The sequence below is a fragment of the Dermacentor albipictus genome, chromosome 5 (genome assembly GCF_038994185.2).
Source record: "Dermacentor albipictus isolate Rhodes 1998 colony chromosome 5, USDA_Dalb.pri_finalv2, whole genome shotgun sequence".
NCBI lineage: Eukaryota > Metazoa > Arthropoda > Arachnida > Ixodida > Ixodidae > Dermacentor > Dermacentor albipictus.
The window spans coordinates 50,126,581-50,264,021 of record NC_091825.1 but is presented as its reverse complement, the minus strand read 5'-3'; the positions used below and the strand labels follow the sequence as shown (position 1 = coordinate 50,264,021).

The 137,441-nt window shown below is 45.3% G+C and overlaps 2 protein-coding genes across 3 annotated transcripts in view; one reads left to right on the top strand and one right to left on the bottom strand.

The window, feature by feature from the left end:
- The first annotated feature begins 18,475 nt into the window (after positions 1–18,475).
- Positions 18,476–90,325, top strand: SMC1 (structural maintenance of chromosomes 1). 2 transcript variants are annotated; one of them, XM_065428483.2, is made up of 15 exons: positions 18,476–18,746; positions 27,897–27,973; positions 33,459–33,602; positions 36,915–37,256; positions 41,517–41,705; positions 42,302–42,547; positions 48,172–48,812; positions 50,025–50,186; positions 55,151–55,529; positions 56,984–57,298; positions 68,653–69,033; positions 72,077–72,189; positions 73,587–73,934; positions 82,424–82,604; positions 89,308–90,325. In XM_065428483.2, the coding sequence occupies exons 1-15, from the start codon at positions 18,638–18,640 to the stop codon at positions 89,368–89,370; spliced, it is 3,690 nt and encodes a 1,229-aa protein (XP_065284555.1). In that variant the 5' UTR covers positions 18,476–18,637; the 3' UTR covers positions 89,371–90,325. The 2 variants fall into 2 exon arrangements, with proteins under 2 accessions (XP_065284555.1, XP_065284554.1); XM_065428482.2 differs by having other exon boundaries at positions 18,477–18,746; positions 55,139–55,529.
- A 20,196-nt stretch (positions 90,326–110,521) lies between these two features.
- Positions 110,522–137,441, bottom strand: part of LOC135899222 (glutamic acid-rich protein-like) — a 57,633-nt gene continuing 30,713 nt past the window's right edge. The window contains exons 6-17 of the mRNA XM_065428488.1: positions 136,914–136,994; positions 135,245–135,287; positions 123,849–124,018; positions 123,108–123,207; positions 122,186–122,271; positions 119,428–119,526; positions 117,927–117,954; positions 117,782–117,840; positions 116,392–116,436; positions 115,813–115,959; positions 114,972–115,013; positions 110,522–112,483 (exon numbers count right to left, since the gene is read on the bottom strand). Of these exons, the coding sequence (XP_065284560.1) occupies positions 111,104–112,483; positions 114,972–115,013; positions 115,813–115,959; positions 116,392–116,436; positions 117,782–117,840; positions 117,927–117,954; positions 119,428–119,526; positions 122,186–122,271; positions 123,108–123,207; positions 123,849–124,018; positions 135,245–135,287; positions 136,914–136,994 (2,280 nt within the window). The 3' untranslated portion in view covers positions 110,522–111,103. The remainder of the gene's footprint in view (positions 112,484–114,971; positions 115,014–115,812; positions 115,960–116,391; positions 116,437–117,781; positions 117,841–117,926; positions 117,955–119,427; positions 119,527–122,185; positions 122,272–123,107; positions 123,208–123,848; positions 124,019–135,244; positions 135,288–136,913; positions 136,995–137,441) is intronic.

The following is a 137,441-nucleotide window of genomic DNA, read 5'->3' as shown; positions in this document are numbered from 1 at the left end:
AGTCAGTACTAGCCAACGTACTATAGCCTACATGAGCGTGAAGTACCCTACTACGAGGGACACATTTACTGATGACTCATATACACAACATAGCGCTTATTGTAGTATTTTCGTTCCTTCCACAGGCCAGGCATGTTCATGGCGGAGTAACGCCATCAACGTCAGCCGAGCTGTATGGTAAAACAGGTGATGATGTACACGCCACGGCAACTCCAACAACAATGAACAATTTTACCACAGCAATGCCTTTGCATGAAAAGAACAAGATTAAGAAATTATCTTGGTTCATGACATGACCATACCTTACGCCGCTTGAAATCTAACGCTAGACACCTGGTAACATCTCAGTGGCTTCCAGGACACTGCGGTATTGCAGGTAATGAAAAGGCGGATGAGGCTTGCTTGAAAGAGTCATGATCACATAGATTTTTTTAATCACACACAGTTTATTTAATACGATTAGCATTCCTTGCCCGCGTCAGCCGCTTTGAGCCTGTCTATCCGTCTGTCTGTCTATCCATCTAGCCACTTAGGCCGATTCAATAGACCAAAGTGTATACCACCTTGGACCACTAGATATGTGCTCCTGGTCTTGATGCCGTCATTGTCGTTCCATCGCCGTCATTACAGCTTCGTTATTGTACTGTCATCGTGCCGTCGTCGTCACGCTCTCTACACCGACCTAGTGGCCACCATTGTCTAATATCTTGAACCACAGGATATGTACTCATGGCCGTGATGTCGTAGCGGTCATTCCATCGTCGTCCCTCCAGCCTCCTCATTCGACTCGCATCGTGCCATCGTCGACACGCCATTGTCGTCATGCACTTGTCGTTATCCCATTGTCCCCATATCGTCGCCATGCCCGTCATCATTGTGTCTTCGTCATGCAGCCTTCGTCGTGCATTCGGTGGCATACCGTCATCGTGACGCGGTAGAGGTGGTTTCATCGTCTTCATTCTAACTTCGTGACCCGACTCTCGTCATGTAGCCGTCGTCACGCCATCGTCGTAGCATAGTTGTCATACCATTGTCGTGTCGTCGTTGTCGCGCAGCCTTTTTACAATCGTCATACCATTGGGCTCATACCACTTTCGTCGATCTATCTACGTTATCTTCGTCATTCTATCGCACTTTGCGCAATCGTTCTTCAATCCTGATTATGCCACCTTTGTTGTACCATCGTCTTCATTGCGTCGTCGTCACACAGCTGCTAACTATCGTCATCCCACTGGGCTCATACCGCTTTCCTCGATCCATCTACGTTATCTTCGTCATTCTATCGCACTTTCGCTGTCGTTCTTCAATCCTGATTAGGCCACCGTTATTGTGCCATCGCCTTCCTTACTTCGTCGTCACACAGCTGCTATCACGCATTTCTTGTGATACCATCGTCGTCATGCAGTCCTGGTAGTGCCATCGACGCCTCCACCTTTATCATGCAGCTCATCATACCATCGTTGTCACGCCATTGTCGTCGTACACTCGTCGTCCTTCTATTGTCCTCGTACCGTTGCCATGCCATCGCCATCAATTTGTCGTCGTCGTTATGCCATCGCGGTTGTTTCTTCGTCACTTCTACATCCGACTATCTTCATTAGGCATCATCACACATTCGTCGTCACACCTTGTGGTCATGCCGTCGTTGTCTTGCCACCTTCGTCGATCCATCGACGTCACTCCTTCTTCGTCAGTACGTCACAATTATGCCGCCGTTGCCACGCAATCGAACGTCATCGCGTCGTATAATGCATATATTTATTGTCATACCGCTATCGTCCGCTTGTCGTCAAACTGTCATCGTCATGCCATCTTCCTCATACACTCGTAGTCTTTCCACTGTTCTCATGCCTTCGTCACGCTGTCATCGTTGTACGATCGTCATCACTTAAAAAATAGTCATCTCATTTTCGTCATGTATGCCATCGTCGTCATACCGCCTTTGTCATTCCACCGACGTCACTCATTCTTCGCCATTCCATCGTAGTCTCTACGTCGGCATCATACAGTCGTCGTAACGCCGTCATGCTTATGGCGGACCTTGGCAAGTGAGTGCCGTATTAAAATCGCACAACATAGCAGTATTTCGCATATAGCCGAAACAACGAAAATATCAGATTGACCACTACAGATCTTAAATAAACGTGACTTCAGAAATACGGTATGTCGCTACATTGCTCTAATTCTAATCGCATTACCGTTGACAGCCATCGTGAGATGAGTTCTGGCGTAATCTTTCCTCTAAAATTAAGCCTTCAGCTTTAGCGAAGCGTTATGTGCTCGCAGAACGGAACACAAGCTTGCCTTTACCTTCGCATCAACTTTATGGACAACATTGACCTGGAACACCAATGAAGGCTACCACTATGTATGCCGTGGCATCTGGAGACACTATCACCGGCTTCGACTAAAAATGTAGATGTAGAGCTTGTATGTTATTGTACGTATGGCCACCCACTCTGGCGGATTGGCCATACGTTGCTTCCACTAATGGTGTTCTTCGTCGATCCATCGACGTCACTCCTTCTTCGTCAGTACGTCACAATTATGCCGCCGTTGCCACGCAATCGAACGTCATCGCGTCGTATAATGCATATATTTATTGTCATACCGCTATCGTCCGCTTGTCGTCAAACTGTCATCGTCATGCCAGTTCGCTGCGCTGGTGTTTGTAACCAAAACATTGCTGATCACTGTTCAACTTTTCTGTTTCTGCCACGGTCGGGTATCGATTGTATTTGCCCTACCCATACCAATGTATTTTCACGGGTGGACTACGCGCATGTCAGGCGTTTGCTCGAATCTATTCATTTCGAAAATCTGTGTCACAGTGACGTTCACACAGAATTTGCTAACTTCGTATCTGCTGTTTCCGATGCAATTACTAAGTCAACACTGAAGTTTTCTCGGCGCAACTACAAACATGCCATATGTCCTTGGATTACTGAGGAAATACTCACAGTATTGAAAAAGAAGGATTCATACTATAATAAGCTCAAAAACAACAGAACAAATGCTTATTACTTGAAACAGTTTAAGTATTACAGAAACAAATCCGTGGCGCTGATGAGAAAATCAAAGAAATTGTATTATACTAATTTGGTTAATCGTCAAGGAAATGACACAAAGCAAGTATGGAAGATTGTAGGAGAAGTTACGGGAACAGCTAAAAGAAAACAGATTGTTCCTGTCAACTTGTCAATAGAGACTGCAGACCAGTTTAATCAGTTCTTCACAACATACGGTCAGAACAGTGCGCAACCTACTCCCTTAGCTTCAGTGACATCCGACATACCTCGATGTATTAATAATGAATTCAGTTTCTCGAACATTACTAGCGATGAAGTTGCAAGTGTTGTGGCGAACATGCCCACGAATAAAGCGGCCGGGCCAGACGGCATAATGGCTAAGGTAATCAAGGACAACATTGATTTGTTTTGTGTTCCTTTGTGCAGAATATTCAATCATGCGATACACTCTAGCTTATACCCCGATACTTTAAAAGTTGCAAAAGTTGTTCCGATATTTAAAACTGGTGACCCTAACAACCCGTCTAGTTACAGGCCAATATCTGTACTGAGTGTCGTCAATACCATTTTTGAAAAATTAATTGCTTTCCAACTGAAAACCTTTCTTGATGTTAATCATATTATTTGTCCTCAGCAACACGGATTTGTTTCTAGCAGGTCCACGTCCACGGCTGTAGTTACTCTATCACAGCTTATCCTATCTGCTCTTCATAACCATAATGTTGCTGTAAGCGTATTTATAGACATCAAAAAAGCTTTCGACACAGTTTCACACTCCATTCTTTTAATGAAACTGGAAGCATATGGTGTGCGTAGCGGGGCCCTTGAATTCTTTAAAAGTTATCTTTCTTCACGACAGCAGCAAGTTGTCCTCAAACAGTTCAAGTCTGCATACCAAACTGTTACGTGTGGTGTACCCCAGGGGTCAGTTCTGGGACCGCTTTTATTTTCGCTCTTTATTAATGACCTCCCCAATGCAATACAGTGTTCTCAAATTTTGATGTATGCGGATGACACTGCACTTATCTTTACTGGCAACTCACTTGAATCAATAGAAAATCCTATTAACAATGAACTCCAACGTATCTCGACCTGGTTTCGTAATAATCATCTAACTTTAAACACTGAAAAAACTAAATATGTTATTTTTCGTTCAAAACAAAAGTGTATTGAATTAAGTGATTTTTCTATATGTGTTGACAACAATGTTATTGATAGTGTGTCTTCTTTTAAATATTTAGGGGTCATGTTCGACTGCCACTTGTCTTGGAAGGAACAGGTGCACAGTGTGTGTAAAAAGGTTGCGTACGGTTGTTTTACCTTGTCTAAGGCACGGCGGCACTTTCCACCTGCTATTCTTAGGTCACTGTATTTTTCATTATGTCACAGTCATCTCAGTTATTGCAGTGAATCATGGGGAATCACATACAAAACGTATTTAACACCATTGCTAAGACTACAAAAACGTGCCTTGAAAACCATGGGATTACCTTCTTCGAATAGTTCTAACAATAACATTTTTGACGCAATGCAAATCATGTCATTCACAACCTTACGCGATTACAAAATAGCTCTTATGGTTAATAATATTATAAATACCAACTACCCCTTACCTCTTGGTGCATTCAGTATTCCCGTCCGCAACACTAGACAAGCCAGCAATGGCAATTTTAACCTTCCTATTTGCCATAATGCGTACGGAGAAAGACGAATAGAATTTACAGGAGCGAAAATTTGGAACTCGTTGCCAATTGAAGTAAAGCAAGCTAGGAATTTCAAACTGACATGCAAGAAACATTTTTTGGGAATGGAAGCAAGGCTACAAAGTTAGTTTTTCTTCAATGTGTTTGTGATTGCTGTCCTATATGTTATTTTGTATTGGACCGCTTACTAGCCTCATTGGCTATCGGTCCAAATATCTGTGTATACATTTTGTTTGTGTTACTCAATAAAGACTTCTTGATTCTTGATTCTTGATTCTTGATTCTTATTCTCGATGGCCGGCCAGGCTACAAGTCCACGTTGCGACAACTGCGCTGCAGTGGAGTCTGTAAAGAACACGTTGCTCGAGTGCTCTGTTGGAAACCGTGCTCGCGCGGTGCATTGGAGAGGACGAAGTAAGATGGGCTCGCGATCGGCAAAATGCGAATGTTAGGCTTGGAACGTTGCTTTCGCCATGTTTGGACAGCTTAGCGCTCTGCGCCAATGAACCCTGCAGAAGCGTCTTTTCCCACTTTCTCAACTTATAGACGAGCAGCAATGATTTCAAATGAACGTGGAAAACCTCAAGCAAAGCCCTTTGGCTTTGAAGCGGATGCTCGGCTCCTGGCCTTGCCCACGAACACAGCTCAAAGCTCCGAATTTGTTTTACAGTGGAAGCATGCTGTGGTAGTCATGACTCCCAAACCAGGCTGCAGATCGAGAATCTCAGACCAATCTCTCTCACTTCTTGCCTGGGAAAACTATACGAGAGGATCGTCACGAAACGCATCCAGCAACACCTAGAAAACAAGAGGCTCTATCCAGACACCATGTTCGGCTTCAGGGCGAACCTCTCGACGCAGGACGTGCTTCTGCAACTTAAAGAAGAGGTCCTGGAGACAATGCCCAAGAATGGGGAAAACGTAGTCATGACACTTGATATAAAAGGTGCTTTTGACAACGTCAGCCACGCCGCTATAATGGAGCGGCTAAATAACACCAACTGCGGGAGAAGAACCCATGACTATGTCAAAGACTTCCTGACCAACAGAACGGCCACGGTGGGACTAGGGGAGTTGAGGAGTGATGTCTTCACCACCCCAAGCAAAGGCACACCCCAAAGCTCGGTCACCTCGCCCATACTTTTTAATGTGGCGATGATCGGCCTAGCAGAGTCAGCAGAATCCAGAGCATCCAGCACGCGATGTACGCAGACGACATCACGGTCTGGGTGAACCATGGATCCCTGGGAGAGAAACAGAAGCTACAACAAGTAGCAAGCTGCATAGAAAGATACTTGAAGGAAAGAGGACTAGCCTGCTCTACAGAGAAGTCTGAGCTACTGAGGGTAGGAAGGCACCCCACTGATACACCACTCGAAGTGGAACTGGAGGGGCAAAACACCCCGGAGAGGAACATGATAATGGCTACAAGCAAGCAGGAAATGCAGCCACACACTCAGCCTACTCAGCAAGTCGGCTGAACAGGTAGGCAGAATGATAACCAGAGTCTCCGACCGAAGGCATGGGATGAAAGACGACGACACGCTAAAACTCGTCAGAAGCCTCATAGTCAGCAGGGTAATCTACTCGCTGCCATACCACCCCATGATCAAGAGCGAAATGGAACAAGCAGCGACAATCCTGCGGAAGGCCTACAAGACGGCACTCCACCTACCAAGAAACACACCGAACGACAAGCTGCTACAGCTAGGGATTAGCAACATCTTCACCGAACTGGCAGAAACACAGCTTGGAGCACAGTTTCAACGACTCAGAGACACGGCTACGGGAAGAGCGCTCCTGACAAGGTTAGGTCGCGACCCAAAGAGGCATCTCGATCGATCCGCCGATATACCCGACGAGATCCGTAAGACCCTGCAGGTCAATCCCATTCCGAAAAACATCCATCCAAATCTCCACGCGGCCAGAAGGCAGGCGCGGGCAGATTATGTGGAAAGGCATTTAGCCAAACTAGAAAACACGGTTTTCACGGATGCAACATTGTATCCATGGAATAGACATACAAATTACATTAAGGCATCTTCGGTAGTGGTTGACAACGCAGGCAAGCTAATCACCTGCGCAACTACACATAGTGCCAGGATAGTGGAAGCGGAGGAGGTCGCTGTTGCGTTGGCGGCGGCTGAGGGCTATCGAAAAGACATATCATTGGTCATTTTAACGGATTCAAAAGAGACATGCAGGAACTACACAAAGGGTTGAATCTGCAGGGCTGCCTTCGCTATCCTCCGCAAGGCAGAACACCTCAGACACACCGCAACCCACAAACTAATCTGGATTCCGGCACACACGGGGATAGAAAGTAATGAAAAGGCAGACAGCTTGGCTCGCGAGATCACGTACCGAGTCGAGCGGCCACACGCCCTGGGACAGCGCTTCACCATGGAGATCGGCTATTCAGAGTTAGTGAACTACCACAGAGGCAAGAGAAGTAGATACTTCCCACCACACAAAGCCTTAACACAGCAAGAAGCAGCTAGTTGGCGGAGGCTGCAAACGTGAACCTTCTCTAACTTACATATACTAAGCAAGATGTATCCTACACAATTTTGGAACACATGCCCGTGGTGCGGGGCAACCCCTGCGCTTTACCATATAACCTGGGAGTGTATACGTAACTACACATTCCACCAACACAAAACCTCGAATGCGGAGCAGTGGGAGAGCCGGCTCACTAGCTGCGAGCTCGCCGCCCAAAGGGCAGTGGTGCAGCACGCAAGCGAAGCAGCGCGGCTCAGTGGAGCCCTGGACTAGGTGCCCAACCCTGCTAAGAAGGTCAAGCGTCTCCAGCGATGAAGACGAAGACCGAACGCTAAACCTTTAATGGACCAAATAAAGTTTTTTTTCTCTCTCTCTTTACAGTGAAGCTGTCTATGAGTAGGATGCCGGGATTTCTTCGTGGCGTAGCGTCGACAGAAAACTATCATCACCTATGGCTTATACAAATACAATGGCTCATACCCCCGTGAGGCAGAGGCTACATCCACTCGGCAAATTGAAGCGAACAGTGCATACGTGTGTAGCGGCAGCAGCATCGGCGTCGCACGAGAGTTGACGCAAACGCTCGCGTCTACACGAGGCTCGAGCGGCTGGCGCGTTCCGGCGCGGGCTAGCGTTCCGAAGATCATTAAAAAATGGCTGTGGCTTAGGTAAGGTTAAGCCCAGGATGCGAAGCATACTAGCCTTTATTTTAGTTGTTGAACCACTGTTTAGCCTGGTGAACTGCTGTTGCTTGGCTATATTTGGTTCGGCTAGACGAAGAAACAACTCATGCATTACTTCTTCGCCTTCAAGAGTGGAACGCGACAGCGTTCCCGTCGACCCGCCAAGGGGTGTAAGACAATGGGCTACAGGGCAGCGACTACGCGCCCCGCATTGGACGCGGTGAGCGTCGAGCAAAGCAACGTTCGGCGCGGCAACGAAATGTGCGCCTGAGCAAGAGACGCACGCCTTAGAAACAGCGCGTTTCTAAGGCAACACCGCATTCACTAGAGGCGCTTTTGTACCGCTTTGAAGCGTTGTACTCGTGGCTCAGTGGTAGCGTCTCCGTCCCACACTCCGGAGACCCTGGTTCGATTCCCACCCAGCCCGTCTTGCAAGAGTTGAGCCAAAGCCACTTCTCCTCTGTCGTGACGTCACGGTGTCACGTGATTTCATGGTCACCGCCGCGCCTGAGGAGCTGGGTTGAGCCCTCGTAATATGCTTCGCATAAAAGAATGCTACGCTAAGCGACGGAGTGTTGGTTTTTCCTCTCCTGCGAGAGCCCGATACTTTGACGGTCTACGTGGTCGCTCGTCGCCACAGTTTGGTGAACCCGGACGTGATATTGCCATACGCTCCTGTGGTAGAGACGACCATGGACCAGACCGACGCTACGAGAGCTCAAGGCCAGAACCATTCCGAGGAACGCGGTGAGTCCTCCTGTTCCGCCATCGCTGTCCGCCTCCCACAGTACTGGGACCAGCATCCTTCGGCGTGGTTTCTTCAGGCCGAAGCGCAATTTCAAGTCGCTGGTATCTGCTCTCAAGCCTCGAAGTTCCATTACGCCGTCGCAGCGCTCTCGCCCGCCGCCATTGACGAGGTAGCAGATTTGTTGAACTCCCCATTGTCTGCCGCCGCCTATGACGATCTCAAGGCAGCACTGCTACAGCGCACAGCAGCTTCACAGCGTTCTCGCATCCAGCAGCTTCTGTCCGCTGAAGAACTCGGCGACCGACGCCCTAGTCAACTTCTTCGCCGAATGAGCCAGCTGCTCGGAAACAACGCGAGATCCATCGACGACACGCTGTTGCGCGAACTGTTTTTGCAACGACTCCCGGCTAACGTGCAGATGGTCCTGGCGACAGCCTCTACCATGGACCTTACCGGACTTGCCGCTTTGGCCGACAAAGTCATGGAAGTAGCCACCCAAACCATCGCAGCCACGTCACCGTCTCCGGGTGACAATACAACCGCTCTGCAAACTCTTCCCTGCTCTTCTGCAGTGCAATCTCCGCTCGACTCCTTGTGTGAGCGCCTGGAACGCATCATCTGTGGAGCGGAGCATCGCCGCACGTCTCGTCGCCCACGCAGCCGTAGTTCCAGCATATCAAGACGCACGGGCACTCGCAATGAAGCCTCAACTACAACGCCTGGCGTTTGCTACTACCACCGCCGTTTTGGAAACGACGCTCGTCACTGTCGGCGTCCCTGCGCTTGGCAGGGAAACAGGCCGGCCGACCTCTAACGGCGACGAGTGGTCCGGCCCAGCACACAAGTCGCCTTTTCTACGTGACGGACAGAGTTACGGGACAACGATTCTTGGTCGACACAGGTGCTGACGTCAGCATTCTACCCACCCAGCGCTCCGACCGAAAAGCGACTCCTGTGTCGTTTTTGCAAGCCGTCAACGGCACCAGGATTCCAGTTTTCTCGTCACGCTCCGTCATGCTAAACCTTGGCCTTCGACGAGCGTTCCGCTGGATTTTCCTGGTTGCAGACGTCCGTCATGCAGTCATTGGAGCAGACTTCTTGCATAACTACGGACTCCTTGTCGACATCCAACGACGCCGTCTCATCGACTCCGTGACCCAGCTATCGGTTCCCGGCGTCCCATCATCAGGCACATCGCCCATAGCGCCTATTTCTGCCATGTTGGACGAACCTTTCGCCGCACTCCTACGCGAGTTTCCCACTTTGACGCGCCTGCCGGACTGGACGCAACCGGTACAACATGACGTGTGCCATCACATCGTCACCTCCGGCCCACCGGTCTACTTCCGACCCCGGCGTTTGTCCCCGGAGAAACTCAAGATCGCTCGCGCGGAGTTCGAACACATGCTGCAACTTGGCATCATCCGCCCTTCCTCCAGTAACTGGGCGTCACCGCTTCACATGGTGCCTAAGAAGACGGGAGACTGGCGCCCATGCGGCGATTACCGGGCCCTAAACAACGCCACAGTTCCTGATCGCTACCCTCTACCGAACATTCAGGACTTCACGGTAGCGTTGCACGGTGCGACGATCTTTTCTAAGATCGATCTCGTTCGCGCCTACCATCAACTACCGGTCGCTGAAGAAGACATTCCCAAGACCGCCATCACCACACCCTTCGGTCTTTTCGAATTTCTCCGCATGCCTTTCGGTTTACGGAACGCGGGCCAATCTTTTCAGCGCTTCATCGATTCCGTCACCCGAGGTTTGCCTTTCGTTTTTGCATACATTGACGACCTCCTCGTGGCAAGCTCTTCGGCCGAAGAACATCTTCACCACTTGCGGTTGTTGTTTTCACGCCTTGCCAGTAAAGGAATTGTCATCAACGCCGCCAAGAGTGAATTCGGTCAAACCGAACTCGAGTTCCTCGGTCATATCGTCGACGCTAACGGCATTCGACCTCTGCCGTCCAAGATTCGCGTCATCGAAAACTTTCCCCGACCGACCACACTCACCAAGCTTCGCCAATTTCTCGGATTCGTCAATTTCTACCGCCGATTCATTCCCGAGTGCGCACGACTTATGGCTCCGCTAGACGCTCTCCTGGTAAACAAGCGCAAACAAGTACTTCAGTGGACTGAAGAGGCCGAAGACGCTTTCGCAAAAGTCAAGTCTGCCCTCGCCGACGCCACACTGCTTAGACACCCAAAGCCAGACGCACCCACTGCCATCATGACCGACGCTTCAAATACCGCCGTTGGTGCCGTTCTGCAGCAATTCATCGACAATGAGTGGCATCCACTCGTTTTTTTCTCCAAGAAACTGAAGCCTGCGCAGTCCCGCTACAGCGTTTTCGGCCGTGAATTACTCGCTGTTTACCTGGCTATCAAGCATTTTCGCCATTTCCTCGAAGGCCGTGCATTCACTGTCTTGACCGACCACAAGCCCCTTGTGCACGCAGCAAATCGTTCGGCGTCCTGTTACTCGCCCCGCGAGATTCGACAGCTTTCCTACATCTCCGAGTTTACAACAACGTTCCGCCACATCAAGGGCACCGACAACGTTCCAGCCGACGTCCTGAGTCGTGTCAATGTCGTTTCCACGTTGACATCGGAACCTTTCATCATCGAGGCCGACTTACTCGCCAGTCAACAGCGTGACGACACTGAACTTCGTACACTCCGGAATTCGCCAACGTCCCTGCAATTGGAAGACGTCGTTGTGACCCCAGATGGTACGTCCATCGTCTGCGAAACTTCTAACGACACACCCAGACCATACATTCCGGCATCCCTTCGCAGACGTCTATTCGAAACCGTGCACAACCTGTCGCACCCTGGCATACGCGCGACACAGAAGCTTCTTTCCAGTCGTTTCGTTTGGCCTCGGCTAAACGCGCAAGTTCGCGATTGGGTTCGCTGCTGTTTGTCATGTCAACGTTCGAAGATCCAGCGTCACCCCATTCCGCCTGCCAAGTCTTTTCTTCCACCGGATGCTCGTTTTGACACCGTACACCTGGACCTCGTCGGCCCTCTTCCACCTTCGAAAGGATACTGCTACATACTGACATGCATCGACCGTTACACACGGTGGCCAGAAGCTACACCTATATCCGATATCTCAGCGCCCACTGTTGCAGCAGCGTTCGTGTCTACGTGGATAGCAAGGTTCGGCTGCCCATCCACAATAATCACAGATCGCGGTCGACAGTTTGACTCAGCGCTCTTCAACGAGCTACTCAAACTACTCGGAACGACACGTTTTCGCACAACTGCTTACCACCCGCAGTCCAACGGACTAGTTGAACGTTTTCACCGGCATCTCAAGGCCTCCCTTATGGCACATGAATCGCCGGAGAAGTGGGTCCTGCATTTGCCTCTCGTCTTACTTGGCATCAGAGCCGCACTCAAGAGCGACCTAGGTTGCTCCTGTGCTGAGCTAGTCTACGGCACCCACCTACGCCTTCCGTGCGATTTCTCTGTCGCCACCCCCCAAACGCCTATGCCATCACCTGCCGACTACGTAGCCGAACTGCAAGCTTTCTTCAGCCAGATGCGCCCCGTGCCTACACGTTCACAAGAAGCAAGGTCCCCGTACGTTTCTCCCGCACTCAGCTCTGCTACCCACGTTTTCGTGCGTAACTGTGCCGTGCGGAAGCCTCTACAACCACACTACTCCGGGCCATATTGTGTTCTAGAGCGTCGTCCGACGACGTTTGTTGTGAATGTCAACGGCCGATCAGACACAATTGCCCTGGAACGTCTCAAACCCGCCTACATCGAAGCACCCGCGCCATCAGCTCCACCTGTATGCGACGCGACCCTGCTGCATCCTTCGTCGCCGCCTGCGCACGTGACACCCAAGACCAACGCGAAGACACGCCGCGTCACGTGGACTTTCCATCGTTCGTCGAACTTTCCTCCTCTCTAGGGGGGGAGCCCTCTGTAGCGGCAGCAGCATCGGCGTCGCACGAGAGTTGACGCAAACGCTCGCGTCTACACGAGGCTCGAGCGGCTGGCGCGTTCCGGCGCGGGCTAGCGTTCCGAAGATCATTAAAAAGAATGCTACGCTAAGCGACGGAGTGTTGGTTTTTCCTCTCCTGCGAGAGCCCGATACTTTGACGGTCTACGTGGTCGCTCGTCGCCACACGTGCATGCAGTGCATGCATACAGAACAGCATGCGCTTCAATAAAGAAGCTCAAAATAAGCATCCGAACCACATAACTGATAAAGTGCTCCTACGCCTACATGCAATGCGAAGCACGTAGCGCTTGCCGCATTTTCCTGGTAAATATTACTGCTGCGCAAGCTGCCGCGGCGACGGCAGCTTGACTGTAGCATATACGAAGCAGGGAAGGACCTAGCTATGTTTTCGTACGTAAAAGGAGAACGCGCCTAGCAAGTGGTTTCTGTTCTGACAGTGCTCTGCGAAGGCCACTTATAGTGAGGAATCCTGAAGAGCCGCGAGCATACAAGGCCCAGCGAGTTTCTCTTCTCTCTGGTCCACTCTTTGCAGGCGCGCGAAGATATATATGTAATCTAGCACCTACCGCTGCTTCGAATGCTCGCGCAGTTCGTAAACGGTCGCATTGCTGGACAAGTGTAACTTACAGTGTAAGGTATGCTGTTATCACTAACCAAAACTATTTTATTTATGGGTGGAAACAACGTCCACTGGACCAAGTAGTCAGGCATTCTAATCTACAGCTAACCGTTTGAACGCTCCTCAAAGTATAACAGCACAACTTCTATATACCGTAGCACAACGGTACCCACGCTGTTACGAACGTCGCGTAGGTTTCATTGCTCCTAAACTGCAGCTTAGAACTACAAAATAATACTTACATAAGGTCTAATTAGTGAACGCAATTTTCAGAAATACACAGTTGATCTCCGAGTATCACAGTATGCTCAAACACGCTCGCATCCATCGCACTGCGTGCTCCACGGAGGAAGGAAACTAAGGAGAGGCCCTACCCCCTCCGCGCGCTAGGAGAAAAGTGTGGCGGAAATGACGTGGTAGGTTCTCATTTTTTGCTGCTTTTTTATTTTTTTTGCTGTATGGCCACGCCTTTTGGGCCACAATGGCGGCGTTGTTTGAGCGCTCACACGTGTTGCTCTGGTAGGTTTCGTGCCGTGGCAAAGGCGCTGTGTGGGCGGGTTTGCGTTAGTCACCGTGTCTTGTTGCGCTGTGTTACCTGCACCGTGCTCTGCCGGATGTTGCGCGAGCGCGAGCGCTCCGCGCGCGAAACCACGCGCAGCGCGGCGTGGTTTCGCGAAAGATGTAAACAAGAGAGGAGGGTGGCACAAAAGGCGGAGCATCGCCATGAGCAACGCCAAGTTCCGGCTTCACTTTTGCTTCACAAAGAGTGACGTCAGGGCCTCTCCTTAGTTTCCTTCCTCCGTGGCGTGCTCTGTCCGCCCAACGCCAGCAGGAAGTACGGCCATGACGACATAAAGGTACACTGAAGGCAAATAGTAAGTCAAGTCAAAGTGATAGATTAGTGCTTGAGAATATTAAGGCGTCAATATTATTGCCAACACAGCCTTAGTAATAGAGAAATTGAGGACACGATTAGAGACTCCCCCGAGACATTCAAGTACTTGCCCATTGATGGAGGCACTCCTGATTTCAATTCTGTCACTAGTACTCAACCATTCGTTATAAAAACGTCATTTCATTGCATTATAAAACGAAAGACAATACTACTTGTCTAGTTTTATTTCATTTTTAGACGGATGGAACTCATTCGCGATACTCTTGATAACGAAGCAAGCGGTCGAAAGGTTTCGTTTTCGCTCAACTATGCGCCGTCCGCGTTTTCGCGTTTCAGTAGTTTCGTTATCGCGCGCTGGTTTTGTTGGCTCGCGAAACCCGCACAAACTGTAAGTAGAAGAGAATTCAACTTCCATGCGATGTCGGGGGATGCCCGAACGGTCTACGCCTCCCAAAAAGCAGCTGCAGCAGCGAATCTACAACTTTATTTTGGTTCGGTATTGTCGTCTGTCGGGCGCCGTTTTACTCACCGAGGAGAGCAAAGGGTGGTGATGGCGTGTGCAACGTCATCACTCCCACGGTTGGGTGGCGGGAGATTTCAATTTCGAAAAAGGCGCTCGGACCCTTCAGATGCAATTTTGTCGTAAACTAAGTCTTTTCTTGGCACAAAACAAGCGCTGCGAAGAACTTCAGTTTGGCCTAGTTGGTATTTACTGTTTATGTGTTTTCTTCCTACGTCCCTGTCTTTTTTGTGGTCAATATGATTTGAAGCGCTGCGAGGTTTATGAAATGGTTCTTAAACAGTCCACGTCGACTTAGTATTTGCCTTTAGTGTCCCTTTAAACCACTTCAGCACGTCTCACCAAACCGTTTTCCTCGTACAAGACGCCACTTCACACTACATAGAACACGCGAGCGCGAAAACAAACACCAAAAACGTATAGCGCATACGTAAACGTAAAAAATAAAACGTGAGCGTATACCTGATTTACAATATCGACCAAGCCAGCATACCGAATGCCCATAGATGGCGCCACTGCGTACGCAATATGGTGGCGCCCATGAAAAAACGGTCTACAGCAGCGCAATCCAAGTCGCAGGCCACTGATACGTCTTAGGCTAATAATTAAGTAAAGTACATGTGAATGTCGCCACGTAAATAATTTCCACCTACGTCACAATTGGTAATCGACCTAGTTGTTTACAGCTTAGCTGTCTGGCCACCTTCACAGCGTGGATTGGAGACTTTCTTATACATTGACTCAATTGGCTTGTTCATTAATCTGTAGCTTACTCATTTCACCTCATGAATACTTTAACGCGGAAGTGTTTTATGGCGGCGTCCACCGCCAACTGTCTGTGACGGATTGGACGTCGACGCGAACGCGTAAAATATGCTCTCTCTGGGTGGATGGATGGATCGATGCAATGAGCGTCCCCTTTGGAAGGGGATGATGGGTTGCGCCACCAAGCTCTATTATATTGCCTAATGTCCTACCTATGTTAAGAAAAAAAAACAAGGAATTGCCATAACCAACCTATCTGAATCCCTATTGGGAACTTTGTTTTTGTACGCCTCCGTTGTTTATCGTTTCCCCACTTTTCTTCCACCAATATTCCAATCGTTTCTGGCTAATCTCCATTGCGGACGTGTTTACTTTCCCCTTGCTCTCGCTGAACCCAAGGGCTTCAAGGCGACCAGTGGTGCCTAAATCGACCGCTGGGCAGACGTCTTGTTTTGTTACTTTTATTTGTTCATAACGCCATTCTTTGTACTATCATATGTTTCGGTTCCTTTGCTTTCATGTGCAATTATTTGTAGACAACTTTAAAACTTTGCTGCGTTTGCTGTTACCTAACCTGTTTTGATCTTTCTAATTAGAACAGGAGGTCCCCCTACAGCCTTGCGCTTTGGGACCTCCTTCTGTATATCTTGTTACTGTGATTTTATTTTCTTGAGTAAATAAATAAAACTCTTCCTCTTCTTCTTCACATTCGAATAAAACGTGCTCTATCGTTTCCCTACACTCTAAGAACAGTTTACACCCTTTGGCATGCCCCTTCTGCCACATAACGATAATCGTCATCTGCCTTGATGCGTTTCCTTTCTTTAACGCTGCGAGCCCGGTACTTTCCAGTAACGAACGGCACGCGCGTTATCAGCATAGAACAGTTTACACCCTTTGGAGTGCCCTTTCCGATAACGCGCGTGCCGTTCGTTACTGGAAAGTTCCGGGCTCGCAGCGTTTAAGAAAGGAAATGCGTCAAGGCAGATAACGATTATCATTGTGTGGCAGAAGGGGCAAGCCAAAGGGTATAACTTTGCCTACACACTCTTAAAACGGTTGCACCCTTTGGGGTGTATATTTGTCCCACAACAATAATCGTCATCTGCCTTGCTTGCGTTTCCTTTCCTGAAAACTCGGCGCTCGCTACTTTCCTGTCGAGAGTGCTGCGTCGCACTGATAACGCGCATGCCGTTCGTGACTGGGAAGTACCGGGCTCGCAGCGTTAAAGAAAGGAAACGCGGGCAACACGGATGACGATTATTGTTGTGGGACAAGATACGCCCCAAGGGGTGTAAACTTTTCTAAGAGTGCACTCTAAAACAGTTGCACCCTTTGGGGTGTATATTTGTCCCACAACGATAATCGTCATCTGTCTTGCCCGCGTTTCCTTTCTTTAACGCTGCGAGCCCGGCACTTCCCAGTCACGAACGGCATGCGCGTTATCAGTGTGACGCAGCATTCTCGACAGGAAAGTAGCGAGCGCCGAGTTTTCAAGAAAGGAAACGCAAGCAAGGCAGATGACGATTATTGTTATGGGACAAATATACACCCCGAAGGGTGCAAACTGTTTTTATAGTGTTGTCGTGGGACAAATATACACCCCAAAGGATGCAAACTGTTTTTAGAGTGTAAGATTGTAGCTGGTTTCTTCCCCCTGCCGCCACCCATGAAGCCTCTCCGACTTTCCGCTTGACGTTCTTTATTGCCATGTTGCTCACCATACCGGTCGCATACTTGCTGGTAAGTTTCCTAGTTCTTTTTCTCTGAATCAATCTTTTTCCTGTACAAATACCTGAACACTTTCCCAGTCCATTTACTTTCTTTCATATTCCTCAGTCGTTCTTCATAATTAACGAAGAGCAGTGCAGAGCACCAGCCCGCGATCGCCTCCTCGAGAACCATTTCACGATTGAAGATACATTGAACGAGGCGAAAACAGGCAGCGCTCTCGACACAAAAAAAGCACCGACAAAGAGAGTGGATCAGAAATCGCAAGCTTGCAAAACAAAATTTATTTTTTGTTTAGGGATCGCTAGCCTCACGGGTGGTGGGAGGGGAAAAGAGGAGGGGGGGGGAGTGGCGGTCGGAAAAGCTTAGAGTGTGAGAGCATGTCGCCACTAGTTTAGAATGGCATTATTAAAATTTAATGCATTAGCAAGTTAAAGCCATTTTCTCGGCCCGTATGGAATGGGTATCGTTTAATTCCAGCGCTGCATGGTAACACATTATTCTTGCGCCACACCAAGGTGCCTCAGTGTTACTTGTCTCTAAAATATGAAAGATTAATACGGGTGTCACTTGGCGCATTTTCGATCGCGATCAAGCCCGACACGGATCGAATTTCTCGGTCGTGATTGGCTCCTTTGCACAAAATGCGCAAAAGAGCCAATCGCAGTCGAGAATTTCGATCCGGATCGCTCCCGATCGCGATCAGAAATGCACGTGTTCCACCGGTATTAGCTTTTGTCCCCAGCTTTGGACTACATCGTGGCCTTCTGTAAAGTCGCGCACAGGCTGCGAGAAACTCCCATGGATATAGAACACTGTACCCGGATGCCACTTTCGCCATTGAAGTTGATAAAATACATGGCCGAACGACTGCCGGCACGGGTCAAGCTTTCCACATTGCCTAGCCAGCGTTTGTAAAATGCCGCGCCCTAGGTTAGGATAATTGCGATACCCTGTTCGATCGATTTACCTTCTAGCCACCGTAACCGATTCAAATCACGCACGCATTTGAAACAAAGCCACGTGATCTCATAAGACACCTGCGCTTAAATCAGGATACGGCCAAGTGCGTGATAGGTAAGACGGCAAGTTCAGCGAATAATGTGGCGCAAAAAAAAATTTTAAACAATTTGCGCTTCTACTGCTGTAATTATACAATAAACATAAGTGGAAACTGTCGCTATAATAATTAATTATTTGCCTGCGCTTCCACTACAATGTACAATCCGCATATTTCAAGTGATCATTCACTGCTTGATGAAACCGCTCTCTGCTCGTATGCTGTGATTCTACGCGCCGGCTCTCGCTGCTGGAGCGGCGGAGGAGGCGACGGCTGCGCAGCTCTTGCGGCTGGTACGGCTTGCGTGCGTGCTTTCGCGGTTGTGGCGGTTCGAATGTGGAGTCGTACGACGGTGTCCCCCATGAGTTGAGTCGGTAGCCATCCAACTCCGAGCAGCGATGGGGTACCTCAAGTACATTGAGGTAGAGAACTTCAAGTCGTACCGGGGACTGCAGATCATTGGACCCCTGAAACCGTTCACAGCCGTCATCGGACCCAATGGATCAGGTAAGGCCTAGCGACGACGCAAGCGCGCGCCGGCAATCGCACGCAGCGCGCCCGCGCTTTCGCTGGTTTCGCCTCTTCCAATTCGGAAGTCCACGCATTTTCAATCGGCGGGGTTTGCCGGGCATTGCGCGGCAGTCGCCCGCCGTGTAAAGCTTTCAGTGATTGTCGTTGCTGCCAGCTGGAGTTTGTTGGATTCTGCTTCACATTTGTTGCAGTCCATGCTGAGCCACAAGGTTTTGAATCGTGACCGAAAGTGAGCGCGTGATTCGACCCGTGTCACGACATGATTACGGCAGGATTCTTAGATTCGTAAGTTGCACGAAACATGCAAGTGTCAGCTGCATTTAGGGGGACAAATTCAATGGTCTTTCCCAATTCATTTGTCGTTCCTAGCGCTTTTCGTGCAACTGCGCTCATTAACGTATGACTGGGTATAATACCCCGTCACACCGGGCACTTCCGTTCGCGATCGATCCCGATCGTGCTGGGTCGATCGCGATCAAAAGTGCCCTGTGTGCAGCATAGGTACGAAAAAAAAAAAACGCGCTTTCATTACTTTGATGTCGACCAACAGCGATCAGAGCTGGCTTTATAGTAAAGTAATAAAGCGTGACTTTGGCTACTACTGGTGACAGCTTGATATCGATATAGAACAGTCGTATGCCAACGGCCTGATTTGTTTCAAAAGTGTGCTGTCCGTTGTTATTTGCTAATGATATTTCGAGAAATCTGAAGTGCCATGTTCACGGCACCCAAACGATAGCTTTTTAAGCCGTATTTGTGTCGTCACTTTGGCAATATGTTTGGAGGAAAACGAACCACTCGTTCATGTGTGAGACCTTTGTATAATCCTGCTTTGCAAGTAATGCATGCCACGTAGCAAGCGAAATGCCTCTGCCTAATTTTAGCCAACCGTTGCCATGGTTGTGGCAAATCAGTTCTGCGGAAGCACCATATAAAATAGCCTGTTTATAATAGGCTGTTTTGTGTTTCTTGTGTTCAGAATGATGTTTCTTATTAATTTTGTTTTGTCCACATCAATTAGTAATAGTAATCTATGCACACCTGCTGTGTCTTTGAAACGTGTGACGACTGTTTGAATAAACAGTTATAAATAGCAGATCCTGCTGCTTTGCTACTTTAAAACTATCATTCAATCATTTAGATTCAGTATTTGTTACCTAAAGTAAACTTCATATGAAACAAACTTTTCTGCCAGAGCAAGCGGTGGCTTGACAACATCCGCCTGTCTGATGAGTGAATGGGCAGTGAAGGAACATGACAACCTGTGAAGTAATTTGTATCTTTGTACAGTAGACTTCGGTTAAAATGAACCCAGTAAAGCAACATTTTTGGATATGAGGAACAGTGTGTTCACATTGGTTGGCTTCCCATAAGCCGGGTTCGAAAGAAATTCGCTTAACACTGAACAATTAATTTGCTGAAACAAAACTTCCGAAGGCTGCCACTGATGCCTGCTACTCCTCAGCTAGATGCTCGGATCAGCAGACTTGGAGAAGATGACTATGCTAGGTACATGAGAGGCAAATAGCGTTTCTGTGGGCATGAGCAGCTATGCCAATGTCGACAATGACAAGGACAGCTGCACTGCAAAGCGAGATTAATGGTGTCCTCTAGGTTTCCCTGCAGGATGGTAGTTTTGGTGAGGGCGCCGCCCAGCAGTGTTCACACATGATGGAGCTGATAATGTTCTAAATCGCCTGACACATAATTTTTTTTTTTTTTCAATGTAAGGATACTGAAAAATTTCTTAGCAAGCAAAGTGAAATGCCAGCTAACTGCTGCTGTGTCCTAGTCACATAGTATTGCACTGATAAGCACGAGGTCCTGGGTTAGATTCCCGACCACAGTGGCTGCATCTTAATGGGCACAGAATGCTAATATGCTCGCGTAGATTTAGGTTCACGTTAAAAGGACACTGAAGAGAAATGTCAACCTGGATTGAAAGGTTAGGCTTCTGTAGTAGTGATTTCGTCATTTGTAACAAGAACAGAGCCTTTGTAAGCAAGAAAATCACAAAAATGTTATGTCTGAGTGGTGCCACCTGTTATGGACTATGGTACATCGGATATTAAGTCAGTGCTGGCTGATTCATAGAGAGCAGCTGGGAGGGAGGTCATATGGCGATTACGTCAGCTTGTCCGTTTTAGCATGGGTTCAGATTCAGGAGCAGCAGCTGAACTTTCAGCTGCAATTTTCTATGCAACAAAATGGTATACTGGCACACAGAAAACAACTATAGACTTCAAGATAAATAATATATTGACCTAGCTCAACTTAATATTTTCCTTTAGTGACGTAATTAACCACAGCATGTCTCATGATCAGGTTGAGGTTTTGGTATGTAAAACCCCAGAATTGTATTGAACTGCAATGCCCGTTTTTGTGACATCGCAAGAATAGGGCAAGCAGGAATGACTCGGAAGCTGAAGAGTGCTGAAAGCAATGCTTTGCGTCACACAAATCCAATAAATGTAGCATTTTTACGCCTGCCTTGTGGTTTTAATTCTGTTCTATTTACAGTTTTGTGTTGTAGATATTTAGGTGCACCAGGAATAAACATTCTGAGTTTTTTAGTTCATTTCTGTTAAGTTGAGCATTCTGATAAGATAACAGGTTTTTCACAGTCCCTTAATAGTTGTTTTAACAGGAGTCTGTAGTACTGAAGGGAGAGTAGGCACTGTAAGGTTGATAGTTACTGCACATCACATCACACAGCTCCTGAGAATTTGGTGGTTTTTTTTATTATGAAGCATTTCCCACTGAATGGTTGAAAATATCTCAGGCCAGACCCGAGGCAAGTCATCAAAAGCTGTCAATAGCATGCGTGTGAAACTTCTAACTGCATTGAATAATGGTTCATGACATGACATGTGTGGCTTGTAAGACATTCAGAGGCATGTCTTCAGGAAAGCTGTCTTTTCACATGTTGAACATGATGCGTAAATAAAGTGTATGTTAGCAACACCGGGTCCCGCATGACATTTACCTCCTATTATTCAACTCTCGTGATAACATAAAAGTACGCCTGATAGTGAAAATAAGTTGCCAAAGGCAGTTTCCAGTCACTCCACAACCGAGTCCATTGCTATTCAGGCTGTCTTTCTTCAAAATTTATGAAGTTTATTACTCACAGGACATGAAGTGTTACAGAGAGGAGTGGAAACACGTGAAAATACCATATATATATGGAAACAGCACGATGGGGGCTCGTAATATGATCCAAAATGGCAGTATTCAAGGCAATGACGTTGTCTTCCGAAGCAATTGACGGTGATCACGAATACAGATTGATGGTGGTTCAAAGCTGGTGGTAGGTTGTGCGAGGAAATGTATGATGGCTAGCAAAATTTGTAAGCACTGAAGACAGTGTTGAAGTGACATATATATAAAGCAGGCAAAGGCAGCAGGCAGGTTGTTTGAAGCTCAATGTGTTCCTTTGACAGCCTTCTTTTAATTTATTTAACTTTAGGGGTTGGCTCACTGGGCTGCACTAAGTAGCCAGGTAACCTCGACATGATGCAGTACTGTGCCGTTGCCCTCCTCCCCTCTTCCTCCCTTTCAGTGGCTTGTCTGCAGGATTTTTACGCATTTTAAAGTTCACAGCTTTGACTAGCATGTCATGAGGGGCTAACTGGTAGCAATGATTTTTTGAATCGAGGGAGAGAATGCCAAATCTACACAGTGAAAGAAAAAAAGAGCAGGTAGCAAGCAGCCTTGATACAGCCAGAGAACTCCTACCACAGTGCACGAAATGTGCACAAGTGCCATAGCAATGACTCTAAAATGAAATATTAACCCTCTGCAGATGAGTGTTGCTTATAGGCAACACACCAGAAAAATATTTGTTTTTTGCTGAGTGCCGGCTTTGAGTACAAAGTTTCTACATAAATATCTTCAGCCAACACTGAATGCCAGGCAGCAAGTGTCATTTCTCAGATTAGAGCAGGAACAAAGGCTGAGGAAGAAGTTTAGTGCATGGCTCGCTGTCTTTCGAAAGCACGGCCAAACGTGAAACACCTATGCAAGATCACCGGCTGAAGTGGTATTGCACTGGTAATGTAGAAAAAAATGCATGTGCACGTCCGTTTCACATTTGACAAAACTCTCTACAAGTTCCATATGAAGCCATAGGTGGCTTGGGTTGAAGCTTGCTTCCGGTGTTTTGCCTGATGTTGCCTGCAGGCAACAAACCTGTTGCTGAAAAAGCTTTAAAAAAACTTTTTAGAGCGCAGCTCTTTGGCGTCCGTTCCTGGGTTTCGCATCGTCGTCGGCGTTGTCGTCGGCCTCGTAACCAGCTCCGCCCCCCTTTCATCCCCCCAGCGCTAGCAGCGACCGACTGATACCGCTGGATGCCGCTGACGCCGCTAGAGAGTCAAGATAACGTGACTGCATTGAACACCGTCGCCGCCATGCAGAAAGAGGAGGAAAGGGTCCCCCCCCCCCCCAGTTCTTGTGTGGCGGATAGGGTGCTCTTCAGGTGCCGACGCGCCGGTTATTTCACGTAGGCCCCGGCACGTCCACGAATACGTGACCACCTTCCCACGGCTAGACCTGGTTCTTAGCGCTGCGGAAGCGAGGGTATCATATTGTTTGTGTCGGCATCGGCGGCGTTGTCCCTGAAACCAACTCCGCTGCTGGGGTTGACTCACTATCGGCGTCAGCGGCATCAGTCAGTCGCTGCTATCTCTTCCCTCCTCCCTTTATCGTGTTGTCCGCTTGCTGCGCGCGCTTCTGCCCCCATCGTTTGCCGCTGGGTGTACACGCCGCCCCCCTCCCCCCTCTTCCTGCGAGTCTCCGGTTGTCAAAGCGCCGGCTCGAACTTAATTCCTTTCTTCGCTCCTCCTCCAATGCAACCCCTGTGCGGTGGCAATCAGAGAGCCAGATCGGTGGCGGCGGATCTGTATATGTGCACCGCCCGAGCCGAAATTGCCGCTGCCGTTCGCCACTGCGAAATTATCTGCCAGTTCTTTCTGAGCCATGAGCGAGACGACTGATGGAAGTCCTCCGTCTGCTGCTGCTGCTGCTGCTGCTAAACGAGCTGCCAGAGCAGAGGCCCAGCGCCGTCGCCGTCAGAATCCAGAGGTGCGTGCCGCCGAAGCAGAAGCTTACCGTCGCCGCCGTCGAGATGATCCAGGAGTACGCGTCGCCGAAGCAGAGGCTAAGCGCCGCCGCCGAGAAGACCCTGCCGTTCGCGCCGCCGAAGCGGAGGCTCATCGCCGCCGTCGAGAGCAACCAGCAGTAAGCGAGGCTGAAGCAGAAGCTCATCGTCGCCGCCGAGAAGACCCTGCAGTTCGCGCCGCCGAAGCGGAGGCTCATTGTCGCCGTCGAGAGCAACCAGCAGTAAGCGAGGCTGAAGCAGAAGCTCATCGCCGCCGCCGAGAAGACCCTGCCGTTCGCACCGCCGAAGCGGAGGCTCATCGCCGCCGTTAGTTAGTGGAGTCATCGCCGCTGTTAGTGGAGTCTTTGTTAAAGGAATACGTGTGAAAAATAAAAAAAAATTCTGTGATAGCGCATACATGTGTTGCTCGATTTCTTTAAACTTTTTTTCTTTCTTTTTGTACAATATCATCATTCTGAGTCTGTAGTGATAAAACAATAATACTATGGAGTAGTTATGCCTGGACAGTGCTACACATTTTGAGTGAAATGGTGCAAATTGTGTGTGATGATAGCACACAGTAAACGACGACACAGAGAAAGATGGGACAAGGGCTCTCCAGCAAGTCAAACTTCATTGGAAGCAAAACATGATGTATATATACATCATGAACAAAAATAAAATGCCAGTGACGCACCAGTGTGAGGCATTTAAACTGATGATTACAAAGACAAGAGCAGTCAAGAAATGCTATTTCTTCCTTTGTCAGAGGGATAGAAGGCTGTGTAACACATACACTATGCTGTTTTAAAATTCAAAGCACTATAATAATTCCCTACATGTGTTGGTCTTTGTGCCTTGTGATTATGGTGGCGCTACAGAATGCTGATGCACATTCGCAGTCACGATAATCGCTGGCCAGATGGGAGGTTATTACATATTTCAGGATGTAAACATAACAGAACATAAAGAAACAGAACATAAACAAAGCATCCTGTCTGTCCAGTATACACTCCCCCACATGACAGGCAAAGTATATACGACACCAGTATGACGTTCAAAATACTTCCTGTTGGCATAGGACAAACCAAGATGTATGCACTGAAAAATAAGCAGGGTACTATCGTCAGCAATCTCAGACATATAGTAAAAGCAGCGGAAGAATTCCATACTGACCTGTACAGTATCCAGAGGAGTCAGGATACCTCAATTAGAAACAGTAATGAACAGGATACAGAAACTCCTCCTATAACTAGCGATGAAGTCAGAAAGGCCTTGCAAGACATGAAACAAGGAAGAGCGGCAGGAGAAGATAGAGTAACGGCCGATTTAATCAAAGATGGAGGAGACATAATGCTTGGAAAACTGGCGGCTCTTTATATGAAGTGTCTATCAACTGCAAGGGTCCCAGAAAACTGGAATGCAAACATTATACTGATCCACACAAAGGGAGACGTTAAAGAATTGAAAAATTATAGGCCCATTAGCTTACTCCCAGTATTCTATAAAATAGTTACCAGAATAATCTCCAATAAAATGAGGGCAACACTGGACTTTAGTCAACCAAGGGAACAGGCTGGCTTCAGGAAAGGATACTCTACAATGGATAACATCCATGTCATTAATCAGGTCATTGAGAAATCTGCAGAGTACAATAAGCCTCTCTATATGGCTTCCATAGATTATGAAAAGACATTTGATTCAGTAGATGCTAGCAGTCATAGAGGCATTACGTAATCAAGGAGTACAGACCACTTATGTAAATACCTTGGACAATATCTGCTGAGGTTCCACAGCGACCTTTATTCTACACAAGAAAAGCAGGAAGATACCTATAAAGAAAGGGGTCAGACAGGGAGACACAATCTCTCCAATGCTATTCACTGCATGCTTGGAAGAAGTATTCAAGCTATTAAACTGGGAAGGCTTAGGAGTAAGGATCGACGGCGAATATCTCGGCAACCTTCAGTTTGCCAATGACATTGTTCTATTCAGCAACAATGCAGAGGAACAACTTATGATTGACGACCTTAACAGAGAGAGTGAGAGTGGGGTTGAAGATTAATATGCAGAAGACAAAGATATGATGAATAGCCAGACAAGGGAACAAGATTTCAAGATCACCGGTCAGCCTGTAGAGTCTGTGAAGGAGTATGTTTGCCTAGGTCAATTAATCACGGGGAACCCTGATCATGAGAAGGAAATTCAATTCATAGAAGAATAAAAATGTGTTGGATTGCATACGGCAGACATTGTCAGCTCCTGATTGGAAGCTTAGTATTATCATTGAAAACGAAGGTGTACAATCAGTGCATTTTACCAGTGCTAACATATGGGGCAGAGTCTTGGAGACTGACAAAGAAGCTTGAGAACAAGTTAAGGATCGAGCAAAGAGTGATGGAATGAAGATTTCTAGGCATAACGTTAAGAGACAGAAAGGGAGCGGTTTGGATCAGAGAGCAAACGGATTTAGGTGATATTCTAATTGACATTAGTAAGAAAAAAAAAAAAGATAGAGCTGGTCAGGTCATGTAATGCACCGATTAGATAACCGTTGGACCATTAGGGTTACAGAATGGGTTCCAAGAGAAGAGAGTTAAACTTTAAAAAGTCTGTGTTCATGTCAGTAACTAGAAAGGAAAATGTTCTTGCTTACAATTATCAAATCAACGGTTATATGCTTGAAAGAGTCGATCAGTATAAATACCTAGGCATAACATTTACATCAGATCTACGATGGAATACCCTCATTGAAATTGTCATTTCCAAAGCTTTTAAAACACTATGGTACCTGCGACGCACTATGCACAGTGCTACTCTGGATGTAAAGTGCCTCACTTACAAAACGCTAGTCAGACCGATAATCGAATATGCTAAAGTAATATGAGATCCTCACACAGCAACTAATCGTCACAAGCTTGATAGGATTCAGTGACTCGCTGTAAGGTTTATCTTTAATAAATACCGCCGGAAACATTCTTCAACAGAACTCTGCCAACAAGCCCAACTACCTATGCTAGAAACCAGAACCAGATATGAAAGACTAAAAACTCTTTACCTCATTATCAATAATTATCTTAAAATAAATAAATCAGATTACTTTGAGATAAAAACTAATGAAACATCAAGGCATCGTCATAGTAAGTTTATCCCATTACTGACTATAAAAAATGATTGTTTGGAGTTTAGTTATTTTCCCCAAACTTGTAGAGACTGGAACTCTCTTCCAGATTCTGCTGTTCGGTCGACATCATTAGCTGAATTTCTACGCCACTTAGATAATTTCATCTATGGCACTCGCATAGGGCGATGAGGTCAGATTGCTGCTGTATAAGATTGCTGTTCTGATTTCTGAGTGATGAATCTTTGTTTTCGTTTATGTGTGCATTTCACGAGATGATCTCTTTTTTTTTTTCCTTAACCAATGTGTAAGTATGGTTTTCAATGTGTTCTGTGCTACTCACTTTGCTGTTCAGTTTCGTTTTTTTCCACTCCTGTTACAGCTCCTGAATGAGGCTGACAGTATTAATAAATGAAATGAAATGAAAATGAAATGAAAATGAAAATGCAGTTGAGGACGGCAGAAGACATGGTGGAGTGATGAAATTAGGAAATTCACAGGTGCCAGTTGGAATTGGTTGGCGCAGGACAGGGATAATTGGAGATCGCAGGGATAGGCCTTCATCCTGCAGTGGACATAGAACAGGCTGGTGATGATGATTATGATTAGTAGAGCAACCACTGTGTCATCTCTGAATTTCGGCGTCGTCGTTTACTGTGCTCCAACTCTCCCAGTTTGCCATCCTTGTACAAATTATGTGTCATGATAACCTCAGCACAGGATAGACAATAACGTTGGGATGTTGTCCTGTGCTGGTCATTGCCCTTGTGTTCTTGGTAATCTTGCACTAGAGTAATGGTGTAAAAGATGCTCTACTTAGCTTGTCCATTCTTCATGTTTTCAGTTTATGTTGGTGTGTAGGAAAACACTGTTTGTTGCAATCTGACATTTGACTGTGTGCTTGCAGGCAAGTCCAATTTCATGGATGCCATCAGCTTCGTGCTGGGCGAAAAGAAGAACTGCCTCCGTGTCAAAAAGCTCAGTGTGAGTTCCAACATTTCCCCTGTCATGCAGTGTGCTGCTAGCACTTTTACATAATTAGGTCGCATGTTCCTTTCCTTGTTTTTAAAAAAATAATTAGCAAAAGTGAACAGGATGGAGTACTGTGATGAAGTATAGTTGACTCTTCATAGTAGCTCAATGGTTATGCCGTTGTGCTGCTGAGCTTGAGGTCGAGGGTGCGATCCTAGCCGTAGCTGCCGTATTCTTATGAGGGTGGACTGCAAGAACACTAGTGTACTCAGGTTTAGGTGCACGTTAAAGAACCCCAGGTGGTTAGAATTAATCTGGAGGCCCTCCACTACACCATGTCTCATATCGTGGTTTTGGCAAGTAAGACCCCAGAATTTAATTTTAACTTGAAGTATAGTTGCTGTGAGCAATTCATCACTGTGGACTCCTTGCCTGTTCAAAGTTTATTTCTTCTCCACTCGTAAAGGACACTGGAGCAAAAGGTCATTTGATGATGCCTCAGTGCCTGCTGTGTTGTTGGCATTGTAAAAGTAGCATGCAAATGAGTGGCAAAAAAAAAAATAATAGCATAGATTCTCAAAATAATGCAAAGCAATACACCAAATGAAATAAAAAGGTGAAAAAATTCACTGACGATTACGATACTCCCTAATGTGAAATTTGAGTGCAGTTCTAAATGTGTTTTCATTTCGCGATATATTGAGGGATCACACTGATCAGCGCGCCAACTGGCAGAGCCATGATACGCGGCACTATGTATAGACAGGCCACACAATTGTCAGGAAGCGGCAACTGCAGCTTATGCAACTGTAATCTTTACCGGGAAACGCTTGTGGCGAATGCTGTGCAAGAAGGCGAGCTTTCTGGTTTTTTGTTTCCCCCGGCTGGCCGGTGCCACGGATGCACCGACGTGAGTGCCATCTGGTGGTTCTTTAAGGTGGCTTCCTTTGTTTTCCTCCTAGGGCACCTAAGAGGAACGGGTGCCTAAGAGCTGTGGTCTGATAGTATGGCACCATCTCGTAGTCTTGTGTCCTCTTAGGAGGGATTAATGTATACAATTGTGGAGCTGTTCTTTATATCTCGGAGTGTTTTACATATAAAAAAGAAGATCGATACATTTGTGCATACGACATAATTATAACAACAGTGATGCTACTGCTGTGCTAATTGGGCTGAACTGCGCGGAGAGCCAAGCTCTGCTACATCATGCAACATTTCAGCACAAATGTGAGAAATCTGTGCCCATTCTGCACCGAAAGGGTGGCTCGTGCTTTCAAAAAATGAAACTATGACCACAAGCGCCGTTTTACCACTCCATCTAAAGAGGCACCGTGTGGACCAGCCGCTGCATTAGCTCCACGATGGGCCGATTCAAGGGATCGTGTTGATGTTTCTTCCATGGGTTTCTGTCTATATTCAGTACCTTCCACAACGAGACAACCTTAATTTTCTGGCGGCAGTAAGTGATTGTGCTGGCGCGAAGCTGGACCCCGCGCTCCTGTATGACCATTGTGAAACGGTGACCGAAGTTACAGATGCTGTATGATGTCTTGCTCGATTTTTTTTTTATGTAATGCACACATGATGGCCGTGAACTTTTCCGCTGTTCAATTTGCTGCGTATCCCCCGCTTTTCTTGGTGTGGCAACTTCACGGCATAAGTATGGCGTACGGCCGCTACCAAGGTTTGGTCGACTCAACACAATAAAGCAACTTTCGCCGTTGGATACTGACGAAGTGCCGCTGGTTAAACCTTGCTGTATCGTATATGGCCATGACGAAATTACGCTGCCAGCTGATGTGGTGGTGCATAGGTTGTCACGGCAAGATGGCCTCCAATATGTTCAGTCCAGTAAACCACTTTTTTGATTGGGCGTGAGATCAAGGCTTGTCTGGTGGCAGGAATCCCAGATTCGGTTCACGGGTGACATGCTGGCAACTTTAGTGAATGCGTTCGGTAAGATTGTTTTTGCACTTACTGGACGGAATGGCAAAAGCTCGCGTGTAGGCAGAAAACTCCAAACTGAATTCGCTGATCACAGCCTAATCTGACAGCATTACATGTGCACAGTCAAAGATCACGTGCGTATATCTGTACTTCATAACGGTGTGGGACACACATCGAGCTGCATGGCGAGCAAAAGCGAACTGCGCCGGTAGTGTCGACCCTCGCAGTATTTGATGTAAATGGTTGTCAGTGAATCACAGCATCGGGAAAAGTAAGTAAATACTTCATACCTTCATGCCTCATACTTCATACTTCATAAAAAGTGCTCCATCTTAAAGAATACATTTATAGAAGGAAGATCATGCTGAAGGTTTTCAAAACTCTTCTGAATTCTGCATGTAAGAAATCCAAGTGCTTCTATGCTTTTTTAAGCACTTCTTAGGACACCACTGCTCCGTTGCAGTCCACACTAAAGACTGCGATGAAGAAAAAAAGGGGAGGCGGGGGGGGTCATTTTTAGTATTTGAATTTATGAACCAGTGACCACCTACTACTTTCACATCCATTGCCCAATGTAAAAGCCCCATACAGTACAGTTTGCAATTGCTTTCATAAATCTTCTCCGAAAGACCACTGCTCCGAAATGCATTTTTGGCTGCTCCAAAAGCTGCTCAGCAATGGGTTGGGCCTGTAGCATCACTGTATTAGTAAATTTTTCATTATGAATAAAAATCAAATTTAAAAATATTCTGCATAAAGCTTTTTAGAACTGTCTGTCTAATTTAATGTAGAAGATGTAAATTTTGTGAACTTGGATGTGTTGCTAAAAATGCGAAATGAGGAAATTGAATTGAAAGGTTTTTTAAAAGCGCCATTTTATTTGTACTTCACATGTGACTCTTAAAAGCCCTCTGGGACATAAGTAGGGCCTTCTTCTATTAGGCACACTTCTGTGTTAATTTGTGCTTTCTCTTCTTTTCATTTACTTTTACAATATGCCACTTTTGCAGTCGCTCTGGTCACCAACTCAATGCTTTTTTCCTAATGGTTTGCTAGGTGTATGCCACAAACAATGCCCGATTCTCAAGTACTCTCTCAGTCTCTTTTGGACCAGCATTAAATTCTATGACTGCAAGGGCAGTGACCATTTGAAACGCTAGAGCTTGCTGAACAGGTGCTTCCAGCATCAAGGGAAGAAGACACCATGGCATAGCGACCTGGAAAGCCCTGAGCGCGAGCTACTTTTGCTTATGGTTGGCTGCCCTCAACAGACTGTGCCTCTTGGCTCCATGAAGTGGTGCTGCTTTCTGAAGCTGTTGTGCATGCTGAGCTTTGAGGCCATTTTACAATTGCAAATGTGCACACTAGAATTGGCGAAAGAACCGAGAGCACACCATGCACCAAAACCAATGTTCGAAAATGGTTTGAAGGCAGGAATTTGCATGTTCGAGGAAATTGTGTGGCAGTACTAAGCCTCATGTGGAAAAACCATAGACACGTGACACCGTCTGTGCCAATAGTGCCTTGAGTATCACTTCCTTTGACGTTGGTGACCCAAATTTGTTACTTTTGACTTAATTTCATCTGCCTTTGCACTGCCCTATGCCCTAGCATGCGACTTAACTTGTGAATGACAGTTCAACAATTTATTTTCTGTGACATTAATGAAATATTTCAACGAAAAAGAAAACTGACAGTCAAAGCAGTTAGGCAATTTAGGAGGCAGCAGCGGCAGTGCTAGGCAAAGACCATTATGAATGCAACCACTGGCGTGAGCAGCCCACTGCCACTCCCATTTGCCTAATTTTCTTGGCCTTTGCTTGACCCCATTGCACCCTTGATGCCACAGCTTAAGCTTGTGGAAAAGAGAGTAAAATTGCCATTACACTGATCGTAGTAACGACACACCAAACCTTTTTCCTTGAGTCACGGATACACTTTCAAAATGATGGCCGGGGCACTTTGCTTTTACTGCGAACTTGTGATTTCGCCATGACAGTGCTTCGAGGAGGCCCATGACATCACAACGCGTGCCTCGCCACGGATATTTCTCTCTCTCTCTCTCTCGCTCCCTAGTCACTACTGCACACTAGTAGCACCGAGCCGCAGGTGTTCCGCCGCTGCGCAGCACCGCGCCTTTCCGCCGCCGCCGCTTGGTATGACGTAACACCGTGTTCCTCTTTGTTGTGCTCGCCTCCGCTCGCTTCGCCAGCTGCATCGCATGCCTGATAACATGACGGAGGATTCAAAAGGAGCGCTCACATGCACCGCAACCACAGCTGAGGCGGCAGTATGGACGGCGACAAATCTGATAAGCAGGAGGAGGCCTGGAATCAACATCGGAACGAGATGAAGAGGAAGCGAATCGCCCAGGAAACATACGAACAGCGCGCCGAACGCCTGGCTAAACGCCGCGACATAGCTAGACAACCAGACTAACCTGGACTTGCAATCAAGATTAACCAAGGCTAAACTTAGCTTAGCTTAGCTTAGGCTTAGCTTTCGCTATGTATATCTTGGCATAGCCGAGCTAAGCTACTGGCAATTTTATTTATGCTTTTATTACCACACAGATCAGGCTGAAACTTTAAGGGCACCTTTTTCAGTATTGAAGTCGAAAACTGCAAGAAACTTGAAACATGTCATTTTGCTGAAAACGTTAATTTACTGCAGCATGTCCCTTTTTATATGTTAATTCTTTGTTCCCTCTCATATTGCACATGACTGTATGTTGACTGCTGCCTCTGATCTATGCTACCTCATCTATCAAACCTGAGTGCACTTCATCTCCACTCAATATCTGCATCCTTAGAGTGACATTTCACTTTCCTGTTTCAACAGTGAACCGACATTAAGTGCTTTTCAAGTTCCAGCTATCAAATACCATGGATTTTGTCTCATAGTGAGTGGATTGTGCTTTCTGTGTGGATGCTCATTTGTAGATATACTCCTAGATAGATATAGTGCCCTGCATCATCATCAGCCTATCTTTATGTCCACTGCAGGATGAAGGCCTCACCCTGCAATCTCCAATTGTCCTTGTCTTGCGCTAGCTGATTCCAACTTCTGCCTGCAAATTTCTCAAGTTCATCGTCCCACTTAGTTTTCAGCCATCCTCGGCTGCGCTTGCATTACATGGCCTGCCCAGCTTCACTTTTTTCTCTTACTGTCAACTAGAATATCGGCTGTCGCCGTTTGCTCTCTCATCCATACCTCTCTCTTCCTGTATCTTAACGTTACAGGAAGAGAGCGGTGTGGATAGTACCCTTGTTTATCTACAAAAATGGCTACAGAGGCTATAAGGGCAGATAAAGATGTAGTACACCATGCAAGAAATATGTTCTGGTCTCACATAATTCTAAACAAGACTGGAAAGAGTTCACCTAAGTCCTTGAATTTACAATACGTGTGGAAAGGCTGCTCTTGTGGTGCAGTGTCGATGAAAGTTACAAATACTGAGAGCATTAACTTTTTAGGTCTCTACACTTCGGACCTCGGTTATGTTTGTTGTGAATGAAAGTGTCACTGAGCATTGCATTGTTTGGTGCAGGACCTTATACATGGAGCACCCATTGGACAGCCGGTGTCAAACAGGGCTCACGTGACGGCCGTGTACTGCAACGAAGATGGCACAGAGACACACTTCACCCGACTGGTGGCCCATTCGTCGTCTGAGTTCCGCATTAACAATGAGGTGTGTGTCTCTTGCAACCATGCATTTCACCCTCAGAATGGCGTACTGCAGTTTGGCAGTGGTGCTAATGAAACATTACCTTAGAATCTACTATCTGTTTTGACGCTGAATCAATTTCACATGTAGTAGCTACTCAATAATTTTAAGCCTTCAAAAACAACTTTGTTTTAAATACAATACAAGTTTGCATTTGGTATCCCTAGACCTGCCAGACCAGCACATCATGAAAGCATTCTTTGGTGCATAATTAATTAAAGTTTGTAAGCGTTTTTGATATTTTGTGCTAGAAATGGCTCTTGATGACATGAGCAGCCTTCAGTTTCATGATGTTTCAAGCCTTAAGCTGGGCTGTACTCTCTCATTAAAAAATTTTTTAGTACATTTAGCCAGTTATTTTTGCTGAGTAATGACAGGGTGTCCACCAACTGGGAAAATCGAGAAAACTGGGAATTTTCGGGGATTTCGAATAGTCTGAAAATAGTTACGGCAACTGTTGTCCCATGCTATTCTTGCAAACGTGTGGTGCGTGCAGCATGAAACACACGTACACACACATACACATAAAAATGCACAGCGTTTGCCATTCTATATGCCCGACTTACAATTAGAGGAGGCTGTGCTTTGCCTCAGTGGTGTATCTGCTCCACTTCAGTGCTCTCGCATATCTCGAACACTTCAAGGTATGTAGCTTTGGCTAAACCCTAACAGTGTCCTTGCATTGTGCATTTGTAGCACTCCACAGTCCATTTAAGGCACCATATTCACAATCATTCACATACGGGGATACTTCCACTCCTGTATGACCCAGCATCTGGTGCGACGCCTCACTGGAATGGCAGGGACATATTTGCCAGTGGCTTCGCCAATTGGCATCCACTTAAGCAACATCCTCAAAAGTGATGGACCGAAAATACTGCTCCAGGACTCCTCTGAACTGAAACAGTACTCGGCCAAATACTGTCAAAGCTCGATTTAACAAAATTTGTGATATAGCAAACTATTCCCATTTTCCAATCTTAGTTCCATTGAAAACCGTGTATATATGATTTTTTTTTGCAATTTAACAAAGCACTTTCGTGACATGGTTTCGATCTAACAAAATTTTTGGTAATTTTAAGCATGTACTTAAAGCATGTATGGCTGGTAACTCTAGCAAAAACTGTAAAAATGTCAGTCAAGGAAGAAGTTATTTGCAAGCGTCGCTTGACATGAGAAAGTTCCAGCAGAAAAAAAATGTCATGGAAGCGCTAATGCTGGGATGCAGTATGCAGAAAACAGTGCTGCGCCATTTGTCGCATGACGACTATCGGAGGCCGCGATGGACGGGGCGTGCAGTAGCTTCAGGCACTCAGAGAAGCACGAGAGCTAGGGATTCCGTCAGCGCAAGTGGGCTGGGGAACGGACGAGCGCACAGTAGAGGGGTGCAGGAAACGCACACCTATCTGCTTTCTCCCCTTAGCGCGTGCATCTCCTTTCCTCTACCCTTACTGTGGCTGTGCCTGGCTGTCCACATGCGGGCCATGCGCCGTATTTTGGCGGTAATCTTCGCCAAGTGCAAAGGGCCAGCCAAGATACTTGGCGCGTTCATGCACATTTTGTTCCCGCACCTCTAAGGTTGGCAATTGCGCAATCTCAAGTTTCCAAAACACTGCGTGAAGCGTCCACTTGCATTGTGACCAAGTGTTCTTGGTGATCAAGTCATCTTTGCCTGAGCAGGAGTGACACTGATAAATAAATTTGTGAACATTGCTTTGTGTAGTTGTCTCTTTGCTATCGCCATCAATGATCTGCCTTTCTGGCGAAACTGCGACATTTGTATTTGTTTTTCTTTTTTCCTTTTTTTCCCCATAACAAATACCCGTATCTTTTTGTACTGTTGCTTTTAATTTGAGGGCACCATCTCATATTGGCTGCTGGTGCTAGGCACGGTCAGCCATGTCGTCCAAGATTTGCTGCACCATGCAATGCATTGCTCTCGGCATGATCTGCACCGCGTACACTGACACTCGTAATCACACTGTTATGGCCCGACCTTCTTGTGATTTGTTTATAAGTGTTTACTGACAAGATACTATCAACTAGGAATGCTCTGGAAATTTGTGAAATTATTTTTACTGCTGAATCTCGAATTAACCAAATTCATGATTTAACAAAGCTTTTCACTGCAAGTACAGCTTCATTATATCGAGGTTCAACTGTACTACTACCCAATTGATTAGCATTTGTCTTCACAGACAGTGCATAAATTGCTTGGTACCCAAGAGCAAGCCCAAATTACGTTATATTGTGTATTAACGAGGGTTAGAAACCTTTTACTCTACCTGCAATAATTGCTTGTATCATTGCCGGCGCGCGTGTGTCGCGACTCATGAACATTTCAGGACAGACATCTTGCTTATCAGAGCCTCTGAAATTTCCAACAGGCATAAATAATTATTTCTGCTGAAAGGTAAACAAATCTTTTGCATCTTTAGTACTTGCAGACATACTGTAGTAAAAGAAATCCAGGGATCTAGAACACCGAATTTTTGTTTCATCTCCGTGCCTTAAGTCTCAGAAATGTTTTGGGTATGAAAATGCAATCAGTTATTTCACATGCATAGCCAGTTTGGAAAGCAATTTGGCCACTTGAAAAGTTTACTAGGCAATAATTATTACTGCCAGAAAGAATGAAGACTACATAAACATCCACATGTTGGCGACATGTAACAGAATTTTATCTTCCAGCTCTTTTATCTTCTAGCACTTTCTGCATGATTAACACTTCCACTACCACATACAAGATAACTCGCAGACCTACCCTCGCCCAAACCCTGCTTCTCCTGGGTACTCTGGTTTTGTGTTTTCAGTGCACTTCCTGCCTTTCCTAAAGCAACTCGTGCAAAAAAGAACATTGCTTGACCACTTTGCCATCTATACAGAGGTCATCCAAACACACAGAATGTGTAAGTTCCGACAACAGGTGGAGCACATGTCTATCTCAGCAGGGCAGTCATGGCGAGCCAGTGTGGCAGATCTGTCGGCAGATCGGCAGGTGAAGAAATTTATGGACTGTTGATGAATTCTGAATTCAGAGAAAGCAACAAAGAAGAAGCAGCTTCTACATATAATGAAATACCCACCGATTCAACTCGTGAAAAAAAAGCTAGGAAATGTTTAGCAGTCAGAACAAAAGACAAAACAGTCAAAGGTTTAATAAACGTTTTGCAGCATAGGTCCAATCAGAAATGTCTGAAGACATATGCAACACATTTTGAATGTCATATTGGTGTTTTGAGGTGTTACCTTGACACGCTGTGCACACGTTTGCAGGTGGTGAGCCAAGATGAGTACCTGAGTCGGCTGGAGGGGTTGCGCATCAACGTCAAGGCAAAGAACTTCCTGGTGTTCCAGGGCGACGTTGAGACAATCGCCATGAAGAACCCAAAGGAGCGCACAGTGCTGTTTGAGGAGATCTCGCACTCGCTCGAACACAAAGCCGAGTATGAGCAGCTGCGCAGCGAGATGATCAAGGCCGAGGAGGACACACAGTTCTCATATCAGAAGAAAAAGGGTATCGCTGCCGAGAAAAAAGAAGCACGCCTCGAGAAAGAGGAGGCTGACAAGTATCAGCGTCTCAAGGAGAACCTGGCTGAGCGACAGGTGGTTTCACAGGTAAGAAGCGGCGTGTAAATGCTTCAGGTTTCAACATGGGGCGATTTTTCTTTTCTTCTTTATTTGTCAGCAATGTTTCACTATTTAGAACATTTCTGTTTCTCTTGTGCTTTCCTTCACAAATATTCAAGTGAAATGGTGTTTGTGTGTTCTTGCATTTTGTGCTGCCGCTGTCCCATGTTGACTGTCATGGGAGTGGCAGCCCTGGGCATTAAGTTTATGTCGAATTCCAATGGCAGAATTGACTCCACGAGCGAGCACGTCACTGCAGCGTACTGCGATGCCTACAAATCCGTGATTAGAACACAAGCTCTGGCACAAGAGCAAGGAGGCGCTCGAACACACGATGCAAACGGATGTACAGCTACCCAGTGTCCCATGCATGTCGGTTCATCCGCATCTCCGCTCGCTGTGGCGGCTTCTCCATGATGCGTCGTGTGGTGCACATGACACTACAGGGAGTTAGATACAGGGGGAAACACAAGAAACGACCAGCAAATGTAAGATCAAACATACGAATGAAAAGTGTACAAAAAGAATGACAAAATTGCTGACTTCTGCGTTGCGACTTGGCGCATACTGCTGTCAGCGTCTGTGAAGGAGACGCTCTCAAGATGCAGAGAGTCAATTGAAGCAACGACCGACTAAAAAACTTAATAAAATGCCTATGAGGATGGGGCAAGTAGATATGACCAGAGGTGAATGGGAGGCGAAGCTAATGGGACACATACGGTGACGGCAACATAGTGCACGGTGTTGAGTGCTTACAGTGGAATCTCAATGATACGGTCATGGCTAATACGAATTTCTGGACGTTACAAATTTTTCTCTCGTCCTGGCCGAGCCCCATTACTTTGCATCGTGCTAGAGAACAGTTGTTACGAATCAATTTTCGACCCGCGTTGGTTGATACGAAAATTACCGAGGACACTTTGGAAATTTAAAAGTGTGCTTGGGAAAAGCCAGACGCTGCTGCCGTCTGCGCTCCACTTCCCTGGCTTTGCTGTTTGGTGAAATGGCCGGTCGCTGCTGCCGTCTGTGCTTCAATTCATTTGCTTTGGTGTTTGGCGATATCGCCTGTCGCTGCTGCCACTTTCGTTCTGCTTCCCTGCCTTTGGTACTTGGCGATCTAATCAGTTGCTGTTGGCGTTTCCGTTCTGCCTCCCTTGCTTTCGCATCTGGTGACATGTTCATTCGTCGCATGTGCATTCGCTCCTTGTTCTTCTGGCGTTTGGTGTTGGGGGAATCCGGCGTCCGCTGCCACTTCCCCGAACTGCTTGGCGCGCAATCACTGAGCCGTTTAGGAGCGATGGGTCTCACTCACTCGTCTGCAACGAGACGTCTGACGAAGGATATAGGTGTTGTGTGGTGCAGCTTCCACCACCGACGCCCGCGCGCTCGTTCTACCGCTACTGTGTGACATCACGGTTGCTATGCGCAGCTGCGCCCCCGACTGGCGCACGCCGGTTGCTAAGGAGGGGAGGAGGTTGCGCCGCTGCGCGAAGGAGAGGCCACAGTTGGCACGATTCCAGTGCACGGGAGGATGCGACCGCGATCATTAGCCCCACCGACGGCAGTGAGAGAGAACAGACAGCGCGCAGTTACGCGATTTCACCCTCTCTCTTTTGGTGCGGAGGCAGGGACGCGGCACCGGACAGCCAGGATGAAATCAGCGACAACACATGCGTGCATTTTCATGGATTTGAACAAAGTCGGCTAATTGACCTGACAGAGAAAAAGAAGCAGAATGACATTAGAGACTTTTTAAAGAAATAAATGCTTTTTACGTATGTGTGCCTGAGTGAGTTTACCTCTGACGCTTTAATTTAGCTAGTTTTAATTGTTTCGATGATACGAATTTCGGCTCATACAAATATTTTTCGTGACCCTGTGAGATTCGTATCATCAAGATTCCACTGTAGATTGTGGAAAGTAGCAGAGTACTGCCAAACTCGAATATCGGTACGAAGCTAAACTGCTCTCTCTCTCTAGCAGAAAGCACTGCTGGCACGGCGTAGACATGGCTTTGCAATAAAAGTGTGTGGAGAGAGATGGCATGCTCGATTGCCAGAGCTGTATTTACCAGTCACTTACGCATGAACCACTGTAGTTATGCTATGGTTGTAGTAGTTGTAGCCTACTAGACTGTGTCCCAGCTTAGTTTCCATGATATCCTCCTGGAGGTGGATGTAACACAGTCAGTTACTGCATATTTACCCAATTCTAATATGCGCCTGAAACTAATGCGCACCCAATTTACGTGGGCTCTAAAGTAAGCAAATAAAAGTGCAGCTGAATTTAACATGCACTTTATTTATAAAATAAAGATATTTCCGCATATTCGCGATAAAAAAATGAGACATGCAGAATTTACCTTCACGGAGGACGAAACATTTTTTTTTAATGAGCTTTCATAATGAAAGCGATACCTCATTGGCATTTGCGCTTCATTGGCCACAGGTACCAAGCATACAGGGACGGTGTTCTCAAGCGATCACGTTTAGAGGTACTACTTTAGCTTTCGCGAGACTCTGCAGCCGACTTGTCGAAGTAAGCGGACAGCGTTCCTCACAGTGTGGTTCTTTCTGTGGCCGTACTAGCTACGTGCCCAGAGAAATGTGACCTCCTTATTCCACACGGTTGCACTTTGCATTTTCCAGACGGCGTCGTTTACGCGCACTTGCGCTTTGGCATAGTTTAGGTGTCCGCCTCGAATGAGACACTTGGAATGTGAAAAACAAACAAGCAACAAGAATCATTGCACTTTGGAGGTGACATGGAGCTTCCTTTTTTGTCAGTAGTTTCCTCGATGTCTGCTTTGCACGTGTCATTCTTACTATAGGGTGCTTCGGGGGGGTGGGGGAGGGGGGGGGGCAGAATCTATGGAAAATTTCAACAGCGCCAGCTGAGAGCCAACAGCGCCGTTTTCATGGATAGTTCAAATGGCGACAACTTATAGGTTGATGGGTGAAATGGTTAATCTAGGGCCTTTACTATAACGACCCTTCAGAATAACAAACAATGCGAGTGCATTGTCGATGCTAAAAACTACACTAGCAAGCTGTTGTACTAAAACACTGTATTTGGCTCGTGTTGAATTGGAAAATTTAGTAATTCTCACCAGCTGTCCTCGCCAGCCTGTGCCTTATTATACTGCATCAAATGCCCGTAAACTCAGGGGCATCTGATTCTGTGCCAGTCGTCACTCACCGCACTTGTTGTCAAGCAATAAGCCCAGAATTGGAGTTGGGGCTGAAAAAAAATAAAAGAAGTGCACCCTCACTGTTTGCAAACCTGTACCCCTTGATACTGAAAGGCTGGCTTTGCTGCAAAGTTTAGCCGTTTAGTGGCCAAGTGTGCTTTACAAGCAAAATTTTGCTAGCAGCAGGAAATGGTCACAAAATTTAGCACAGAATCGTCCCAATATATTTCAGCTAGAAACAACATCAGATAGGAAAAAATGCTAAGAACTGGGTTTGCCCGGCACAGCCAGCAATATATTCGATTTGGTTCGAATATCTGTATCCAACGAATATTCAAACATTTTCTAATATCTATTTTTCGAATCAGATACGAATATTGAAAATATAATATTAAATAATATTCAAAACTTTTCTAATATTCACACACCCCCTACGAGAAAAGAAAGACAAGCAGTGGCATAACAAGCACAAAGAAAGACAGCGTCCTCTTTCTTTCTGCTGTCTCTGTCATTGCCAATCTCTCATTTCCAGTATTTTGCGCTACAAGGTCATGTCACTCACAAAGCACCGTCTCACCGAAGAAAATGTTATTGTTCAATACAAGTTTTAATTTCAAAGAATAAAGGCTCATGTGTGAAAACCATGGAACTACAACATCAGCAACAATGACAGCATGTTATTTTGAAGGTTATAAAGGAGCCGTTTGTCACCACATTGTCCCTTTCGTTGTTGCTTTCTCTGCTTTTTAAGGACAAACATTTGGCATTCAACTAATTTGCTTTAATATTGTCATGGTGTCATTTATGTGTTATTTACTTTTTATATATGTTAATTAGATATTTTGTGATCACGCTGTACTATTGACGCCGACTGTTCTGCCACACTTGTAAGGAAAGAAAGACAGGGCGTGTCTTTGCGTTATGTATATGGGCGTACTTGTTTGTGAGAAATAAATCCGACCAAATCGAATCAAACTGGGCATTCAAAATATAGTTTCCTGTCCCAGTTATTCCTATTCAGTTAGAATGCTTGACCATTCGCACGACCCCATGCACAGGCCTTCCAGCTGTACCACATCCAGCGCGACCTCGACTCGCTCGCAGCGGACATGGCATCCAAGACCAACGAGCTGCAGCGCCATGTCCGCAAGAAGGAGAAAATTGAGGAGGAGGTACGCGACAAGCGCAAGGAGCACGGCCGCCTGCAGCGCGACATGGCCAAGATCGAGCAGCAGATCCGCGAGGCCGTGAGTACTGGTTGCTACTTCCCGTGCCGTCTCCACCATGATGAACGTGTTTGGTAGTTGGCACTTGCAACTTTCAGTTCCTATCAGTGTCACACTTAGCGCTGCCTTTGATTTCTTGTGTATGATATGCAAAATTCTGTTAACAGTGTTTCTGAGACACGTATTTCAAAAGCTTGGATGGTGCGAGGAGTAGAGTGTGGCAGGAATTATGTCACCAGGACTGGGATAATGTAACGATTCTCTTGAAATGCCGTTGCTTGTCATGCTTCAGGAGTGGTCAGAACAGCACTCCACCCACGTTATCAGTGGGATCAGCAAGCCGTGAATGGCAGAGGGCAAGTCACATAGAATGGAGTGGAAGGAATTAGAACATCGTACCAGCCCAGTCCGCATGCTGATACATTAATTACGATTCTAGCCCGAGGTCAGCCGCCTTGATTGTCAAGACTAGGCGTGTGGAGAAGGGCAGTTGTAGTTTTTACATATAGTCTATTCTGCAAGTGTTTTGATAAGAACAGCACTTGTACTTAGAGGGAGAGTTTGCTGTTGAGTGTTGAAGACAATTGCACATCATAACGGAGTTGTGTGCACTGCAGGACGTGGAGCTGAACAAGCGCAAGCCGGCCTTCATCAAGGCCAAGGAGCGGACGGCCCACATGCAAAAGAAGCTGGAAGCTGCACGCAAGTCGCTCAAGGCTGCCAAGAAGGTAGACGAGACGCATCAGAGTGAGATTGCTGAGCTGGAGCGCGAGCTCGAGGAAGTGGGCGAGCACATGCAAGAGTTTGAACAGCAGCTCAGCCAGGAGACCCAGGGCCGCGATGTCTCGCTGGAGGACTCGCAGGTGAGGGTGATGCACTGCGTTGCCATTTCCTTTTGCAGAGATTTCGCTAAAGTTCCAAGTTTTTCTAGTTTACTCCAGTTTGTGGCGCAAAGCCCATTGCGCATGTATGCTGGCAACCAAAGGTACCATTGCATGCACCTTTAGGTGCTATCAACATCAAAAGTCCACGAAGCGCAGTATTTGAGAATAAAGATTAGTAATACAACCTCAGCAAGCAGCCTGCTACCGTATTTACTCACACAATGATCGCGCTTTCTTGTAAAAAAAATTGACACAAATTCAGGGGTGCGTTCATTTCGTGGGTTAAATTCCCCGCGGAAAAAAATTTTTTCATCTCGCATTTGCTGCGAGATGACAACAGGTCAAGCAGGCAGCTGCCACTGTAGAATTGCACTGTAATAGTGGGACTGGTGCGGGGCACCAAAACAAAGATGGCTGCTGGTGGAGCAAGCCGAATGCGCCGAACGTGATTGTTTTTTCTTCTTGTGAGTACATTACGCGCATTGAAACAGTTTCTTCCATATCAGTAACGAGTAATATTGTTATTATCAGGAAGTTTGCGACAATAACATAGCCATGTCCACTTTGAGAGGACAGAAACAGAGATGGGCGTGCTTAGCTGCCAGTGACATAGAAACACATGGCGGCATGCCGCGGAAACTGCGGCATTTGTCTTCACTACTATCCTAATACGGCACGTTTCCGCTAAGGGTGGACAAATATCTTAGCTGTGTTATAAGCATCGGCATATGAATAGGGTACACTTCTAACGTATTAGTGTAAACGTGGCCACTACTGTTGCTGCTTGCGATTTGTTGCGTGCCCATGGGTGCAGACGAGAAGGATCGAAAGGCGCCTTTTTTTGTCGTTGTTGGCCAAAAACCATTATGAAGCCTACAAGTAATAATCCCAAAACAAGTTTGGTTGTAGCTCTTTCTTTTTTTTTTTTTTTTCATTGAAGTGTGGAAAGTGATGAAAGGAATGAAATGGGGCATCTGCTTAAGAATGTTTGGTGCGTGCAGACCGCTTGGTATGTCTTCAAGAGTCGTTCACGTAGCATTTGACAACACTCGACAAATGGTAAGCGCGATCATCATTACCTAGACTTGGCACACGACATATCGCTGCGACAAGTTCAGGGTGCGATCATTACATGAGAAAGAAAAAAATATTGAATTTTGGCTACAAAATTTAGGGGTGCGATCATTACGTGAGTGCGATCATTATGCGAGTAAATATGGTACTTGGATTTGCAGTTTGGGCTAGCATGTGCAAACAACACAGTGTGGCATGGTTTTACTGGCTGTAAGCACAAACTGCTCAGAAATTCGACTTTTCTATGGCGCCTGCACTCATTAAGCCTTTTAGGCCAACTGAGCGTGCAAGCCGCCTGTGCCTCAATGCAACAGTGCGGTGCGTACCTTCAACAAAAGTGTGCAGTGTAGTGCCACTGTTGCTACGGCTGGTCACTGCTTTGCACAACCACCACCAAGCCTGAAGGCAACTATATTGCGTACAAGCTGTCAGGGCCAGTAATACAGTCGAGCCCACTTTAACGAACCTGAGCGTTACGCGGCATCTGTTCGACATACCTCGAAGTTCGTAGTCAGTGGACGACAGCTTAAAAAGAAAAAAAAAGTGGCTAGTCAACACACAAAATTTACTTATTTGCAAAGAAGTTTGTGATGCTCATCTGTTTCTGCAGTGCAGATTTGATGAGGGCAGTCGTGCTCTTTGTCGAGGCCCTTAACATAGAAAAGTTGCCTGAGGCTCTCTATGTAGCCCATTGCTACAGTCATGCTTATGGGTGCTGGCTCCGAAGTTTCATCGTCTTCTAATTCCACTGCGTCACTCACCGTCCACACTTTGTAAGCGATGCCCTCGTTTGTGCACGGTTCTGCAATATCAGCGCCTTCATCAAAGTCATCCGAACCAGTGTCGTAGCCCCCCCATGTCGGAGTTGACGACGCACTGCCACAAATCGCTGCCGGACCGATCATCTTCAGAAGCATCAGGCTCGGCATCAGGCACTGCATCAACGAAGCTGGCCTTGCGGAAACAGTTCCGCACGCAAGCAGCTGTCACCTCCGCCCAGGCCGCCTTCACCATCTCAACGGCTGAATACAGTGAAACTTGAAGCGGCAAGTTGGCAGCCGGGCGATCAACAGCGATGAGCAAGTGCTCCACAATGCGGTGCCTATACGATGCCTTAAATTTGCTTATTATGCCCAAATCAAGCGGCTGCACTTTCGAAGTGGTATTGGGCAGCAGGAAAAGTAGAGTAACTGCTGTCAGAGAAGTTTGTGCATTGTGCACTGAGTGGTTGCCGAGCACAAGCAGCACGCGCCTTCCTTGCCTCTGCATGTCGCGGTTAAACTCGCCCAGCCACTCTGCCAATAAATTGTGCATCATCCATGCCTTAGCATAGTGCCTGTAGCCCACAAGTACACAGCTCCGAAAGCAACACCGCTTCTTGGATTTTCTGATTAAAAAGGGCACGCCCACGGTCGCTGCCATCCATATTAGTGCACAGAAGTACTGCAACGCGCACTTTACCGTGCTTGCTGCCAGCACGTGAGTTGCCTTTCATGGTGTGCTTCTTGTCCGGCAGCATCTGATAATGTAACGCAGGTTCGTCTGTGTTATACCATAAGAACCCGTATATAATACGAACCCACATATAGTATGAGGTCAAATTATTGGGATGTGAAATGGAGAAAAAAGTTTCATTCGTGTATAATATGAGTCAGGAAAAATCAAGGAAAACATTTATTTAAATTGCACTCCACACTTCAATCGCTGTCTTCCTCAGCTGCGTTCTCTTCGGACAGTTCCTTGTCGGACATATCTTCCCAGGCGTATTCATCCTCTGTGCCATCGAGTGCGTTCAAGATGCCGCACTTCTTGAATGCGTGACGCACAAGGTCCTCTGGTATGCCGGCTCATGTGTCCACAATCCACTTGCATAACGTGGCTGGCGAAGCCTGCTTCAGCCGCCTGGTCGGCATCACTGCAGGCTGAGCGCTTCCATTCAGCCTGAGCACATCCAATCTGCATAACACCGCTTGACCGCATCCTTGAACGGCTTGTTTACGTAAACATCTAAAGACTGCAGCTGAGACTTCATCCCACCCGGGTACAACGACGAGTTCAGTGCTGGATTCGCGCAGCATCCTCTTCGCTGAGTCAGTCAAATGGCAACGAAATGCGTCCAGCACGGGGATGGATGGGGACGAGAACAGTTTGCCGGGCCGCCTACACCAGGCAGACTTTATCCAGTCGAGCACAAGATTCTCACAAGATAGCATCTCACGACCACGTTTTTTGGCAGCTCCTCACCATTAGGCACTGTCTTACACTTGAAGACGACATAGGACGGGAGCTTGCATCCGTTTGCCGTGCACGGCAACATGACTGTAACTCGCATTTTATCATTGCCAGTGGACTGGACATAACTTGTTTAGAGCCCTTTTCGTGCACGCTGAGGGGCGATGGCATGTCCAGATAAACCGGCGTTTGGTCAGCATTGCCAATTTGCCCTAGCTGGAAGTTCTGGGACTTGCGCAGTGAAATAATGTGGCACTGGAAAGCCACGAACAGCTCTTCGAACGATTCTGGCAGCTTTAGGGAAATCGAAGTCCGGCGGCATAAGGAAAATCCAGCACGGCACATGTAGTGATAAATCCAGTGCTTGCTTGCTTTGAAAGCGGAGCTCAGTAGCCCTTTTTCTCTTGCAAGCTCTTTAGCTTTTGCCTGTATAAGCTCCACGCTCACAGCTAAATGTGCGGCTCGCTGTTGGTGTACGAACTCCATCAGGGCGAGTTCGATTTCCGCGAATGTCCCACTCTTTGGCCCGCGAAAGCTGCGTGTCCGGCTGCACGCGAAAAGGTTTTCGTTCTGTTGATGTTATCCGCAAATGCTTCCCTCGTTGACGCCAAACTGCCTCCCGGCCGCACTGTTGCCGATGTCCTGTACGGCTAAAATAACTTTCCTCCTGAAAGCAGCCGAATACTGTTTTGTGGTCCAGACATCTTAGTCCTTCAATGCGGAAAAAAAAAATGCATTTCGCAAAACGTGGTTTGCACGTGTGCTGCCAAGGCGTGCACTCAGGAATAAAGAAACGATGCTGTAGTCATGCAGCAATAACGAAACCAAGGCGTAGCAACGCAGCAATAAGGAAGCCAAGCCATAGCCACGCAGCAATAACGAAACCAAAACTTGTAGCCCAAATTTCTGACTGAATTTTTTGTTTGGATCCGTATATAGTACGAGGTGAAAATTTGGGGTGCTAATAATAGGAAAAAAACCTTGTATTATATGCGGGTTTTTAAGGTACATGTCCTGCTCCATGTAGCTTTAAGCAGCATGTCCTCTACGTCCGCATAGGTGTCCTTTCGCAGGCGCTTTCTGTTCGTCGAGATGGTTGATTTAGACACGTACCTCACCAACTCGCAGTTTTTAGCACCTTGAGACACTTCCTTCAAAATTGCTCGCTTCATTGCCATGTTCAGTGCTTTTCGTTTCGTGACCTCTGCAGGCACGGCATTCACGTCCGCCATCCTGAGTTACAACTCGGGTCCCACTAGGATGAAGCGCAGAAGCAAGGAAGCATGGAGACTAGTGTGGAGAGGCCTGCTACGCGGTAACGGCCAGAAACCAAAACTTATGACATCGTAGTGAGTGCGCTAAGACAGCGAGGGAGTGCAACAAAGAATTAGGAGAGGGGAGCGGAATTGAGAAGACGGGCGGGAGGGCGACCTTGGAAGCCACACACAGACACCCTTGGGCAGTGCGTGATGGCGGGCAGAGGGTATAGGGGCATGAGACGGATAGTTTGCCTCGGAGGAGGCTTGGGAAAACAGACTGCGTGTGCAAAGGGGCCGGAGATCGTTATTTTGCATTGCGGTAGTGGGTTTACGCCGTCCGTTCACTGTAACCGATCGGCGGGGCTCTAAGATGTCTGTTATATGTACAATTTCATACCATTAAAATATAATGTATAGTTTGACGGTCACACGACTCTCAGCGTTTTAAGCGGAAGTTTATCTTAAGTGGGGCCATTGTATGTGGGCTCGACTGTAGTGTTCATGCCACGGTTGTAAGCTGTCTTTGACGACTCGTCATTAGCTAGGTCTGAATGGCCATCAAGACCAGCTGTGGAATGCATTGAAAGCAAGTGTTTACACGCTGTCTGAAAGTACTGAGAAGAAGGTGTGCACATTATGAGGAAACTTCACAGCACATGGGGTTCTCTGTCTAGTTGTCATTGGTGCCGCCCAACTCGGCTCTGGCTAAGTGTTGCCATGTGTTCACTTTGTGCACGGTGCATTCACGCAGCCACCTCTTGCACCACCGTAGCTCATGCCCGTTATCATATGAGACAGATCATGCACGACCCAGCAACACGTAGCCCAGACATATGGTAGATTGTCTGTACAGTGCACCTATTGCAATACAGGACAACATTGTTATGCTGGCTGCTGCACAGCAGGAATACCAGATGTGACCATCTCCATTAGGGCCTCGCAATGCACTGGACATGTCAATTGCCTCGATTCATGTGATTCGATTGCATCATGTGACTTTAATGGATGTAGATTGAGCTGGCTGCACTGTCATCGCAGGTTCGCGAGTACCACCGCCTAAAAGAGGAGGCCGGCCGGCAGGCGTCGCTGCACCTGCAGAACCTAGACTCAGTCCGGCGCGAGCACAAGTCGGACCAGGACCGACACGACAACGAGCTGCGCAAGCGCAACGAGATTCAGGCCAAGCTCAAGCAGAAGAAGGCCGAGCTCGACGAGAACGTGCGGCGAGTTGACAAGCTGGCCGAGCAGATCCGGTCGAGCGAGGCTAGCCTCGAGGAGCTGCGGCGCCAGGAGCAAGAGGTGTCGCAGGACGTGGCTGCCGCCAAGGGCCGCGTGTCGGAGATCAACCGTGAGCTTGAGGCCCTCATGAACGAGTTGGGCGACGCCAAGGTGGACAAGCACGAGGACTCTCGCCGTCGTAAGAAGGCCGAGATAGTGGACCACTTCAAGCAGCTGTACCCAGGTGTGTACGATCGTCTGGTCAATATGTGCCAGCCCATCCACAAGAAGTACAACGTGGCCATCACCAAGGTGCTTGGCAAGAACATGGAGGCCATTGTGGTTGACTCGGAGAAGACTGGTCGTGCATGCATCAAGTACCTGAAGGAGCAGATGCTCGAGGCCGAGACGTTCCTGCCGCTTGACTACATCGATGCCAAGCCGCTCAAGGAACGTCTCAGGTATGCCGAGCATTGTGTAGTGTTCCATGGCTCTGGCATGTGGCAGCGCTAGTGCCATGAAAAACACTATGGCTAAGCAGGTCCAGTAAATTGGGCAGAAGCCATGAGAGGATGATTATCAAAGTCAAGCGACAGGCTTTCTTGTAGACCTGCCGAGGTTTGGTGTTGAGTCCCTTATTCGTTAACCCTACTGGTTAATGGTTTGAGACCCACAAAAGCTGTGACATTGCATTGTATCCGGAATCGACCCGCATTAGAGACTACTATAAAGTCCTTGTAAGAGCACATGTCATCCACTGGTATCAGGATTGGCCCAATAAGTCACCGCCTTTGATTACGCTCAATGTTCGACCGAGTTTACTTGGCCAAGCAGCCTTGTATACAAAGTGGGTGAGGGAACAAAGAAAATTTGTTTTTTAAAATTGGTCAGTGACTATAAGCGAGGTTCAGTAAAACCTCGTTAAGTCGGATTTCACAAATTGAAGAAATGTCTAAATTAACCGAATGCTGAATTATTGAGGGTATCAAGAAAACAATGTGCAAATGCTTACTACATCAGCACGCTTTTATTTACTGAGTGAATGAGCCAATCCTAGATCTATTTTGTACATCTAGATCTATTTTGTACAAAAGCAGTGCACAAGCTGTAATTCTCATCATCTCATGGCTGATTAGTGCTCACGGTCCATCACGATGTAGCTGGTGCTCTTAAACCTCGAAAGCTTATCAAAACGAAACTACTGTTTGCTGCAACCGCCACGGATGAAACCATGGCCAATATCAACGTGACCATGTATGGCAACTATGCAGTCACGAAGGCATGCGGCCAGCATGGTTCTATATGCGGCGGTAAACGCAAGAATAAAGGCTTTATAAGGCACAAATGGGTACGAAGCTTTCTGGTGTTACTCTCATTCATGTACAATTTTCGCTGATGGCTATGGCGATGTGGATTCTGCCACTTAGTTTCGATGGACGCTGACATCATTTTTCTTATTTTGCGGAGCTCCATCACTCGCCGAGCTCTGAGAGTTGCCCTTAACCAATGTGCGGCCAAATACTTTCAAATGAATGAGAATTTAATTGCATCAAATAATACGTATATCTGCCAGGGCCAAAGGACGAGTGCCAATTATCCAATTGCCCAAATTAATGAGGGCCAAATTAACAATGTTTTACTGTAAATGGCTTTTACTGGTGTTGCCACTGCAGATCCATCACGAATCCCAAGAATGTGAAGCTGCTGTACGATGTGCTGCAATACGACCCTCCAGCCATTAAACGGGCTGTGCTGTACGCCACCAATAATGCCTTGGTCTGCGAGACAGCTGATGATGCTAGTCGTGTGGCCTATGACCTCGGAGATAACAAGAGGTAAGCATTGGCTGCCTATGCTGAACTCGTAGGCTGGTAAATATTAGTGTTGCTGTAGAACCCTGTTGGTGTGTTCTGCAAGGGACGGCAGGAGAGAAACCTAACAGCTGGGGAAGTTTTTAACAGTGAAGGAGGCCCCAAATTGCCTCGGAAATGTCTTAAATAGCTCTGCTTGGCTGCCAGTAGAGTTATTAGATGTTTAGGCACTCGTACTGTGACTGAAGACAGCGCATGCGTGCGGGTATAATTAAGTTGTGCATATACAGTACAATCTCGTTTATATGTTGCCGTTACGTACGTTTTCTCAGCGCCAACGTTCGCAATCGAGAGCACAAAAAGTGACCCAGTAGAGTTATGTTAATTTTTTAGCAATTCATACGTTTTAGGAAAACTCGATTTTTCGGCACCAACTTTCAGTACATCACCAAACTGCGATCTCATGATACGTTTTCTGGCCGCTAGAGCCCATGTGAACAAGAAAAAGCGTGAGGTGCATGCGATCGAGAACAGTATATAGCCGCCTATCTCACATGAAAACAATCGCATGCACAGTTTCTTATGCCGGTACCAGCAAATCTCCGCCTGGTTCATCGCACGGCGCATTCATAGCTATCGCGGCCAAACCTATGTGATAGGTATCTTCACCTACCTGTTTTACAGCGTCTTTTTCAAAAGTATGAACGATTTCTGCTGTAATTGAAGGACACAGACTATGCTTCGTGACAGTAGCCACGTTTCACTGTGGGGACGCAACAATTGAAATGGCCAACTTGGTCAACATTTTTTTACTTTCCAATTTATTAATTTTTTTTTACAATCCTTGGACCTTCTTTTATCTCTTTATGAAATGTTACAGTAGACTTCTGTTAACTGAACTCCAGCTAGTGTGATTTTTCAGTTAGTTCAATCCCGCCTAAAGGTCCCCCGGCTGGCGTCCATGCATCTCTATGGGCCCAAACTTTTGTTCTATACATCTTAAAATTTGCCTTCGCTGGATAATCCAAACTTGACCAGCCAGCAACCATGCACCTCACTCTTACAGTGACCCTGATGACGACCCCTTTAGTGCGTCTGTCTCGACGGATCTTACGGGACGTTGAATATGTTGAACACGTCGATCTCCCGTCAGAAATGCTCACTTTTTGCCTGCTCAAGGAAGATTTTCAAGCAATAACTCAAGCTCACGTCTGATTTTGATATCTGCTCTGTTCTAACACACACGTTTCTTTTCCAAGAAAATTTGGTTGAAATTTGCCCCCATGGGGCAGTTTGACACAGTGCCAACTGCCCTCCTGGCGTTTGTATGCTTTACTGCATGACACTTATGTATTGTGGCGAAGCTGACCTTAGGAAACCGGCTGCTGTTATGCAACACACATTAGACCTTTGCCCGTTTTTCTTGCTGTAAAATAAAATCCGGTGCACACTAGATTTCTACTTTGTTTAGAAGCTTTAAGTTCATTTTTACACTAGTTTTCTACTTTCGGCGCCTAGGAAGTTGCCGTGCGCTTGATTCGGGGGCATGTTAGAATCAGAAAAATACTGCCAAATTAAGCAGCGGTGTGTCTTGGTGTTTCTTCTGCATCTTGTTTAATTCGACCCCCGAACAATTCGATCCATTTTGCTGCACTCGTCATGATTGAAATTGTGGAAGTCAGGTGTATAATAAAATATGCTGTAGAAATTGTGAAAACAGCACTTCCTTGGTGTGCTGTCATCAAAAAGTGTTAGCAAATCCGGTGTTGGGAGGTGGCATTGCACCACCGATTACATGGCTTTCTGTTCACGTAGCGGCACCATCTTGGTATCACCGTAAACTGGAGAGATCTGAGCATAAAATAGCCTCAGTACCACACAGCACCATATTTCTTCATGCAAAAATAAAAGCCAAAAACGTTATTGCAAAAAGTGTCATGATCCGTTACTGAAATCACATGGCATGTGTGGAATGCTATTAGTTGCGCAAGTTTGAATCATTGTCGCGCTTGTTTTGCAAGCATTTCGACGGTACTGAGCTGCGCATTTTGAGTGTTTCCGAGGCTGATGTTTCAAGATCTGCCTGGTTATCTTGTATTTCTTTAGTTACTCCGTCCTAGCTGCTTCCTGATTGTAATCGGGGCATGATTTGCTCAACATAAGAAGATATGTTTACTTTTCTTTCAGCTGCAAAGCTATTGTGTATTGTTTTGCGATATGACGGGTGCAAAGGCAGGTAAGTTTCTGTCACCGGTTGTGGTAGATAAATCAAAGCCTGGGATGCAAAGATAAGGCTACCTACCCATGAAAGTGAACAATGCTCATCTTGACACAACATGACCAACCTACATGCATACAATCCTGCGATTGTGACAGTCACGCTCGTGTGTGATTGTTGGCTACAGATAAGATTGTAAGGCATTTGAAAACAGCTGACAAGCTGCATGATACTGCTAAAAAAATGCTAAGGATTGCATGAACATTTAAAAGAAATGTGACCTCACTAATAAAGGGACTGCTGTCCTCACAGGTTTTAGCCTCTCTAAGGATTTCTTGCAATGATTTTGTCAAATAATACTGAGCAATGTTTTCTCAGCTTTAAATTTTCAGTGCTGTCACTCACCATTTTGCATGTAATTAAAGGGAAGCTGAAGAGTCTGTCGAATTCAATAAGACGCTCGTATATGGATGCGGGAACCTTATAAACCATGCAGGTAAAATTTGGGGGGGGATTTTTCACTTAGGAGCGACATAATCGCCGATTAAAATTGCACTGTCGCTCCGCCCCCCGTCGAGTGCCGCGCGCTGCTGCTGATGCTGACAATGCGAGCGGAGACCGGAAACCGCAGCGTAGTGACATCGGCACTGGTGTTCCGTTCCTTCGCAGCCTGTGCGACCATGCCTGACCGTGCTTGTTTCTCTGCTTCGCTCGACCCTGCTTCGCTCTACCGTGCATTCCTTTGTTTGTGTGTATGTAGAGTTGTAGTTGATGTGCGCAGCATCGATTGAAGTGGTGGCCCGATCATGCCAGCGTTCTGTGCAGCCTACGGTTGCACGAACAACAGCGGCCGCGACGATTTTCCGATGTTCCATTACTTCCCGCAAGACGAGAAGCTTTCAGCTAAGTGGGAGACTGCTGTGAATCGAAAGAATTTCAGGCGCTCAAGAACAACAGTGCTGTGCTCTAACCGCTTCCGTGACGACGACTACTATCAGAGTTTATCAATAATGCCTGAATGAGTGAGAGTACGACTTGCTGCTAGCAGGCTTTCTAAACGCAGCGCGATAAGGTTGGGGCAATGAACACACAAAGACGGGACGGATGCGGGCGGACAGGGAGGAACTTCTCTCGTGCACAGGGAGAAACTGACCGTCTGACGTAGCCGACAGAATTTGCCACCTTTACGGCTCCGGTTACGAGCAGTGTGCGGATGGCGCGCTGATGAAGGTCACTACACGTGCTACAAGAGCCGGAAAACTTTTCCCGCATGTAAACCGTCTGTGTTGATTGCCGACGGCTTTGGAGCAGCGCACAACTACCGACAATCGCATCCCTGCTTACGTTCCACGAGGAGGCATGCAGGAACATAACAGTACAGTTGTTTGACCCGAAACGACCTCACTGGATCGCTGAATACAGCTTTGCAAAAAACATGATGACCAAAGAACATTTCTAACACGAGCAGATGCTAACACTTTGCTTTCGTTCACGTCGAAAGCACTGCCTGCTACCAGCATCTTTTGCTTCTTTGAGAGGCCGGCTCCTGTAGGGAGCCGGCATATGCATGTAGGGAGCAAAGCCGAACTCCTCAGAGAAACGCAAGCTCTCGAAATTTACCACTACCGTCTCAGCCAAACAATAGCGCAAACCACCTTCCACTGTGCTTCATGTGAAGCCGCATCGGTTGGTCCGGGCGAACACCAATGTTGACGTCACGAGACACCCGAGCAATCACAGGCGGAAACGAGGTGCGCGAGCTGTGCCCCGAGTCTGCTGCTGCACTTTTTGTCTAAATAAAATCGGTTTGCGCTTTCTTTCATTCAATTTTGATGCGATCTTCGAATTCAGAGGGTTGAAAACCATTACGTACAGCTCTTCACTTATTTTTTTCTGGAAAACCTTTCAGCTTCCCTTTAAGGTTGAATTGTTCTGTTTTAGTCCTGAAGCATTGATGAGTGCTATAAGTGTGTTCATTTTTGTCTGTGTGACATAAGTATTTTTATATTCACCTTTTGCACACATATAAAGCCGACAGGCAATGAAGCTAAGGAAAGCATAGGAGTATTTAGCTGTGGTTAAAATTGAAATGCAGAAAATAATGAAAGTGAACGAGTTTGTATCATGGGAAGAGGCTTGGCATATCAGGATAAATGTAAAAACTTAAGGCAGGTGGTGATGCCACTTGAAATGTGTGCATTTCTTTCAGTAGTAAGCTTTCTTTCTCAGTCGAGGAAATGCAAGGAGTGTTTTGAATTAATAGTATGTTAGTTTAGTGTAATGTAGTGTTCATCTTAGTATCACTCTTAGGTTTCTTTGCTTACCTTAAAATTTTTTTCCAAATTATAGTTCGTTCGATCCCACACTTACGTGGGAACTGGTGGATCCTATACTTACATAGGAACCGCTGTGAAGTGAAGCTTTCTTTGTTCTTGAAAATGTCAAAGCAACATTATTGAATCATAGTGCTGATAATGGAAATATTTGCACAAAATGGTTGCACATTTAGTTAAGTATACAAAAATTTTATACTAATGACGCAAACGCAATGCAATGTTTGTCTATTCGTGCCCAGTGACACGTACCTGCCTAAGTTATGTGCTTGGCAAGGCAGCACCTACCAAGTGCGGGGAAGAGGCAAAGAAAGCATCACTTTAAAAAAGCATTGACTGTGTGGGCTTTGGCAAGCAGCCGAGCGAGAGGGTGTTCTTGCTAACATGGATTTTTGTCTCTTCTGCGCGGCCTACACAAATAACAGTGTGGCTTCCAGGTACGACGCAGTTGCGCTGGACGGAACATACTATCAGAAGAATGGCTTCATCTCGGGCGGTAGCACAGACTTGGCCAAGCGGGCACGCCGATGGGACGACAAGGCTTTCCACACGCTCAAGGCGCGCAAGGAGAAACTGACGGAGGAGCTGAAGGAGATGATGAAGCGCACCCGCAAGGAGTCGGACCTGACGACGCTGCAGTCGCAGATTCGGGGCCTGGAGACCCGTGTGCGCTACTCCGTGACGGACCGTGACAACATCCGCAACAAGAGCATGGCCAACCTGGAACGGGAGATTGCACGCCTCGAGCAGGAGCTGAGCCGACAAGAGCCACTCCTGAAGAAGCTGGAGGAGGAGATGCGGACCAAGGAATCGCAGGTCGGTGATTGGCTGCTGGGCAGCCAGCAGACGGACCATTGTTTTTTTTATCATTGTCACCACAGCCTGCCTCATAAGTCACCCCTCCCACCCCCCACCCTCGTATAGGTGCCTCTCCGAAAAAATTCTCTTCACTCACTGCTGTGGTTTATTTGCTACAGCATTCTGCGACTGAGTACGACCGATGGGGGTAGAATGCAAAAACACTTCTATGCTTAAAATTAAATGCACATTGAAGAACACGGGGCTGTGAAAATTAATCTGGAGACCTCCACCAAGATGGCCTTCATAACCCAGTGTGCAACTTTGGCACATTAAACTCCAAAATTAAGTTGAATTTTTAAACGTCTCTTGTTTTTTCTGCATCTGCAGCTACTCTACATCCACAGATAGCCTAATCTCATAACTTTATCCCATTTTCTAGCTTCGCCTGCTTATAGAAAGCCAGTCCTCCTGTATCTACACACTGCAGTATTCTTATAGAAAGCTTTGATTGGGTTTCTAAAAGGTAATCACATATGACAGATAATTTGTAGCCAAGCCACCTGGTGGAAGTTTTTTGCTGTAATATTTACAGCAGCTAGTACTACCTTGCATACTTTTTGTGAATGAAAGTGCAGTCAACAGATATTGGGCATTTCGCAATGCTCAATCATTACCTATTTTTGTCATCTATTATGTCATCATCACGGGTAATGCAGGTTTGTGTGGTGCCCTTTGGCCCTAGCACCACTAGACAGCACACATAAATCAAGCTACCGTCAGTTGCACGTCTCGTCTCATGGCATCGACTAAGTTGTCCTCTTCAACTGCTTATTAGTGCTATTTGCCCAAAATGTTTTTAGCATGTTTCTTACATCCTCTGCATCCTTAAAGCCAGACAACATCATAAAACGCCTAAATATTTTTCTTCTCAGTGGACTTGGAAAAAATTACACCCATCCTTACTGTTGGGGAAAAAAAAAAGAAATTAGGGAACCAACCACATGGCCACATAGTAGTGGCACTGCCTGCATAAACAGAATCTATCTCGTATAATTTTCTTCTAGGAGATTAGCACAGGTCTAATACAAAGTGTCATACAATGTATCCATCATGTTTGAAAGGTATGCCAAGAGGCAACATTAAATCAGTTTTGTTTGATAAGGTATCCTTTCAAAATTCTGTTTTCATACGATAGAAAAAGGTTAATTATTAGTAAAGGAAAAGCTAAGCATCCTTTGCCTGAATTTTGAGCCTAAGCGTCAGTATTGTTATGACAGTGTGAAATAGCAGAATTTGACTCTTCTTTTTTTTTTACCTGAATCCCATCGCTTGTATTCAAGAGTTTCAATATCAACTTGGCTGCCACTGCTAGGTGCCCCGTAGTGACAACTACATCACGTGCCACTCCATAACATTTTAGAAACTATGGTTGCTTCAAAAGTGATGGGGCCGTTCTCTCTGCTCTGCAGGTGGACGAGCTCAAGGAGGCACAGAACGGCATTGAGGACCGCGTGTTCGCTGACTTCTGCGCCAGCATTGGTGTCGACAACATTCGGCAGTATGAAGAGCGAGAGCTGCGCGCCACCCAGGAGCGTGACCGCAAGCGACTTGAGTTTGAGAACCAGAAGAGCCGCATTGTCAACCGGCTTGAATACGAGCGCTCCAAGGACACGGGCGAGAACGTGCGCAAGTGGAAGAAGACAGTCGAGGACGACGAGAAGGAGCTGGAGAACTTGAAGCAGGCCGAACAGGCCCAGATGCACTCCATCGATGAGCAAATGCAGGTGGAGTGCACAGCCATGCATGTTCTTGTTTGTTGTCTTCCGCTTTCGCTGAAACAGCAGTGACATGCTGAAAAATGGAGTAGTGTTGACGCAGCCAGTAACGCATTCAGGTTGAATGCGGGAGTTAGACTTTTGTTGATTAGCACAGTGACCATTGGTTGATTATGGGTTTCGGGGTTGCGTAAGACACATCAGAACATTGTGGAGGCCAGGAAGGAAGTACCCAATCTCTTTGTTCTGCAGGACATGTGCAAATGCAAGAGTTCAGCGCTGACCTTTGTTGTCCTTTCCCTCGCGCCATAGGAGTAAGATCTGGAGTGAGTGTAATCTGCTCAGGTTCATGACAGCCTCTGTACTCCATCTGTCAGCTCTTTGAAAAAAAAAAGAAATGGAGTAAGCCACCTCTTTAGTACAAAATGTAGAGCCCACCTAAGATAAGGATCACTGTTTGCCTTTTGGTGAACTGTGAAGACTATTGTAGCTTCAGGTAAATACCTCCCCCCCCCCCCCCTCAAGTGATACAGCAGGTGGGTGCCCATTAGGACTAACTGTAAAGGACCAAAGAATCTGTCCATCTTACCAGAATGTAGTGTAACAGAATTGACAGAATTCTAGGGGAATGCAAATATAGAATACAGTTAAACCTCAATTAACAAAGTAGGTAAAATTGGCAATTTGCCTCATTATATCGAAATTTTGTTGTATTGAAATCCTACCTTTTATGCAGATAAGTACAGTTGCCAATCAATTTTACTTACAAGAAAAAGGGCCATTGAAATTTCTGAATTATAGGGCAATAAAAAAATAACAAATTTGAATGAGAAAAAAATTTATTTTGATGAATTTGGGAGTCAGGGACGAATGATACAGTTTTGTGCCATGTCAATAGTCTCTTCACATCAGTGGCACAAACTAAGCGAAGCCAGCCACGCTTTCGCGTGCACTCTGCCCTCATAGTTGATAGTGTCATCTGCACTGGGACGACGCTATCATGAAAAGCGCCGGCAGTGGGGAGCAAATGCATCATCTGCCTCTTGCTCCAATGGGTCACCAAAACTCGAGATTACGCAATCTCCAATACTAAAAGCGCGGGAAGACAGCTTACATTGTGCCATGCCGTCTTGAACACGCCCACCCACCCTTTGCGCACGCTGCAGATTACCTCTAAAGCAGGGTGCGCGGCTGTGCATGCGCTTAGCCGCGCTTACAGCCATGCACAGCCACGGCAAAGACGCATGCCAGCTTACCCCCACTCTGCCCCTTTGCGTGCACTTGATTGTGCAGGAAGGCGGCACTCGTGAAGCCACCATCTTCTCTCACCCACACACACACTTCCACTCGCACCTAAAGAACAAAGTGTGCAGGCCGCGATAGGATCTTATAGCACTTGGACTTTACATGGAACGTGATGCAGCTCCTCTGCCACGGTTACTCTTGTCATGCCGCGTGCGATTTGAGAGGCGCGTTTGCAAGCAGACATTTGTACTCCCTCTAAACTCCCTCATCTTCGATGGTCTCTGCACCGGCACCGGCACCATATGCCCCGCTAGCTTGCCGCCAGCTTAGCCCGCTCCTTGAAGTTTCCTTTTCTGCTGTTATTGGGATTCTGCTGTTATTGGGAAGCAAGCATTGGCCGAAGCGGGCAATTTTGTGGTACTTGCTCACTGTTTGCTTGCTTGCCATGATACTTCATGACTCGCACAAATTGTACATCGTGCTATAGTGCACGAATACTTCAAAAACGAGTCCTTCTGTTAATTCGAAGTTTCCTTAATTTGAACAAATTTACGGGCCCCTTCGAGTTCGAATTATCGAGATTCAACTGTACTTCGTTATATTGAAGTTTGTTATATTGAGCTTTAACTGTATCACCGAATTGTATTGAATAGCAAAGATTCAAATAATTCAGTTCACGAATGGAATATCTATATTCAGTGAAGAGACCCACGCAGTACCACATGTTGTGGGTGCCGCAGAACCCTTCGTGCTCGATGCCGCCCAAGCGAGCGTATCACTTTGCTTTTGGTGCAAAAGGAGTGCTGAGTGTGCCGCTGATGGGCCATCCCAACTGATGCACCAGATGACTTTGTCGCTGTGGACACTCCCTGACGTCAGCCAAATAAATGTCAGCACACACAGCGTTCGCACACCGCTATTTGCAGAAAGGCGCCGTGTCAGCCAGGTTCGCCTCTGTCAGTACAAGGTTTGTCTGGGTCAACACAACCGATCGAAATGGTAATGCGACGCAGACAAATAGAACAGCAACAAAAACAGTGCATATTTCATCAAGTGTGAAGATCGGGCCATTGGCCGCCAATAGGCACGCAGATCGTGTTGGATACGCAGTGATGAACTTCATACTTTTTCAACCGCCGTCAGTCTAACCCGCCTGCGTGATCTCAGGACCAATCACGTGATGAGACACCTGCATACTTCGACAGCTTGCGGCCCTTTACCACATCGACCTCTAGTAAATTTTCATCACAGCCACACTGCCTAGGCCTAATCGGCGGTGCTTCATAGGATTTAGGCGACTAGAGTTACAATTTGGTGCTGAAGATACAGATCTATCCGCAGCATCCGCATGACGCTCGGAAAGCCGACAGACCACCTCGCAAACGAAAGTAAGTGCACGGTATGGCAACAAAGTTGTTCACAGCCGCTAGCTTTGAAATACACGTAACGACGGCCTGTCGTTCCCAGCGACATTTTTAGACGCACATCAATCTTTTTTTGTTTGTTGTTCATAGATGCACCTCAGTCTTTTTTATTTCTTAATGTAAATAGCATTCTTTGTCTACTTCAGTTGTTTTGACCCTATCCATCTTTCTAATGTAGCCTCTTACGCCAACCCAGTGGCTCAAGTTGTTTACCTGCTTGGCTGCAGGGATATGCTCCTCGTTGTGATTCCGTTATGGTAGTTTTATTGTCGTCATTCCATCCTCATGATCTTACTTTCATCATGCCGTCATTGTCACACTGTCTACCCCAACCCAGTAGCCTAAGTTTGCTAATAGCTTGGGCTAGTAGATATGGTCTCCTGGTTGTGATGCCGTCGTGGTCGTTGCATCACCGTTATTCCAGCTTTGTCATCGACACTTGTCATGCCGCCATCGTTGTCAAACAGTTGTCAAACAGTTGTCATGCATTCGTTGTCCCACCACAATGATGATGCTGGCATGCTCGTTCAATCCTCATCATGCTGTCGTCATCAGGCCTTCTACTCTGACCCAGTTGTCAAAATGGCTTTGATCATGCCGTCGTCATGTCTTCGCAGTCACGCTGTCGTTTTATCGTTGTCATCACTTCAGTAAGGTCATACCTTTGTCGTTCCATGGACGTCAGTATTTATTTGGCATTGTATTATAATTATACTATTGTCATTCAATCGTGATTATGGTGCCCTTGTCCTGTCGCCATCGTCAGTCACTGTCAGGCTAGGGTTGGTAATATCGATGAATTAAATTGATCCCGCAATACGATTAATCTTCATCAATGCCCACCTTTCATTTAATCAACTTAACCGATTATACATGTTTGATTGTTTTCGACAGTTTGACAGGAGTTGCGTGTGTATCTTCACATCATACTAGAATGGCGGAGCCTGAGCACTGACTGTGCAGCTGTAGCTGCCCGGTCGTTGATCGTCGCGTCACTCCCAGTCCACTAAAGACGTGGCACAGCATTCGCATTGTTTTTAGAGCATAGTAGAACCTCGTTAATATGTTCCCTGTTACATACCAGGGTGTCTACCAACCGGGAAAACCGGGAATTCTCCGGGATTTTGAGTAGTCTGGAAAAACTTAGGGAAAGCTCAGGGAATTTGTCTCTATCAGGGAAAATTAGCTGTAATTTTATTGCAAGGGTCGGAAGTCGTAATTCTGGATCGAGCAACAGGCAGAAATTGTAATGAATCGTCTTTGACGTCCTGTCGGCGGCTGGAGGTGTTGTAGTGTACAGTCAACGACCGACTTTCCGGATTCCCGATAATTTGGACGGGAATTTGGACAGAAAGGACTTGCGCATTGAGGAATGAACGGGAAAGGAAGCATGCTGCTGCCATGTTGAAGGAGCTTGAGCTCAAAAAACAAAGTGATGGCTGATGCCGAGATGCAAGTGTCCCTAATGCCAACAAAAATTAACTCTTTAAAGCAGTGAAACATAACAGTGAGACGTCGTGCATGGGCTGAGAGTATGTCAGGACATATGAGGTTGACTTATGAGCTGTTGAGAGAGAATCTCAGTCGTGACTAAGTTCGGGCCTCATACCACTGAGTTTGCCATCAGTTCATAGAAATAGATCATATTCGAAAATATTTGCTTTTGTATGCATCTCCTTTTTTATTCGCATTTGAGAATGTCCGACTCAGTTTGCAATTTTTTTCGAAGATATCTTATTTGCTGTGCATTTTACTAACCCCACCCTTCTATTTTCTTTTTGAATAACATGAACACTACTCCTTAGTATTCAAATTGGATTAAGTAGTTTATTTTTTTATTTTTTTAATATGCTTACTAGAGAATGACCGCATTGGGCGATATGGTTTCAGCTCGCTTTGACATAAAACTAGTCCTGCATCACTCAGAGAATTGTGCAAGGGCACTCAGGGAAAACCTGGAAAACTCAGGGAAGTTGGAAATGTCAACTTGGTAGACACCCTCATACGTTCCCCAGTGCCAACGTTCGCGATCGAGAACATAAAAAATGACCTATAGAGTTATGCTCATTTTTTACCAGTTCATACGTTCCCGGAAAACACTATTTTTCTGCGCCAGTGTTTATAAATCGCAGTTTGTAAATCACTAAACTGCGATCTTATGACACGTTTTCTGGCCGCTAGATTCCATGTCAACAAGAAAATGTGAAATGCCCAGCGCAATCAAGAACAGTATATAGCTGCCCACTGCGATAGCTTCACCGCAATACTCGTCCATCTGTCTCACGTGAAAACGCCGGCGCACACTCATTTTCTCATTTCGGTACCAGCAAATCTTCTCAAGGGTCGTCGCACACAGCATTCACAGCTATCACCGTCAATCCTATTGCGATAAACATCTTCGCCTATTTGTTTCACTGCGCATGGTGCCGTCAGAAGCGTAGTATACGCTTTTAATAGGCGATAATCGAAACGCGCTGCCATTCCTCGCTGCCGACTGCGATCGTATATGTTCTCCGGCGCTAGATCCCATGTGGACAAGAAAGGGCGCGAGGTGCGCACAGTAGAGAACACTATATAGCCGCCCAGCGTCTCGCATGAAATTGACAGCGCGCTCACTTTCTTATTCCAATACCAGCAAATTTCCACCTGGGTCGTCGCACGCCGCCACAGCTATCGCCGCCAAGCCTATTCGTATAAGCATCTCCACCTATCTGTTTTACAGCAGTGGTGCGTAGTGCCATTGGCAGCATAGTGCACGCTTTTACTAGGCAACAATCCAAACATGCCGCTGTTCTATGCTGCACGTGGCAAAATGTGGGCATCACTTTTTGCCTCATTGGCATCCCGCGTCGCCCACCAGCTCGATTTCATTTTGGTTTCTCGTAGCCCTCTTAAAGCACCATGCAATAGGAGAACAACAAAACATGCCTCAGGCCTTCGGAGTGCCACCAGCTCGACACAGGTTGGTGTCTTGTGCCACAACAATCCGCATGACGCTTCGCATTACGTAGATCTCAATAGTTGAGTCTATCAAATTTTTTTAGTTACTTCGGATGGCATGTTTTCCTGGTTAGTATGTTTTTTTCCAAAACGTATGAATGAAGTTCTACTGTATTTGACCTAGCGATGGGGTTCCATGTCAATTTCAGCAAATCTATAGCTTCTGAGCATCTATTCTCGCATGCTGGTTGTGTGGCCATTAAAAGAAGGTGTCGCTTTCACCCAGACATCCCAGCCAACTGACTTTCCTCGCTCTATAGAAAAGAGCATGTGACTTAAAATCCTAAACACTAAGCAGTAATTTTCTTTTCCCCTTTGCATATTGCAATATTTTGCGTACTATAATTAGACTTCACCTTTCACTTTTGCCATTTTTCTTATTTCTTGTTTAACTTTACTGTACAGGGATACACTAGTGCCATTTATCTTGTTTAATGTTGCTCAAAGTGCCATTTTATAACACATATTGTTTATATCTTCAAAAGCCACTAGTGAAGTGAACAGAACAAATTAAAGATTAGTCTTTACCAAACTTTATACACTTGTATTTCTAGCTTGGTTCCACCTCTCAACCATAAAAACAAGGTCCTACAAAAGCAGATAACTGTGTTTCAGCCTTTTCTAATGCGCCCGGCTAAAATTACAAAGAAAAAAAATTAAATTCTGGAGTGTTCCGTGTGAAAACCACGATCTCATTGTGACTCGGGCGTATCGTAGTGGGGGACTCGAATAATTTTCACCATCTGGAGTTCCTTAACGTTGGACAATTTCGATTAACCCTTTGAGGGTCGATTTTTCTTATTGCAGGTTCCAATTCTTCTGAGGGACGTATTTCGAAAAAAAATTCCTGTAATTTTTCTAGCGTGAACGTAAAGTGAGAAAAAGATATCTTGTGTTGGTACATATGTACTGTTTATTCATTAATTACAACAAAAAAAGGAAATAAACTTATAAGAATCGAAAATTTGATGCATTGTTATACACATAGTACAAGGCTTAGGAAATGTGCACGCGAGAATATTTTGCAACTCTCAAATGTTCCTGATCTTACACTATTATTTACGTCCATAATGTAATCGAACTGCGTAGGTGAGCACACTCAAGAAAACTGTGTGGTTGTGTGCTCGTTTAAAAGCAAAACATGTGACAAACTTCTGCTAATCTTCATCTTATTGCACACCAGAGGCAATTAGTTGTCGCACGTCTCCAAAAAAGAAAAGAAAAAGCGAAATGCATGCATGGCAGCATCCTTCCTATGCGCACCGCTGTGAGCACTAAATGAGCGAGAAACAGGCGGTCGCCCTTAGAGCGATTAGTAATGAGATAGCCATCAATTTTGCGAGTGCAAGAAGCTGAAACTGCCCGTGGAACAAAACCCAAACCGCCGCCCGCCCGGGCGCACACCAACGCGCGAGCGGTAGTTTATAGACACACCGAAGCAAACTAGCTCTAAGACAAACCATGCAACGAAAACTGAGGGAGGGAGGCACAAGAAAGAAATTCCCTGTATTCCCACATAATGGCAGCACATGCCAGAAAAGGAAAAGTTAGAAAATAGGCGCGCTTTTTAAACGTACAGGTGGCGCTGTAAATATACGGCACCGACCATTTTGGACTTGTTCGCGGCACCGTATATTTACACCATTGACCCTCAATGGTTTAATCAATTGATGAAAAACCCTGCATTGAAAGAGATTAATCGATTACAGTCTAAAATGATAAATGATCAATCGCTAATCGAATAACAAAAATTAATCGACTAACCCTGTGTCAGAGCATCTCATCATGCTGTCGTGGTCATGGCATCATTCTCACTTTGGCTATGTCATCCACCTCGTCATGTTGTCAAGCCATCATCATCATACATGCTTCGTGATACAATCATCACGCCATTGTCATCATGCACTCGTCGTTGTTCCATTGTCCTCATGCTGGTGCCTTGCCATCGTCGCTACAGCGTCGTCCTACAGTCATTGTCTTACCGTTGTCGTCATGCCAACGTCATCCCGCTGATGCTTCACCCTTATCATCACTTCAGCTTCGTCATCCCACTGTCGTCAGTCCTTGTTCGTTATTACATCTTAGTCATGCGGCCATTATTCAATCGTGATTATGCCGTCGTCATGCCATCGTCATCATTGTGTTGTCACGCTGTCATGCACCCCTTATTGTGCCATCGTTGTCCTGCCATCATGGTCGTTTGGTTGTTGTCATTCTTACTTCGTTTGGTTGTCGTCATACTGTCGTCATCTCATCGTCCTCATGCTGTCATCACTATAGTAGCGTTGTAACTTATCGAAAACTCATTGGGGTCACGACATTGTCATTAGATGCCTTTGTAATTCCATCGATGTGATTCTTATTCATCCCATTTCTAGTTAGCTTTCAAGCAATCGGTCATGAGACTCACTCGCTTTGGATCGACACGATGCACGCGAAAGTGTCATGACCCGGTTGCATGAATTGGTGTGGATGGCAGATGAACAAAGAAGGAGGGCGAGGTGGGTGTCATGCAAACTTCTCATGGCCCTGCAAGATTTCAGAATCTGGCAGGTGGCAAATCACGCCAAACCTGGCAACGAAACGGCGCGATGATTGAGTCACATGATGCACGCTCCTTTTGTCTGTTGTAAAGTTGTGACGGCCCTTTTGTATGTTGAGAAAAATAGTAAAGCAAAACTTTCTATGAAATAAATAAATGATTACCGCAGTACACGGCCCACTATTAATCTGAGAATCTCATTAGTGTTCAGTACAACAGAATGTCACTAATTCATTACTTTCTGAGGAAGCAAAGCACTCGAATCTATTCAACAGAAATCCTATGGATGAAAATGATATTTTGCAGACCTTCGTGTACTATAACTGAGCTGTAATCAGTGCTGGCATACTGATTTGGCGTTCCACTTAAAGGGGCCCTAAACCACCCCTTGGGCTTGGTGAAATAACTTAGTCTGCAGGCAGCATACGCTGCTGTGAATATCTCACCCAAGTTTTGCTGTCGTACACTGTGTGTGGAGCTCACAAGGAGATTGTGAAGTCACCTTTCTTTCAAATGCTCATTTTTCAACAGAAGGCTCTTTCCTCACTCTCTTCTGGGCACTTTATTTCATCAGACACTTTATTTTGTCATTCCCTTAGACGGCTGCTATTGGCTGATAGCTGACATCAAGCTGCATTCGGTTACATGGCGTAGATGCCGCCCTGGGGTGCAGCGCACTCTCAGAAGAGGCTCGCCAGTTCAAGGTTGTTCGGTGGCAATTCACCACTAGCGCTTTAGCCACGAATGGGTGTGTTTCTTTGTGCCTCTTTGCCGGCTCCAAATGCCTTGAAAAATTAACTAAAGAAATGCGTCACTTACAGAGCAGTTACCTGCGTGATGTACTTTAGAACGCCAGATCTATAAAGTATGTTTTTTAAAACACACCGTCTCATTTTTCTCACCCGAGCAGTGTGCATATTCATATCTTCGATAACCGAAGTCTCCGTCTTGGCATGCTTTGCGCACTTTACGATGGATCCAGTTGGCTTTCTCTTTTTACGAATAGAACACAAGTAGCTGGCACAGTGTGGAAATATTGATGGCACAGCATCTGGTAACAGGACAGACCATTTAGGTTTGTCTAGAAGGACTTCGCCACCAAGCTCGCCCTAATACCTCCGCATTTCTGCTTTGCTCTCTGAGAAGTGCTTCTCGCACACATAGTCACGGGACGTCAGCTCTCGATCCTTCCTTGGAATTGCACAAGCCCACAGTTCCAACCGTACCAGGTCACTCGGAACTTTGAATGTAATTACCGTTTCCTTGCAGGAGGCATAGCCATTGCTGCAGTTTGGTACGACATATTTCTGCTCCATCCCAGAATAAGCACGGATGGAAAGTGCTCGGCTTTGTTGCAACGTGGAAAGCGTGCACAGTCTGAGAAGCCAGCGCTGCCAGTGCAAAGCGGAAGTTTAGAGATGGAAAGCATGCAGATAGTGAAAGAAACTGTGACAGCTTGCATGCCCAAATTGGGAGCTTTCCTCCCAAGGTCACTTACGCATGCACTCACACCATGTGCGAGTGGGTGAACTGTGGCGGCCTTGGCAGACATCGCCTGCTCCGGGATTACTACTAGTCGCTCGTTTCAAGCGCAGTACGGCATGTAGATGGAACAGTATTCATTAATAGCTGATGCTAAAATGTCCGCCACTTCTATTTATTGACGTTACAGAATGAAATCTGGGAAAACTTACGATATATGAGATGATATTGCGATTTTTGTGTGTCCTGTCCATAGAAGAACATGTAAACGATGGCAACGTGCCCAACTTGTCATCGGTCATGCTGTGGCGAAAACTGCATTTCCTCCTCACCCAACTGTAACTTTATCAGGCTGCCCGCACACACTGTCGTGGCCTAGCAGATTGCAAGTACTTCTTTGTCCGTGCCTGGTGGGTAGTATCTTGTCAGTAATCACTGTGAACAAATTGCCAGGTTAGCCATGCGATAGCCATGCAACCCACACATGGACAGCTATGTGCAGCTACAGCAAGAGGAGAGGAGAGGAGATGCGTGCGTAAGGGGGAGACGGTGGATAGGCGCGGGTCTCCTGCCCCTGCCCCCCTCTAGGCTGTGCTTGATCTCGATACTGTGCACTCACCTCTTCCCCACCACCCTTGCGCTGAAGGAATTGTCAGCTCTCGTTTCCTCGAGGGCTTCGAGCTGCTGTGTGCCCATTGTTACGTGACAAATGGTGCATTGGTGTTTCCTGCATACTGTGTCTCGGTGCGCATGCTTCGATGGCGTATTTGCGGTTCAACTTTTCCTTGCAGAAGAACGCTTGCCAATTACCATTTCCTTGGCCGACATTGTAGTTTCTTTGCTAGATTTACTGGCTGTACAGGCTACAAGTACGTTTGAAAATTCCAAATACTTCATTAAATAAAAACCTTGTCATGAAATTACTTCCTTAAATCTAGAGAATACACAGTTTTCAATGAAATTAGAATCGAAAAATGAAAATGGCTTGTTGCATTGCAAATTTCTTTACATCAAGGTTTATTATGTTCAGGTTTGACTGTATCCTATATTTGATTCGAAATCTACTATTCGGTACTTGCGCACCACTATAAATTTTGCTTCCAAATATCGATTCCACAAAGATTGTGAAATGGCATCTAGAAAAATGGAGATGCAAGAAAAAAATATGTGCATTTAAAAGCATTGCCTTATGCAACACTCTTGTTTTATTCAAGCCACTGCCTAATTCCACAGTAAACTTGGCACCCCTTTTGCGTCAAGAGCAATGAAGTGAGATGCTCATTTGCGAGGCATTAAGAATGAGGAGCTTCGCGGCACACTTGGCATGCGCCACTACTGTGAATATACCAAATATATTCGAAATATATTCCATTTGATTCTGTGATATTCGAGTATTTGCACACCCCCTGGCTAATAGGCATTTATAGGCACCGTGAAAGTGCAACAGATGTTTCTAGACCACTAATTTGTGCTTGTTTATTAAGTAGGCACAATAAGGACATTAAAAAACGAAAGGCATTTCGCCTAAAGTTCTGATCTCTAGTCGTGAGTGATTGTGGCTTTGCTGAGATGGATTACTAACTTGCCTGAACCTACACCCTTTTTGGCTAGGAATACAGCCTTTGCGGTGACGTCAATGATGCTTATTGGATTGTCACGATTCCATCCAGGCACTGGAGAAACTGAAAAGCAACAAGATCAGCAAGAAGCAGGAGTTGGACGGCACTGAGGAGAGCATGGGCGAGATCCGCAAGCGGCTAACGGCCGTGCAGAAGGAAATCGCGAGTGTGCAGAAGGCACTGACAGCCCTCGAGGCACGCCAGGAACAGCGGCGCCAGGACCGCCACAGTGTCTTTCAGACGTGCAAGCTGGAGCAGATCCCCTTGCGCTTGGTGCGCGGGAACCTCGAGGACTTGGATGCCACGGCGCCGACAGATGACTCAGCAGCAAGTGACGAAGTGGCTGCTTCCCAGGCCAGCATCACCAAGGTGTACGAGCGTGAGGGCCACATTGAAGTGGACTACTCGGTCCTGCCCGATGAACTGACTGAGGTGGGTGGGCCTTTGTTCATGTGGCTCTTTTCTGTTCAGTACTAAACCCAAGTTTGGTACTGAACAGTTGGATGGCTTCTTTTTCTTTTTTGGTACTTGTGTCACTGATGCATTGCAGAGGACAGGTAACTGAATGTTGCACAGCCAAATCAATACTGCTTCATGATTATGATGTTAGTAATTGACAGTCAAGACCAGGTGTCAAATGCAGAAAGGGTCTGCAAAATCGTTCGATACATAAATATATGCTGATAGATGAACTGAAACCTTTACCTTCCTCTGATCTTCTGTAATTGCAACAATATGTTTATTGAGTACAGTAGGCTTTCACCAGTTAATTCAATTTTTGGTTAAGGGGGGACACGGGTCTTAGAGACGGGAAAATTCGTTTAAAAAAATGTGAGTCTTTTGAAAATGTTATTTTCAGATTCTACAGCAACTAATGAATGATCTCGAAAATTTTCAGGCATCTTGGATCAATAGTTAGTCGTAATGGCATTTTACATCATGTCAGCAAGCTGTGTGTCTGCTGATGAACATGTGAAAAAGGGCCTTTTCCTACGACACGTGGTTGCCGTCCTACGTTTCCGATCGCAGCCATCTTGGTCTTGTTTAGCTTTCGTGCCACCGCTACTCCATCCGCTGAATGGCTATGAAGAAAAAGCCAGCGAAAAAGTCCCGATGCACGATTCCATTTGTCGACTAAGACACATGAGTGAAAGCACGCCTTGCCATCGGCGGATTTTCACCGTCGTCTGCTTGGGCTGCTCGGGCATGCGAAACTTGCCGTGAAATGATGTCAAATTCAATTTTCTACAAAGCATAAATTCTGCAAACAAAAAAAATTAAGTGTGTTAAGCTTTCGAAAGTGTACTGTAGCTTCACAAGATGTCGGCAATAGTTTGTTACCCGAGCCAAACGCCTCCGACGCCTCCCCCTGTGACTGTGGAATAGGCTTAGCACATGGACGCATCTTTGACAGCAGCTGTATTCATGCAGCATTCCATCCTGACGATTTGGAGGTGGTGAAGGAGGTTCAAGAAAAACTGCAGGACTTTGCTCCAATGCCGGCTACCAGCCGAAATTGAGATTTTTGTGATTGCCGCAGCTGGCTCAGATGCAATGGAGACGCACTTCATTATAGTAAGCCTAGATTCTATAAATGCTCTGCAGTCTTGTGTAAAGCGCAGGTTGTATGGTGGCAGTGTGACAGCGGGCAAAGGTCAACATGACTACAGTCTCGCCATAAAGATAGTTATCTCGTGCGTGCGATTTGCGGTTATGCCTCATCTGCGGCGTTCGCCGCACATGCACAGCTGCCAAACATGCCACCCGTTTCTCGTGAACAGTCTCTCTGCACGCCAAATCCGTGGAGCACTGGTAATTGGCAAATGGCACTAAATTATTATTATTATTATTATTATTGTTGTTGTTTGCAATAAGTGTTTCACACTGGGGCCGTGTACTAGTGGCATATCCTAAATTATTCTAAGTTGTCTGTGTTCTTCTCAAAACAAGCTTTTCGCTCAGCCTGCTTGTTTGTGGCAGCACTGTCTCAAGATGTAGGACAGCTACAGTTGTAATTTTTGTTGCTATATGAAGTAAACGCCTAAAGCTTGAAGTGCTGCTAACAGATTTCTTTATTAGATTTTGTTCATGTTCACTAGTAGCAATACTGTAAACACCGAACTTTGATGAACTGCTAAATTGACAATGATTTGTAAACTGCTTGCAGCACTTCACTCATTAAACATTCTGCTACACTCATGCATCATTATAGCTTTCTACCCAATTTTGTTAGGGTTGCTGTATCTTGTAAGCGATCTGCAATGTGGACAAAGTTTGGCCCGCGTGGGCACCATATCTTGAAAGCTATCTGCGATATGGACAAAGTGCGCACCAGCGCTGGTGCTGTATTTTGAAAGCAATCTGCGATGTGGACAAAGTTTGGCCCGCGTGGGCACCATATCTTGAAAGCTATCTGCAATGTGGACAAAGTGCGCACCAGCCAGGCATCGTATCTTCAAAGCGATCTGCAATGTGCACAAAGTTCGGCCCGCATGGATGCCATATCTTGAAAGCTATCTCCGATGTGGACAAAGTGCGCACCAGCCAGGCGCCGTATCTTGAAAGCGATCTGCGATGTGGACAAAGTGCGCACCAGCGCCGGCACCGTATCTTGAAAGCTATCTGCGATGTGGACAAAGCGCGCTCCAGCCGGGCACTGTATCTTCAAAGCTATCTGCAATGTGGACAAAGTGCGCACCAGCGCGGGCGCTGTATCTTGATTATGATCTGTGACGTGGACAAAGTGTGTCCAGTGTGGGTAGCTCATGCTATCGACATTTAGTTCGTGTTGAAGCGAGACACGGCATGAAGGTCAATTCGCTTGCTGCTGCCGCGCTTATCTTGCTTAATTTGGTACCGCAATCGATGCGTTGCCTTTCGAGCAAAACTGCGACATTTTTGTTTGTTTTTTACTTTGTACATTCGTCACTCACTATTTTGCAATAAAGTTGTTAGACATCACAACAAAAGTTTTGAAAGTGAGGCGTCTCGGAGAATACAGACTTCGGATAAAATGGACGTTTTTTTTTTGTCGGATTATCAGGGTCCGTTGTAACGAGAGCCGACTGTACTGGGTGTTTTAGCACATTTAAATACACATAATTTTGAGAGTACCACAGTGTCAGCTTAAACAAACTCTAAGTTTGAATTAATGTGATTCTACTGTATTGTACCTTATTTAGAGAACTCTGATGCGTGTCAGTAATCCTTTTTGTTTGTTTGAAAGATTTTGGCCCAATACCTAATGCAAAACGAGAAGAAAATGTTGAATCGGTGCAGAAGGATAAACAACGGGTTGCATGCTTTTTCTTTTTTTTTTAATGATTAGCTTTCTTTGGCTTTTTCAATCTCTTTATTGTTTGGTCGATGGTCGAACTCTGAAAAGAAAACATTTGTCTGCTCATTTATTCTTTGTTCGGCCTATTCATTTACATGGACAATCATTGCCAATGATTTCTGCTCGTCTTTTTTGCAGTTGGACACGCCAGAAGAGGTGAAACGAGAGGGCAACCGCCTCAACAAGGAGATAGCCGACATGCAGAGTCACCTGCAGCGCATCCAGGCGCCCAACATGCGGGCAATGGAGAAGTATGTTGCACTCACATTCACGTGGAATGTCAAAGACAAGAAAGCGCATGACGAAGGGACAAAAGGTAGACGATAAACACAAGCTCATAGACGACAAACGCGAGCTCTACCACCTGAAGGACAGTTTCTGAGATGGTTAATCATGTCACGGTCGTGTTGTCTTTATCTTCGTTCCTTTTCCATGTGCTCTCTTCGTTTTTATTGCAAAGGCTTAATAAGGTCCTTTAGTCTCCAATGGTTACGTTTGTGTTTTTCCATTCCACTTGGTACTTTGCTATGTCAGTATTCAAATGCCTGTTGTTTGTGAATCATGCTGTGTAGGTGCTTTCACTTCGACAATGCCCATTAGAAATGGTAGGCTCTGTTAACAGTAGCGCTGACCCCCTTCAGTTTCCATTAAGTTGAGAAAGCATATCACAGTTTGTGACTGCTCTTTGTGTTTCAGCAAAATTCTTCCTTAAAGCAGTTAAATTCATCTGATCACCTGATCCATCTTCTGCACATAAATTTAAACATGCATTATGAATAACTATTTTTAATGTTCAGTGCAATCCTTCTTGACTGTAATGTACTGGGAACATTTGAATGGCAGATATTTGAAGCTAAACAAGGCTAATCATTGCCATGGAAGAATTTTCTGTGACAAATTCGCATTGAGAAGGTTGTTTAAAGCTGAAAGGACAAAGTTTAGTCAAATTAGTGCACTGCACAAGCTCCAGTGTGGCTTGGCTGTCATACTGGCAGCGTAAGCAGACATGAACACCAGATTTCCCTTTCATTCTTAGTACAACATTTCACAATGACAACCACAGTGGTGAGTTCTCAGCTCCTCCGTCGCCAGATACCACCAGCATACAGCATACTCCGTTCTACCTAGTGTGTTTGTAGCATTGTTTCAGGCTGCCAATAAAAACATCACCACTTATAGAATACCAGTTTACAGGAGACGTAGATGTGAGTAGCCACGTTGGCGGTGCCATCTTGGGGTGAGGAGTTTAACCAGAGAGGACACAGCGCAATGATGCAGTGATTAACCATGCTCTTCTTAGCTGCTGATGTAAAGAATTGGCAGCACTGTTATTGTCAACGTGTGGTTCTTTTGTTAGCATACATTCCACCTCCTACCCCACTTTTTTGTTGTTGTTGTTGAGAGCACCCATGTAGCACAAAAACATTGTAATGCGGTGTGCTTGGACAAAGCGTCACAAGGTGTTGCTACAAGCATTGTTACTGCAATTCATGTGTACAAAAACATGGTCTTCCACGAAGGGTAATGCTTCTGTGGACAAGAGAAAGCTCTGCTGTCTGGCCACGGGGTTTCACATTTTGTGGTGTCACAATAGCTCCGCGAGCTTTCCTAGTAGTGCTCCATGATAGAATGCCGCGGGTGTATGCAGGCTGGACGGCGTGAAAGAGCGGCTGAAGGAGACAGACACCGAGTTCGAGAATGCACGCAAGCGTGCCAAGAAGGCCAAAATGGCTTTTGAGAAGGTCAAGCGAGAGCGCCACCACAAGTTCACCGCCTGCTTCGACCAGGTGTCCAACCGCATCGACGAGATCTACAAGGCACTCACAAACAATGCCAGTGCCCAGGCATTCCTAGGTCCCGAAAACCCCGAGGAGCCATACCTAGAGGGCCTCAACTACAACTGCGTGGCGCCTGGCAAACGCTTCCAGCCCATGAGCAATCTGTCCGGTGGTGAAAAGACAGTGGCTGCCCTTGCCCTGCTGTTTGCCGTGCACAGGTAATGAATGTGCTTTACGCCTCAGCTACGGTCGACTCCTGCTGATCGACCCTTGGAGGACCGCAATGTTGGTCAGAATAACAAACGGCAGCAAAATTAACAAATTGAAATCTTTTTCATTGCTTGAAGTGGTGTTGTCATTGCTTCTTGCTCTTAAAGCGATACTGAACCAGCATGCAACGGCGGGCATTGAATTGTCTAACGTGTTGACTGCGATGTGGGTCATGGGTGGGTCACAGCTGCTGTGCAGGGCCCTCCTGCAGTGTACAGGCTAAGTCTTTATTAGGAATCAAAGGAGAGGGAAAATACTTTGTTTCTAATTCGATGTGTCGTGGCACCACTCCTACGTCGTCAGAGGAAATTTCAAAGCAGTACAACTAATTTAAATGCCAAAGACATCCTTGCTCATCAGCGTGGAGTCCGAAGAAAATACCCGCCGCCTCACCCACAACTTAACGGGGAAGAGGCCGCCGATTGGTGTAAAATACAGACCGGGGTGTTGCCCCATTTAAAATTGCTAAACGCCATGCATCCCACTCGTTATAGGGCCAACTGTCCTTGGTGCGGTGGCATACCTACCCTAATGCACATAACCTGGGAGTGCACTAAGCACCCTCATAGGCCAAACACCAGTAGGACAATGGAGCGGTGGGAGGCACAGCTCGCCCGCTCCGATCTGGCAGGACAAAAGTCCTTAATTAGCCAGGTCAGGCAGGTGGCAGAGGCCAGTGGGGCCCTGGACTGAGAGGCTCCGACCACCCCTCCTTCAAATCTTTAGAATCACAATAAAGTTTCTCTCTCTCTCTCTCTCCTCGTGACTCACTGGTAGGTCACGACACACCAGAGGAACATGACAAGTGACCCACCAGTGTAACGTCATGCACAGGAACCGAGACTTCGAAAAATTCTTGCCACAGTGAATGCGGTCAATGCTGCCTCAGCCTTGGACTGAAATGTTATGAAAAGAAAAGTAATACAGTTTTTTGCCTATAGGGAAGCAGTAGGACTGGGTGCTGAATTTATATTCTCAAGCTTTTTGGTAACCACTGCGCCGTGCCCATCGTGGGCAGTGGTGGTAGTTGAGGGCCAAATTGACCAAAGTAACATGCTTTCACATTCAAGTTAAACATTTCTGTTTTTCCATAACAATGTACACATACTCGACAGAACTATACAATGTGTTTGAATTAAGCAAAAAAATCAAAAGTCAAATTGACTGAGAGCGAAGTAAGAGGAGTCCACTGTGCTGTGAACCTTTGTTGCCGGGAACATGGATATGCCGAATTTATGGGTATACAGTTGAGAACACACTTACAACAATGTTCAATTGCCAAGAAAATCCCATTGTTATAACCAATAAATGTTATAACCGAGTTGCATGAAAAAAAAAAATCTATGGGGACAAACGTCGAAAGATTTTAAGTAGACAGAAAGAATTGCAGTCAAACCCACTAATGGCATTACTGGTCTTAGCAATAGTCATATTTAACAATGAGCAGCTGCACTACAGTGAACTTTTCTGTGTGTTCTATGGTTCCCATACCACGTTATTGGCCATGACAATAAATCTGGGTACTGGGTGTCTGTGGCGAAAAGAAGAGGAATGCAAATTCCAGAATAAAAAGAAAAAACCTCTCGAGCCTCCACATTCTCCCGCGTGCCCTACACCTTCTCTTCGCCACACCTGCATTTGTGCTGCGCATCCCGCATGGCATGCTTTCGTCGCATCGCTCTATGCATCGCCGGCCTTGCATACCCCTCTCCCTTCTGCCCATTGATACATGAGTCGACTCTGCTGGCATAGGATGTAACGAAGTCAGTAAAATTGGCAATTTCCTTCGTTATATTGAAATTTCGTTGTATTGAAATTCGTTTTTTTATGCAAATAAGTACAGTAGTACAGTCGCCGATCGATTTTTCCTTCACGAAAAGGGGCCATAAAATATTTCGAATTATCGGGCAATTGAAGAAAGCAAATTTTAATAAGAAAACAATTAATTTTGATAAATTTAGGAGTCGGCGACGAATGATACGGTTTCATGCCACGTACGCCGATGAAATCTTTTGGTGATATAAATTAAGCAAAGCTAGGCACGCTAGGTTAAATAACCAGTGGACCATTAGGGTTACAGAATGGGTGCCACGAGAAGGGAAGCGCAGAAAAGGATGGCAGAAGACTGGGTGGGGTGATGAAATTAAGAAATTCGCAGATGCTAGTTGGAATCGGTTGGCGCAGGGCAGGGGCAATTGGAGATCGCAGGGAGAGGACTTCGTCCTGCAGTGGACATAAGATAGGCTGATGATGATTATGATGCCACACTTTCACGTGCACTCCGCCCCCGTGGCTGATAGCATCACCCGCACTGAGACGAAGCTATCAGGAAAAGCGCCGGCTGCAGGGGGCGAATGCTTCGTCTGCCTCTCGCTCCAACGGGTCACCGAAACATTAGGTTACTCAACCTCTAATACTAAACACGTGGTGAGACAGCTTACACTGTGCCCCGCCATCTCGGCACACACCCACTCTTCGCAGCCGCTGCAGATTACCTCTAAAGCTGAGTCATCTGACCAGTTGTGTCAGTGGAAGTTTCAATTTATTGTCTTGGCATTCCTTTGCGGCAGCAGTGAAATTTCGTTATATTGAAAACACTTGCAGGTACACTTCATTACATTAAAGGGACACTAAAGGCAAATACTAAGTCGACGTGGACTGTTTAAATACCATTCCAGAAACCTCGCAATGCTTGTTTCGCGCCAAGAAAAGACTTAGCTGAAGAGAAAATTGCATCTGAAGGGTCTGAATGCCTTTTGCGAAATTCAAATTTCTCGCCACCCAGCCGGGAGAGTGGTGACATTGCATACGCCATCACCACCCTTTGCAACCATTGGTTAGTAAAACGGTGATCGGCAGACCGTGGTACCGAGCCAAGACAGAGCGGTGGATTCGCCGCTGCGGTTGCTTTTTGGTCAAGTGGCGTAGACCGTTCAGGCATCTTGCGACATCACATGGAAGTTGAATTCTCTCCTACTTGCAGTTTGTGCAAGTTTTGCGAGCCAGCAAACCCAGCGCAGCACTACACGATAATGAAACTACTGAAATGCAAAAGCGTGGGTGACGCTTAGTTGAGCGAAAATGAAACCTTTCAACTGCCTGCGTCGTTGTTATAGGTGATTTCAATTAGTTTTTTCTAAAAAATGAAATAGAACTGGACAAGGAGCATTTTATTTTGTCTTATAATACTATACAAGAATGTTTCTTGCAGCGAATGGTTGAGTACTAGTGACAGAATTTAACTGAGGAGTGCTTTTGTCATTAAGTAAGTACTTGCCCGGGGGAGTCTCTAACTATGTCCTGTGTTTTCCTCAATTTCTCGATTATTAAGGCTCTGTTTGCGATAATATTGACTCCTTAGAGATTTTCGAGCATTAATCTATCACTTTAGCTTGACTTAATATTTGTCTTTAATATCCCTTTAAGATTCTAAATACTTGGTGTTCTATGGACAAGAAGTTATGGAAAATTAAATCCTTTGTTATATTGAAGTTCGTTATATCGAGATTTAACTGTATTCACATGCTCCTAGTATTTATGTATGTGCACTAGAAGTGAATATAAGAGTGTTAGCCTGGAAGTGTTTGCCAAGGCCGCCACTCGCGGCTTGGTGATGGATGTAGAACATCCTACCTCAATTCATCATGTGATAGGTGAACTTGGAAGAAAGCACCTGGAAATAAACCCTCGTATGCTACCTGAAGGCATGAAAGCTTCCAAAGACGAGACCCTTGTTATGTAATGAACATGAAATGAGGGGCCCGGTTATTGTAAGTCACAGCTGCATGAAGCCAGCATTCATTCATTTCATTCATTTATTCATTGATACATACAAGTACAAGACAAACTCGATAGACTGCGAGAAAATCATTTAGAAAAGTGTGCACTTTAACTATACCACCCATTTTCAGCGCACAAAGAGCCGAGCATTGCAGTTGCTCCTCACCTGCATGACCGACAGAACATGGTTTCTCCATCCATGGGGTGGCACTGAGACTCAGGAGTCAGTTGCCAGAGCAGCACGCTTTTGGCCATCTTTGCTTTCAGCATATTTCGTGCACTTCATGCAGTAGTGAATAAGGATTAGCGAAAGGAAACAAAGTAAATAATGCAGCGAGAAAGCAATTATAGTCAATTCACAATGTGGGGCAAGCAGTGTTCAGTAGGTGTCGCTGGTTTAGAGGTGAAGTACAGGCAGTAGTGTTGCCAGCAGATGTAGTGTGAAAATGTATGCAAACAAAGCAAAAACCAAGAGAAGACATGGAAAACGGCATTTCTGAGCCCCCAAAGCTTGGAAAAAGGCATTTGTAGGTCCTCAAGGAGCAAATCAGGCATGAAAGTTGAAATAGGCTCTTATATACAAAATTAACTCATTCTTAAAGTGCTTGGAGTGTCCTAATTCGTGCTTATGTATCAAAGAGGTCCGGTATCGACATAGACAAAAAAAAAATAAGGCAATTCCGTCCTGCGAAGGTGGATGATCGGCGGAGCTGTAAACATCCTGGTACGAAAACTTGTGGTAAAGACTTTGCTGGCATCATGCAGTGTCACTTAGCAACGACGGGCACAATTGCTTTATGGTCGCTGTGGTATACACTGATCGGCATACTCATAGCTGCAAACGCATTCTTTGGTAATGTCAAATTGATGCACGTATGCCACTGGGTGGTTGGTCGGGCCGGATTGGTGTGGCATCGCAAGCGATTGTCTACAACAAGAGACACGTAAATCCCTCCCTTTTCGGTCCCGACACATCTACATTGAAATCATCAACAATGACCACAGGGGTGGTGTCATTGCAACCAGCCTACGCGAAGTGAGTGGCCATGAACCTTACGGGGCTATGAGCCATTGCACTTTTAGTTTGCCTATGGGGGTATGCCTATGGGGGTATGCCTAGCTTGCCTATGGGGCCATTGATGATGATGGTTTTCGACATGCTGTTCTGTCTGTTGTATGCGTGATTAGGAAGAATGTAAGCACTGATCGCCTCACATTGATGAGTGCCTATAGCCTTTGCCTTACAGGGCTATGAGACATTGCATTTTTTGCTTGCTTACGGAGGTATGAGTATGGGGGTGGGCCATGATGATAGTTCTTGTGTGCGGACACAAAAATTCTATGGTACCCTAGCTATATACAGCTCCGCTGTATAAATAAGTATTTTGCCTAAAATTCTGGTCTCTAGTTATCAGCAACAGCATAAATGAAGCAGTGACGAAGCATCATCTCCTGAGAGCGGCGTAGTAATTGCCAACTCTACAATTTTGCGTGGCAGTGGTACGTTGTGCTGCGTTTATGCCATCTTGGGCCAGGTGAATATTGACAAGTAACGACCAGCTAGCAGCGCTTGAGCAGCCATTAGTCGTGATCGTCCAAATAGATGTAGTGCACATGGTGCCGCATGGACAACTGTGAAAAAACTGAAGTGCCGCCATCGTGGCTTCCAAGATAACAGCCGCATGCACAAGTGCTATGGAATGAACTCAAGGCTCCATTGGATACTTTGGACGGATGGGAGTCAATCTTGAAGGCCATACTTTGTGTGTGCGACTGTGTTTGAAGTGTTCATCAAAACAGTATGGTGTTTCTGAAAATGTTCATTATATTCATTATACAGTCGACTCCCGTTAATACAAAGTTCGCGGGGACCGCAAAAAAACTTCAAATTAAACGAACTTCCAATTAAGCACAAAACACAAAAAACAGCACTTTATTTGTGGCGAAATCGAGTATTAAGAAAAATTGTCAGTCATCTTGCTTTGCGTCTTCTTGCAGAATCGCGCTGCTGAAAGCAAGTTCTGCAGGCTGTAGATGTAGGCTGTAGGCTGTAGATGTGGCGGAAAGCTTCTTCCGCGTTACCTTCAGCGGCAAAAAAGCGCTCCGCGAGAGCAAGGCCCGCAGCTACATCGGCAGCCTTAGGTTGCGGCTCGCCTTCAACGTCGTTGTCGCTTTCCTGGGTCGCTTCCCGGGGCCGAATAATCTCTACAATTTCGCTATCCGTCAGCACACCGCACGTTTCGACCGCCTTGTCTACGGCGACGTAATCTTCAAAATTGACGTCCTCGAGAGCATCACCAAAATCAGTGCCGTCAAGCTCGCTTGTTGACGCTTCCTCCGCTGAAATTTCAGAGGCATCCTCCGAAGAAGCTGCCACAAAACCGCAAGCCCTGAAGCAGTTTGCGATTGTTTCTTGCTTCACACGATCCCATGCTCGCGCCAACATGTGGATGGCACTAAGCAGGCTCACCTCGTACTTTGTGGAGCTATCCATAAACAAAATCATGCGCTCGAGGAGGTGCCGCCTGTACAGGACTTTAAAATTCTTGATGATGCCTTGGTCCATTGGCTGCAAAACAGCCGTTGTGTTTGCAGGCAAAAATGCGAGGCGTATTGCACTCAAGGCTGGCACATTCATGTGAGCACTGCAGTGATCGACAAGGAACAACACCTTGCGGTTCGAAGCAGCAAACTTGCGGTCCAATTTGCTTATCCAGCTCTTGAAGATTTCGGCCGTCATCCACGCTTTTTTGTTCGCCTCATAGTCCACAGGCAGCGTCTTCACGCCTTTAAAACATCTCGACTTCGCGGCTTTCCCGATCACAAGTAACCGACATCGTTCCATGCCAGTCATGTTTGCCACAATCAGCACCGACACTCTCTCCTTGCTGCGTTTGCCCCCAGCACAGTCGTCGTCCTTGAATGTCAGGGTCTTCTCTGGTAGAAGCCGATAGAAGAGTGTCTGCATTGAAGATCTCTTCCGGTCTGTATTCGGCGAGATATTCACGCAGCTTTCCGTCCTTCCACGTGGCGCATGTTTCCTGGTTAATGGACGCTTTTTCACCACACACGCTCTTGAAAACCAGGTCATGGCGATTTTTAAAGCGCGTCAGCCATCCATCTGACGAAACGAAGTCATCGATCCCCAACATTGCTGCAAGCGTTTGGGCTTTCATCGCAACGATGTCACCGCTGAGAGGAAGTTTTTTGCTCCTGGCCTCCCTAATCCAAACCAGCAGAGCCTTCTCCAACTCTGGGTAAGCGCCGGTGCGCATTCGCTTCCGAGAAGTCTTGAACTTGTCGTTCTCAAATGCATCCATTATTGTGCGCTTGTTCTTGATGTAGTTAGAGAGCGTGTTCGGCTTGATCCCGTACTTCCACGCCATGTCTTGTTTGGCGGCACCTCCCTTCTCAACTTCCTTCGAAACCTCGACTTTCGTTGCCAGGTCGAGCGTGCGATAAGAGCCACGGTTTGCCATGGCTATAAACTGCGCGACTAGGTACAGTCCATTCCGAATCACCCGTGGAACAACCTAGCCTACGACCTACCTGCACAAAGGCGCTCGACCAACACACGCCTCGACATACGCTGCGCACGCTGCAAGACTAATCTCGCACGATCTCGCCACTGCCAGTATGCAGAGCTGCGTGCACCTATGGCACCGTAGCAGCCGTAGCAATGAATAATCGCGCCGCTACAAGACGGATGGCGTTGCGGGCGGCTGCAGTGGCGATGACACCAACGCGGAGCACGGAACTGTTGCAACACTTGAAAAATTGCAGTTCGCAATAGGGGATCAGAAAATTTGGACGTGGTAGTTCATAGTGTTTTTTTTTCTTTTCTTTTTTCATTGGTTAACCTAGCTAGGATATTAGGCAGCATAGTAGCAAGAGCTTGGCGGCGCAACCCACCGCCCCGTTCCAAAGGGGACGCTCATAACATCCATCCATCCATCCATCCACTCGCGTGGCCTCTGGCGGGAGCCGCTTCGCCTCCCGCCGGAGTTGATCGCGGAGGCAGCCGTAGCAATGAATAATCGCGCCGCTCTAAGACGGATGGCGTGGGCGGCTGTGGTGGCGATGACACCAACGCGGAGCACGGAACTGTTGCAACACTTGAAAAATTGCACATTCTCCCAAAAAATGACGGTCACCTCGAGGATCCCGGCTGAAAATTAACTTCCAATTAAACAATATTACTGGATGAGGACTTCGAATTATCGAGCGATTTCTTCTATAGGATTACATGCAAAACTGATGGGACCAGCACTTCACTTCTAATTAACCGAAAATTCCAGGTAAGCGGCTTCGAATTACCGGGAGTCGACTGTATCTGGACATGGTATGAGTCAGCAAATGACCAATGCAATGAAATGTGGTTGTTATAAGTGGGTTTGACTGTTTACTCGTGGAATTAAATGGCAAATATATTTTAATGTAGGACACCCCGTATGGGGAATTACTCGAGAGTGGCATAGTGCGCTGCTATGCATCTGGTCGCTAAAGATATGGGCTCTGATATAAAAATACTGTCGAAACTATGCAGATGATGGTATGCATATTGGTTAGCCTTAAATTGAGGTGTTGCATTCTGTGAGCATAGCACGTATTTTGTTGAGACAGCGTTGTGGTCATCCCGCCTTGTGGTTGCTTGCAGCTACCAGCCGGCACCGTTCTTCGTGCTCGACGAGATTGATGCAGCATTGGACAACACCAACATCGGCAAAGTGGCAAACTTCATCCGCAAGCAGACAGAGACCTCCTTCCAGTGCATCGTCATTTCACTCAAGGAGGAGTTCTACAGCCACGCTGATGCCCTGGTTGGCATTGTGCCCGACGTGAGTGCTTCTTGCTGCATCATAATGTGGAACCCTTGTATAATGAATTTAACTGTGCCGCTCACCGAATTTAGATTTAACCCCTTACCACATAGTCTATGATAGACAATCGAATCTCGATAATTCAAACTTGAAGTAGTCCGAAAATTTATTTGACTTAAAAGAAGTTGGAATTTATTTTAATTAAAATTGAATTATTTTACATAAAAGAAGTTAGAAATTAAATACCTTGGAAAATATCTACAGAGGTTCCACAGCGACCCTAACAGACACACGCATGTATGCAGCGCAAACACCAGTATGAAGGTGCAACTCTTGCTCATTTCGAACAAGGAACTTTTCTGCTAAGTTGCAAATATTTATTCTGGACATTTTTTCCCCCCACTCATACTGCAATATTCAATCGGCATTCATTAAATGCCTGTGTATTGTATTGTTCATTTCGGTGTGGTTTCTTGTGCAAGAAAGTTAATTATATTGGTGCATATGAGTAACCTTCTATTTGCACATCTGAAGCGCATTATCCTGACTGCGCATTTGAAGACTGAAGTGGAAAGTGCCATACGTGTTGCACTTGTAATAGACGAGCACCGAAGTTGTTAGAAATTCCAGTGTTCCCTGAAAAAAGTTCTCTAGGAACTTTTCTTCGAATTCTTCTATCCAGATAATCTGCCGCCGCCGATGTTCAAATTCATATAATATACATAGTTTTATGTGAGTTTTAAATTGCTCACTTTATTTCGCCTGAGTATTATCCAACCTTGTATTTTAATTTTAAAAATCAAATGTAACGTTAATGTAATCCAATGTTATAAGCTTAACTGGAACGCGTTCCTTTCGTGTGAAAGGAACTTGTGTTACAGGAACTCATTTCAGTGAGCTTTTGTTCCTGTTTTAGAGGAACGTATATAGCACTGGTATAAACATATTAGCGGCAAGCATTCCACAGCAGCGTGTGGCAAATTTTCATCACAGCCACACTGCCTAGGCCATTAAGTCTAATCGGAGTCATCGTGCATTGTCGACTAAAGTTACAGTTTAGATGCCAAATCGACTCGCAGCACTCGGAAAGCCGACAGACTGCCTTGCAAACGAAAGCGAGTGCACGGGATGGCAACAAAGTTGTTCACGGGTGTCATCTTTGCCACACACGTACAGTACAAATAGAGTATTCAGTACACTCTAGTACGGTGGCCTCTTGTTCCCGGCGCCGTTCGTAGATGCCAGTTGGTCCTTTTTTTCTTCTTTAGCTTCGAGCAACCTGTCACAAGAGTAGCTTGAGGTTTACATGGCGGGTGCAAAAGTATCATGGCCAGTTGCACCTATTTGCGTGGACGGCGGTTGAAGGAAGAGGGGGGGTAGCGAATGTCAAGTGAACTTGCCGTTGCATTGCAGATTTAAGAATCCTTGACAGGTGGCAAATCACGCCGAATCTAACCATACAATGAAACAGCGCATACGGCGCCTTCTCTTTACTGTTGGCAAAGGCTACGTGCGGAGTGGAGCTATGGTGATCGAGTTACGTGATGCATGGTCCTTTTAACTGTCGCACAAATTGGCCTTACAATAATCCACCTGCCGTAAAGTTGAGATAGCCCTTCAGTACATCGTAGAATAACAGGAAAGTTATACAGTCAAGCCCACATATAACAGCCCTGCTTAAGACGATCTTTTGCTTAATATGAGCGAGAGCCGTGCGACCGTCAAAATATACATTATTTTGATGGCATAAAATCGCACGTATAACGAATGTCATAGAGCCCTGTTGATCGGTTGCAGCGAATGGATGGCGTAAACTCGCTGCCATGATGCGAAATAACGGCAACCTTAGACCCCTTTGCACGCAGTCTGTTTTCCCAAGCTTTCTTGGAGGTGAATCCATTTCATGCCCCTCTACCCTCTCCCTGCCGTCACATGCTGTCCACAAGTGTGGCTTCCAAGATCACTCTCCTGCTTGTCCTCTCAACTCCGCTCCCCTCTCCTGATTCTTTGTTGCACTCCCTCGCTGCCTCGGCGCGCACGCTACGGTGCCGGCTTAAGTTCATAAGTTTTGTTTTCTGGCCGTTACCGCGAAGCAGGCCTCTCCACACTAGTCTTCATGCTTCCTCACTTCCGCACTTTGTTCTAATCGGGGAATGAGAATGCCATGCCTGCAGCGGTCACAAAACGAAAAGCGCTCAACATGGCATTGAAGCAAGCAATTTTGAAGGAAGTGTCTCAAGGTGCTAAAAACAGCGAGTTGGTGAAGAAGTACGATGTGTCTAAATCAACTATCTCGACGATTCTAAAGAACAAAGAAAACGAACAGAAAGTGCCTGCGGAAGGCCACCAAAGCGGACGTAGAGGACGCGTTGCTTAAAGCTACACGGAGCAGGACGTCTATAACAGGCGAACCAGCATTATTTTATCAGATGCTACCGGACAAGAAGCACGCCTTGAAAGGCAGCTCACGTGCCGGCAGCAAGCACAGTGAAGTGCGTGTTACAGTACTTCTGTGCACTAATATGGATGGCAGTGACTGGCGCGTGCCCTTTGCAATTGGAAAATCAGAGAAGCTGCATTGCTTTCGGAGCTGTGTACCTGTGCACTATAGGCACAGTACTATGGCGTGGATGATGTGCAATTTATTCGCAGAGTGGTTGGGCAAGTTTGACCGCGACGTGCAGAGTCAAGGAAGGCGCGTGCTGCTCGTGCTCAACAACTGCTCAGCGCACGTGCAAAATTCTCTGACGGCAGTTTCTCTACTTTTCCTGCTGCCCAATACCACTTCGAAAGTGCAGCTACTTGATTTGGGCACAATGCGCGCATTTAAGGCATTGTATACGCGCCGCATTGTGGAGCGCTTGCTCATCGCTGTTGACTGCCCGGCCGCCAACTTGCCGCTTCGAGTTTCACTGTATTCAGCCGTTGAGATGGTGAAGGCGGCCTGGGCGGAGGTGACGGCTGCTTGCATGTGGAACGGTTTCTGCAAAGCCAGTTTCATCGACGCAGTGCCTGATGCAGAGCTTGATGCTTACGAAGATGATTGGTTCGGTGGCGATTTGTGGCAGCACGTCGACTCTGACATGGGGGTGCTTCCGACACTGGTTTGAATGACTGTGATGAAGACGCTGATATTGCGGAACCGTGCATGGACGAGGGCATCGCTTGCGAAGTGCGGGTGGAGAGCGACGCAGAGGAATCTGGTGATGATGAAACTTTGGAGCTGCAGCACCCATAAGCATGCCTGTAGCAATAGGCTACATAGAGAGCCTCAGGCAACTTGTCTATGCCAAAGGCCTCGGCGAAGTACACTTCTGTTTTAATTAAACTGGAGACCGCCCTCATTGGGTCTGCACTGCAGCAACAGATGAGCATCACGAACTTTGTTGCAAATAAATTTTATGTTTTGAATAGCCAGTCTTTTTCTCTTTAGCTGTCGTCCACTTGCTACGAGCTTAGGGGTATAACGAACAGACGCCACATAATGCTAAGGTTCGTTATAATCGGGCTCGACTGTACTTTCTATGCAATAAATAAAAGATTGGCGCAAAACACAGGCCCCCTATCAAACAGAACCTGATTGGTTTCACAATGTCACTAATTTCACTAATTTATTAGTTTCAGAGGGGAAAAAAAGCACTCGATTGTAATAAACATAAATTCTGTTGATCAAAAGTATTTTCCAGACCTTCATATACATTCTGGAACTGAGCTGTAATCAGTGCTGGCATACTAATTTGGTGTCCCCTTTAATGTCTTAGTGTCTTCGTCGGCCGGTCCAGATTGTATTTCTTCAAAAATGCTGAAGTGTACAGAAGTTTATTCTGCACTGATATTGTCAAAGCTTTTTCAACAGTCATTACAGATGTCTACACTACCCTCTGATTGGAAGATAGGGAAGGTGGTCCCAGTGCATAAATCTGGTGATGTACATTCCCCCAATAATTACCGCCCCATATCATTAACATCCATTCCAGTAAAAATCCTAGAGCATATAATATACTCGCACCTCATTGAATTCCTTGAGTCCAATTCCTTCTTCAACATTTATCAGCATGGATTCCGTAAAGCAGTTTTGTGTGAAATGCAATTGTTATGTTTTACTAACGACTTGTTTATTAACGCGGATCCTGACTTTGATACATATTTAGATTTTGCTAAGGCATTTGACTCCGTTTCACACGATCTACTTATCTTCAAGCTTAATCAACTTAACATAGACCCCAATGTACTTGCATGGATTAAGGAATTTCTCTCTAACCGTAGTCAGTATGTGACGGCTAACGACTTCTCCTCACGTAATTCTGCCGTAACATCTGGTGTCCCGCAAAGGTCCGTTTTGGGCCCTCTGCTCTTCTTGATTTATATTAATGATGTTCCTACTTGCCTTTCTTCCTCAACTGTCCGACTGTTTGCAGATGACTGCGTGGTTTACCAGAAAATTACTAACCATGACGATTATCTCAATCTGCAACGTGATCTACATAGGGTATTTGAATGCTGCAGTCAATGGCTCATGACACTTAGTACAACTAAATGTAGAAGTATGCAGGTTTCTCGCCACAGCACTAATCATTGTCCGCGTACTTACCGCCTCAATAACATTCTATTACCATCTGTTGACAGCTATAAATACCTTGGTGTTCACATTTCCTCTAATCTATCGTGGAATACGCATGTAGAATATGTAACTAACAACGCCAATCGCATGCTTGGTTATCTGCGTCGAAACTTTTTTGATGCCCCATCGTCCCTGAAGTTAACACTTTACAAAACCTTGGTACGTTCTAAATTAGAGTACGCATGCGCCATATGGGATCCTACTCAGACTACACTCATTCAAACTCTTGAAACCATTCAGAATCACGGCGCACGTTTCATCTTGTCAAATTATTCACGTCATTCCAGTGTCACATCTATGAAGAAAACCCTAAACTTGCCTGACCTTTTGTTGCGTCGAAAGTCATCTCGCCTCAGCCTTTTCATAAAATATATTATTATAACAATGAGATGAAGGACGTTTTGTTTCATCCACCTCATTACATTTCTTCAAGGACCAATCATCGCTTCAAGTTGGGGCTACCTTCTTGTCGCACAAAATTGTGTAATGACTCTTTTGTTCCTAGAACAAGTGTCGCATGGAACCACCTTCCCTCCAATATCGCCAGCATTGCTGATGACCACCAGTTCAAGATCGCTTTACAAGACGCCTTGTAATACTTCTGTTTGTTTGTTTGCTGCACGCCTTGCCATTTCTTTCCCACTCCTTTCTGTAGTGCCTTTGGGCCCTGAAAGTATTTTAAATATATTAAATAAATAAATAAATAAATAAGAGTAGACCGTACTCCATGTACCTATATCTTGATTTCTATGTACCCACATTAGTGATAGCTTGATACTGTATTGTTATGCAGTGCTAGGAGACTTTCGAGCCTGTGCAGCACCATATTTTTCGCCCAGTATTTGTAAGCATTAAATTCTGTGAAAATTTTATGATATTCGATATCTGGTAATTTTTGCTTGATTCAGTTCAAAATCTGCTAATTGCACATCCCTGCATATAGCAGATGATTGATGGTTAGAGCATCAGGATTAGGTTACAAGAGGAGGAAAAGGCAGTTGGCGACGGCAGAGGTATAAGTGGCATAGTGAGAAGAGGAAATTGCAAGCGCAAGATGCCGGAGGTTAGCACAGGACTTCTAGTAAGTGGAGGTCACAGGCCTTTGTCCTACAGTGAACCTGAATAGGCTGAGGGGTTCCCTAGAGGTAGACCAAACAGCACTATGAAGCTATAACCGTGGTGTATACTAAATGGACATAAGAAAGGCAACAGGATGAATGACAGTAGCGTTTGTTCTGTCACCTTTGTTGCTGGAGAGGGTAGGTGCTTTGGCAAATTAGTCATTCACAACTAAACGAGCACAGTGTGGAAGACGGAGAGCAAAACAGCTTCTTTTTTGTGTTTGTCTTGGCCACTGTGCTCTTTAGTCACCTTTCCTAGGTGTGTTTCGTAACATTCTGGTTATAGCTTCAAATCAAGTATAAACTGACTAACTAGTCCAAGAACATGTTGAGCTGCATCAGTAACTCACACTTGTGCAACAGCAAAGCAGCCACTGTTGCTGTGAGCGTTGGCTTGGTAAGCCAGAAGAGACACAAAAATTAGACAGGTGGCTACACTATCAAGAAGTTCTCGCACCAGCTTGCTGTGGTGTCATAAATTTTTACAGCCACCACTCAGGTCTGATAAATTGTTTATTTGTGGGAGTAAATCACATTTTAGAGGGAGCGCTTACTCAACATAGCAACTTTTAAGGACTTCTTTTTTTGCACCAAAACAACCCAACTACAAAAAAAAAGAAATAATTTGAGATCTACGATGCAAGGTACTGGCATAAAAGTTAGAAAAAGGGAGGAATAAATAACACAGTACTGCATGTTGCTGGGTTAGTTGTTTCATACCTGTTACAGTGGAAAATATGGGAAAAACGAGTACACAAACAACTGGACAGGAAAGAATGTGGCTTTTTTCTTGTTTTTGGGTCTTTTCTACTACAAGAAAAAAAAAATGGGTTTGACTTTTACTCTTACTACTAGTGACGAACTGTTTTCTGCCGTCTATATGAATGTAGAGTTTTTGAAAAGTACTTTCGCAGTCTAAATTTATTTACCATTGCTCTGCAATGTCCCTTTAATAACGAGTTTGTACGCCTCTTTGCAGCCTGGTGAATGCACCATCAGCCGTGTGCTGACCATGGACCTGTCCGAGGTGCCCGAGGGTTGAGAGCAACCTTTCCCACTGCGACAGTGTCGGGGGCGGGAGAGGGGTGGCACACAAGTGCTGTGCAACGGCCAGAGAAAATGTGCGTCGGGGTGCGCCTCTGTACAGTTTTTAGAACGGTGTTTTAGCCGTGACGCGTGCCTATCCAGTTGGCATTAGGGCATATATTTTAAGTGTGAGTGCCTGCTCCCCTGCTGCTCTGATCTTTCTGCCTGTCGCATAGCCATCTGTTTGTGAAAAAAAAAAAAAGTTTGGTGCGATGGGAGCTCTGTGGATTGCATAGGTGCATTGTGTGGAGCATTCATCACTGTGTGCAGTCTCCATAAGGCTATTGTGCAACACAAACCGAAGCATGCCCATATTAGTGCATCTACAAGAGGCAAGTTTCACATCTCTGTCAGTTCGCGTGTGGATCAGTGGAAGCTCAGCAGGAGTGCCACACTGGTGCATTTTGGTTGTACATTCATTCCCTCATTTTTTAATCACTTTTACATTGTCTGCATTGCTTGTACATTGCAGCACTTTACACCAGCCATGAAGCAGCAGGGGAACTTCTTTGTTGAGAGTTCACTGTTTAGTTGTTTTAGTATGCGAGGAAATTTTGCAGTTAGATGCAACAGAAGCCTTATCTTTTTTATTAACTTTTAATTGTCAACTTTCGATTGTATAGCATATACATTTTATGAACATATGTAAGCTACTCTAAGTATTGCTGTTCGGGCACCATGGTGTGTGGCCTGGGCAAGTGATGCATTTTATCCTGACGAACTCTCTAGGGACGGACATCTTGCAGGCTTTTCTTCTGCATTTTAGCACTTTTTTGTTGTTTTAATTTGCATCTACATCCTTTTAACTTAACTGCTGCTGCTTCTGGAGGCTGTAGGAGTAGTGTGCAAGATTGAACTGAACATTTTATAGCCTGCTTTGGGTTTTGAAATAAATGAAATTTTTTCGTCCAGCTTGTTGCCTGTCCTTACTAAATTTTGTGGGTGGCTTATTAAGAGTCACTGCTTGGCGTGACTGAACCTTGAGAACACACACACACAAGAAAAAAAAAAAGGAAAACGAAAGAAAACGCTGTTGAGTTCGACTTCGTCTCCGTGTTCCTTGCCTTCTTAGTTCTGGCATTGCACTGACAACGCCCTGTGCAGCTAATGGGATACTAAAGAGAACAATAATGTGAGCTGTTTTGTGTTGTATTGGCAAGTTACAGGTGTACAACATAAAAAATGCTGCTCACAAACGACGTCATTTGTGCAAAAAGTAGAGACTGCGAAAATGTTCATGAATGCCGAGCTCCCCATACACTGCACTGAAAAGACCAAAAGTTTCAGCAACATTGAAAGTGAGCAGGCTTTGCTTGCCAAAACAAGGTTCTCTCTTGCTCTGAATAGTGCTGAATAACACTGCTAACTGGTCAGTATTCACAGCTGAAGAAAAGTGAAAGCACTGCCGCACACATAAGAGGCACAGGACAAGCTCCATTTCACGACCGGTCAGCAAGCCAAGAATCTGTCGTCTTCTTTATTATTAGCATACATGTTTACACAGTGTGTAGTAATTAGCGTTTACTTTTCTTTTTTTACAAGCTGGTCATTTGCATGTCTAGTCATTTTGAATTAACTTCGATACCGACCTGATTGTTGTGCAATACATAAGTGCAATCCTACAGAGGTTTGGAAGCTTTAGTACAGCACTCGCTTACATTTAAGAACGTACCAAACGACAGTGTGCAAGCTTTCAAATTTGTTGTTTAGGGAAATATCTGATGAGGTAGCACAATTGCGACTAATGCCCATTTATGGGCACAGCTATGTCTTTCCTTCGGGAGGGGTTTCTCTTTCTATAAGCTGTCTGTTTCGTCGGAGCATACGTGACCATTCATTATCAAAATGAAGATTTAGAAGGCAGTGATCCAGTTGGCATCTGTGTATACCGTCAGACCAGAATAGAAATTTGAGTCGACTGTAGCGATGGCAGAGTGCAAAAAAAAAGCACTGCAGATGGTGGCACTACTGGATTCACTGTTGTAATCAAGCATCCCAAAAGGTCACACAGTTGTAGTATTGGTAAATAGTATAGAGAAATACTTGTTACTGAATGACCTGTCCGAGCAAGGTTCAGCTGGAAAAGTGTGGTTCCTGGAGCAAAGCAGCGTTCTCACCACTTCCCAATATTTAAGTCTGCTGTGGCAGGGCAGAAAAGTGCTTCATCTTTGCTTCAGCTGCACGATTGATTGTGCATGGCCAGCAAAGCGAAGCATTCGAAAACCGTGAAAAGATATTCACATTTGCAAACAGCGACTATTTGATTCGAGGAGCGACTCAAATAGGAAAGACAAAATCAGATTCGTTTTCAATATTCACACCCTCGTTGCCTGTCGTAGTCTGCTTGCAAGCACTATTAAATGTTGCCACAGGTTTCTTGCCATTTATCATGAATCATTGTAAGCAAAACATTCTGCATGAAGTTTCACTCGCTATGCCTAAGAACATTAAATATGTTTTATATATAATATTTAACGACCAAGGGTGAAAGGAACACATTGGTAATAAACAACTTTCGTAGAGTTCATTAGAGCTCTAAAGTGGCTTTTTCATAACCTTGGCATGCACCAAGAAATCAAAGGGTGCACTGTTCCTTGCATGTCACCTATGCTGGGCACAAAAGCCAAATAGAAACTAAATTATTTTCATGGCATTCATTACACAGCATTACATTAGCTATCGAACAGCTAGTGGCTACATTGCAGCATGTGGGCTTGCTGTTTACGTAAAGAACTTCAAAACCACAGCTTTGGGGGTGGGAAACAGTTTATTTCATACAGAGCTTCAAAGTTCCACACAAACTGTTACAGTTCGCATACAATATTCTGTTGGCCAATCTTGCGTGTCATCTGTTCGTGGATCTTGAAAACATGACCTGACCTAAAGCACTCAACAGAGGATCAGTCTTGGAGCTGGAAAACTTGTTTACGCTCCATCTCGCAAACTCTGTACGGTGATGCGAAAGCTATGGTTCGTGTCAGTCAATCAGTAACAAGAGCCAGCTGCATCTGCCACAAGAGGGCTTGTCCACTGTGCACCATTTCGTCTGTGATGCTTTTATTCAGTCACTGCCAGCCCTGCTGGGTGACCAAAGGACAATGGAAGAGCGCTTCTGGTTCTTTTGTCTGGTTGGCTGATGCAATCCATAGCTTTCACTGCACTGCATGGCATTAGAGAGTTGAAATACAGGTAGTTTTTTTTTTTTTGAAAGATTGAGATGCAGCAGTAATTGGTACAAAAAAATTTACAGAACAAGATATTTTAGTCCTTGATACTATTTTAGCACAGCCTGAAAAGAATTTGTTAGTAGGGATTGCAAACAATGTGAAGGCACAATGCGACCTAAGCTTTGTACTAGGAATGTTTTAATAAAAACACTCTGATGTGGGTCCCATTGAAGCATGACTTAGCAAAGTTCGAAAGAAAAGGAAATTTGGGGCAGGTTTAACCTATTATCTAACGCCGACAAGAGGAAGCTCTTTGGGATAGGAATTTTACTAATTAGGTACGTATTCTGATCGTTGCACAATTTCCACTTCATTCGGCAATTAACCTCAGACATGCATTGTCTGAATTCATTGAGGTTGAGACAGCGCTTGTGTATAGATGTCTCTCTTCTTGTGGTCGTCTGTTTGTGCTGTTACCTATATGTTTCGACTCGCCCAAAAAGAAGTATTGATGAGCTTGTCGGTGACAGACAACTCAATAAAATGTAACGTGTATACCAGTACAGATAATAATGCATCTAGTTGAGGTAGCAAAAATTGCATAAGGCTGCGTGAGAATTCTGCCCACGCAAGTACCGATTATCTTGCAATCATGTGCAAAAATGACAATTTCTGGTTTTCCTCCTCTTGTTTCAGTCTATGAGCATACAAAATTCACAAGTTGCATTAAGAGAGACCTTCATCTTGAGAGCTCTTATTTAAATAGTACGGAACGGAGAAAATTTTTTCAGCATTGCACTAATTTTTATTAGATTCGTTAAAAGTCTAAGTTAACATCTAGCAACTGTACGAAGCCACATTTTTATTTATTCCATTAAAAACGCTGTCACCTATGGTGGCAGCGTTTGAAGGTTGAAGGTTGAAGGTTGCAGGTTGCAAAATTAGGAAAGAAGAATGAAATTTACTTACCCAACTCAGCAATAAATAATGGTTGCACTATTCTGGAAAATGCACCGATTCAGCTTCAACTTCATTCATTCTTCTAGTATACACTAGAAACATCCTGGGCTAAAAGCTGCCATAAGCAGCTTGACTGGACCCAAGAGGCGTCGTACATGACAGTGCGATAACAGGGAGTACTTTGTGACGTATATATATGTTCATATATAATGTTATATATAAGCCTCTTGACAGGGTAATTGTCTTGCAATAGAGAAACACACAACATTCAAGTGTATATAATAAGAAAAAAAAGCGAAGGGTCGCCATACAATTAGAATCGTTATACATGAATATGTATGTTTACAAGTGAACAAAATACATCTTCATTCCCTGTGAGAAAAATTAGTGTGAACACAATTAGGGACTTTTGGCAAATTGTGTTTAATAGATGGTAATTTGTATTTAGTGTGAAAGCATAGTACATACCAAGGATCAGGGTTTCTAAGATTTACTAGTATGTTATGGCGCTGCAGGGCTGCTATGGAGGTAAGCCAATTTCTTAACTCTTCCTTTGCAAAGTAAAACATCTGTAAAACATGATATTCGTAGTATCGATCTACCCATATAATTTGGTATTTCTGTGATAAAGCTTTTGTCTTCGACAGGGTATCATCGGTATTGGCAATTAATGTGCTGGAGGAGTGTCTTTTGTAATGTAATCATTTGATTTTTGTTTGTTTGTGCTGTGGTCCCCCATACTAAACTACTAGATGCCTCAAACTAATCGAGACATCTAAAGCAGGCAAAACTTATTTATTACAGACCACTCTAAAACAGTCCAATAATTTTAAAGTAGGACTTCTCCAGAGACCTTGTAAGCATTGAGACAAATTCATGCGAGCTGTTAACTTTGAATCACAAAGGTACACCTTAGATGCTCTAGCTGATGCAGTTCACAGAAATACTATGTCTGTTTTCATGGGAGATTTACAAATCTGTTAACTTTGTGCTTGTTTCTATTTAACCAATCTTGGGGAAGTTTCGTAAAAAAATATGAGGCCCTTAATCAAAATTAGGCTCCCTACAGTTGGAGAAATCTTGATTTCTCTCTTAAATGCTACAAATTTTGCTGGAATTGTTTGTCTAGAGCAAGCATTTCTGCACTTTACATTTGCATAGGTGAAATAGGAGTTGCCCTTGGAAATAAAGCTTCCTCAAAAACTTCAATTGACAGCATGTGTTTGTGCTTCTATTTTTGTGTTCAATATGCAACCATGCATTTGAATAGAGGATTACATTTTATGATTACAATTACCAACAATGTAATCTACAGTAAAAAACTAACCAGGATGATGTGACTTAACTACAACTGAATATACCCCAACATCAGCAATAGTACCGTACTTGTCATATGAAAGTAAATATCAACTAGACAAAGCATGTAACATTCACAAATAGCCTCATTTATTTATCTAACCACTATAGTATTAATGCGGAAATCGATTTCATCTATACCTTTAAAAACCTAGGCTTTTTTCTTAGCTCAGATTTGATCTGCTGATGTACTGAAAAAATCACTGAAAAAACTCAGTCTCCTCAAAAGGTGCCTATGGCTTGCATATAGTGAAACCAGGCTGCAAGCAGATCTCTCTTTAATCAGGCCATCACTGGAGTACGCTTTGATCATTTGGCATTCTTGCCACGATAACCTCATCACCTCATCGACATGCTTGAAGCAGTACAAAAACAAGAGGGCAAAGTTCATCACATCATGTTACTTATGTTATCATAGTACGTGTACATTCAAATAAAGGTTTAAAATGCCATCACTTACGATGCACAGAAAAAGCGGCTGCTTATTATTTTTTCACGCATTTTATCACAGCAAACCACCCTTTGCTGTGACCTACATTCAATAGGCACATTATGATTCTGAGCACATTCACACAATCAAAAATTAAAATGTATCTGTGTGAACAGATAGGTTTCAAAACTCCCCCCTTGTGCTGTCAAATAACAAATGGAATTCATTACTACTAAACATAGTCACACTAACAGAGCTATCGTCTTTCTAAAAAGCATTGCTAACCTATTTAGAAAGCAGCAATGATATCCGAGATAATGTCTGCCCAATCATTTTTTTTTGATGCAGCTAATTGTCTTTTGTGCAGTTTCGTTGCAAAAGTTTCGCTTTTTACTTCAACTAGCTTTTTCTTTTTGATTAAGCTCACATTAGCTTAACCAATTTTGGTTATACACTGAAAGTTGTTACATGCCCTCTAAGGAGTGTTCTACAGCAATAATTTTTCAAATAATTTCACTAAAAGCAGAGATAGAATTATTTGAAGCGCCGCGAACCCATGATTTCAGAAGGCGAGCGTTACCGCCAACATAAACGCTCTCCATTTGCCTAGTCTAGTCTCTGCTAGCAAAATTCCTTACCCGCATTCTCCCATAACGGAGCAAGAGGATTTCTTGACGAATACATCATGAGCCCCACCTTCTATCTTTTTTTTTCTCTCTCTCTCTCTCTCACATTTTTGCTGAGTGGTGCACTTTCGGTGATGGTCTCGTGCGCGAGCTGTTGGCGTTAGTTTTGTCTTGCGCAGTGGACGATTTTCCGCATTCTGCACGACAGCACTTTAGTAGCGGTAAAATCTGGCGCCACGATCAGGAGCACTGAGGCAGGTGCGAGAGGATGAAAGAGCATGATTGCAGCGCTGGAACATGGTAGAAAATGAACAGTTTGGGTTTCTGTGCGCGTGAATGCACGTAGTGACAAGCAGATGAAATGGAAGCACATCTCTCTTGCTATGGTACGAAGTAAAACAAAAAACATGCAGACATTCGGTTTGCATGTTTCATTACTTCTCTGAACTTTAATTTGTAGGGATGTAATACTTTGCAGACACGTGCGATCATTAGTGCGCATTGTACACACTGTGCTTGCAAGCTCAAAAACGGCCAGACCTGGAAGTGTGTTGTGCATCGTATAATTAATAATGGTCACATTTTTTTTCTTTTTAATATACATATGCTTGTATAGATTGATAAGTGTGCTTGTGTTATGCATTTATGAATTATTACTAATCAAATGATTGTTGTTTGCTGTCTTCCCTACCCCCCCTTCTAATGCAATACCTCGCAGAGCTCTTAGGGCACAAAAATAAAAAATGCTTCTGCTAAATTAAAAATGTAATGCAAATCTACTTTACAACCAACCACAGTGCTATCGCATATGACCGTCAGTGCTGCAACTGTCAGAAAAGGCACAACATGGCATTAACACATTTTGGTCATTATTAGGATTGTGCAGCACCATTATAACCATAATATTCAAAATGCAAGACTTAGCACAGTTTTGGTTGAGATTTGTTTTAAGGATGCAGGTAGAATCATAAAAGCTCTTCATCGGGGTAAAAAAGGTATGGCATTATCAATGTCATTTTCAATAAAGGTGACAAGCAGCATTACAAGCATGAAATAATTGATAAAGATTTGTTATCACATTAACGCAAAATAACTAAATGGATTTATATAAAATGCAGAATAAAGAAGAGTGGACTATAAAGGCATTAGGTACAAAGGCGATTGCACCGTTTCATTGATATCATACTGCTATACCAACCTTGCAGTGACTTGCGACTGTGCATGCAGAAGTATAAAAGGCAAGATGCAGATGATTATCCTGCCTTTTGCGCTCTTCTCTTTCATGGCTGCCACACGACTGCAGCCTTTTTGGCAGAAGAGCACAATGCAACAGAAAATGGAAAGGCAAACAGCCAGAAGGCTATATCCACTTCATTCACTTCAAATTACTGCTGGTTTAGAACCAACAACGAACATTCTTTTGGAAAGCATTTAACAAAATGAACGCAACAAGCAGAATCTCTTCTGCAACATTAGTTAATACCTGAACCATTTGCCACATATGTATTCTCTCCATAGGTTGCTACATCAATTTTGTGTGAAATGTGTTATAAACAGCTTTAGAAGCATGAGCAAAGTGTTTCTTCGCTTGACTGCCTAGCCACATAAAAAGGTGTACGCACTTATGCGGACTAGATATGTAAAATGTTTTTCTGAAAATAAAGCCATTCCTATTCCAAACGCTAATGCTGGACGTTTCAGTAGACAAATGCAAAATATTGTCTTTAACCATGAGCAGCTAATAACGAAAACAAAAAAAATTTTCGCAAATTAAAATCCAGGCAAATGTAAAAGCTACATGTAGCCAGCATTTGCGACATCCTTGTTGCTGCCCAGCAAATACTACTCTACAGACTATCATTCAGATGATCTATCTAGACCTGCTAACCTTATTTATAGACAGTTTTCATAAAAGTTTCAGTTTTTATATGGTACTACAGTTGAAGCCAGACAATAGTGAGATTTGGTGGACATTACCAGGAACTGTTCCATTATTCAGGATGTTTACTTGACAAGCATCAGACATTGTTCTATCAGAATGCTGTGAACAGGCATTCTGTTCTAAAGTTGCAGTTGGGAAGGCCTGTGTCACAGACAAATGAAGATATGAAACAGTCATGTAACAGTGGCTGAAATTTTGGTCTCCATTACACAATGGTTCAATAAAGTGGGTGGTGGTACTGCAGATAGGCCTGCATGAAGTTGGTCTAAAAAATCGGGCCCACTTCACAAAAAAATGTTTTACACCATAAAACTCTTCGCAAGAACCGATGCCTAACAATGGTGAACACATTAGCAAAGCCATTCAAGTGCAGCGCCGCTCGCTGCAAACTTACCGTATCGTCGACATGCAAAGCAAGGTACCTGGCCTATCATCTCAGGGAAGGTCCATGTCCTTTGGTGATTTCACAACTTTTCGGGGGCATCATTCCGTCAGATGGACATTAGCAAAGAATGTGCAAAATTTTGAAAGCAGAATCTTGAAAACACGTCCATATTCTTGAGGACTGGTTAAGGGTAGCGTGTCACAAATGGAAAGGCATCAGAGCCAGTGGCATTGTATGACTTAAGGAATGGTGGAAATCAACTGCAGCAAAGACCAAGTTTCTATGGGCTAATGTTTTCATTCATCTGCCTAAATGCAGCAGGAGGTATTCAGAAAATATGCTGCCTGTGCTCCTGAGTGGGGCATTGGTGTCACCGGTAGTGGAAAAAATATTGAAGGAAGGTCTCAAGTTTAGTCTAGAAGCTGAAGTACCCAAACAAGAGCTCTTGGCTGCACTCCACAAGATGGCAGACCAAGCGTTGAGCCTGAAGAGGGACCAGTGCCTATCGGAATGTGTTGATGTGCTCAGGAGGGCACCGCTCCACATGGTCCAAAGCCGTTTAGTTCTTCCCAAGATAGTGGACTGCTATTTGTAGTTCAGGCTTTTAGCTTTTGCAATGCGACAAAGAAGGCAGACTTGCTGTACTTCTAACGTCACTGTTAAAAGAAAAAGCAGGATCAGCCATAGCAAAGAATTTCAGGCTGGTGGACATTGCCCCTTCTACGGTCAAGTCCAGGGCAGTAGCCCTCCCCACAGACATTAAATTGGAACGTCTTAGCAAAGTAGTGAAATCTTGCAAAGGTGATGCCCTTCAGGTATTTTTCGTTGCAAAAGCACATAAAAAACCGAGTCCATCTAGTGCCATTGTCACAAAAGACCGCTGCTGGCAGTTACACTTAAGTTATTTTTGCAATGCCACCGTAACATGTTGGCACCTGAAGACCCTTCCAAGTTAAAGAGCTCAAAACTGCTCATGCAGGATCTGGCAGTAGGCTTCCTTGGAGCAAACTGCGGAGTCTCCACTGATGAAGACGAACTATTCTACTCTGTGCTGCACAAGTTGTTTCTAGCAGTCCGTGATGCGATTGTCTTATGTGGTAGCTTCCTTTTAAGACGCCTCATTAATCAATATAGACAATTTTTTTGAGCTGATGAAGTGCTGTTTGTGCTCTATTGTAAGCTTTCACAACAAGACCTATTTGCAAAAGAGAGGCATATGTATTGGCTTTTGTGTTGTGCTTGTGCATTGCAAGATTTTTTTAGCCATGTTGAACCGCCAGCTACTAGCAGAACTAAAAAAAAAGCATGTTTTAAAAGCATACAGGTATGCTGATGACGTCCTTGTTTTTTCAATTGTACTGAATGGCCAAATGCCCATATCAGCAGCTAATAGCCTCTTAGAATTTTTTTATTATTATTCACGTTCATTGTCTTTTACCCTTGAACTTGCCCGCCTATGGCGCACTGCAGTTTTTAGACCTTGCTTTGTATTTTAAACAGGACAACCATGTTTGTCGGGAATATTTACCATGCTCGAAGAAAAGCCTTTCACCATATCACTTCACACACAAAGCTTGTCAAACGAGCGATAGCGTTGCCATGCCTGAATTGGGAAAGTCTTGTTTGCACAAGGTTGAGCACAGCTTTAGAATGCAGGTGTCACGTCTGGAAAGCTTGGGTTTCCTTTCCAGTCTGTTAGTGGCCGTGTGAGGTTTGCATTTGAAAGAACAAAATGGCACCTGTCGTAACCATGCAGGAGAAACGAGAATTGAAAAAGGTTGTGCTGATGCCATACATACACACAGTTTTGCACAATCTAAAGAAATTCGGACGCAAGCACGTGGTGGACGCTGTTTTCACAGCCCCTTGTAAACTCTCTAGGTTGTGCTCTCTAGTATGTGATAAAAGCAAAAAGAAAAGCACCAAACGTGCATGTGGGAAGAGACATGTAAAGCCCTCTGTGACTAGCACCACTGAGGTTGTATACAAGATTACACTAAGCAGCGGTAAGGTTTACATTGGCCAGAAGGGTTGATGTATAAATGAACGACTCGGGGAGCACTCATCGTCTTTGAAGGCTGTAGCGGGTGGTATGCACCTACCTGCACACATAAACGATTGTGGTTGCACCCTACTCCTTAACAATTCAACAACTGTGATCAAAATGACTAACTGGTGAGGGAAATTATTGAGGCTAATCAGATATGCGCATAATCAGCCATGTGCATTAGTATCCCATCAGTAGTACTGACAGATAAAGAAATAAGTTATCTCAATAGGCGTTAGGTTATTTTGGAACTTTTGCATGTGACTCTGTATGAGCCTTGTATATGCCTTCAGAATGCACATGCTTGTCCCCTCCGCTTCCTTGGCAACTATCAATTAAACTTCAGTAGTCAGTGAGTGCCTGTCCTGTCTGCATCGTTTTTTCATGCACTTATTCTGCTCAACACTACATTAGTGAAGGCAGTCAGCCAATGGCGAAAGGCACTTGTGAATCAAAAGTTTTATGCATTTGGCCAAAGAGCCTCAAAAAATTAGTGAATATATTCTCGCAGTTGTATGGGCCGTCACAAAATTTCGCCTTTATCTATATGGTTGCCCTTTCAAGGTGGTGCCCACCATTCGTGTTGGTGGGCCAATTTAAGAGACACACCCAGGCAACTAGGCATGCTAGTCTCTATCTGCAGGAGTTCGATCCTACCATCAACTACAAATTGGGCCAGAAAAAGGACGATTTGGACATGTCGCGCACTCTCGTTGAACCTTGCAATAATGACATGGACAAAGACTGTTGATTCCTTGGGGCCCTCAGTGCACCTGACCTGATCTTACAGCAGCATGAGAACAGCGAAATATGCCCTCTCATTGATCACGTAGGAGGCAAGAATGTTACCATACCTCAACACCTTTCTACAATCTCTGAACCTTCTGCCTTTGAAATGGTCTCCTGTGCAAGAAAAACATGAGTGCCAGCAATAAAGCCCATCTGCTTGTATCTGCCGACCTATGTGATGACATTCTTTTCGCCTGCCATCATGAGCCTAGATCTGGAGACCTAGGTTTTTCACATACTCTTGCTAGAGTAAGCCAGACATACTACTGGCACAGACTTTTTACAACTGTCAAGCATTACGTGCAAAGTGGCCATGATTGTCAGTGCAGAAAATCGCAGTCTATAAAGCCTGAGGGGTTACTCCCTCACCTTGCACCTTGCAACTCGAATGCGAGAGAGCGCGGGCTTTAGCTTTTTGCAGTGGCACGTTTGTGCAGCATTGGAAGTCCTACCCTCACCAAATACCATCCATGAAGATAAGCGAAATAATGCTATTTGCTATAACAAACACTATTGTTTACCTCATTTGACCAAAACTTGAACATGCGTGATTGCCACAAGCTCGCATCTTGGGCCGACGATTTGTGATGGGAGAATTATGTGTGATAGGATACTAAGCTAGCCACTTTATAGGTTGGCTACAAACAAAGTGCAAAGTGATTTCTGCAATAAGTGAGCAGTAACCACAGAGTGCAAGCAGGCAGCTAAAATTTGTCTCTCGTCTATGGAGCTGCGGTTTCAAGAAGCTAAATTGTCTCCAATATTTTCATTCCAAACCCATTCTGTATGAAATTTTTTCTTTACAAGTATCTATCAGCAATGCTGCAAGTACAAAATATTTACACTTTAACGATATAAAAACATGCAGATAACTCTTATTGTTGCCAGACAACATAAGGAAGAGAAAAAAAAGCGTTAGAACAAAACCATTTCGCACCTGAAAAGTGATGCCGCGATGACATATGAAGATATGTCACCCTATTGATCTTCTTCATTCGAGTAAGAGCTGATCAAAATTAAGTATTGAGAGTTCATTCGTTTTAATCTGACCATGTCAGGACATGCAAGATCAGTTCCAATTTATCCAATGTTCAAGTTTATTGACACAATCGGACTCTGTAGTAAAAATAAGTTATTTACTCCAAGTAACGCCCAGTGTTGTATGGCACTTGTGCCAAACGGTAGGCAGTGTAGAGCGTGCCTTTTATCAAGCAGGCGAACTGCAACACGCACATGAAAACATAACACAGAGAGACAGCAAAGATTCAAAACGGGGTTCCAAACACTCTGGGCCCTTACAAGAAGTGTTGTCACCACTGCATGTGGCACCCGTAAAGAGCCACTTGTGGTTTGTGTAGGGTACACTATTTTTTGAGTATGACAGCCACCAAAAACATGCCCCAAAAGCTTAGTGTCAACAAATGTGGCAATACCAGCTGAAGCAAAGAAACCAGGCTTCACGCCAAATCAAATTTGCGAGCAAACTTGTAATGTTTGTATGCAATAACTGATGACGCAGGTTTTTGCTTTATCTTGCCTCCAAAAAATTGCAAGGACTGAATGATAAATTACCACTGTTTTCAACAGTGGCTGCAGATTCCATCAGGCTTAAGGTGAAATGATCATACTGTTGCCAGTTGAACAAACAAATATGATTAAACATTCGAAGCCAGATGTCAAGTGGGCAATATTCTACATTTATATTAATATTAACGTTAAGGTTTCATTTTAACAACAAAATGCACATCAGCGCAGCATTTAATTTATAAATTTCGCTCTACGTTTTGTTGAAGGTTGGATTTTTAGCTTTGAAGGTGCTGCAAAGGCCAGACCTAAAGTGTAGATGCAAAACCAGGTAAAAAAAGACCTTTCCTGCATGCTCAATTCTAGAGCATGTTAAGTTCATTGGGGGCCTCGAAGTATTCTGGAACCCCTCTACTTTGCACGAGAAAAAGAACAAAAGCAAATTCCATGACTCTGTGCTAGTTATTGACAGCGAAACTTGCGACAAGCTAGAAAATGTTGCAAGTTGTTGATATTCAATTTCCACAATTAACTTTAGTAATAAAAACAATTGACATTTATTCTGCCGCTACCCACGAATGGTCATGCGACCATCAAGAAAAGCGGGATGCCACAAAACTAAAGGCAGCCCTAGCCAGTGAGGAAGAATGGTGCCGGTATCAAAGGCTTGGTGCTTGATGGCACTTAATTGCGACATGTGAAGGGTCTGCCGTCACCAAACTTGTAGGTCCAAGGCGAATAACATTTAATGTAGTAGCGGCTAGTAATAGACTGCGCATCAGCTACACTCGACAGTTTGCACGACAGCGCCATCTAAACCTTTTTCTTCGTCAGTGGTCCAGCCAGCACAATGCCCGCTACAAAAGCATTTCCTTTTTATCTCACAATCCTCCCGCAATGAACAGTGGGGCAATTTTGGCACATTACAATAGTGTGCTCCACATGCTTCTTGTATTTGTTAAAAAAACAAGCGCCTCATGTCGGCCACAAACTGCCTGCCGTGGCTGTCCACATAAAAAGCAGGGGTAGCAACGAAGCTGGTACTCCTCTGGGGTGAAGTATACGGATTAGAGACTCCGCGATAGAGCCGATTTTCTTTTCCGCCTATTAATATAACTTGAAATTGAGAAATTCAGTCTAAATTTGGCATTGCAAACTTTTCAGTGCACTCTTCGATTTCAATTTGTATCTGAATTACTAATATATTTAGTTTTATGAGCGAGCCTGTGGTCCGTATACTTTCGCTCACGGTTGTACACGGCTGGCTTGTTTTTGTTGTCAGAAGCACACATAAAGTGCAATGAATCACCAAGCGCTTGAAATCACCTGGGTCATCATGTCACAGGGGACATTTCCTAAATATACCACTAAGTTGAATTTAATTTTCAACTATGAATTTGCTAGTAGAGCCATTCACAGATAAACGAAACGAGTATACAGCATAGGCTGTTAGTAGATTAAGTCACCAGAATCATGACTATAGACACTATAACCAAAACAACAATGTTCAAAGCCTCCCCACATGCAATGCATGTAGACGAACTGCGCATATCAAACCATCGAAGCATACAACCGAGACGTTTGCATTACGTTAAATTTGTGAATGTTGAAGGATCAACAATGCTCGAGGACTGGCCTTTCCAGCCAGTTGGCACATAACATGGACTAGGTAACAACAAAAAAAAAATGAAAAGGAGGAAAGTTTGTAGTTTCTCCACGCAAATTCAAAAGCCAAGGTCTGACAATGTGCATGCATTCGGTGCAAAGTTTGGTGCGGAGCACCCGATGCTGACAAGCGGCCAAAAAAAAAAAAACCTTGCCTTCGAGACGGGGGCTATGCGCTGCCCACTTGTACAACTGAACTGTACAGCTGTACGACCATGAACAGCTGAAAAATACCACTGTGTGTACCAGTTTTTCTGAGAGATGTGACGGCTCTATCTTCGTAGTGAACACGGGCAAGGTGTACTAAAAGCAAAGTGTGCCAAAACCATCAGGCATTGCAGAGGTATGGCATAAAGCACCAACTATAGCAAACACACAACAGATAATCTGTCAGTAATGCCTTGTCAGATGAGCAAACTTAGTACCACCTAGAGTAAGTGCACTCCACCTCACCGAGTGTCACTGTTCGCAGAACAGTGGTTTGAGGCAATACAGAGTGCTCTGTATTGGAGCAGAGCGTCATCAGTGGCCTTCCACACTAATAGCATTCGTGATGAGAGACATGATGCAATCGAAGCGAATAGTACTGGTATTTTTAAAGGTGTCATCAGTGTTGCTTGTTTATAACAACAACACGAGCATTGTACATTTTCCTGAGCAGGCGATCAACCTTGTAAACTAATTCACGTGTTTAACATTTGACGCAGAGGATAAGTCGGTACCAAAGGGGATTGCATTTGACAATACCAGATGTGAGTGTAACGTTACCAATAAAGGAAAACAAAACTGACTGTCACGTGAAATGCTGCTGTTGCCCTTTGTACAGCTGAAAGCACCTCCAGTTGTACTGACAAGTGCTATTCAGTTTGCAGCCACATTGTGTACACAGAAGACATGTTCAACGTTTTGACAATCGTAATGAATGAGCTGCGGACAGACGTTACTTAAACCCTAGAAATAAGTATTATATAAACTTTGTGCAAAGTAAAACTAGTGCGTGCCTATCACTAGCACACGATTTCTAACTTCACTGAGATCAATGCAGGCAAAACCATAGCTACACGGCAGAGACGCATTAAAGCAAGGCAGAGGTCCAGAGGAAAACGAAAACTTCAGAATGTGAAAAGTGAGATCTGCAATGACGAAAGCTATCTCTGGAACCAACCTTTGGCAAGGAGACTTGAAGACAAACCACATGGCCATAATTTTGGAACGAGAGACATCTGTTGTTCGGCTACTATTAATCAGAAATGCAAATAGATGCCATGTTAGGTGCAATAGCTGCCTAAAATGTGCAATAGAAGTATGAAACCTTTTTATAGCTAAAACAAACACTTTAAATAACACGTCCGGTGTTTTAATTTAATGCTGCATTTTTGGAGGATACAGTTAAAAGTGCTCTGTCTAAGCAACCGTGAGTTCACGGGTGAAGAGAGTTCACCGGTCGTACATGATCGAAATGCGTTCTACTGCAAACGTCATTTTTAATTTCTGATGCAACAGCCAGCGAGTACACAGTTTTGAGCGGCTACGAGTCGGAGACTCCCCTTTGAAGTGACTTAATTTTTGATCTGAGCGTGCAAGTCAAGCAGGTGTGCTGGAATGAATCTTACACCAAAACCACAGGCGAGGACAAAGAACCAAGGACATGCATTATCATTGGTTGTAGATTTGCTCAATTACGCGCTTCATCTGACCTTAGGGAAAGATACATACTGGGTAACACAAAGGAACATATGGTAGACATGGACTGACACTGATTTTCTACTAATTTTATTCACTAATTCATGTAATTCTAATTTTTTTTTGGAATTGTACACACATCTTCGTGTGCTTTGCACAGTATCTTTCCCAAAGCATTTTATGAACCAACAACCCCAGCAACAATCTTTATTGAACTTTAGCTGAGGTCAGCCACATTTCCTCACGTCATTCGTCTCATCCATCCATGATGTGAAGAATGGGAGGGACCATGAGGTTAAGGATGGAGAAAAACTTAAGCCTTCAACATAATACAGCAGCTTGGCTTGTTCTCCGTGTGCCACAATGAAATGGCACATCACAATGCACTTGCATCTGTGCATTCCTTTGATCCCAAGCGCACAGTGGTACAAGTGATCACTTGTAAATGGCCTGCCTTGGCATCTCCCATTTGCTAACAGCAACGCATACTGTATGTTTCTATGAATACAAAGTAATAATTAAATACAGCCATTTGTAAATAAAAGGGTGGTTCCTTTTGGAGACGTGCCATCAGTGGTGAAGGGTGATAACGGGCAATTCAATGCTAACTAACAAATATCAATTAACTCAAACTTTTGGTTAAAGTGAGCTCATCATGTTTGGGAAATTGAAGTGAACTCTCCATGCAAGCCATATGACCTTTGGATCTGGAAAAATGCGATTGACCACAAAACTGTGGCACGAAACATTTCGGTTATCTAAGCTGAAAAAACAAACTAAGAGGGTGTAGCAATGCATAGCCGTGCCCCTCAAGGTGACATTCTGCTTAAGTCACCCAGCAGTAGGCAGCCAATGCGCTGCGACAGCAAGAAGCCCGGAGCCAGAGTGCGCCGGCTGCCCACTACTGGGTGACATAAGCAGAACGTCGCTTTCAGGGGCAAGGCTTTGGTCTCGCTTCAGCCTCGCAGCTTCAGTTTCACGTGCTCCAATAGCCAAAATTTATCTAGCCACAGTTCTGCAGGTAATCGCATTTTCCAGATCCAAAAGTTCACATGCCTTGCTCACATGGAGAGCTTGCTTCAATTTCCCAATTAAGATGAGCTTGCTGAGACTAAAAGTTTAGATGTTAATTCATTGATGTTTGGTAATTAGCTACTAATTACTCTGTATCACCCGTCAGTATGTGGTTGCCACGACTGATGGCATTTCTCTGAAGGAACTGTCCTTTTATTTCAAAACAGTAATGTTTGGATATTACTTAAAGTCTTCATAGAAACACCCTGTATATGCAGATGCATTTTGGGGTCGCTAAGTGTCACGTCCGTGCACTTTGATATCTGATGTAGTTCACCGGGTGCCGAACTTCAACCTGCAGCAAGCGAACACAGAAAATTTAGTGCTCTGCTCACACATAGTCCCACCTGAAAGCACAACAAAAAAGAAAAAAAAATAAACAAGAAAAAAAAAGGAAATTTGAGGCTTGTGAGAAGATCGTTACTACTACACTTGCAAAACACATGAAACAAAATTACACACGAAACTGCGTCAGCAAAGTTTAATGTGAAATAAGAAAAGATACATTTATTAGAAATAAATTAGAAAGAAAATTAGAATTAGAAAGGATACGTTTATTGTGCTGCAATTTCTGGAAAAGGTCTGGCAAGACAAAACTGTCCAAATACCCAAGGTTTAAAACAAAGCTTGCTTTTTAAAATACTGTCAATGCGAGTGAAATCCCAACAGACGAGTCATGCAAGTTGCTCTAATTTGTTAATTTGAAGTGAGCAACAAAAACACATATTCAAATTCAATATGGTACAGATGATAAGCCATACTCACCAACGAGAGCAAAAAGCCTGACCAGAACGCATTTCTTGAGAGATACTGCAGCTGATGGCCTTGCTTCCAACACACCTGCTGCTTTTGTCCAGCGCATGGCACATAAGCGGCAGAGAACATAATCATAGAGTACAGAGTGCAGTAAACTTGGACAGTACAGGCCAAGTGTATTAAAAAGAGCTGAAATCAAACTCAATCCTCAAAGAGAGCGTACACAATTCAGCCAGCTTGGAGTGGTGAGAGATGTATTTGTCTGCAGAGAACGCTGAATACTGTTTCTCACAATATTTGACTGCTGATTATTCCCTGGTGACTTCCATTTTCGGAGCACTTGTTGCCATTAAATGTCTCAAGAAGACAAGCAGCAGAAGGCAGAGTCAGAAATGTGCTGTCAGGGCACGCATTCATCGTTAAGAGCAGCCATTATGATGAGCAGTTGACATTAAGGCATATCCACAAAGCAACTACACATGGTTTTGGCTGAATGCAAGCAGCAACGCGTTTCAGCGACTTCCAACTGCGCGCTGCCTCACTGTTGGCACTGACTGACACTGATATGCATGTGGAGATGGCATATACAGTAGCCAATAGATTCTGGGTGCGTGCCACAACAGAAACAAAGGCAAACATCGGAAAAGAAATAACTACAGAAAACATGTCAACAACATATAGTGAAACGAATTCTGCAAGAAACAGTGAGATAGAGCAAGATTTATGGGAAGGAAAGTCGGCATCCACCTTGATGTAGCATAAAGCTAAAAAGGAAGGCAATATGTATTTAGCCTCATTCTAGATGCCAATTTTCTTTCTCACGGAAATAATGTACTATGCAGTACTAGCATGCTGGCCAGTCAATGCTACTCAGATGTTTCTATGTGTACTCTTAATAACCCCCCCCCCAAACTAGTGCAAATCATTCTAAAGAAACAGATAAGGATTTCACATTAATTCTAAATTATTTTCTCGGGAATGGGAGAAAAATCCAGAGCTGCTAAACCTCATTAGAAAAATGTCAGTACATGGGAATAGGGCCAAGGGGCAAACAGCGTAGAGAAGCAGTGTACATTGAATGAACTAGTAGTCATTAGACGCTGTGCTGACAGTACTAGTCTGCTATGATTAAGGCACATGGCAATAATTTCCCGGAACATACACCATGAGAAATGCAAGACATGACCTGCACCTACTCACTGGAACACATTTGCCACCAGATAAATTTAAAGCTCATGTAATGCGCAGGTTAGATAACCGTTGGACCATTAGGGTTACAAAAGGGGTAACAAGAGAACAAAAGCGCAGTAGAGGACGGCAGAAGACTAGGTGGGTGCGATGAAATTGGGAAATTCGCGAGTGACAGTCGAAATCGGCTGGCGCAGGACAGGGGCAATTGGAGATTGCAGGGAGAGGCCTTCGTCCTGCAGTGGACATAAACTAGGCTGATGATTATGATGACGAAATTTAAAGGCCAACCGCAACAAAATTTTGGACCACATAAAAGCTTAGTTTAATATAGCATGAGTATAGAAGGGCCTCAGTGCAAAAATAGATGTTTGAAATACAAGTAGGAATGTCACAAAAATGCTTCAAAAATAGACATTCTTGATACTGAAACTGGAAAAAAATGCTACTATGACCACACGCCAGAAACTACACATGACCTCGAGCAGCTTCTTGGCTTGACCTCCAAGATAAGGCAGTGCCCACAGCACGCTGTATTATTTAGGAGGCTGCAGGTGCATATGCCTGCTTAGGTGTTGTTTGAAGGCTGCTAACAAAAAAACTATGCAATTACCATTCCCGCAACTTTGTCAAGATTGCTTTAGCAGCATATTGCTCATTTATAACAAATTTAGCCAGTGAAATTTCATTTAAGCTCGCTGTTAAACCATTGCAGTAGGCCATATAAAAAAAGGGGCAAGAAATGCCCACAAATAGAACCAGGTCATCTCCAGTGCACACTGTATCCTTTCGGTGAGTCACTTTGTGCCCGAGGCACCAAAGTGCATTGCGCAGCGCCTAGGCATGGCATATCACTAGTATTTTTCTCATTTAAGCAGATGCAAGTTTATACCAGATACAATATCTCCTGGCAAATCAGTTCTCAACCTATTTGACAAGCCTGTTCAGTTCTATATTACACACTTTGCTCAACATGAAGCTATAGCTTCATAACACGAGTACAGTGACCTGCCTCTGAGGCTGGAAGCATTTGTTGTGAACCTGCCCTTCGTAATGGATTGACCAGGGGCCATATTCTGAAACATTCACATTCCACGATAGTTTCACAGCCGCGATAGTCACAGTCAATAAATCAAGCGACTGCTTACCCGTGACGTCAGTACGCACTACCAACACGCACTGTCAAACACTTCATATCGCATGAAAGAGTGCACCGTGCGAGTGTAGAGTGGCTTGGGTGTGTTGTTTTCGAGTGTAGTGGCCACAGTATGGGTTTTGCGCACTGACTATGGTTGGTTACGGCTGCCTTAGCTAAAATAAATTGAATAAAAAAGTGTCAAATGCTTCATTTTAAATGAATCAACAAATATCGCCATGAAACAACACGTATAAGACGCCACCAGAGAGGCTACTATAAACTACCACCTATCTTATCTCTACTGCACTCCACCACGAACTGAACGCCAAAAGACGTGTTCGTTTATTCAGTATATGTCGAGAGCACCCATCGACAGATTGACAATAAAACGATGTAGGCCGGAACTACTAGATGGCGTTGTTCATTTTCCAGTTTTGCTAAAACTGCCAATCAACACGCGCCGTTTGCGGAGGCGTGGCCAAGGCGATAGTTTTGTGGAAGGCAAACGTTTCAGAACATGGGCCCAGCATGATAAGCGAGTTCAGTCAGTTGGCGTGTTTGAATGCATGAACACACTCTACTGTGTTAAGTGGAATCTGGAATTGTTAAGCATGTGTGACGGTTTTGTTATATTAACATTCTTTTGACAGGAGATATATTTTTTAAATCACAATAGACATGTCACTATTGTCATCAGAGGTGATTTATTAGGTGCAACGTTTTCTGATGACAGCAACTCGCACAACTTTTACATAGTCTCATGTAACGAGCACTAATAATTAGCCCATTCATGTCTTGTATGGGATAGCATGAAGCTGTCAACACCAAGAATCAAGCTTAGAAGGTATGAGAACTAGCACATAGGAATACTGCTAGCTGCTGCAAATTTGCTGGTATAACAGTGAAAATTAATGAAACTCACTCAGTCAATGTTTCACTCATGAATGACAAATGCACAGCTAAACAAAATCAAGGCCTGGTATGCGCACACTTGAGCTTTCTCCCCATGGTTTGGGCTCAGAGGTGGGCCACTGTGACGAGTGCCTCCAAAACTGCGACTGCTGTTCTGGCCTGTCTCCAAAAAGGCTTGACTTGTCTTCAAAGAAGCTTGGCTTGTCTCCCAAGAGGCTTGGCCTTTCTCCCAGAAGGCTTGTTTTGTCTCCCAAGAGGCTTGGCCTTTCTCCCAGAAGGCTTGTTTTGTCTCCCAAGAGGCTTGGCCTGCTTCCCAAAAGGCTCGACCTGTCATCAGGAAACCTCGGTCTGTCTTCTAAGAAGCTTGGCCTGTCTCTAAGAAGGCTGGGCGTGTCTTCCAAGGTGCTATGCCTGTTTTCCAAAAGGCTAGGCCTGTCTCCCAAGAGCCCTGCACTGGTTGATGGAGTGTACAACACTGGACGACTCCAGTCGCGCTCTTGAGAGACATTGCTCCAGACTGGTGGGCTGTGCTGTGCACCTGGCCAGTTGGTGCTCACATTCCCGAAAGACTCTTGGGAGAAAACAGCGCCTACATCCATTTGTCTGAAAGGTGGCTCTTGGGATAAAGGCTCAATTCTCCTCTCTTCACCTTCTAAGGAGTTTCGGAAAGAGGGAATGCCTTCCTGAGACTGAGTAGATAGGCTGTCAGGCCATGATGTCCCACTGTCGACCGTTTCGACAGGCGTGCCCAGAAGTGGGATTTCACCATCCCAGCGTGAGAATGAAGTGTAACTGAGAGTACTGGACCCGCCAGAAGGGCGGTCCTTCTCCCAGTCTTCCACCTCCTGCTCAACAGGGACTGAGTGCTTCTGGTGTGCAGGGCCACGACTCCTGGCCTGAGAAAGGTGTTCTCTCTCCCAGTCCTCTTGTGCCTTCTTGACAATGCTGAGGCGTTCTTGTGGCTCTGCATAATCATGGTTCCTGGTGTGACCGGAGTCCCACGGCTTTTCCATCACCTCAACCACCTTAACACTATCGTGCCACTGGACAGACTTAGCTGTCTTACGTGAAGTGCTCGCCTCTGCTTCAGTGGCCTGGCGCTTGTGGCGCTCCCGCTCTTCAATTAGCAACCGGCACTCGTCAATCATGCGCCGCAGTGCAGCCTTCTCCTCTTCAAGGTGCTGCTCCTCTTGCAGCTCTGCGATCAGGCGGCGCTGTTCATCAATCTCTTTCCGTCGTTTGGCCAACTCTAGTTGCAACGCCTGTCGCTTCAGAGCCAAGGCTGCCAGCTCAGGGATCTCTTCCTCCTCACTTTTGCGCCGTGTCCAATGTCGCCAGTCTCGCCTGTCAGGACTGCTCTCACGTGGCCGGGCACGTTTGCGCCTGGTGCTTTCTTCTGGCCGCCGGACAGGCGCTGGTGGCTCTGGCTGCAAGTGAGAAGAGTGTGCTCAGACTCCGGCTAAAAATTAAATTATGGGGTTTTACATGCCAAAAACACTTTCTGATTATGAGGCATGCCATAGTGGAGGACTCCAGAAATTTCGACCACCTGGGGTTCTTTAACGTGCACCTAAATTTAAGTACACGGGTGTTTTCGCATTTCGCCCCCATCGAAATGCGCCCACCGTGGCTGGGATTCGATCCTCCGACCTCGTGCTCAGCAGCCTAACACCATAGCTACTGAGCAACCACGGCAGGTAAGACTCTCGCTGTGATCGCCATTAGGACTTCAGCCGCGACCCCTGAACTGACCGTTTTGCTGGTGCGCCATCACAACATTGAAGTTAGCACACAAAATACAAGCTTTGCTGTTGACTGTGACTGTTGTTCCTGCTCATCGTTCATACATTTTTGCTGAACAAACACCAACACAATTCAAGAAGACTAGTGTACCAGTATAGGGCGACAATGTTCTAAAAGGCCGGATTATAAAGGGCGAGACTTCATCCTTATATATACATTGCAGCTTTGCCAATAGAAATGCTATAAAATTTGTACTTATTAAGTATTTGCCCTGAATTGAATGGCTGTTTATTTTACCATAGGAGACTCAATAAGGATGAAAGTGCTGTAGTTACTATGTAGTTTATACGTGACCTGCATAATTGTTCTGACCACTGGTGCTACAAGTAGCGTGTTTTCTAGGAACGAACCGAGCTAGAATGCATGGCTGTTATAAACAACAGAAAAGTTTAATTTAGTTGGTGTTCAAATGTACTAAATTATAATTGTGCTTAAGTCAAAATAAGTGAAATCTTTTTTTGCTAAAATTTGTTCTGATGAGCGGGGCGACGAGCTGTCAGTTGTGCTTTAACCACGTGGACATGTGCAACAAGCAATGATATGGAAAATTGATGGGCAGAACAATACAAGACAGGGTGAGAAGGCAAACACAGATGTTTAGACAGTAAACATGGTCAGATGACATTCTAGTAGAAATGAAGGGAAATAAGAGAAGTGTGGCTGGTCGCGTAACGTGTAAAGCAGACAGCTGGCGGTAAAAGAATGATTGCCAAGCAAAGGGGAATGCTCTTAAGGTCAATAGAGGGTTAAGGCTCAATCACACCCGTGTTTTGAGGAGGTTACACGACCACTTGCGACTGGCGACGGAAAAGTGACTGAAGGTGACCGATGCTCACACCGGCAAGCCAGGGCGAGCACAACCTGCTAGTCACAATCCAGGAGCTTATCATTCTTAGCCAGAACTCCACGGATCTATGCAGTTCATGCGCAAATTACTGGTTCCGCGTTCAGGGAACAGCCATGAATTTGATTCTAGCGAAGAGGAAGAGGGTGTCACTGTGCATCATGTTTCACGTTTCTTTCATGTTTGCTCGCTAACAATGTATAATTTCTTTGGAGTCCTTTCTTCTTTTCGCTAATTCCCTGTATCCTCCCCTCATGCAATACTCCTTCGGGAGCCTGTGAGGTAACTGAATAAATAAATAAATAAATGTGCTCTGCCGTGCAGTGTCCGCTGTGGTAGCGCAGAAGCCTCCGAAGAAAAAGCGAAACTAGTGGGTATGCCCGTGCTACCGTTTGCGATAAGTGGCCATCCATGCAAGCCTCCTCCTGCCCTAAATCCATGTGCATGATGAGGAGTAATATTGAGAGTAAGTTGTCATTTCTAGCTTGCGCCGCGTGGGAATAGGGGCAGGATTTTTTTGCTTTCTTTCGCTGCTGTTTAGCTTCCTACGAATGCTACCACGTACATTTGACACGTTACTGGAACTGCTGCGCTCTAGCATCAGAAGACAAGCCACCAATTACATTCCTGTAGTCTGCCATGGTGGCGTGGACTTTGTATTTGGTGTGATGCAGGAGGACGCAGGATGAAAACACATGCTAACAAACTTTCAGCACGCCGCTGATCGGTTTAGCAGTTTTGCAACCACAGTCGCGTGATTGAACGATCGAGCAGCGAGCGACTGGCCCAGAATAGTCGCTTTTCGAGAAAAGTGACCTTTGCAACCATTTGCAACTAGTCGCGACTGCTGTCAGTCACCAGTGTGAATGGGCCTTTACGTGGCATGGCAAGATTAGTAAATTTGCAAGCACAGGACAAGAGTAAGTGAGGTTTACAGGGAGAGGCCTTCAACCTGGAGTGTCTTCAAGATAATGGCGATGACGATAAGGGTGAGTAGCAATATCTGATGCCAAAAATTGAGATCACTGAAAGCAGACGTTCACAACACAGAATGTCATGTGAACATGTACAAAAGGCTTGAGACGCCGTCTATATTTGTATGTGCTGAGTCACACAATGCTTAGGTTTTGGGTTACTACCACTGTGCTACTACGAAGCAAGCCCTATGTTGTGCTTTCAAGGTTCAGCCATGTTTCTGCCTCACTCGTGGAGCAATTCTGCACCCAATAACTAGAACAATTAGCAAAGCAGTTGAAAGAAGGGCTCACCTTCAGCTCAGAAAGAAACTTGTGCTTTTTGCTCTTGATGTGCTGCAAAAGAGATGACGAATTGTTGGCACATTCTGGCGACACAATCAGCAAGACACTTGAAGAGCAAACGTGAAAAAGCTGCACAGCTGCGAGCTCGAAATGGAACAGCTAACTGTCCGTGCAGCATTGCTGTGAAGGAGTTCATCTGGCATTGTTTGCCCACTACCACTGTGGGAGACCCCTCCCAAAGGAAAAGCATTATTTATTCTATGACCTTTGCCTGCGAATACTCCCCAGTAGCTATGGCATTTTGCTGCTAATTACAAAGAACCATATTTGATTCTTAGCCATCACCTTGGTAGAAACAGCACACAAAAATGCTCCAATACTTTTGAACGAGAAGAAAGAGGGTTAAGCGAGTGACCCGATTTTGTTAATCATATCATAAGAGGCCAACAAACAAAGGCACCAAGGACAACACAAGGGAAATTACTTGTGCTTACTAATTGAAATAAAGAAATTTAAATTAATGGAGATGAAAGTGGATGAAAAAACAACTTGCCACAGGTGGGGAACGATCCCACGTCTTCGCATTATGCGTGCGATCCTCTACCAATAGCTCAGTTGGTGGAGCATCCCACGCTAGTTGGTTGTACATGTTTAAGTGAAATGCGCTACTCAGTTACAAGAATGTATGGAAATTTCACACACAACGCATGCCAACAATGCACAGCATGACCTGCGTGCCTCTTTTGCTAAAGTTCTTGTAATCCTGTCACACGTTTCACTTCAGCTTTTCTATCTGCAGACGGTAAACACCAGTGATCAATGATCTGTCCTCTTTTTCTGGAAGGCCCACCTCTTTCATGGCTTCATCCGACTCGACATCCGTTTGGCAGACACTGCAGTGTAAGGTCCTCGCTGGAGGGACTGCCTTTTCTGCAGTGACTGTCTTTGTTGCTGCGGTCTTCTTAGATTCTTTGGTGTGTGATTCTGGCTTGGCATTCTGGACAAAAAGATGCTTCATAAGCTCACTGTGATCAGTACGAAAAGAGCAAAATTAAGTTAAAATGATGAGAAAAAGAAACGGCACTGACTGTCCACTAAGATTCATTGGAATGAACATGACAAAACTAGCTTCTCCATGAAACAAACTCGAAAAGGAGCTAGAACCAACTCATTAACCTCTCTTCAACAAATGTGCACATCTGTTGTCAAAAGTAGAGGCAAGGTGCAGAAACATTTTTGATGTGCTCATAAACAAATGAGAAAAAAGAAGGATCAGAAGCTCATCCTCAAGTTAAAGGTTTCCCGGAAGTGAGTTTGGGAGTGTACATTTTAATGGATCCATTAAATTTGAGCTTCGGAAAGCACATGGAACTTTAAACAAAAGGAAGAATGTAAGAAAAGAGCACAAGAATGTGCGGGGGCTCCCTACCTTCCTCAGTTCTTGCAGGAACTTGTGCTTCTTGCTTTTCTCATGCTGCAATAGAAGACGAGGAGGAGAAAAAAATGGTGGCACCAATCCAAGAGCACAACATCACATCACAAAGGAGGCCCCACCACTACAATCTCTGTCACGCAATGTGCCGCCACCCACGCAAACAGCAGCAAAAGGCATGTTACGAGAAAGGAGCAATGAAGCAATCACCAAATGGTTTGTGGTGAAACATACCGTATTTACTCGAATCTAATGCATACTTTTTCCCTGATAAAACGGGTAAAAAAATTGCATGCGTGTTAGAATTGAGTACGACCCTAAATCTGGGTCACCGTATCGCCATAGGCATTTCAAAATGGCCTCCTCACACGCACTTCAAGACTAGCTGCCGTAGCTTCCTCCATGTGCTGTAGTACGCATGCTTAGGTTAGTGCACCGTCCATCTTCCCGGTCTTCCTGTTTACTCTATCAGCATGCAAGAGATGACTGCAAAAACATGCAGAGTTCATCACGATGATGCAATTAAAAGGAAAGTGATCACGTGTGTGGAGACGGACGAAAATTGGGCCACATCACGGGCGTTCGGAGTTTCCGAAACTTGCGTGCGGGACTGGCACAAACAGGAGAAGCTTCATACTACGACAGCTGCTACGTACAGCATGGCCACGCGGCCCCTATCTTGAAAGCAATCTGCAATAGAGAGAGAATTTAAGCATCTAGGCGCACTGTACTGTGTTCTCGTCGCTAGTGCGCGTTGGCGTGAGAGACCGCACAAAAATCAATTCGCTCGCTCCTGTTACTGTACTTCCCCACTCCAGCATTTTGATAAAGAGTCTCCACGGTCATTGCGTGAGACATGTTCATGTTTGTGTGTGTGCGCGTGGCACCATGCTTTTTAATTTAGTTAGTAAGCGAATGTTCAAAAGTTTATACGGCCGATAAAACTACTAGCCTTAGTGTTCATATAGCTGTCTACTAATTTGCTATCGTAACTGATGCTTCCCCTTTAGGGCAAAACTGCAACTTTTTTTATTTATCGCAACTTTAGTGTATTGTGAGTAAATCCTTGTTTCTACAAATGAGAGAAAGTTGTATTCCTGTATGAAAAAATGAGGTGCGCAGTACCGTAAAGGCCTTTTTTTTTTAGGTCGTGCCAAACAGGCGCACATTACAATGGCGGGCATTTCTAAAATTTTTGGTCACAAAAAACGGGTGCGCGTTGCAATCGAGGGTGCGTTAGAATCGAGTAAGTATGGTACATAAGCAGCGACAGCTGAGGCAAAGTGACAATCTGGAGCAATGCGTGCACAATTGTGCCATTCGATTCTGCACACCCCTTCCCTGAAGACAGGACACCACTGAGTGAGCTGGGCCCCATGTGGCTCACCTGCTCTTTCACGCCCAACGATGGCAGCAGCAGCTGGCAAATATCACAATACAGCTTCGCTGCACAAATGGAGAAGAGCGTTCAATCGTCAGCTGAACCTTGAGAACAAGTAAGAAAGAAGACCAAGTGATTTGTAGAACCTTACGTTTTTGGGACTCTCTATCCTTGACCTCCTGTAAATAAATAAATAGTTTTGTAATGCCACCCCCTTGCTTACATTAAATGCAAATCCAGGCAAATACGGTAGGAGCAGTGCTGTCTACTTTCTTATAGTTCCCAGTTTATGCAGGTATGTTAGGTATACACTAAAAAAATTCAATTCTGGGGTTTTACGTGCCAAAACCACAATTCGATTATGAGGCATGCCGTAGTGAGGGACTCCGGATTAATTTTGGCCACCTGGGGTTCTCTAATGTGCACCCAATCCACAGTAAGGTGGGCACTCTAAGAGTAAAACCATTGCATACACGTCCCCCTCTGCCATATCTTTTGCAAGATCCATGGTTTAGTAGGCAGCCAACATCCTTTTCAGTGAGCCACGTCTTTGGTATAGGGGTCATGGAAGGAAGGCAGCTTTGCAAAGCCAAGCAGTAGCACAGCTTTAGCTCACTGTAGGAAAACACAATATGAAGAAGCTATGCACATGTTTTATCAGAGGAAATCTAGCCACCCTGTTATCAGCTTCGGAAAAAAGAAATGCCATGACACTAGTCTATGAGGAAGCCTGCCTGTGTGTTAGCTGTCCCTCGTATTGTCTTGTTGTTGGACTCCTGTCAAGGTCATGTAGAAGTAGCATCACTTTTACCGAATGAAACTCTCTGCACATCTTAACCACACTTGATAGAGTGCAGCCCAACTTGCATTGTTTTTCAATATATACAGTCAAATCTTGGTGATACCAGATAACAGTTGATCTGAATTTTGGGGCGATACGAATTTCGACAAAGTTTCTGCCAAAATGCATAAGTACAGCACATAGGTACAAGTCCCCTTGAATGCTATTTCGGAACGACTTGAACACTCTACTGGGCCACGATGGAAGGCACGAATTCCTGAGCCACCGTGAGACCTCTCTAACTGGGTAAGAGATCAACTGGGCTGTGGAGTACAGTTGCAAAGCGCGCATATGAAATCTTGGTCCTTTATGACCCTGACAGAGACTCGCATATTTGAAAAGCATTTACTGTAGCATGCAGTGGGCACAGGTAAAATAGATGAAGGAACAAGTACAAAGTCTTACGCATTTCGGAAGTGTCCACAGAACTAGGACTACGTGGTCCAGGACTACAAGGCCCAGAAAGCTAAACACTTTTTCAACTTAAAATGATTGCTATAAACAAGAATGTCTTGCCTTTCCTTTGGTTCTGTAATTGTGGTTTGCTATGGATTTTATGAATGTCGGATGACACCGATATATTTTGAGTTCACGAGAAATTCAAGTCCTTGAGATTTTACTGTACTTGCTTGCTGGGGGGCATTTTTGCCAGAACTAAGCCTCCTGCATGGAGTGTTGCGTTTTCTAGTGAAAAGGAACTTGTTAAATGAAAATGAACAAAGCACTATAGTCCTGATGGTAAACTTTGACCATCATCATGACCCTGAAATGGCAAGCAGCTCTCTAGTCGGTGAGAAGTCCCACAACTTACGGCAGGCTTGTCGTCGACCTTGCCATCCTTGGTCGGGGGTGACTTTTCGCCGCTGAGAAACTTGCGCAGCGCTGCTTTATGTCCCTCACTATTCAGGTGCTGCAAGGACAATGAGCGAAATTCTCATTTGATGCGAGCCTTCTCACATTCTGGTGATGACCAATCTGACAAAGTGTGCAGATTACTGGGCAGAGGTCCCCCCCTAAACCAACACAACCTGAAGGCAACAGTAAACAAAACATTACAGCTCAACAACCACGGTTGGTGGTTGTTGAGCTAAATGTTGCTGCTTCAACAGGACAACCCAGTATGAAACCATTCAAGATGTACTGATTGTAACCACGACAGATCTAGAAAAGGCCACAAGGATTGCAGCACGTGAGTGACCTCATACTGGAGTCCAAGTGTTTACAGTGCTGCTGCTCATTCACATGTTGTTAAAAGCCAACATGATTTTGACAGTGTAAGCTTGGCTGTTGGCCAGTCCAAGGTCTTCTTGCAAGATTTGCATGCAATGTCAGTAGTAATGAGTGATGTGAAAGTAGTGAAATATTTTAAATGACCAATTGGCCTGATGTTTGCCAAGTTCACTGCACACTTTGGGCTGTATTGACAGGCCGGGATAAAGCCAACGTTAAATAGCTCGAGCCAAGCCCAATATATATTCAACAAGGTCAGGCTGAAGATCTTGACATACAGTAAATTGGGGTGAATTTCATGCCAAGCTTGTATTACTCCTTACAACTGCACACTATGCAGAGAGAAAATCACAAGAGAAGCACTTTATCTTCCCGAGTACAAGACACATATTTCTCCAAAATTTGGCGGCATGTTTTATGTATGCATAAAACCTGCTGCACTGTCGTAACAAATATGCACATTTCCCCCCCTCCTCCCCCCACCCACCCCCCCGAGTACAATAAACTGTGTGCAACAGTATTCTTAAAAAAATCTAATCTTGTTTTAACAATGGAGCAGCCACGGCGACAGGTGCCAGCTCTGAGAGCTCACCATGTAGGCAGGGCGGCTACTGTAGCACTGCAGCCAGAGTAAAGGCTGCCACTGTGGCCTTTGTGATATATGTACCTCTGTGATTGGAGGTCATGTGTGCTAATTTGGTGTTATAGTGCAGTTTTTTTTTTTTTAATAAGACATTAAACCACAGCAGTAATGCAATAAATAAGAATAAAGCACCACAAGTTTTCATTGTTACACTGTGGCGCGGCACATCTGCTCGTTAAAAAAGCAGTATCAGTTCCCTATTATCATCTGTCGCCCATGCTAGAAATCTCAGCAGTCTAGCATTAGTTGCAGTGCTTCGCTACACGTATCGCCATACCATATCATGTAGCGATTAAAAATAAAACTCTCTAGTGTATACCGAATAATCAGCCATAATGAAGAATGGGGCTGACAGATGGAGTCATCAAGAATGACGAACCTTTGACGAAGATAGGTCCTCCTATCGAAACGGTGGCAAGCCTTTCCGAGGCACCTTATATTTGTTTGCAACCTTTATACCACAATAATCAGCCACTTACGCCCAGAACTATATACCACAGCACAAGGTTATTATCTGTGTATGCCTCGTACCTTCGGTAGTGCTGCAACCAGCTTGTGAGTTGGAGGTGAGAGCAGTGAAGCGAAGTACTGCATAGTGACACTAATGAAAGCTGGCAGGGAGCGCTTTGGTAGTCACAGTGCCGCAGAGGCTCCAACGCGGTATAGCCTGGTCCGGAATTTTGCGCACATGGTTTGTCCTTCACGTCGGATTAGAGTGTGGCGCCTCGTCACCTACGGAGTGCAGCTTCAACATGCATCAGCAGTGCTTACACAACCCTATTGCTTTGCTGGTGATTTCACCAACTAAGAAAACTGCTGTGCTAAGCAGCGCCGAAAGGCAATGGCGTCGACGGGTGAATCTTGCTTTGGTCCGGCGTGAGACACCCAGCATGAAGCAGAAGGCCTTCACGCATTCTCGGCGCAAGCGGTGAACTCTGTCGCTAGCATTTCTGAAACTGAGCGTGTCGCAGCTCAATCAGCTGCCCAAGACACTACGGAGTCGGATCAAAATCCTCGTACTGTCGCCAAAATGACCCAACAGCTGGGCACCGTTTGCCAACAGGACGCCGTAAGCCAAGCAAACCTGCAATATGGTCTCTGACCTGCAAATTGTGCGCCTCTCGCAACAGCGTACCTGAGTTCCCAATGCAAACATGCAACAGCTTCTGTGAAAGCACGTTTCACTTTCGTGCTCTGCCAATTCCTATGAAAGAGGGATCAACCCTAATTTACTTCCCTTCCTTTTTGCTGAACAGCCCATTTTCGGTGGCGACATGCATGCTCTGCTTTGGTTGTACCATGGCTGGAGATGTTGTAAGCGGTAGTCTAGAGGAGAGGCATTTGTGTGTATGACCTTGACTCTCTCGCTCCAAGTGCAGTTCCCTCGAGTGGAAGGGGGTGCACGCAGCCTTCCGTTTAAAATTTTGGCCATTTTCGTGCACAACCATTTCATACTTAGCAGACATGATTGTCACTGCGTGATCTGTGCAGCACACCTGTTTGTTTGCAATGCCCAGATCAGGTGAGGGACCCTTTAAAGGCAAGATTACGAACAACGAATTCATGTGTACTGCTTTGAAAACATACAGGCAGAGCACTGTATTTCGAGGGCTCCCTGCATTCAGGCGAAACGTAATGCACGGAGAAAGGCGAGACCTTCGCCACAAACAATGCAGCAACCAAACCGTGAACTCACTTCGTTCAGCTCAAAGGCAGACTTTCCAAACATCTGGCAGATGTCGCACATGTAAGGTACTGGTTTTAAAGCAGGTGTCTTCTTGTCTGCAAGCAGCAAGCACATACGATCAGTTTAGGCACTAAGTTGCTACTCTTGCTGCATGGTGTCCAACCAGACCACAGCAATTTATTGAAAAAGCACAATGCACACACTTACACAGCAGGAAGAACTGCACTGTCTGTTGCACCAGTCAAAGCAAAAACAATCACCAAGAGGGATAGTTCCAGTACAAGCTCATTGATACGATCCCATTACGTCAGATTTTCTGGTGGCAACATTCGCAATCGCAAACACAGAAAATGGCCCAATACAGTTACGCTTTTTTTTACCGATTCATATGCTCCTGGGAAACACAATCTTTCGGCACTAATGTTCAGTACATCACCAACCTGTGATTGTGTGATGCTCTTTCTGGCTGCTACATCCCACATAAAGAAGAGAAAATATGCGAGGTGCACATGATCGAGAACAGTAGGCGCCCGCATCAGTGGCTTGCCCGCAATACTCGCCCACCTGTCTCACATGAAATGCTAGCATGGCCAGTATCAATGCCAGCATGCATTGTTTCCTATGCTGGTACCAGCAAATCTGCTCCTGGGTCGTCGCTACCACCACCAAACCTATTGCAATAAGCACTTTCATCTATCTGTTTCACAGTGCATAGGGCGTAGTGCCGTTGTAAGCATACTGCACGCTTTTAGCAGGTGATAACCAAAATGGACCGCTATTCACTGCTGCAGGCGGCATAAAGTGACTGGCAAATTGACTGTAAAATAATTAGACTGTGCTAGAAGAAATGAGAAGGAACTGACTTACATACATGGCCATCATTGAAAAGCAAGAGCCACACTGAGAAATGTCTGCAGCAGAGAAGACCTACCTTTCATTGGCCGGTGGGAACGGCTAAACTCCATCTCATTGCGCCTGTCTGGGCGTTCATTCAATTGATCGAGCAGGCCAAGCTGGTACTTGTCCCGCACCTGCAACCACCAAGACACTCAGGCCAGGCAACTATTTACAATGAGAGGTGAATTTCGATCAGGCCCGGATAACAGCACAAAACTTCATGCCAGCTGAGCTGAAGCCATGATCTCGTCAAGATCATGCCCCAGGTCAAGCCACCAACAATGCTCTCTGTCATCCTGCGACCAAGTGTCACATCACGGCCATATTCAAAGGTATGGTCACAACGTGACAGTAGCAAGTGTCCGCATGCAGCTGCAAGCTATGCTCAGGGCAAGAAGAGATAATCAAACCATGGTCCTCGTGGAGCTTATGCACCTCGTGCGTACAAAAACAAAGTGTTTTCTTTTTGTACATGAATACACGAGGCCTGGCTGGCATCAAGGGTAAGGATGGAGCTGACATGTGCCTGCCGGGAGCACTGCGTGCACCCGGCAAGGCACAGTACTCCGGCATGACAGCCAGTGACCTGCAAGGAAACAGAAGTTGTGTAAGCCACACACTGGCAAATGTAGGCTGTAGCATTTACTCTTGAAAATGCAGAACCACTGCAGCAAAGCACAATTTGCTGCTGCATGCAACTCACCTGTGCTATGGTGCGCGCTGCTGGCAAACCTTCCAACCTGCCCAGGGAGGGCTGAGTGCATGAGGTATTCACCTTCGTGCTGTGGGTGCCATTGTCAGCTCCTTTGTTGTTCAGCGCATTGTCCTGCTCCTTGTCATTCTTGCCCTTCTCTTTGTCCTCTTCCTTGTCCTTCTCCTTGTCATCGTCCTTGTCATCGTCCTTTTTCTTGTCCTCCTTGCCCTTATCCTTCCCAGTCCTAACGTCTGAACATAGCACAAAAAGCAGACTTGTAAGCGCTCATAGTTGGCATGGTCAATAATGACGCAGTTAGCTATAACAATGCTGTTTACACTATAAAGCCACCTAAAGAAGTTATTGCGTAGCTGGGTGTTCAATTCTTAGGACATTCAAGAGTTACTACAGATAGACGGTCAAAGATACAACAGGAGTACCGACAGAAAATATTTTTTGCCATTCTTTATTTCTTTGGTGGATAGCTATCAGAACAGTAATTCCACTATGAGTCGCTATTCATTGAGAGTGCAACAAATAATTACATTAACTTTTGAAAGGGTCCTGAACCACCTTTCTTTGAAGCCTTAAAAATGCCTTGGGATTAGTATTGGGCCTCCAAGAAACACATTACCTAAAGAGTGTTTCCAAAAGACCTAGTACGAGCACAATATTATGAGCACAATATTCATCTCATTCCTTCTCAATGCCCTGTTGTGAAGGAGATGGCCGCTATCTGTTCTGGTGCCCTATCTATAGCGTTATGTCACCTGGCTTCAATGTTGTGTTTCCTCTTTCAGTGTAAATTGAAGGGTGCTGTTGTCAACACATACTTTTTAGTCGCTGTTACTTTAGGTTTGTTCAATTCAGGAAAGGTGCACCGTCACCACCTGCACTTTTTCATTTGTGGAGCCGGTTGTGGCATGCTGGGCTACACCCCCTCACTGCTAAGGGTGCATTTCACCGTGGAATCACCTTGTCTTGTACCTCGTGCAATTGAGGATGCGAGTGCAGGGTCTGTTGCGGTAGTTCAGACAATTGAGGCCCTAGGTGCAGCACACCGTAAGAATAGGTGAAAAAGGTGCAAAGAAACTTGGTTGAATTGAACAAATCTTATAGTAACGCTGGTCATCACTTTGCTGCGCTACAATGTACTGGAGAGCTGCACATGGCTGTTTTACTCTCATACCAAGTGGCATGAGTAGTACAGTTCCTTTCGTGCTTACCTCTGTGGCAATCACGTAACTTCCATGGCTTAGCCAAAACATCGTCATTGCTCACATGATTATGTTGGCAGCACGCACTTCGGCGTGGCAATGGACGCCCTACTCCAGAATTTAGTTGAAAGGATTCCCAATGTTGCGGCCTTCGACCATAATTGCAACACACCTCGAAGGTGTGTAACTCTGGAAGCAGATGGCTTGTTCCAGTCAGATGTTGGCGCACGCGCCTGGAGCCACGGCACCCACAGAGACCAATCAGAGCATGCAGTTCTCGACATATGTCGATAACATGAGAGCTTGTGGGGCCATCCTGCAGTGGTCGCCGTATCTACACTAGGCAGCAGGTGCAGCTGACGCAGCTATGCACAACTGCTGTGCACTTGCTATGTGCATGGCAGCGTTGGAGTGCGCGCTCGTGTGCTCCAGTCTGGCCGTGCTGCGAACCACGGTGTAGGAATAATTTAGGTGCTGACACTCGCCGCTCCCCGTAGAGAGAACGCGCGGGCAGATTGTGTTCGCAGATGACCTTGAATCGGCGGTAGTTTTCGCCGCAAGGGTACAGATGGCGCTGTAGTATGGGAGCCCAGGGGCTCGCGCTGCCCGCTCGGGTGCGTTCAGAAATTTTCACGCCACGCGCGGGGTGAATACACGTGGTACTATAGGTGCAGAAGTGTACTTGCTGAAACTCGTGTGTGTGTGTGTGTGTGTGTGAAGGCTTCTCCGGATTCTCGAAAAGTGTTTGGTTGTGCCTGTCAGTCCTGTGAGTGCATTGTTCGGCTGATTGGTATTCTGCTGGGATTCACTCAACGTATACCACGCCGCGTCATGTGACGCCGAGTGCAATTAGTTGCGCTCAGGCTTGCTGCGCTTCAAAATGGGCAAGAAGTGCTTTGTACCAAATTGCAAGTCGGGGTATCGGACATGCACGGAGCGTGTGTTGCTTTTCAAGGCTCCGCGTGAACCCGAACGTTTAGAAAAGTGGCGACGGGCGATTCCGAGAGCAGACAGAGTTTTGCAGCCTACCGACCACGTGTGCGCGAAGCACTTCCCGAATGAAGTGATCTCTGCAACATATCACGCGGAATACAAGGGGAACGTCCTTCTGCACGCACAAAAAAAGCCGGTGCTCTCACCCGACGCTGTGCCTAGCATTTTCCCGAATTGCCCAGGATACTTGACTGTGCAGCAAAAAACGAGAAAACCTCCGCGGAAACGGCAGGCTCTGCCGCCGACTTCTCAGAAGCCTAAGAAGCAAGGACAGCCAGAAGCGTCGAATGCTTCTGAAGAGCTACACCTGGCCGTTGAAAATACACCAAGTTTATTGCTGGTTGACACAACAAGTTCAAAATATTCTGATGCCGAATCAACAGACGCACCTTGTAAGAGGCCACGCTTGGATTTCAGCAGCGTCGCGCCCCCTCCACGTGAAGAAAAGGATCCTTTTCAACACGATACTGACACATTGAGTGGCACATGCACTGCCGACGCACCTAGTCACACAGCTGAAAAGGTAATTTCCTGTTTTAAATTCAGGTGGCATTCCTCCAGCCGCTTCACCTAAGCTCACTAGGCGCAACAAATCATGATATTGTTCTACAATACCTACTGAGCGGAAATTATCGTAAATACGATACGGTTGCTGCAGCCGTGTTTTCTTCCCTTCAGTATATTTATTTGATTATAATTAATTAGCCAGGATCTCATTGGACATCTAAGAGCACAGTGTGCTAGTAATCGCATAAGCTTTGCTCACTATTAGGTGCCATCCGGAAAGTGCACATTCATTTATTTAATTTCAGCGCCGTTCAGGCGTTAAAGAAGAGGTTGGTAACAGGAAAATTTTAGATTAATAAGAAATAATAAAATAGTAAGAAACATATAACACCGACTTGTTAAGAGAAGTAATGACATAATATAGATGACGTAAACGAAACTTTGGCTTAGTTCGGACGGCAGAAACATTCCTAATTCTATCATTTCTTTTCATTCAGCAACAAGTTTCTTCCTCATCTCAAAAAACTACGGAGCAAGAGAGAAGTCATGGACCAACGCAAGAGCAGCGACCCACCGAGTCCCTGTTCCTCCAGGACGGAGGACAGCAAATGACAATTTCCGCTCTGTCAGGCTGTGCTTCCAGCGTTAAACTCCCAAGTGAAGCCTGGGCAGTCCAAGTTTCTGACAGATTTGGGGTTAAATCTGTTGTTTTCAGTGAGCTAGAATTGCCGAAAGAGAGTAACCAGGCGCCTTTTCATAGAAAAGTACTAGAAGTAACCACATCACATAATGACTCCTTGTCAGTGAAATGTTTTGTTTATGGCCGTTTTGTTAACGTACAGACCATAAGTTCTGGTTTGCCCATGAATTCCCTAGCTGATATAGAGTGTGCAGTACGGGTCTTTCATGAAATGCATGTGTGTGCAGGTGGTCCCAGTGGTGAAATGTACAATAATATACGCCCCGAGTGCGCATATATTGACAAATGTGGAACCTGGCGGCACAACTGTTGCCTACTAGTGACAGAGAGTACAAGTTGCAATGCATGTGCTAAGTTAAAAGATGTACTTCGTATTCATGCTGCACGAAAGAAAAAGAATTCTCAACTGAAACACATTCGCATTCCGGCCAGTCCATCGAAAAAAACACGCATTGAAATGTTGCGGCGCGCCAGGATTGCCTGCTAAAAGTCAAAAGTGCGGCTTCAAAAACAAAAACATAATCTTGAACAAGAATTGGCTAACTGCAAATCAAAACTACTAGAAATCAGTAATGAAACACTCGAACGCCTTTCCAGAGAAGCAAACCTTCCTGAAGCGCAAAAGCTGGTGTTGAAAGAGTGTGTAGCTGCAGGCAAAGCTCGCTCAAAAAACGGTAGAAGATACTCAGATGACTGGATCTTGCTCTGCCTTCTCCTCCATATTAGGTCACCTGGAGGATACAGATTCTTGATGGAGAGTGAAATTCTCGCCTTGCCTTCAGTACGAACAATACACCGCTACATCTCATTGGTGGGCTTTAAAACAGGCTTTGATAGTAAGTTCTTCATAGCCTTAAAAAAGAAACTTGAAAAGAAAGATGACTTCAAGCGGCACGGTATTATCATCTTTGATGAGATGCAAGTCCGTAAAAGTAAGGCTGTCAACTCAAAGACAATGACCTACGTCGGTCTGGCATCAGAGACGGAAAACAGTACCGAGCTTGCAGACCATGCTCTTGTTTTTATGTTCTGCCCTTTTGGTGAAAGTTATGCTCAGCCAATAGGTGTTTTTGCAGCAAAAGGTGCCACGAGGGGTACTATTCTTGCACAGTTGCTCCTTCAGGCAATTTTACTTATGGAGGAAGCTGGAGCAAAAATTCATGGGTTTGTTTGTGATGGAGCTTCGACAAACAGGACTATGTGGCGAACACTGGGTATAAGTGGGTCACTAGAAGCCTGCCGGAACTCCTTCACACATCCAAGCGACCCCACACGAAAAGTTTTTGCATTTTCTGATGCTCCACACCTCTTTAAATGCATCAGGAACCGTCTTTTGCAACAAAGGTACCTGAAAAAGGAGGGACGTTGGATTAGGTGGGAGGACTATGCAGCAGTTTATAAAGAAGACCAAGCGAATGTTGGAGCTTTGAAGGTGTGTCCAAAAATAACACATTCCCACATTTATCCAAGCAACTGTGAAAAGATGCGGGTAAAGCTTGCCACGCAAGTGTTCAGTCGCTCGATGGCAGCAGGTATTGAATTTTACAGAAACCGTGGTGTGCGCAGTCTGGGAGACACTGAAGCCACGCAAGAATTCACATTGTTTCTTAATAATCTTTTCGATGCCTTGAACCGGCGGTTTCCTCATGAAGGTGTCACAAAGCAGGGCTCTGACCTAGGCATTCTGTCACGTGGGGTAGAATGGTTGGATAACTGGGAAAAAGAGCTGCAGAGTGGAAATATCACGAAAGATATGTTCCTGACAAAAAGCACTTCTGAAGGGCTCCGAGTTACCTTGAGATCAACTAAAGAGCTTTGTGAGGTTCTTTTGCATCAGTACGAGTTCAGATACGTTCTTACAAATAAAATGAATCAAGATCCGATCGAAAGATTCTTTGGCAAGATAAGACTTGCTGGAAGCCAGAATGACCATCCTTCAATGCCAACATTTATGCAAGTGTACAATACAATGTCCATTTACAGCCTTCTGAGGCCTCCCAAGTTTGGCAATTGCTGCGTGGTCGATGAGAAGCCATTACTAGACGCATCAGACTTCAGAGCCCTGATCGAACTAGGCAGTGCAAGCAACTCTTCGCCTGGCTTCATTGATCAGCTAAAAGAAAAGCTTGATAAACTGATTCTTGTTGAGGACTGGGAATGTGAGGATGTTATCACAGTAAACGGAAAGGATACAGCGCAAGTCATTGACTGCATACTTTACTATGTGGTTGGATTCTTGAGCCGAAAGTTGATGAAAGCCACCACGTGCGATTGTTGCCGGTCTGCTTTTACCATTCCGCAAAACAGCTCTGCTGAAGCATCCCTGACCAACACAAAGAGCAGGGGTGGACTGTTGCACCCCAACGCGAATCTCTTTGAGCTGTTGAGAGTAGCTGAGGAGCACTTTGCAAAAAATGCCGACAGTCAGTCTGTATACTGGGAAACGGTGGAGCATGTGCTTGACACAAAGACCTTGACTTTTCCATGTGCTCAGCACAAAGAAGAGGTCATTGCACAAATTCTGCACTATTTCTTAACCATGAGAATGAGGCAGCACTGCAAAGCTGCAACCATGAACTTGAAAAAACAAGCTCAAGAGAAAAAAAAGCTTGCGAAACTTTGTTCATCCTGAATCGTGTTGCCAAGTTTACAGAATGTACTAATTTTGTTAGATTTTTTGTGAATGTATGTATTAAACAGTTTGTGCCATGCAATGTATAGTTTTGTAACAGAATAAATTATATGTTCAGCCCCCCTTTCAGCATGCCATTCCTAATATTCTACACAAATGTAAGAGCACTGTACACACCACCAGACCTACTTCAGGTCGGACATTTTTTTTTCTAATATAAGAGCGCGCATTGTTCTCTTGAAATGACAGAGTAGAATAGAAAAATTATGCCCATTCATGGGCAACTAGCGCAAGATATACTGCTTTGAGAGTTGCGATGGATTTAGCCGTGTGACATGCCCTTCATCAAGCTGTACTGCACACGGCTTGCAGTACTGGCGCAAAGTATAACCGCCATCGCCTTAACACTGAGCAGAAGCCTGCGTAGGGGTCGCGTGTCGAGCGAAGTTTGTAACCAAGTACATGTGTAAGCTAGAGGTGCAATGGTTCAAGGTGCTTTGAGGACGTTTATTTTGTAAAGAGGAAGATGAGCAGCGACGGCAGCCGCACCGCCAGCGCACAGCGCGAGATTGCTGGGTTGACCACCGAAGCTCGGAACGGCATTTTGGCTAGCTGTCCTTACGCTATTTCCCCGAAAATCCGGCTACAATTTATTTATTTTTGCTTTAATTAGCTAACATTGGCGGGCGCAACTAGAAAATACGATTGATACACTGGCTTCAACGTATGCTAGATACCAGATCTATAATAAAAACGTCGTCGAGAAATCAGTTGCACATTCATTTAGATAATCAGTCTTGTTACTGCAGAATCCCGGTGTATTCATGCCTGTGCATACTTTTCTATATACCCCGATATCGAGCTCGACAAACGAGCAACGCTTAGCATCGATAACCTACGCAGCGCAAATCCGAGAGCCTCCACCTACTAGCGCCACCTGTCGCCGGGAAACGGAAACAGCGCCGGCGGCGAACACAACCAGGACGGTGCGCCGGCCGCAGTGTCAACACCTAAATTATTCTTACACCGTGCTGCGAACCGACTTAGTCCTGCAGGGATAGTAGACAATTTTAAATTGCACATTTTGAAGCGTTATCAATAGCTCAATACTGATACGTGTACTTGTTTATCACTGAACCTCTTCTTTGACGACTTCGGTGATCGAGGCCACTTGAGGCTGCAACCTCGGGTAAAACTTCTGTAGCTCTTCCCATATGACCGCTCTGATAGTCTCGCGGAGATCGTCAGTGGCCAGTGATTGAATGCCGGTGTAGTTTGTAGAGTTAGTGCGGTGGTTAAATTGGCGGTACCACATTTCTAGTGTTTTCTTGATGCGAAGAAACTCTTCTATGGTCTCTGGTGGGCTTCGTATCATTGCGCCGAAAAGTTCTTCCTTCACACCACGCACAAGTAGGAAGACTTTCTTCTCCTCGGGCATATCCGGGTCGGCGTGGCAGAACAGAAGGCTAATTTCTTCCGTCGCAATCTTCCTAGATTTCGTGAAAGCCTTCGACAAGGTTCCTCACAAGCACTTGCTACTAAAACTTTCTTGGTTAAACTTGCATCATAACATACTAACCATTGTGAGGCACGGCAGGGGTAGCATACATGTGGTTGGGGCTTACGTTTTGTGTGGTTTAAGGCAAGTTGAATGCTTGAAACTAATTGAAGTTAGCAAGACTCAATGGCCACGACACTGATAAGCAATGTGACCAAAGTTTCGTTCCTACATGGGTAGGGATGGCCGACTGTGAGCAGATGATAGTTGGCATCTCTCGGAAGTGCGCAATTCTTATAGAACTTTAGCATGTTTAGTTAACTGCATGAATTAAATGACACAATAACAGTACGGAGAAGCAAAGTGATCCGAACACCCTTACTGACTGCCGTAAGCTGTCAGCCAATAGCAGCCATCCATGGGAATCTGCTGTATGACGAAACATGGCAGCTGCCAGCAGTTTTCAAACGTGTGAGGAGAAGGCCTCTGTTTGAAAAGAATGTGTTTAAGGGATAGGTTACCTTGTGCTGTGCTTCTGAACCTCATGCGCCATCCATGACTGCAAAATTTGGCTGAGATGTTCACAGTTGTGTACGCTATCTGCTGAATGTTTTTTCACCAAGTCCGAGAGATGGTTTCGGGCCGCTTTAATGCTACCAGTGCAGTACCAAGTGCATGTGGCTTTAGACATGAAAGAGAAGACTCATCACTTCGCCAAAATCTGATCTGACAGTCTCGTGGCATCAACAAAACGAATAGGTGAACACCATGCTTCCGAAAGCAAAGTCCGTTCAGCAATTGATGGGTCAAGAAAGGAGCACAGGTCCCCTGCATTTTCAAGAGAACTGTACATGTGTAATGGCCAATTTGGCAACTTTTGGCAACACAGTAATTGCAATAGACTTCAACCACCACATTGGGCTGCCTGGTTCACTCTCGAGTTGTTTGTGATACTGCATGACCGCCACCTCCGCTTTCGGTCAAGAGAATAATCTCTTGCTACATGTTCGAAGTCATGCTGTACTTGGCGCTAGTTTTTAATGGGTCACATAAAATGTGCTGTACTTATTTATTTGTGGCACTCTTGACGATTGAGGCGTCGCACCTTGATTAATGGAGTCGCTGACAGCTACATATCAAAAATAGTGGGACACAATATTTTGTCAGTAGTCGTACCCACCAGCAACGGTACCATTTTCTAAATATATATTGGATTAACAGTGAGCAGCCGAAGCACCGTCAACTTTTTAATGTGTTCTATGGTAAAATAAACCGCTTATTACAATGCTCCCATGTCCACATCATCACTTATAAATAAGTCCGGCTACTGGGTATGTCCGCCGAGAGGAAGAAAAACTACAAAATCTTCGGATGGGTTGGGGGGGGCATGCACTGCTTTGTTACGCATGCTTTTGCGCTGCGTACCCTGCATGGCATGTGTTTGTCACATAGTGTCTCTAAAAAACAAGAAAGAAAAGAAGTGAGATCTTTTGCCACACCTGCCTTTGTGCCGTGCAGCCCGCCTTTGCTTTGTGCCGCACACCTTGCAGGACGTGCCTCTGTTGCATCGGATCAGTGGCCTTACCCACTTCTTTCCCATCTCCCTTCCACCTTGTCGCAGACATAGGAGGAGTGGAGAGGCGATGAAAGTGTGCCATGAGGGGCGTGTGGCACAAAAATGTGTGTAGTGATGGGGCTCGCACTTTGTTTTTTGTCCCATAATGTTGCATTCCTTTTTTTTCCCGCACAGACGCCTTGTAGATAGATTTCGTTGTTACAGCCAATAATGTGGCACGGGAATATTGTAGTAAGCAATTTATTTTACCACAGAACACACACAAAAGTTTACAGTGCAGCAGGTGCTCATTGTTACATCCGAGTATATTGGCAAAACCAGTAATGCTATAAATAGGTTGTAGGGTACTTACTTCTGTCTTATTAAATTGTTTTCTTTTTTTGTGCAACCCGGTTACAGTTGTAACAATTATTGGTTATAATAACAGGATTTTCTTGGCACTTTAATTTTGTTAAGTGGGTTCAATTAAGTGGGTTCAACTGTACTAGTACAAGCCAGTGCAGCCAGGCAGAGGCACTGTAATACTACTTAACCGGAAGCAATAAGTGCCATGCCCCCGCAAGCTCGGCCTAAGACAGAAAACATGAAAAAGATGGGACGGTTCACAAACTGGACAGCAGGCATTGCCCACACAGTCTATACTTCATGTGTTCTGTCTTTAGTTCTGTAAAGATATCACACAATTCAAGCAGCTAACTAACCCAGCTTTCTGCTTTAAGTACTGTTTGGCTCTCATACGAGGTTTGCACCATGCAGTTCACCCGTAACGTTGCTGAAAATGTCTGCAAATCTGACTAACAGCCATATCTTGATATATACTGGTTAATTTTAAACTTTATATGTACAATACAGTGGAATCTCGATGATACGATTACGGCTAATACGAATTTCTGGATGATACGAATTTTTCTTTGGTCCCGGCCGAGCCCCATTACTTTGCAACGTGCTAAAGAACGGTTGTTACAAATCAATTTTCGACCCGCGTCGGTTGATACGAAAATTACCGAAGACACTTTGGAAATTCTAAAGTGTGCTTGGCGAAAGCCAGACGCTGCTGCCGTCTGCGCTCCGCTTTTCTGGCTTTGCTGTTCGGTGAAATGGCCAGTCACTGCTGCCGTCTGCGCTCCAATTCACTCGCTTTGGTGTTCGGCGATATCGCCTGTCGCTGCTGCCGCTTTCGTTCTGCTTCCCTGCCTTTGATACCTGGCGATCTAATCAGTTGCTGTTGGCGTTTCCGTTATGCCTCGCGTGCTTTCGCATCTGGTGACATGTTCAGTAGTCGCATGGCATTCGCTCCTTGTTTTTCTGGCGTTTGGTGTTGGGAGAATCCGGCATCCGCTGCCGTTTCCCCAAACCGCTTGGCGCGCTATCACTGGGCCGCTCCGGAGCCATGCGTCACACCCACTCGACTGCAACAAGACGTCTGGCGAAGGAGCGGCAGTGCAGCTGCCACCGCCGACGCGTGCGCTCGTTCTGCCGTTACTGTGTGACGTCACGGTTGCTGTGCGCAGCTACGCCCTCCACCGGCGCGCCGGTTGCTAAGGAAGGGAGGAGGTTGCGCCGCTGCGTGGAGGAGAGGCCACAGTTGGCACGATTCCAGCGCACGGACGGACGCGACCGCGAGCTTGAGCCGCGGTCAGCTCATGCTCACTCATGACGGCCGCGAAAGAGAACAGCGCGCCGTCACGCGATTTCTCCCTTTCTCTTTTGGTGCGGAGGCGCGGACACGGCTCCGTACAGCGCGGAGGATGCGACTGGGCGCGAAGAGTTTGAAGCGGTGTCGTTTTTGTTGCTTTTGTGCTTTTGCTCCTTTTCCACGTGCCATCGACGGAGTAGCTGCTGTGCTTTGGGCCGCGTTCTTTGTGTTAGACGTGGGCGACGGTGAAGGACCAGTACTGGTGGCTGAAACGCTGCACTCGCTCGAAGTTCTGAGGCGTGCTATGGCCGCGGATGAAATCTGCGATGACACGTGCACGCGTTCTTATGGATTTGAACAGTCTGCTAATTGACCTGACAAAGAAAAAGAAGCAGAAGGACATTAGAGACTTTTTCTTCAAGAAATAAATGCTTTTTACGTATGTGTGCCAGAGGGAATTCACCTCTGACTCTTAAATTTAGCTAGTTTTAATTGTTCCGATGATATGAATTTCGGCTAATACGAATATTTTTCGTGACCCCGTCAGATTCGTATCATCAAGATTCCACTGTACAGTGACAGTACACACTTCTATAACACGTAACCACCACAAGCAGACTGCACTACATTCCTACACATTTTTCTGTTGAGTTACCCCCCTTCCAGTTTTAAGAGCCACCCGTTGCCCACAAACCCAGAATCAGACTGGCATGCTCACCTGATCGCTCTTCACTTTTCTCCTTTTTGTTCTTGTAGAAGGGCTGCAGAAAGCACAGACCAGCAACGTGAGGGCGCAGTCCCGAAAATAAATTAGCTCAATTCAACATGCGCAGGGCTGCTCAGGTGTGCGATGCCTCTACTCGTGAGCCCCACAGAGCAGACTACACAACCGTAAAATGCCCGCCGGCTGCAGAGCGGGCCCCTGAACAATCTCGCAAAGACCATACTTTATACGACGCTGCATTGTCATCTACACAGTACTACAGTACTTCATTCTATAATTAACGGGCAATGCTGCCAAAGCTAGGGCATTGTCTTGTAACAGCTCGGAAGGCAAACTATTTATCCAAGCGTGATGGTTCAGAATTGTGCTTTCGTCAGTGGTCATCAAAAACAGCGTGACAGCACTAGAAGTTCTGCACACTTCACAGTTCTGTCAACCATTTCAAAAAGTTAACTCGTCACCTGCTAGGAGCAAAGCTGACAGAGAGGCAAATGACTGTGTTTTATGATCACGTAAAGCCAGCCAGTCCTCAAGTTTCACTTTTCCATTCCTTTCTTCCCTTTAGCTCTGCAGTCTAGGGGTCCTTTGTAGCGAACGTCCATCGGCGACTGTCCTTGTAGCCAGTGTTCACTCCCAGCGGCGATGTATGCCAGTGCTCCCATCATCCCAGCAGCAATCCATCGCATTTAGGCAGAGCCCTGCTTTTTCTTCAACACTTAAATGTTCCCTCGCTTTTGGGGTCTTTCTATCTCACTGCCTTCATTTTTGCTAGCTCTCCCAAAACACACATGCTTTTTCTATGCTTTCCGGCGTACCTTTCTCTGGACAATAAAAGCGGCATGCTCTCTGTCCTTGAACTGTGACAACATGTTTCTTTTCTCCATTAGAATCAGCCTCCAATGTAACCAATAAATTGTTATATTTGAGATTGTTACAAGTGAGTTCGACTGTATACATGTAATATACCACTAAATGTAAGCCTAATCAGGTGGTATGGTTTAAGTATTCCTAATGATGTAATGTGGATTGGTTGCCCGAGTGAAATCGCTTGCCCATTCTACGTAGAGTGGGCAGAGGCAGCTGAAAACACAAGAAGCGGTGCCACTGCAATCAGCAGTGATGTAGATGTTCAAGACCTAATGCTGAATTACACAGCTTATGCAGAACACCAAAATTTGGCATTTGATGATCACAAGGACCCACCCTATCAACTTATCGCATCCATGAGCAATCGTCAAAATGATTTGAAGATTTTGGCTGTGGAACGTAGTGTGCTGGACAAGTGCAGCATGGGGATGAATGCAGGCAGTATGACAAATTGCTCTTGCTTCCACAGCATTCCCTGCTATAAGCACAAAATGAGCATCAGCATCTGAATGCTCCTAAACATTGACCAACATGGGGAAACGGCAGAGACATCTTATCATGACCCAACATTTGCAGTTTTTGAACACGCAAGATGTTGAAACAACAGAGTGACTTACAAGGCAGCTCACACACAGCCCTCTGCAGTCACCATGAAGCAATGTGCTGCACACTAGACAACTTAATACCCTGCACGTCTTGAGTCACTTAGAGAAAAAAATGCAACAGCATTTTTTGAAAATACGTACTCCAAAGGTCATGCCGCCCTGTACCAAAAATGCAGCGATAAAATGCTCACCTTGAGGGCCCTCTTCATTGCACGTTCTGGTTTGAGTGGCTTTTTCTGTGATATCAGTTTGTGTCTTGTGCTGCCCATGTGCTGCAAAGAAACATAACGCACACCTGAAGCTTATGCGCAGGATTCTTTAATACTTTCACTTAGCTAAATGGCAAAAATGAGGGCTGTTCATTCACTCTTATTCTCCAGATTGACGCTGCATCTTCAGCAAAGGTGAATGACTGCTACCTCAAGCCAATCATCTCAAAGGAGTACTGACATAACAGTTTCGACTTGTTTTCATGTGTTAAACAAAGATTAAAATGCTCTAAAGTATTAAAAATTCAATGACAAGTATTGGAGCACCCTGAATAATTTACTATTTTACTATACAGTGGAAACCACTTATGACAATATCGGTTTTAACAATATATCATATATAACACAGAGCAGCCGTGGCACTGTGACCTTCTGTGTGTGTTCTATGGCAAAATAAAATGCTTACTACAATGCTCCTGAATAGTATTGTTGGTTATAATAGTGAAACCT

What these genes read in the sequence shown, in the direction of transcription:
- SMC1 (XM_065428482.2), top strand. Translation starts at nt 18,638, where the DNA reads ATGGGGTACCTCAAGTACATTGAGGTAGAGAACTTCAAGTCGTACCGG. An exon ending in AACATGCGGGCAATGGAGAA is followed by an intron (nt 72,190 to 73,586) that starts GTATGTTGCACT and finishes GGGTGTATGCAG; the next exon opens with GCTGGACGGCGTGAAAGAGC. An exon ending in CTGCTGTTTGCCGTGCACAG is followed by an intron (nt 73,935 to 82,423) that starts GTAATGAATGTG and finishes GGTTGCTTGCAG; the next exon opens with CTACCAGCCGGCACCGTTCT.